Genomic DNA, 144,179 nt, shown 5'->3' with positions numbered 1-144,179 from the left:
GAAGGATATATAAAGTCCCTTGATAGCTTACAATTTTTTTAGTCGGTATTTTCGTGAGTAAATGCACATGTACTCAAATGGTTATTTATTACAGTGGTTGTGTGGTTCCTAACTAAATGTTTCCAATGTTCTATATGTAAAAAAATACCAGATTTATGCTATGGTATCCTTAAAAACGACGTGTCAAGATTCTAAAGCATAGAAATTCTTATATATATATATATATATATTTTTTGGCTTAAAACAAAATTGGGCTAGATCTTTGCTCAAGTTTCCTCAAACATGAAAGTATTGCTCTGGATTAGTGGGTTTTATGTTTTTTATTTTTCTCTTCCTGCGAGGTAAATGCAAAACAATAACATAATAGGAAAAACATTAAATCTTTATAATCCTAAATTTTGAGAAAAAAATCAAAAGTTTTATTCAAAATATATAAGATTATTTAATAAATAATTTATTATATTGAAAAAATTATGATAATTTTGTTTTAATATGGAATTTTTTTTAGCCAATAAAAATGTTTTTTTTTTTTTTTTTTTAATTTATGTATTTGTTTATTTTATTATTTTTATTGATTTAAGATGTGTAAACTTTGAAAAATGTCTCTTATTGGTTGTTTTAAGAATGATAAAAAACAATGGTCAATTGTTGATGCATTTGACCTCCCACAATATTATAATCAACCATGTAATCATCAAAATGATATTGATGCTCATCTACATGAAGATGATGAATCAAATAGTGTATAGCTTGTTGAAAGAGAAAACCCATGAAAAAATGAAAAAAAATATTTAAATCTAAATGGAAGACAAGATTTCCATGGACTTATGCTGTAAAATATTGTAATGGTAACGAAAGGATAAAATGTTCTCAATGTGTTAAATTTAAAAGATGCAGTCTATTTGCAAAAGAGGGAAGTACCGTAGTTCAAGTTAGTGGTCCAGGTGTTCATACATAATCAAAAGCTCATAAATTCTCTTTACAACTTTTAGAGGGAGAAAGCAAACAAAGTAATATTTTGATCACTAAACATGTCGAACTAATGGTAGTTGTTGACAATGAGAGAATTATATGAGTCATTGAAAACATGTATTTTGTTGCTATACAAGATTTATATTCATAAATGTATAAGTCAATATGTGACTTGAATAAGTCTAACTACACTCCACACATGCCTCTAACAGATCAATATTCGGCATAAAAAAATATAATATCAGGAAAATAGTTTATTCAAGCTGCTAAATAGGTGTATCCAAAAAAACTAAAAGTGGAGATCTTATATAGCTCATTTTACACAATTTTAATTGAGGAAATAATTGATTGAATTATGGAACACCAATTAATTTTTTATATTACATATTTTACAAATGGAGGAAGAGATCAATGGGTAACAAAGTTTATATGTTTGCTTCAAATAAATGACGGAACAACTCACTGTATGCATGCAATAGTTAGAACTCTTAGTAGAAATGGATCTATTTGTGATAAAGTTAGCTTAGCAGAAATGGATCTATTTGTGATAAAGTCAATTGGTTTTGGCTCGGATGGTGCATCTACCATGACATATATTTTTGAAGGTTTATCTTCTAAGCTTCACCATGCTCCTCATTTATTAGATATTCATTGCATACTCATAGGGAAGCATTAGTAACCAATGATGCTTCATTTCATTTTTTAGAGTTGCAAAATATTGACAAATTTGCAAACAAAAGTTTATTCATGGCTTTGGAAATCAACTAAAAGACATGGAGAATTTAAAGATCTTCTGGAATCATTTCAAATCCCTAAGTATTAGGTAGCTCTCTAGAGGGAAGGCCATGAAAAGACTTGTTAAACTCATGTCTACTTTGTTAAAGGATTGGGAGTTAGGGGAGAAAAAATTGTATGAAGTGGAAACAATATTTCAAGTACAATTTTGTATCCATCTACTTGAATATCTGCTCAATGAATTAAAAGAGTTGGATCAAAACTTTGAAGAGGATCTTGTTGATATTACGTCTATTGGCACTACTTTAGATGTTTCTATTAGTATATTTGACAAATGGTTTTCGGGAAATATCTTTTGGGTAGGTGCAGTGCACATGTACTATTTTTTAGTTAAAGAACAAGAAGGAACCCTTGAATTTGCAGATAGTACAGGTATGGTACATTTACATCCATTGTGATTCTAAAATTTTCCAAAGATGCAAAGATCAAGGACACTAGATGATTGTATTTTTCAGGGAAAATGTTTTGTTGTAAAGATGATTGAATCTTTAGATAGGAGATTCAGAAACTTACATGTATTTAATGATGTCAACTATTTTAGTCTTTGGCATTATTATGAAGAAGCCAATGGTAGAAATTATCAAACACAAAGATGGTTAAAATGTTTATATGAAAAAATTAGAGTTGACGAAACACCTATTGTGGATAATGCTAGATGTGTGGGTGAAATGGATGAATTTATTTGTACTATTTATAAATCATACCCCAACAAGTATATGTATAGAGTATGTGATCAATGTGGAGATGAACCTGAATGATTTGAAGACTTTTCATATTTGATGCAATTATAGCAAGCTATTCTTATTATGCCAATAAGCACAACAATGTGTGAAAGAGACTTCTCAAAATTAGATAAGTTAATGTTTATGTCTCTTAATGCACCTCGTGCTCTAAATGAGGTAGATTGAAATGTTATTTATGATGTATAGAAACAAATAAAAACTAGAAAATAGATTTATATTTTAAATTATGTAAATCACAATACTTTTGAAAATCATTAAATGAATGGAAAACGGATATATTTGTCTTTTCTTAAAAAAATTAAGAAAAATATTTACTTAGTAACTAAGTTGTATTGAGATTTTATAATATTTTATCATTCTACATTTTTTATATTTTTTTATAAGAATACATAAATATAGGCTAGTGTTCTTTGTTTTCAAAAATCTTTTCTCGAATGGAGAAATAAATCTGGTGTTATTTGTTTTCAAAAATCTTTTCCACAATGCAGAAGTAAACGCTGAAAAAAGCAAAAGGAAAAAAAGAAAAGAGGCAGGCAGTAAGACCCATAAGAAATTTAGATCGATCACTAGCTTTATACAGTAGTCTCCCTCCAATATGTCTCCATGATTTACATGTCGCTGCTAGAGCAGCTGGAAGTGAAATCCCACTCGGCTTCTTTCGGTTCGAAAACAACAAGATCCACCAAATCTTATAGTTATTTAATATAAATATATTTTTTAATTAAAATAATAAATTAATTTTAACATTGATTGAATTTTAATTTAATGTGTAATATTTATGATTTTTCAAGTATTCTTTAAATATTTAATAAAACTAAATGAAATTACAAATCTAAATTATTTAATTTATATTTAAATATATAAAAGTAATTAACTTTAAATTAATGTATTATTTAAAAAATTAATTTAAATAATATAAAATTATAATTATGTTTATGTTTATGTTTATGTTTTGAAATTAGGTTTCTTTAATTTTAATTCAATTATCAATAATTTTAAGTGGATAATAGAAATTTAATTTTCATAAAATATTTTACAATATTTGTAGAAGTATAAATAAATCAAAATATGAGATTTATTTCCAAAATTGTTATGTTTTTTTCTCTTTTATTTAAATTTATTAATTAAGTAAATAAAAAATGTCATATAAATTAGTTACAATTTTTTTTTAAATATATTTATTTACCTTATATGTTAATTTTTTATCACTAATAATATAATATAAATAAAAAATTCAAATAAAATTATAATTTAACTATTTTTTTATGTTTTCTTTTTATTATTTTAATAACTTGAAATATATAATAATGATAGTTTTATATTCATCCACATGAAGCAATCATTTAATTAAAATGATTGCTCTAATTTTATCAAGTTAAAAAAAAAAATCTAATTTTATCAACTATCATATAATTATAAAAAATTTAAATAAAAAAGGAGAAGCCTAAACTAAGTAGTTAATCTCATAAACTCACATGCATAAATTAAATATTTAAGTTTTATAATTTCAGCAAAATACAAAGATCATAGACATTTCTTTTGAAATATGCAATACTGATGATGATAAACATTAACCCAATCATTCTCGATATATATGATTATTTTAATCTTTTAAATAATCAAATGAATTATTAAAAAATATTATTATTTCCCATTTATTTAAATATTTAATTATCAAGCTTCTTTTCGATGACCTAACTTGCATCCAATACAATAAAAGTAAACAAAAACCACTCAACCCATAAGAGCAGGCTAAATACTATCTTACACCAACGGTAAGCCGGTTTTATATTCAGATGCGTATGAACTTTCACAAATTTACGAGATTATTTCAAATTTACCATACTATTCTCCATAAAATGTAAACTTTGTATTATCCTTCTATTAAAAAAGTTGAAATTTGCAACATCCCTTTTCCTATTCCATATTAAATGCGAGAGAAGAGGCCCGCGAAGAGTTACAAAGCGCAACAAAATCATCGATAGCATCGCCTTTCATCCAAACGATACCCATGTTGGCCAAGAAATCCTCAGTCCAACGTCTTCAATAACACAGCAAACTACACGATAACACAGCAAACTACACGTATGCTAAACTATATGCTCTTCTTCTGCTTCCATTCCTGCATGACGAAAAATAATATTACTAACATAAACAATTCACTTGCTATATGATTTTGAATAAATAATTTGAACAGCGTCAGTGCAGTAACTATCACATACTTCTAGCATTTGATATGCGATAATGTTGAAACTGGTGAACAAAGGCTTCGTGCGACAAGTAAACGAAGGGTTGGCGAGGGAGCCCCAGGGGCGCCTCTGCCCGGTGAAAGGTCAACGCTGCACGGTGGTGCAGTTTTGGTGTAAAATTTGCAGACTAAATTTAAATTTGTAAAAAGTGAGAGATTATCATTATTTCGGTCAGCCTCATAATATTGCACGGAGTTGCCCCTCCCAAATTATATTTCCGTACTTGTGTTAAATGATGAGAATGTGTTTATGAGTTAATGTGAATGTTTTCGCTGCGTTAATGAAAGTTGTACGTAGTAGTAGAAAAATAAACTAAGGATAGAAATAAGTCTAATCCATAATGTCAAAGTATTTTTAAAAAAGCAAATATTGTTAAAAAGAAAGTGGTTAGTGGTGTTGCACCCTGATCCTGTGATTGGAAGAATACCCAACGTAGGGGTGTGACACTGGAGGTCCCGTGGAGACTCCGGCCCACCTGCAATCAAATAGAATCCAGGCATCGCGTATATAGGGCTTACCAGAGCTGCCTGAACATGTCCAGTGGGTATCCCATGGGCATATTCCGAGTAAGGTTGAGGGCTATCACGCTCAGATTGTAACACGGGGGCAATTAAGTAACGTAATAAGAACAGATGCATTGTTCATCTACCACGCGACAATGTGATTCAAGAGAAAACATCAGCAAAAAGCCCGATTTAACCACACAATATACTTCACAATTTTGGCTTTAGTTTGAAATTTAAATAATATACTGCATTAGTGAGCAGCGACATAGAGGCATATTCCCATCTGAAAAGCATCTTGGGCAGTCTCCTCGTCCATTCCGATCCTCGCCGATTTGAGGAATAAAGTAGACAATTACTACCTCTATAAAGTTAGTGCAGGAACTATAGTGGCGGATTGTCTGCTTTCCACTCAGGTTTTAATTTTACGTTGATATGTTTGATTGTGTAATATTTTTTTTATTTTGTTGGAGAAGTAGGTAATTGTTATTCATAAATGTAGTTAATAATAAATTGGGTCAAATGTCATGTTTGATTATATAATTAAATTATTTAGTTGAATAGAGAGGTTTATTTTACAGGTTTAGTGTCTTTAAAAATAATAAAAATAATTTTAATTAATGTTAGTCAAAATATTAATTTGAATCTTAAATTATATATAGCTTAAAATTTTAGATTTTACATAATTTTTTAATTTTATTAATGCAGTAAGATTAATTATTAAATAAAACTATATATTATTATATAGAATTTAAATGAATAATAAACTATTTCAAATGTTTTAATAGTTATTTTGTCATTTAAGTGAATTTGAATAGATCATAAATATACCTTTAACAAAAATAATTACTACATTAAAATTCTAAAAATTTTAACCAAAAGTGAAATTTAATCCTCTACATCATAAATCCAGCATTCATCGAAATTTTCATAAGAAAACTACTTATAATAAAGCACTCGAAAACACTTAGATGGTATCGAGGGGTCCAATCCACCCGCTCAAGATTATAGGCTACCAATATATATATGGAGATTATAGGCAACGAAATACATTAACAATAAGTAACATATATCCCACCCATTAATAAAGATATCTCGATATATTGTTTAACAATAAGTAACATGTATCCCACCCATCCATAAAGATATCTCGATATATTGTTTAACAATAAGTAACATATATCCCACCCATTAATAAAGATACCTCGATATATTGTTTTCCAAGATTGTAGATAGGCTCCCTCTATTTTCCTAGTACCTTGACAACGAGCCGCGTCCATCGCTATTTTCCTAGTACCTTGACAATGAGCCGCGTCCATTTGTCAGCAACCGAGACTGAGACATAGACAACACGTACGGAATCAATGTGGAAAGTAGAAAGGAAGGTGGACAATGGCACGCATCCAATACGCACCAAGTTCAACAGAGATGTAGACTACGGAGACGGAATGGCCGCATGTTTTCGCCGAGAGACGTACCTGGCTTTGAGACGTACCAGCACAACCATATAACTTGTTGATGGACTTGAAGAGAGGAGTTAAGATGCTGCCAATATATGTTATATGAGAATTAAGTGAGCCGGTAACATGCTATAAATAATGATAAATGTGGTAAACAGATATTTTAATAATAATAATATTATACTTTATTTCAAACTACAGAATTAGTAAAACATCAAAAATAATCTTTTATATATACGTTGATCTCTTTAAGTGCTTATTGTTTAATAGATTACTGGTTAATATAGATTTATTTCTAAATTTTTTATTATTTAAATTAAAAATTTTATGTATGTTTTGAAAATTTTCTTTAACACTTGATTGTTTAATCTACGCAATTTAAAAATTATCTGAAATATTTTAATAATCAGTATTTTTTATATATAGATAATTTTTTTAAACTATATATATATATATATATTTCACATTATTTTATATATATATATATTTCACATTATTTTTTTTACTTAAAATAAAAACGTGGAGTGAGAGATTTTATTTATAAACTACATTTTCCATCTTACTTTTTTGTTATTAATATATTTTTAAATACATATTAATATTATTATTAAGATTTTAATATTAATATATGTATATTGAATTATTATTATTATTATTAATATTTTAAAATTCACATAATAATTTTATATTTAAAAATTGTATTAATTAAATATTTATTATATATTAATCTTTTTTATTTCTCTTTATATATAGATGAAATTAATCTTAATATAAATTAATTGGTATTAGTATTCAAATAATTTACTCAAAATCTGTATTAAAATATTTATAAAACACTTAAGAATTATAATTTTTAACATTCAGTATAGAAAATATAATATTTGTATTCTTCTTTTTAATGGTTTTATCTCTAAATTTCTTATAAAATTATGTTATTTCATATGGATAATGAATAATTAATTTATGAATGAGAGTGAGAATGAAGGATTTTTAAATGTCTTTAATACTAAGTTGTAATATTAACTAATCAAGTAATCACAATGAAATTATTATTTTTTATTATAATAGATTTAGTATTTTTATTTAGAGAATATTTTGTTTCTAATTTAAATGGACAAAATTACACATCTCCCTCGACTATAGAATGAGCCAAGGCAAGGGTCAAACCACTTTTAAAATGCAAAATATGGAAAAGTATTTGCATCTCCATAAATTTATTTAAATTGCATTTTCAAATGTATAAATAAATTTAATCCTTCTAAAATCCCTTTAGACACTTGAATTATGTAATCTACACAAGTTAAATTTGCATTTCCAACCATTTTTTATTAGATTTAAAAAAAAAAAATTAACAAAAAAAAATTATAACATACCTATCCGCATATCCCAACATGTATTTGTTTTTTTTAACTTAGAATTATTATTGTAGTTTTATGATTAGTGTTACACTCTAATACTTAACTTTTTGCGTGGATGGTCTTTATCTACCGAAACATTACTGAATCATGTTTCTACTTACATAGTTATATACATATATAATGACCATCTTTTAAAATCACAATACCCTCAATTGAGGTATATAGGAAATTACATTACAACAGTAGTGATCCACCGGAGGGAATATTCATTCATGGGCTCATGTATAATTCTTATCCCTAACCTAGTCATTATATCGATTAACTTCAAGGACTTATTAAGACCCATAAGGGTCATCCGACCTAAACGAACGACGACTTAAACGAGAGAATATATATATATATATATATATACAACATCGAACGTTTTGGAATGGATATATATAACACAATGACGTTATAGAAATTTTGGCGGATGAGTTCTCACATGATCAATGATGCTATCAGGTTTGCGGATTGGATTAATGGGGGAGAGCTTGCTTATACTGTTATGGGGTAACTGCTCCCTCTCCCAACGCACCTCACACCTTTCAATTGCACTGCCCGGCCTTCAGGGTGTACTCTGCAATTCCTCGCTTCCAAGTCCAGAGTATTGTTTGTCTGTAAACGACAACCATCCTACTATCGTTAAGTCTTTTGACTTTGTTGACACTTCACGGCGACAAGGTATGGTGAACTCTTTTTTTTGTTTGTTCCTCCACTTCATAAGGTAATTTCTCCATGATTAAAGTTTGGCTCTAATCTTTTTCTAAACTTTTTCGTATTTTCCGTATATGCATGTCATTGCTCATTTTTCTCTTTCAGTCTGGTTGAATTTCCAGACATCTCCAGCGTTTCTGAGGAGCTACCACCCAGAAGCACATCCGCTGGTATTCATTTGGCAGGAAGAGCTGCCGTACAGATAAATGCACCCATTTTCAAACCCTAGCTGATTACTAATATCTCTAGCATTTAGCTTCCTTTATGTTTTCTTCTGAGATCATTCATTGTTAAGATAGGGTCACATGTATGATGGTTGGTTCCAGGTCTTTTATTAATAGGTGAGATTGTATTTTCCATTTCAACACTGATATCACCCCTTAGTAGCACTGCAAACATTAATGAGTTTACTTCCATTTTGACACTTTTGCAGGTTTAATCTCTTCCTTTCACTCGAATGAATATGGTCTTAAAGTCTTAACTATCAAGAAGCCCTTACAACCCCGTGTTATGGCACAGGTTGTCATTAGGTTTTCTTACGTCACTGTTCTAAGTTTACGCCCAGAGATGACATGTGGTTAGTAGCACCTTCTGAGTTAGGGTTTTGTTTTGAGAACAATGTTAATGTTTGGTCAATATTTTAATAAGCTATGTTTTATGTAACTCTAGTATGGAATATGTAAATATAAAGGTAAAAACACAAATATTTAACATTTTAAATCTAATATTGGTCTTACTTAGATCAAAAATATTATGGGCCAAATATCATGGTAAATAAAAGAGGTATGGTAAATAAATAATAATATAAATAAATCAAAGGTATGGTGTGTGTATGTATATATATATATATTTAATATTTAATCTATAATCCACTTTATATTTACTAACACTAAAAAAACAGATTTTATTTAGGTGAAGCCTATGGACCAAATACCACGGGCCAAATTATTATTAATACCATAAAAAAAAACATTATTAACACTAATATTAATATTAATATTATTAAATTTAATAAATTTGGATTAATACAATATTAATTTTGTTATATTATAGTATAAATTAATATATCATGATATATATTAGCTCTAGATATATATGGGAGGGAAGAACAAAGACATAGAGTGATAGAGGTGGAAAGATAGAGCGAGTGACAAGGAAGAGATGGAGATAAATTGAAGGAGTGGGGAGAGGAGTGAGAGAGGTAGGGAAGGGTAAGAGAGGAAGAGGGAGACACAAAGATGGAGGTGGGAGAGAGAAAAGGAGAGGGAGGGAAATAGTGAGAGGATTGGAGGGCAAAGACAGAGAGATGAGGAAGGGAGAGGAGGTAGGAGAGGAAGGGAGAGAGAGGAAGGAGGAGAGAGAGGAGGAGGGCGAAAGGGATGGAGAGATGGAGTTGGAGGGGGAGAGAGGGAGAGAAAAGAAAGCATAAAACAATAAGAAGTGGAGAAAGAGGGGAAGTAACAAGGGAGAGATGGAGAGAGTGTATGTATGTTTAGGGGTGAGATTTGATCCCTCTAAACGCTTGATAAATCGGGAGTTAAGATAGATCTAAGCTGGTATTTATGACCTTACAGCTTTATAGAGTTTTCTTTTGTTATCACAGTAACCCAGTATCAAAAATTTCGTTCCCAATTGTGAATTATTTAAAGCAAATTAGTTATGCTTACATTACCCATTGTCTTGGTTATTTACGGTATGTGTTCAGAACTTTACCAGTTTATAAGCAAGAATTTTTTTTATTTTTATTTTAAAGAAGTTCTGAAAGCATTCCAGCATTGAATACATATATATTAAATACCTGTAATATAGTTCTTCTGTAAAATTATGAGGACAAAATATTGGAAAATATCCCAAAACCCACCCCTTATTTAAATACTCATTTTATTTATTTTATTAGGATAATGACCATACAATATACTATGTTATAATAAAACCACATGATGCACCGTGAAAAAAAATAGCGCAGAACTTATATGTTGATTATATGTTGATCCAACCAAAAGGGACAATTAATATATGAACACTATATCAACCATACGATGACCAATATAAAGGGTAACACATAATCCCAATTTGATATCACTATGCAGATCTATTACACAAGAACAAATGTATCTATCTCTGATGAACCGAGGGAAAATCTTGTTAAATATAATGACGCATCCCATATACTTGTATAATATGCCCATGGTGTTCTAATCCTGTGCAATTAAATCGTCATTGGATTATTTGCCCACGGTATGTATGGTCTAGCGGCCCTCTAATGTTTGGTGCGTTGGATGTATCTTGCCCAGCGTATTGAATCTCACCAACCAACCACGTAGTTGGTCAACCTAATAATCCACCAAATATACAATAATCGACCAAGGGATCAATAGTCAACCACGTCTGATCAAACAAGTGGCTCCATACGCTCTTGGTGCGGCTGATTGGCTCAATGAGAACCCTTGGCAGGGGAAGGGATAACCTCTCGGCCCTTACCCTGGGTATGTAATGCTCCTCCGCCCTCTGCAACCCCTGTGATCCACTCAACTTCACTCCCCAGCACGAATCTATAATGCAGTCTCCCTGAGGTGGCTTCTGTCAGCGATGGGCCCGCAACCTTCCAAGAAGCGTTCCTTTAGTATGGTGCCTCTCGGTTTTTCCCAAACGGTGGCTCGGACCCCTGTGTCCTGGAGTTGGTGGTTTACGGTCCCCACAGTTTCGGCAGGCAGGCGTATGTCTAACAAATGAGTATCTCTGCTGCGATTTATGCTTTCTCAGCACAAGACGCAAGGTCCACGCTCAATCTGTAAGGACGTGTGTTAATTCTGTCAACCGATCCACAATGAGTGGCTTATTGCGGACTCTCTATGTTATCACAAAAATGAATGAACCCAAGACAGTGTCGATCAAAAAACCTCCCACAGAGAAAATAAATTGACCAGCTAGGGTGATAATTGATACTAGCGAAATTGGGTTTCCAACTATGGTGAGAATGAATCCCACCAAAGCTAGACTGAGGATCTCGCTTGAAACCCGCGCTAGTTGAAAACTCGCATGAACCTTCAATTGAAATGTCAAAAAAGATTATTCAAATCCATGTCGTCTCCCATTCCTCCTCCGCCCTTTTTAAAGCTTGATTGCTCGAAAGAAACCACGAGAAAATACCTTTGTTGAGAATTACTTGGGCCAAAGCCATGAGCTATATTCCTCTTAATTTATCATGTATTTATTGTTATTATTTAAATTTGATCCAAGTGGGTCAACTGATTGGGGATATTACAGTTTCCCCGGCTTAGAATTGCTTTCTCTCAAGCAATTTCAATGTTGGATGTTGCGATATGTGCTCTCCTTCTAATGTGACATATTCGACGGAAAAATCTTTCCATCGTACTAAATATTCTTGGATGATCCTGCTTTGAAGCTTCCTTTCTCAAACTTCCAACACCTCCTCTCGAACTAATTAAAAATGTCCTTCCTAATTTAATGGGGGTAATTTAGGTGATGATTTGACGTTCTCCCCTACCGCATTCTTCAAACAAGAAACATTAACTATTTTATGAATTATTCTCTTTGCTGGAAGCTCCAATTCATATGCCACCTTTCCTATTTATTAGATAACTCGATAGGGCCCGTAGAATTGTGGCTTTAACTTTTATGCTCCTTTCTACTTCAAGGTATATCGCCTGTACGGTTGTAGCCGAAGGTAAGCTGCATCTCCCACTTCGAAACTTCTTTCTAGCCTCCGTCGATCTACATATTACTTTTGACGATTTTGAGTTGTCTGTAGGTTATCCTTGAGTGCCTAGAAAATATCCTAACATCCTTAGATCCAATCCTTGGCTAATGGTGCCCTATTATGTCCAAATGTTGTGTCTGCAAAATACAATGCCTCATATATATATATATATATATATATATATATATATATAAGGCTCGAAATCGTGGCATCCCTATGGCCATGTGATAAGTAGTGTTATAGAAATATTCTCCTAAATACGACCACCTGGTTCATGCTCTTTGTTTCCTTGTAACATAGTTCCACAAGTAACCTTCCAACCATTTATTCACTGCTTCTGTTTGTCCGTCTCTCTATGGGCGGTAACTTTTACTAGGAGTGAGATCCATGCCTACTAACCTGAGTAACTCCTACAAGAATGTTCCCATGAAGCTGATATCATGATCACTGACAATGGTTTTTGGTAAGTCATGCAGACTGAATACTCCTTGGAAGAATATTTCTATTATCTGAGATGCAGAGGAGTTTGGAGGAATTTTCAAAGAAGTGGGTATATTTGGTCAGAAGATATACCACCACAAAGATACAATCTTTGCCTTGGGATGAGGGTAGCCTTGTAATGAAATCCATGAGACACTCTCCCATTTTCGATCCAGAATGAGCAACGGTTGTAACAAACCTACCGTGTGTGTATGTTCAACCTTATTTCTCTGACAGGTACCACATTCCTAGACGTATTTGATAATATCCCTCTTGAGTCCCTTCCATGTGAACCTCTCCCTAATGGTCCTGTAAGTCTTTAAAAATTCTAGATGTCATGCTAGAGGGGAGTCGTGGGCTACTTTTATGATCTTAATCTTCAACTAGGACTCTGGTACTACATAGATTTCGTCCTTATAATAGATAATGTCATTGACAACTCCATATTGTTGTATGATGACTGTCCATAAAGAATATCACAGGTTGTCTGGTTCTTCAAGTATTTCACCAAAAGATGGGACTTCCAGTCTTCCACAATGTCTATGAGGGAGAAGGCATCTGCTACTGCATTCTTTTTTCCTTTAGATTATTTGATCTCAAAGTCATAGGCTTGGACCTTTCTAACCCATTTTTTGCTTCTTCTCGTTCAATCCCTTCTGATTCAGCAAGTACCTGAGACTATTATGATCAGTTTTGATCGTGAACCTATTACCCACTAGATATGTCCAAATCTTGGCTAGCGCATGCATAATTACCAACATTTATTTGTCATAAATGGAATAAGAGTGCTCATAATCCAAGATCTTCCTATTCTCAAAAGCAATTGGATGATGATTATGTGTTAAAAAAAGCCCAATTCCTTCCCTAGAAGCATCACACTCCAATACGAATGGTTGGGAGAAGTCTGGAAAGGCTAGAATTGGGCATGAACTCATCACTTCCTTCATTCACTCAAATGTCTCCTGTGTTGTTTTTTTCCATACAAAGGCTCCCCTTTTAGTCAAGTCAATAAGAGGTACTACCAGCTATGAGTATCCCTTAACAAATCTTCTATAGTAAGTATAAATACCCAAGAAGCTCCTTAATTCTATTACATTTTTGGGAGTGGGGTAATTGAGAATGGGTTAAATCTTCTCCTGGTGCACTTTGATGCCTTGGACTTCGATTATGTGACCCAGATATAACATCTTTGTCATGCCAAACTCACATTTGGATATTTTGGCATAGAATTGTTGTGTCTCTAGTATTCCCAAGACCTTGTACAAGTGTTGTAGGTGCTCCTCCCATGTGCAATTGTAAATCAGGATTTTGTCGAAGAATACCAACAGAAATTTGCGTAGTTGCTTGTTAAACACATGGTTCATACATGACTGAAATGTTGCAGGGGTGTTGGTCAATCCAAAAGGCATCACTAGGAACTCATAGTGTCCATAGTGGCATCTGAAAGTTGTCTTTGGAATGTCCTGATGTCGAACTTTGATATGGTGATAACCTGAGCAAAGGTCAATCTTTGAGATGTAATTGGACCCCCTCAGCTCATCCTTTAGCTCGTCGATCCTAGGGATAAGATATCGATTTTTTACGGTCTTTTGTTTGGTGGTCGATAATCTATCCACATCCTTAGGGACCCATCCTTCTTCTTGACCAAAACCACATATCAATCAAAAGGTCTTGAGCTCGGTTGAATGTGTCATGATGCCAACAACTCCTGGATTTCCTTCTCTATCTCATCCTTATATGGTTTGGGATGTCGTTAAGGGGCAGTGATGACAGCTTGGACCCCTTCCTCTAGTTCAATGATGTTCCCAGATCCCCTATCTAGTGGTCGTCCTGGCAGTATATCTCCAAAAGCCTTCTGACGCTTTTGCAGCAATGTCAAGATGTCAAGAGGATGCCCCTTATGCTGTTATGTTGGTTTCTTCTCCATGATTAGACACACCACAACCCATACAATATCCCCATGTCGAAGATATGCCTCCATCCTATTGGATGTCACAATCTTGGGCGGGTATGCATGCATTCCTCTCAACATCACCTTCTTACCATTCAAACCTGTAAATGCAAATTCCAAGTCTTGATAGTTCACTGTATGATTCCCAATTAAATAGAGCCATTGAATCCATAATACTAAATGAGAGTATGGACAATCCACAACAAAAAAGTTATCAATAATCGTGTAGTTCCCCATTGTTAGACTCATCTTAGGGACTATTTTAGTGCATGGCATGCGTTTGCGCTCCTTCTTCCCAAGAATCAAAATTATAAATCCTCCAAATTATTCAGTTGTCAATCCTTTTCTAGCTACAAATTATGCATCAATGAAGTTGTGGGAGGCTCCACCAGCATGATCACCTTATATTCTTGTATGGTGCCCCTGACCTGAAGAGTGTGGTATCTTGGGACCCTTGTAAGAGAAGCAATAATCCCTTCTTGGGTCTCCTCCTATACTGCCCCCATACCTTGTGATTCTCCCTGATCCAGCTCCAGCTCCTCTTCTTCGTCTTCACTTTCATAAAATACTTCAATATAGTGGGCTTTTCCCTTAGCACATTAATGCCTTGGTGCCCAAGGTTCCTGACAAGAGAAGCATAAAATTCTCCTCCTAAGATCTTTCCTGGTTTCATCATCCAACTTTCTCTTCCCTGACAACTCCCTTTGTTGCTACTTGACATCCTTTCCCCTTTGAGGAATAGTTGGTTTGGGTAGGAATCTAGCCTTGGGCACTGCATCTTGCATATCCCTTGCTCTTCTAATTGTGTCTTACAAGGTCATAGGTTGGTAGGCTCTTACCCAACCACGCAGGGGTTCTGACAACCCTTCTATGAACAACATGACCATCCAACCCATTGAGAGGTCTGTGACCATTATTGCAAGCCTCTGGAACTCTATGATATAAGATTCAACACAACCTGTCTATCGGAGTTGGGTTAGATCCTGGAACTACAACTCAGGGTCCTTCTTGTCAAATCTCTCTATTAATGTTGAATAAGCGATTATGTTTTCATGTCATAGAGTGATCATCTCATGTTGCCACCATTCATGTGCATCTCCATCAATATGAAGTGTCGCATATTTAATAACATCTCTCTCATGCATGGGATTAAACTTGAAATATGTATCCAACTTTTGCACCCATGATCTTGTGGAACACTTCATTGATCCATCAATGTAAGGAAGGGTTACTTTCCCCACAACATTTTGTAGATCCAGGTTTTGGCTGAGGGCCCCCATATACTGTTTCCTTCCTTTGTTGTTTGCTCCTCATGAAATAATATTCATTGATGGTTAAATTTGGTTTTGCATTGGGGGTCAACGTATCATATTCCTTCATCCAAGTTGTAACTGTCTCCGCAATTGGTGAAGGAGAGTCTTTCTCCCTGGAGGAATCATCCAAGAATGGAGGCATAATTGGTTTGCTGAATGTGATGCTTCGAATGTTGGCATGTTTATGTGATGGACCGTCACCACCTGAATGAGAGCCATTATCCCTATTATTACTTTGCAAGTAAGGTTTCTCAATCTGGAATTTGAGAAGTTCCACAATTGTGTCTTGAGTGACAACGATCTTTTGTAATGCATTTTCAAGATTCGTATTTTCATGACCACCCATTAGTTTGTCTAACTCTTCCGAATCTCCCTAGTCCTTAGTGATGATATCTTTGTTCCCCCTTGACTTCTAACCTTTCGTCATTTCCAATTGATATAAATTCCCTTTTGTTTTGCTTTTTTTGGCATCCTGCAACTGGCCAAGATTATAGCTCTAATACCACTGTAAAATTCTAAGAATAAAATACTGGAAAGTCTCCCAAAACCTACCCCTTAATTAATTGCTCATTTTGTTTTATTTTATGAAGATAATAACCATACCATATACTATGATGTAATAAAACCACATGATGCACCATAAAAAAAAATAACACGAAACTTATATGTTGATCCAACCAAAGGGTCAATTAATATACGATCACCATATCAGCTATACGATGACCAATATCAAGCGTAACACATAATACCAATTAGATAGCACTATGCAGATCTATTACACAGGAATAATGATATCTACCTCTGATGAGTCGAGGGAAAATCTTGTCAAACATAATGATGCCTCCCAATACTTGTATAACGAGAAAATGGTGTTTTGATCTATGAAATTAAATCAACATTGGATTGACGGCCCACAATATGTATGGTCTAGAAACCCTCTAATATTTGGTGAGTTGATGCCTCCCAATACTTGTATAACGAGAAAATGGTGTTTTGATCTATGAAATTAAATCAACATTGGATTGACGGCCCACAATATGTATGGTCTAGAAACCCTCTAATATTTGGTGAGTTGGATGTATCTTGTCTAGCATATTGAATCTCACCCACCACGCAGTTGGTCAACTTAATAATCCACCAAAGATACAATAATAGACCAAGGGATGAATAGTCAATCACGTCCGATCAAACAAGTGGCTCGATAAGCTCCTGGTGCGGGTGATTGGATGAATGAGAACCCCTGGCAATGGAAGGGATAACCTCTTGACCCTTACCTCGGGTATATAATGCTCCTACGCCCTATGCAACTTCTGTGATCCGCTCAACTTCACTCCCCAACACGAATATATAATGTAGTATCCTTGACGTGGCTTCTCTCAGCGATGGGCCCGCAACCTTCCAAAAAGAATTCCTTCTCCCAGTATGGTGCCTCTCGATTTTTCCCAAATAGTGGGTCGGACCCCTGTGGCCTGGAGTTGGTGGTTCACGGTCCCCACACTGTCGACAGATAGGTGTATGGCTAACTAATGAGTGTCTTTGCTGCAGTTTATGCTTTCCCAACACAAGAGGCAAGTTCCACGCTCAATCTATAAGGACGTGTGTAAATTCTATCAATTGATCCATAATGAGCGGCTTATTGCGAACTCTCTATCCTCTCAGAAAAATGATTGCACCAAAAAATGAAGCCAAGGGACTGTCGACCGAAAAACTTTCTGCACAGAAAACAAATTGACCAGCTAGGGTGATAATCGATACCACTGAAACTGGGTTTCCAACTAAGGTGATAATGAATCCCACCAAAGCCAGACGGAAGATCTCGACTCAAACCCTCGCTGGTTGAAAACTTGCCCGAGCCTTCAATTGAGATGTCAAGAGAGATTATTCAAATCCATGTCTCCTCTTGTCGCTCTTCTTCCCTTTTTAGACCTTGATTTCTTGAATGATCTTGCCTCAAACCCTCGCTCGTTGAAAACTTGCCCGAGCCTTCAATTGAGATGTCAAGAGAGATTATTCAAATCCATGTCCCATCTCGTTGCTCTTCTTCCTTTTTAAACCTTGATTTCTTGAATTACTTGGGGCCAAAACCATGGGCTCTACACTATTTATTTCATCATTTACTTAGTTGTTATTATTATTATTTTATTTTTAAATTTGATTTAACTAGGTCAACTCATTAAGGATATTACATTTTCTCTTTCATTTATTTTCAATGCTCCTTCTATCATTTAGACTTGTAATGTATTTTTTTTTTATGATTATATTCTTTCAATTTATGTAATATAAAATACAATTTATAGAAAAACACAACTTATCTAAAAATTTACTCCTTTCAATAAAGGCATTATGCCTCTTAAAATAATTTTCTTTACTGTACATTTATCATATATAGAACATTATCTTATGATATTTCCATTTAGTCTATAGAGCATTAAACAACTTCCTTCCAAAAAAACATAAAACTTATCTCTTTTCTTCTTATAGTTCATAATCTGTTTATAGCTTACAAGCTCTAGTTACACTATAAAGCGTTCCCCTTTGAAATCAACTTCCCTCTAAAGGTACGGGTACATTCGTGAGCCCTTGATTTAAATGTTAGATGATTAAAATGATTTCGACCCTCCCATTAAATCGACGGATATTAAATTAGTTAGAAAGTTAGCTACAATTATAAGCCTACTGACCTCGCTAGGGAAGCAGGTCGACTGCCCTTGCTCGACACTATTCGGCCACTCTTTCTCGGCACTACTACTTCTCGGTGCTTCGGCTCAACTAACCTTGCTTGGCTAAGAGGAATGAATTCATATGTTCCACGTAAGAAACTCAGTAGCCCAAACTATTTGCATTCTTGTTAACTCTCCCTGGATTCAACCCACTGACATCTTGATGGGAGAGGGTTTTTGCAATGTTCTTGGCAATGTATTCTGCTAGGCCATTGCTCCTTGGTAATGTATTCTACCAGGCCATTGCTCCTTGGTAATGTATTCTACTAGGCCATTGCTCCTCTCAGATTTATTCCAAGAAACTCCTGAATTTTAGGTAGTGAATAATTTCACTGTCATTGCATTCACATAACAAAATCGTTCGGATACTTAGAAGACTAATCGTTCTTCGTAGTAATGACAAAATTATAAATAGTTGTTAGTTTCCCTTCATCCTTCACAGGTTGTAACTCTTGTACACGAATTTGAAGTCCGATGCAGTTCTATCACTGTATTTAGCATGAAAGAGGCCTTTGGCAATGTTTCTCGCTGTATTTTCTAGCAATTTGAAGTTATTTTAATTAAATCTATAAGTTTAATGGCCCTTTTTCAGGGTGTCAATTGTCTCTTATGGATAATGGCTAATTCTTTGAGTATAAAGTATTAGTTGCAGGCTGGGAAATAGCCTAATGCTTGCATTGAGAAAGTAGCCTAATGTTGGTTAGCCAAACTCCTAGGGGTGATAATCCCTACTAACGCTTGTTGGGCTGAGAATCCCCTTACCACTATTCGATACACGGGAGAAAATTCCCCACATTCCCACATTCCGCATGAATTCCCTCCATCCGCAATCTCGCATTCAGTTAGCCTGCATTAATGTATTCCATTCAATACGCATTCTCCCATTCTCACATTCCCCATTCAATCCTCTCGTTCAATACGCACCCACTTTCTGTTCAATCCACACCTACCATATTCAATGTGGTTGGTGGGGTGCTCCAATGAAAGGATCAAAACTGACCCAAGAGAGAAGGAAGGATCTCGAACTACTAGCTCAACTCTTGCCTTTATTGTTGCTGGCAATGTCTCTTATTGAAGTTTAGAAAGGATGGTAGATGAAGTATTGTGAATGGTGGCGTAGATCTGTTGGGTGGCTCATCTTTTGGGAGAGGTATTGAGGACCTTGTAGTTTAGGTTAGATCTTTGCCTAAGACTTCATCCGCCTGCCTCGAGATGGTGCTAAGTTCTGGCTTTGATGATTTCTTTATACCTCCGAAGATGTTATCTCGAATAGGTGTAAAGTAGCGAGGAGCCTGAGATTTCTTCCCCCTCAATCGGTTGTGATAGAATGAAGAGTAAGACCAACCATTTTATGATTGATAATTTATGCAATTTCATGTCACTATACAACGCCTTAAAGAGCGAAGGTAAGACCAGGTTATGATCCACCATATACGTTATTTCATGCAAGCGACTGTCCACACCAGTAAGACATTCGATATCCGTTCTACTTTGTTTAGGGCATGAATCTTTGTTCATGCACTTTAAGTCTTGAACAAACAAATATTATAGTCATGCAAGAAGCTCTGAATAAGAATATGATGTGGACAACTATCACCGCAAATATCATTGTAAAACATGAAAGAGGTTTTCCCCCTTACAGGTCTTGTTAAAAAGTATACAACACTTTAATAAGTTGCGATTACCACAGTATGTCTACTTTCTCTTGGTGAATGGCTCCAAAAGCTACTGCCATTCAATTTTTTAAAATAGTTGGCAGGGGCAACATGGTGCAACAAATATGTTTCAATTAGTTGGCATCATTAACTACCCTATTCCCCTTCTATGTTTCCATCTTTGAATCACCTAATCCCTATCTCATGGTGGGTAGTTTGTTGTTGCTTCCCATTTTTTGTCATCTCTTCCAGTTCTTCGATCATTCTCTGGGAAAGTGAAAGGATAAGTTATTGTTTGCACAACATGTCACTGCCCATGCAGTGGGTCTCCTGTCCCCATCTTCTTGATTGTCATGAGGAGACTGAAAGAACTTTGTTGGCAGAGGAGTAGAAGAATTGGTCTGTTAATTTTGTAATTGGGAGAGAAGAAAGGGTGCTGCAATGCTTCTATTTCTCTGGGTCTCTTCCTGGGATCCCAAGAAAACAAATGTTTGATTAGGTCAATGGCCTCAGCACTTACCCTTCCCAAGATATTGGAAAAACATTTAGTAGAATCTACTCATGGAAACTCTTTTGGAAAACTGTAATTGCAGGAGGAAGTAAGTTCTTATCCTTCAGGCCAACTGTGACTATCAGGAGTTCCAATCACATAGCACCCACCGCCCAAACATCGATTGCGAAGTTATAATCTGTGGATCCAAGAAGGAGTTCTGGTCAATCTTCAAATTTGAACACATCACAGCCCTTTCAAAGCCCTCTAGCACGTCAGAGAAGTGCTTAGAAAAATTTACCAGTCAAAAGAAATTTAAATTTTGATTTTTACAAGTTTAAAAAAAAAAAATTATTATAAAATGCGCAATGAAGGGCTGCCTGTCCATAGGACATTTTAAAAAATTCCAGTTCTCTAACTAATGTAACACTCTTAAGTTTGCAAGAGGTTCTGACAACACTCAAGCAAGTGCAATGGGACATAATGGAGGTTGTTTATCCATTCCCAGGCCATCAGTCATAATGGCAGTACCGATAGAGTTAGCAGTGATGATATGAAGTTTATGTTCGCATTCGTTGATAACAGAGGTTTCTTTTCGCATTCATTGATAGCATAGGAGAAGTAGCTATGTATTGGTATCCGTGAACATGCATATTTTGAAGGTATCAGAGATTTAAAAGAAACAAATGACAAAAGATAGAAATAACGATGACTGGGGTAGATTATTCCGAGTTTGTGAATCTTGCCTGCATTGATTTTTCAAATCCCAACCTTACGATGAGTGCAGCAGAAGTTCACAAGGTCTTTTAACTCTCAGTTATAACTTTCAACTTTCATTTCCCTAGCCTTTCATTCAATTCATTGATTTAGGCAGAACCGATTAAAATTATTATGCATGGAATGGTTGATTAATATTTATATAGTCATGTGTAGCACAAGTTCACAAGGTATTTTAACTCTCAGGTTTAATTTTCAACTTTCATTTCCCTAGCCTTTCATTCAGTTCATTGATTTAGGCGGAACCAATTAAAATTATTATGTATGGAATGGTTGATTGATCTTTATATAGTCATGTGTAGACTCTGTATTTTTTTAATATCGTCCATCATGTCATCGATGAAGATTTTTTGGACTAAGTCTTTGAGCAAAGTCGACGAATTTTTGCCCTTCTTGAGGAGGAAACGATGAAATTGTTGTGGAATGAGAACCATCAAGGTTATACTTCGTATCAAGCAGAATCTCTTAATCTTTCCATTCAATTCGAAGGTTTGATGTGGATTTCTGTCTCCTTATATTTACTTCTGCTTGTAATTACATCTTGCTCTGCTCAACTCTGAAAAATCAATCCATTGATGTATTTCACTTCATATTTTTTCATATATTTGTTTTTCTAGGGGATTGGAAGGGAAGTTATGAAGCTTCTGAAGCATCGATAAAGGCAAGTGATTTCACGGTCCCAATCAATGGCCTTGAACATGTATGCAGTTCAACATTTGAAATGTTATTTTTCATACTTGTCCAGCGCTTAAAAATAGATTAAAGTGACCGTATTGACATTTTTACATCATAACCACGTGCTACATTTTCTATGGTATCTCCATTTTCTTTAATTTGTAAAATTTTAACACAAGATTGTTCAATTATGAGATTACCTCATTAGACTTACTCATTCACAATTTTTTTTTCATCTTGTAAATAACTACTACCATCTACTACATCTTCGAGGATGCCGAATATATTCAAGTACTGATCATGCCGAATATATTCGAGTACTGATCATCCTACTGCTATGAAAACATTTTCCATCCTACCTTTATGAGGACATATTCATGACATTACTTTGATGTTCCACATAGATATCTTGACATAGTATAATAAGGCCAATAGGGTTCCTTACATTTTCCATTGAGACATCATTACTTTGAAACTCTGATGTTCGACATGGAAATCTTGAGTTAGCATAATAAGACCGCTAGGGTTCTTTATTTAGGGTTCCTTTTTAGCTAAAATGGGTATATAGACAAAGTAATCTCTTTATTAATTTGAATTCTTATTTTATAGTAATAAATGAATAATTTTTCATTTTATAGTAATAAATGAAATAAATTAGTTAAAGATGTAATTTATCGTGTTTAAAAATAGATTAAAGTGATAATATTGACATTTTTACATCATAACCACGTTTTCTGTTGTATCTTCATTTTCTTTCCTACTTTGCAACATTTTCTTTATTTCTTGTCAACCAATCATTAAGACAAAATTGTTCAATTTTGACAACCATTCAGACAAGATTGTTCAATTATGAAATTACCCCATTAGATGGTGGTAACTACACTTAGTGATTCAAAAGTTTTTTAATATTCTTGTAAATAACTACTACCATCTCTTTTCTATTTTTAGATGATTCCGTGACTGACAACCATAATGCTTACAAAAGCCTAGCATTTGTAAAATCAAACTTCATTTAAAACCTTGTATTTCTTCTCTTATCTTAAAAAGCCTTTTTCTTTACTAACTCTCTAGTTTTTGAAAAAATAGAAATTAATACTATAAAAAGAAATTTGAGAAATAATAAGTGTGCTTCCCATAAAATTAAGTAGAGTTTTGAACCGGGGAGAAGTGTTAAAATGACACTCCAGGGCTCTATTAATAACTGCACAACATAAGATTGGTGTGCCTACACGGCTACAACTTAATTTTCTTTTCCCAATTGGTCTTCCCAAAAGATATAGAATGCCAATAGCTATCCATACAACTACTATTGTGTCTCCGGCTTTATTTTCTCCATTCGACATCTAGGAAATAAGTTGTGTGTGTGGGTGTGCATGTAGCTATGAAGGGTTTTTAAGTTGATGTTGAAATCATAGAAAAATTAAACGACATTGTTAATGAAAAGAAACCATATGAAAAATATATCAATGAAAAGAAACCGCATTATTAGAAAAAGATATCAACAAAACTTGAATTCATTGTAAGGACCAAATTTGAAAACCATTCTTAAACAACAACAAAAACGACCAACCAAGCCATACAACAACAACATTCTAGATGTGTATTACATATTACAATATTTCCCTATTAGATGTGGAAAACATTCCTTTTAATTACATAAATTTTTGAATCTATAAAGCTTGAAGTTTTTAATGGAGATGAAAGTCTATTGATAGTGTTCTTTGATTGAGCAATGTTAAGAGAAAAGTTCAATTCCCTTGGTTGTTGAAGGTATATATTTATTTTTTTGGTTTGCTTTAAATTGTTTCAAGCTGAACAAAATAGATAGTATAAATTAGAAACAAATGAAACTAAAAAATCTTTTTTCCATTGTGCAAATAGATTTATATTTTCAATCATGTAAATTCAAATATTTTGGAAGAAACATATGGTTACCTTGTTTCAATAGAATTTGACAAAAATGTTTGCTTATTTACTAAATTCGATTAAGATTTTTTAGTGTTTTAATATAGCCACTTTTTAAATTTTAAAGATTCACGACACTATTTCATTTTGGCATTTTTTTTTTATAAAGAGTTTATTTAATATACATTTGTTAATAGAAGTATAATTTTTTTTGTAACTTTTCATCTTTGATGGATTAGATAAATATGTACCCTTTCAAATAAAATAAAGACCAACTCTTCAAATTTGATCACTAGTTCTGGTGCTCGATAACGCGTGCCAATATGATAAATTTGAAGCGGATATTATACATTCTTTCTAAATATATTTATATAATAGATTTATTTTCACATTTGTTGCTCTCTAAATCTAACGAGGTTTTTAGTCTAGGCTATAAAATGTACTAACCAACTTAACCTATTTATCACTTGATATGGACGCGTGCCAACATGATAACTTTGAAGTGGATTCCCTGCTTCCTCGACTATGTTTATAGTCCACCCAAAATCGGAAATTTTAATAACATCTCCACTTACTAACAAACTCTATGGCTTCAGATCTCGATGACCGTATCCTTCTTTGTGCATGCGTGTCAGAGTGGGCGAGTTTATGTTTGTTATGTGAAATCAATCATATAAGATTTTTACATCTCTTCCATTTGAAAATATCCCATTATACACTTTTCCAGGATTGGGCCGAAGAAATTTAATCAACTGTATAACCCACGAGTGCTCGATCATGAGATTAATGATCAAAAGGGATTTGGTGATTAGAGGGTACTCACCGCAGACCCACAGCAATAGAAGCATTGCATTACCCTTTCTTCTGTCCCGCACAGTCAAAAACTTCATGGCACTCTAAATTTTATTTGAAAATATTTGTGTATAATAAATTACTTTTACCTTCTTTGAATATATGTATATGATACATTCTCTCTAAATAGCTTTATATGATAGATTTATTTCCACATTTGTTGCTCTCTAAATCTAACAAGGTTTTTAGTCCAGAAGTTTGTCAAGATATAAAATATATTAACCAACTTAATCTATTTATCACATGATTTATCATGTGTTTAAAAGTGTTAAAAATCCCTCGAGGTGTAAATTTTGTTAAAGTTCTATATTCCAAAAATAAATTGCACCATCAAAAATTTAATCCTTATGGAGACATGATAAATCCAATAATAAATGAATCTAAAGTAATAAAAATATAATTAATATTATTTATAATAAACATAAATGCATTCTATTTTTTAATTTACTCAAAATAAGAAATTAAATACCAGGCAAAAATGTAGGCTAGTACTGTCTAATGGTAATACTAATATGATGGGCAGTGAAAAAGGAATATAGTCGTGATCTTTCAATTCAATGTAATATTCCTTAACGATGATACCATAGTGGTAAATATGAAATGAAATTATAATTTCACATTAGTGGAGACCGTTGATGGAAAATTAATGATTCACGTTGATGGCATAGAGGCTAAATATGAAATGAAATTCGATTGCAACAAGGATAGAGCTGGCAACTCCAACCTAACCTCAATTCCAACTTTATTGAATACTGTAAATTCCTGTATCAAACGTAGAAAATAAATACAAAGCAAAAGTATAACAAGGTTGAGTTAATTGATACTAGTATAACAAGATTGAGCTACCTGATACTATTCTTTTCCAGTCTGTCAATTATCCAAGGATTCTATACAAATAAATGACAGAAGAGAAACTTAATGAACAAATCAGTGATAATAATAAAACAAATGGGAATACAAAAAGCTCTAGGAAACTTTGAAGATTTACAAACAAATCCAAACCATAACATATTATCAGCAGTAGAAATACCAAAAATTTTAGGTAGTGAATAATTTCACTGTCATTGCATTCACATAACAAAATCATTCGGATACTTACAAGACTAATCGTTCTTCGTAGTAATGACAAAATTATAAATAATTGTTAGTTTCCCTTCGTCCTTCACAGTTTGTAACTCCTGTACACGAATTTGGAGTCCGATGCAGTTTTATAACTGTATTTAGCGTGAAAGAGGCCTTTGGCAATGTTTCTCGCTGTATTTTCTAGCAATTTGAAGTTATTTTAATAAGATTTACCAACAACTACTCGTGTATAGTACAGCGTAGCAATCACTATAAAGCTTCAAAAGCCAAAGTATTATAACATGTTTGATGTATTTTTATTCTATCACAAAAAACATAGCAGGTATGTAAATCGTGTTCATATTTCTTGTAATATAAGTTACATAAGTGGTACTTTAACCCACAAAAAAATGAAGGGGAAAAAAACTTTACACATGGACTGATTATCGGCCAGCTAATGAAGCTGTATGGCTTCAAAAGCCAAAGTATTCAAACATGTTTGATGTATATTTATTCTTAAAAAATCATAGCAGTTTTGTCACTCTGCTTCATATTTTAAGTCATATACGCTGTATTTTTCAAACAAAAATAACTCTGCACAACAACGGTGACCACACATGGACTAGTTATTGGCCAACGAGCACAACTTTAGATATAATACTGGAAAAATCCGTATTAATTCATAACCAAAATTTGTTATATGAGTAAAGATTCGGTTGGATCTGTCCAGATTAGAAAGCGGAGTGGCTTAATTCATAACCATTCAATGGGAAAACATAGGTCAACTGTGGAATAGAAGAGACAAATAAATCAAACTAACTCAGGTGGCCATTTTAGGTGTCGATAATTATATAATGTTCCTTACAGAATGAGACCATTTTACACTAGCCCTTACAAGAGTATTACTGGGGTTGATAATTTTTTTAAGAAGTTAATAATCTGGAGCTAAAAGGGAGTGCACATCATAAGATGCAAGGACCACCATACTCACAGCCCTAATGCTTTTCACAATTGATGTTTTTGGTTACAGCGTTTCGAAAAGGAGTTGGGACAGAAGGTTGTGCCCACTTTCAAGGTATTGAAGGCTAAAAGGATTGTTAAAGAAGTGATAGGAGCAAGATTAAATGATCTGGTACAAGCTATTAAGATTGTAAAATCAAGTTCATACATTTACAAGTTGGTTGGCTTTCTTTATTTCCATATTTTGTAAATTGATATCTTATCAGTAAAGTGTTTTGTGTTTGAACATGAAATGGTACTATTTCTCAAATTGAAATGGCATGTTGTCCTCAATTTACACCTTACGACTTTTCTTTTGCAACATCTGGTGCAAATGCTAGTATTATGAATGATGTATAGATTAATGTTAGGTTGTTTTCACATTTTGTAATTTATCTCAACCATATTTATTATGTCTGTTATAAACTTAGGCCACTCAAGGGCTTTCCCCCTTCTCATACCTAATTTTATTTGAAGTTCACGATTGTTACTAGGTTGATGGATAGGTATATAATCTATCCATTAAGACCTGGAATTGACCTAACTTAATTTTAATAGTAAATTTTGCAACACTAGAGTCCCAAACATAAATGGAGTAACTACAAAATATAACAAAAGTGTACACATATAAGAAAACATTAAAAAAGTTTCACTTATCTATTTTAATCAATTTGGCCTACCATGAAAATCATAGTGGGCAAAAGAATGTTCCTCCCAAGCAACCAAAACTCTTGTCTAGCACAAGATTCCTCTTGGGAGTGTCTTGTTCTAAGGAATTTGAAGCTCAATAACTATCTTTATTTTTGGGCCTCCTCCAAAACTCTCCTTGAGCCTATTTCACATCCAGAATAGATCCAGAATAGTTTTCTTGACGTAGACCACACCTTGTCTAGCACAAGATTCCTCCTGGGAGTGTATTGTTCTAAGGAATTTGAAGCTCAATAACTATCTTTATTTTTGGGCCTCCTCCAACCAAGATCCAAACAATCAAGTTGTCTCAGGGTTTTTCCCCTGTCACCTTCTTGGCCTAACTGAGATAATAGATCTCCACGAAGAGGAATTTTGGAAGGCAACTACCTCTGCCCATAGCCCTTCTTGGATCTTTCCTAACTATTCTCTAACTGTCTGAAATGTGAAATCTTTAGCAACTTTTTTCCACAGTAATTTCATGGCTGGCCATATATAATATTTTATTAATATAGAAATAAAAGGTATTTTTATACATCTTATATTCATACATGACCGTTAGCATGGGTCCATAATCCATAAAAGTGAATTCAACAGAAAATTAAATAAAATGTTTACAATTTTACTGGGGTGTTACAAAGATATAAGACTAAAATGTAAAATACTGAACTTATTTGAAATATATCTACAATTTTACTGGGGTGTTACAAATATATACAACTAAAATGTAAAATATTGAACTTATTTAAAATATTTTAACCATAAGAATTACTGCAATTCTTTAAATATTATATACATAGATTTTTCATTTTTATTTTAACTCTATATAATAGAGTTTGAGTGGGCCTAATGGTTAAGAGCATGTGTTTCCTCTTGAGAGATTATAGGTTCAAAACCAGAGGGGGGTAGAGTATGTATGCCTTTGTAGGTGTAGTAGTCAAATAAACCTATATTACATTTCTTTTGATACATCTCACATTTCCAACATTAAAAAAAATTCAAATAAATAGAAACTTTGTTAAATTATTAATTATTATACCTTTGTAGGCTTGGTAGTCAAATAACCCATATTACATTTCTTTTGATACATCTCACATTTCCAACATTAACAAAAAAATCAAATAAATAGAAACTTTGTTTTTAATTATTAATTATTATAAGAAGAATTAGTATATTATTTAACCATATACATTTAAATAGGCTTTGTTACAATATTATCGGTCAATATCATGGTTTACTAATACCACATGCCCAAAAAAACATCAGTGATGTTAATATAACACATGTTCATATTACATTTATTTTAATTAACCAATTTATTTAAAAAGATAGAAAGACCATAGCCATATTTAAAATAAATCTCAACTTTTGAGTTAGAACTACTATAAAAAATATTATATAATATTTTATGGAAATTAAATTTTTACCATCCAACTAATAATTTTTTATAATTAAATTAAAATTATAGAAACTATATTCCAAAATAAACATAGCCATAATAAAAATATATTAATAATCAAAAAATATTTTAATGTTTATTATAAATAAATATTTAAATATCCAATTTAAATAATTAAACTAAAAAAATATTATTTAATTTGTAAATGTTTCATGTAAAATTCTTTACTTATTTATTATTTACTTAATCAATTTTTTTTTGTTATTATAACTCGTTCAAAATTAAATTTGCAACTTAATAAAATTTGATTATGCTTTAAACCTAATAATTAAAAATATCTAAATTTCTTATTAGTGAGTTCGATATTGATTATTGTGATTAATTTATAGTTTAGCAACGTATCATTTCTATGTAATTGGGTATTTAAAAAGCTATCCTTTCCAGCTATGTGGTTGTTGAATGCTAATAAATCAATGTTTAAAAATGTGTTTAATCGTTAACTCACCATTTTAATACATTTGAAAGAAGGAGATGCCAATTTTGTATATAACCATGTACATTTAAAAGGAGATGCCAATTTTGTATATAACTGTGTTGGAGTGGAGAAATTTTAGAATTTAATGCCAATATTCTGTACGCATAAGTTTTGCAAAGCTCACTATATATGCACGATACCTAAATACTTCAACAAAAGTTCTAATTTACTATATCACCATCGGACAACAGGAGAAATTTGGTACAACTTCGTCCTCTCAAAATTAAATGAAAAAACAAACTAATAGTCGAAATAGACTGGTTAGTTTGGATTGACAAGGATATGGCTGCAAGTATAGGTCGGGGGATCGTATGTTTTATGATTCCGCACAATACACATCGACTATGATAAAATATCTCCACCTAGTTGCTCTATCCCCACAATGTAACGATAAGATTTTATTGGTAGTTAAAATTGAAGTGCTTGTGCTTAATATTGAAGAGTAAGAATAAAAAACAGAAAATGATAATTGAATGCATTTTCACCATTTAATTTGGAAAACTTTTTGTCAATTCCAAAATATATACATTGGTCAGTGCACTTATTATTAAGTGGTTATTGATTATTATTAAGTGGTTATTGATTTTTCATTTCAATGTAAAAGAAAAATAAACTAGCAATTGTACTATATGTTGCAAAGGAAACACTGTAAGACAAATTCCAGAGGAATTCTGACATATAGAAGATCACTAATATAAAAATTAGTAAACAAAATGCCATTCAAAGCTAAAACTTCACAATAAAATAAAGAGCTAAAACTTTTGAATGTTACTCATGAAAAATCAATGAACGGTTTCATACTCTTCTAATTGTTTGATTAGTTGTTGATTAATTTTAGGATAGATTCACTCTTGTGGAGAAAATCCCATAGGTATCCATGTGATGATTTAATCGGGATTAGTTTGTCACACAATGTCTCTCTATTTTTCGCACGCACTACATAATCAGTGGTAGCTAAAGAGGCTTTACTTTACATGTTGCTTTATAAAACTCCTACACATGTTAAGAGAATAGTAAGCTAGATCTGGTTACAACACACCTGAAGGTTAGCTTCAAAACCTACTAATATGCAAGGGAGAAAAAGGATGTTAAATTTTGTGACAAAAAGTTTATGCATGCATAAACATTTGCTTTAGAAGTTTGCATTTTTATCAAAGTCCTGCGTATTATCGTCTGCAAAAATGTCCAAGTTAGAAGTGTGGACCATTGATTCCAAGGAAAAAAAATTATAAAATTACTACGCAACCATAAAACTTGTGTATCATAAAGTCCCCAAAAATATAGATTAAAATAAAATCATTTAAAAAAAAACAAAAAAAAAAGTTTGAGTTGCGGAAATGGTCTCATTTCCATTTTTAGATTCAATAAATAAAGCGTAAAAGTTAAACATTCAAAATTATTTTTTGAAAAAAAAAATATATATTTCCCTAGAAAATAATTGATTTCCCGTAATTCATGAAAACAAAAAGTGGTTTGAATGTTTAAAACTCGCTCTTTGTAACATGTTGGTGTTGGAGGAGAAGAATTCACGAGTCATCGAAAGGATGTAACATATGCGAGCGAATTCGAGTAATCTTGAAGATGGTTGTGTTATTGAGTTGAGTAGAGACCAAGAACCCTCAACATGGCTGGAGAGGAGGCAATTTCATTGCAAGGGTTTCTACATAAGAAAGGAAGAAAAGTCTACAAATTTGGTCCAAGCATGATTTTGATTTTAAGTTAGCTTAACTCTATCTGTACTAGGCCACCCTCTATCTCCTCTGACTTGGAAGGGTTGCACCACTTTCTTATAAGTTTTTAGTTATCAAGGTTTGTGCCTTGTAATTTCCAATTTCTTTCATAGTTGTCCAGGTGACCTGGGTTACTCTCCAAATCACCGTTGCAAAAGGGTCCATCACTCAAAGGATAGAGGTGAAGTGTAAAATCTTAGTACTCCGTAGTCCACCTCTATATGCTCTAAAGAGAGAGAAGCCCCTATCCCTACAGGAAATATCAACTCATTGGTAAGGGTGGAAGTGGAACTCTGGATAGTGTTCTATACTTTTGGTATTGTCTGGAGATGCAAAGGATGATAGAAATAGGGACAATAGCGAATTGTGTAAACAAAAGAGAATCATATGATTGAGGTTTAGAGAAATAAGTGAAATAAATGGCATCCATTGTGTGTATTTGTTTGTTGGTATTATTGCCAATATATTGGTCGAAAGATGATGCTTCTTTTACAACACAAGATAACTACCTTATAGACTGTTGATCAAAGAGTAACATCATAGTGGGTAGAAGGATCTTCAGTGCAGATACTCCCTCCTGAAATTTGTCAATTAATGAATAAATCTTTTCTAACACCATAAGTTCCAATCTATAGGTTCCTTCTAGTATCTATTTGATAGCTCAAGTGTTTACTCAACAGTCATCCTATACCTTTAGTATTGGGCACCAAGGAAGACATTGGGTACATTTACATTTCTTTAAATTTTCTTATCAAAAGTACAATCTTACAAGTCCCATATTATCAATAGCCACCCAAGACTTTGGTCTACTGTACAATTTACAAATCCAAAATAGTTCACATGTGATGAAGGAATATCTCATCAATATATTTGAACTAACATTCTTCATGACCTTTATTCCCTCCAATAATTCCTTAACATTTGTTAATTCCATAAGTTGTTTCTATGTCAGACACTCTTTTTTCAGACACAACTCAAATTGTGCCCCTCTTCAATACTTAAAGAGGTATATTTGCACATGAATTTGAAACAATTTATAGAGTTAATATGGGAGGACCCTTGATTACTCCTGATGGTGATAGCCTTGGGTGATTTTGGTATCCGAATACAAGCTTCCTAGCTCCAAAATCATTTGCACAAAAGTTTAGCACTTCTACCAACAACGTTGTGTACCAAGGACTAGTTAGAAGTGAGATTGCTCCCAACCTCATATATGCTATTGCTAAGGAGATGAATATGACCAATGTAACAAACCTAAATTTCAATATTTCATGGTGCTTTATGGTGGATCCAGACTACCAATACTTCACTCGGATGCATTTCGTTGATTTTGTGAGTATCACACTGAATGAGATATACTTCAATATATATATCAACAATGATAACATTATCAATGATTTTGATCTATCAACTGTAACACAAAATACCTTGGAAGATTCTTATTACATTGATTTTGTAATAGTTAATACACCTACTATATCAAAAAATCTTTCTGTCAAAGTTGGACCTGCATTAGATATGATGAATGTTGTTCCCAATGCCATACTAAATGGGCTGGAGGTCATGAAGATCAGCAACTCTAAAAGAAGTCTTGATGGATCTTTCTCACCACAGTTGTAGGAGTTTTTGTTGCTATTGGGATGTTAACAATGATCTACTTTTTCTATTGTTATCATAGATCTCATACAAAACTCTCTACTATAACTTGGTTTCCTATTCAACTACATGGAGGAAATTCTGAAACTAAGGAAGCAAGGGCAGTAGGGTATCTATTGGGAGTCATGCTTCTTTTGGACCTTCAAATCTAGGTTGATAGTTCACATTTGCAGAGATAGTAGAAGCTACCAAAAGCATTGATGAGAGTTTTATTCTGGGTGTAGGAGGGTTTAGTAAATTATTTAAGGGGATGCTTGAAGATGGTACCAAAGTGGTTGTAAAACATGGAAATAAAAGTTATGAATAAGGAATGGCATAATTTAGGAATAAAATTGAAATGTTGTCTAAGTTTCACCACTACCATTTGGTTTCTCTTATTGGATATTGTGAGGAGAATTGTCAGATGATTTTGGCTTATGAATACATGGCCAACGGAACTCTTAGGAGCCATTTGTATGGACCAGATCTTCCTCATATGTCATGAAAGTAGAGGCTCGATATATTCATAAGGGATACTAGGGGTTTGCACTACCTTCAAAAAGGAGTAAAGCAGGGAATCATTCATCGTGATGTAAAGATAGTGAACATTTTTTTGGATGAGAATTTGTGGCCAAGGTGGTAGACTTCGGCCTTTCAAATACTAGACCTACATTGGATGAAACCCATGTGAGTACTCCATTCAAAGGTAGCTTTGGATATCTTGAACCCGAGTACTTAAGAAGGTAGAAGTTGACAGAAAAATCGGATGCCGATTCCTTTCAAGTAGTGCTTATATGTGGAAGTGTAACAACCCTGGTTAAAAATCCATGTTAAAAAAATAGAAGACCATTGTCATGGGACACATATTCCAAGATGAATGGTGGGAAAAACATCCTAATGGGTGTTCATTCGGTTTATTATGGCTAAGGAAATTGGCAAAGGCAATGAATAAGGCTTTGGAAAGGCATGAGGCATTTATTAGTATTTTATTTATGAAAAAATGAAAATTAGGAGAAAAGGGAGGTGAAAGGTCAGAGGTTTCATGTGAGGAGGAAAATGAAGGAAAATAATGGATAATGAAGAAAATAGAGGCATCATTAATAGAAAGGATTTTGAGGAATCAGTGGGTAGACTTTTGTTAGTTCAGTTTTGGAGCTCTCTCTTTCTCATTCTTGGACACTTAGAGTTTTCTTGGAGCACTCTTGGAGGGTGTGAAATAGTTGGATTTTTGGAGTAAGAATGGAAAGGAAGAGTAAGAAAGCGCAAGATGACATCGGGATCAACAAGTATAGTGGATTTGGCTTGCAGGTACTAAGTTGCATGTATGTTTTCATCACTAGTTTTGGCATGCATGGCATATCCATGTGGTTTATTTTTCATGATCTGTCACTGGCATGGAGGATTGCCTAGATTGATAGTGGATTTTCCTAGCCTTGTCATTTCCTGGATATCCATGGTGATGTGGGTTCATTTTTTTGTTTTTATGGTTGGTTCTCATGTTTCCTTTAGCTTAGGTTGAGTTACTAGTTCCTGGAAGCCCTCTAACATCTTGGGTTGAGTTACTAGTCTCGGAAGCCTTGGTTGGATAAATTATTTGGAAGCCCTTGGTCGATTGAGTTACTAGTCTCGAAAGCCTTTGTTGGAAAAATGCTCTCGAAGCCCTAGTTGGAAAAACGCTCTGGAAGCCTAGATTAAGCTATGGGTTGATTTACTAATCCAGGAAGCCTTGGTTGGAACAAATGGTATGGAGCCCTGGAAGGCTTGGGTAGAGACTAATCTGATGTTTTTTTTGTTATGTCCGACTGTGAGGTGAAATCGTTGTTTGATGGGTTGAGGTGGTTGGCCTCTGGAAGCCTTGAATGATTTTGGATTGATGTGTTTTATGAGATCCCATATTCATGCTTGGAATATGGCACGGGGGTCACTGGCTCAAAAGAGAGTGTTGGCTCAACCATGTCTATGGTCGGGTGGTTTGTGGAAGCCCCAAAACTAGTTGGCCTTTGCATAATTAATATGAGGTTATTTCTCCTTGTTATTTTATAAGTATTGTACTGGTTTATATGTAGATTATATGGTTGTTGTTTTCTTGGTATTTTTGTTGTTATTATGTTGGTTATGATCATGTATTATGATAGTAGCTCTGTGTGGCTCTCATCATGTTTTCCCTTGTAAATGAATGAACAATGTATCTATGGCTTAACGGATGAAACTACAGCTAATTTTTTGAGGCATCCATGCTTCTTAGGGATTCCCAGATGAGTATGAGACCCCTATGCTTAGATATGCCATCTACACGTGTAGATTACATATTTGTGATATTTTTGACGAAATTCCTATCATGGCTAGTAGGGGTCAATTCAAGGGCTTGTTCAAGTAATTGCATTTGTATCATCATTTCTTTGTTATCTTTCCATTTTGAAGGTTTCATTGAATTTTGGGTAGTGACCTGGGATCTGGGCTTAAAAAAGTGGCTCAAATCCTAGGGACGCTAGCACAACATTGAGCAAAATAGTCCCTCTACACTTTCATGTCCATATCATGGGAGAGTCTGAGGGTTAAGTGGTTTAAAATCTTAGTGGGACCCAGGGGCTGGTTACCAGAAAGTTTGGGATGGTTCCTAGGAGTCCTATTGCTAATGTGGAAGGTTTGTATGGTGTGTTTCCATTGGTTCCACTTCCTTAACATGACTTAAGAGGTCAAATCATATCATAGTAACTTCTTGTTAATTTTTTACCTCGATTGGCCGATTACTTGGGTAGATGTGGGAGGAGGGTGGTAATAGAGCATGGTTCACCCCTCGCACTAGATGGGTGGTGTGTTGGTCATGCATTCATGTTGATTGCATATGTGTTCCTTATGATTGTAGTCCATGTGCTTGTTACATTTATATGGTGTTGATCATGGTTGCAGTGATGTCGCCATGTGAAGGTTGATGGTATTATTGTGGAATGTGTTGTCATGAGTGTATGGTTTTATATGTATTTTTTGTGTATGCGAGTGTCTATAGGTTGTTGTGAATGCATTGTTATGATGATGGTTATGCATGTATAATAGGTTAGATATGCATTGTGAGGTCATTGGATGTGGTTATGTCACCATGATGTAGTTGGTACGTTATGATTCTAAAGTGAAGGAGAAGCATACCATTAGAGTGAGGTTGCTACACTAGAATTTGGGGTAAGAGAAGATCATCATACATTTATTGTATGTTTGGCATGCAGGTATGTTATTTAATGGATTTTTATATGCATTAGGGTTATATACATGTTTTTCATTTTATTATTATTATGGTTGCATGTATGATAAATGCTAGTTGAATAGTGTAGTCATATACACATGTGCCAGATAGTCATGAATGATAGTAACCTATGGTTGTATGCATTGTTTTTGTTGTTGTGTTATGTTAGTTAACTTGATGATTATGTTATATGCTGTTGATGAATATGTTATATGTCAACTTGTAGTTAGCTTGATGATTATCTTAAATGTTGTTGATGAGCATGTTACATGTTAACTTATATTGTTATATGTTAGTTAACTTGATGATTAGGGTTATAACATTAATATATTGATGTTATATGTATCATGCTAAATTGGATTGGCCTATGCTGATGCTTAGGGTTATGACATTCATGTATGAGTTGACTTAGTGTGACATTGTGTTGTACGAATCTAGACTGATCGTACATATGTGATTGTTATGCATGAATGACAAACTTTTATGAGCTTATGATATGAACATGTTAGTTAGTTACTGTCATGGATATCATGACCTTATTTATGTTTGAGTTAATATGTTGTGAAGCTATATCGTGCTAATCTAGATTGATTGTGCAGACAAGATAGCCTCCCTTGAGATACATTAAGGTATGATCTTGATTATGTCATCTACTTTGTGCTTGAATGTTTGATTATGTCGTCTATTTGATGTTTGACTGTTTGATTATGCTAGTTGATTTATTTAACATGGTATGTTTGCAAGTTGGTTCAATGTTTGATGAATTGCATAATATGACTATGTGTATGTAATATTGCACAAAGGAATGATTTTGTTTTAAGATGGTTGCTCTAACACATATGCATTGTCCTTGACTGTAATAGGTGATAGTTGTACATTATGTCTAATGACTATGAGTTTACTATGGATTATGACATGATTGTTAGTCTTGGTAAAGGTTGATTTCAAATTGATAGATATGATTGTCTTGATATTTGGAACATGTAGTTGACATGTGTAAAGAGTTGCAATAAACATGCTTGGTATTGGCGCGACAAGGTAACAATTGATGTTTTTATATAACTAATAGTTGGGTGATGTGACAGTACATAGTAAGCCTCGATTGCAACAAGGTAAAAAGGTAAAAGAAAGGAATTGGGAAAGAATTTCTTTGGCTATGTTTGGAAACCCTAATTCCAAATGAATGAGTGCTTTTCATACTGAAAGTATTCTTATCCTTGACTTCGTCTGACATTATGTGGGGGTGTGCTATATTCATGGACATGTATTTGAGAGGTATAACCCCTGGTCTCTAGTTATAGCTAGATCTGTCAAATGATTTTAAATGAAACAAGAAAACAATAAATTACATATATAACCATAAATACAAATATGCAACATAAATAACACTTCATTTCATTAATATCAAATACTGAAATAAGCTTATAAACATAATGGAAATAAACTAGCTTGGGTGATGGTAGTTTATCTTTAAGAAGAGATGTGGCGGATACATGCCTTTGAACTTTGTTACAATGAGGTTCGAAGGCCTATTTATTATTGAGAAATAATGGAAAACCATAAACATCCAAAAATCTAACCATAGGAGATGAAGCACCAAAACTATGGGCCCCATTTGGGTAGATTGGTATATTAACTTCCCAGGGTCATAAATTTGACATACGATCTCAATTTGACGTGCAAAATACCTTGTTAGAAATATCTATCCAAGGTATACAACTTTAAAATGAAAAACATTAAGCAAATATTCATGTTTTTCCTTGTTTTCTAAAAAAATGCCGTTTAGGGCCTAAAAAATGACTCTGGATGTTCAGGTCCTGAAAAACTGCCAAAAATAGTAATCTATCCTATAATTAAGGAAACTGAAAAAATGAAAGAGACAACGGTTGGGGTCCAAGTGGAACAAGTAGATGGGCACCAACATCCACCTAGATCAATCCTCGCCCCTTAGGAAGCAGTGGTCCCCATTGCGTTGAGTAACTCCATGAGACGGGGAAACTTCTACTGAACTTGGTCCCTGATGAGCCACTTAGCTTCGTGCATGAGTTGGCGAGCTTTGACAACCTGATATAGTTGGATCTTCTGCTAGCGCGTGTTTTTGATATGTTTGTCCATAATATGAGCAGTTGTGGTATGTTCCATGTAGTCTAGGTTTAACTCTGTTGGTGTGAGTTTTTCTACAATGTCTGATGTGTCCAATAATGGTGGGAAGTATGGTTCAACATGACCCACATTGAACACTAGGTGCAAGCCATAGAATGGGGGAATGTTGAGCTTAAAAGAATTATATCCCATAGCCTTGGTAATGGTGTAAGGACAATATCAGAGTGCTTTGAGCTTCAAATGGGCTTCGCTAAGGTGTTCTTTCTACAAATGCAGCCAAACTTTGTCACCCACCTTAAACTTGTGTGGCACCCAATGTTTATCATGTTGTTGCTTGTACTTGGCATTTGATTTCTCTAGGATGTCATGAACCTGCTGGAAAATGTGTTGGATGCGTTGAATAAATCTGGTTTCTTTATTAGCCTCATATAATACATATGTGGATTATGTTTGTGTAGTTGCATGAGGCATGACAACATAAATTGGACACAATGGTTGAAATCCTAGGCCCACTTGAAAGGAACTAAGACCATTCGAGCTATGGAGAGCTTTGTTATAACTTTGCTGAACATATGAAAGACTCTCATCCCAGGCTCATGGATGTTTGGAGTAGTACATGCGGAGTATGTGCACTATCATCCTATTTATGACTTCCATCTGGCCATCAGTCTGTGGATGGAAGGCAGTCGAATTGGTGAGCTTGGTGTCCAATAGTGTCTAGAGGCTTGAACAGAATGTTCTCAGGAACCTACTACCTCTATATGATATAATGGTCTGCGAGATCCCAAAATGTACCCACACTCATTCAATGAAGAGTTTGGCAGAGCCCTCTGCTATGATACTCTTCTTGCATGCCACCAATATAGCCATCTTAGAAAATTTGTCCATGAAATCAAATACACATCATTACCATGCTTGGTAGAGGGGAGGCCATACATATAGTGCAAGGACATGGATTCCCAGCTAGCTGGGAGTAGGAAGAGGAGTATACAAGCTTTTCTTCTTGATGGTTGGCATGGCGATGCCATAGGCAATGCAGGATATGATAAATTTCCCAACATCCAGTCGAATTTTTGGTTGATAAAATTACTTTTGTAGTACAGCCAGAGTTTTCTCCACACCAAAGTGTCCCGTGACCTGACCATAGTACGCCTCCCAAATCAGCTTCGCATGCTCACTTGAAGGAACACAAATGTGGCCCAGGTAGCATAATAATGTATCCTCGAAGTGGAAATAAGGAACTTGTTTTCCATCTAATAGCATCTGGTATGTGGAGGAAAAATCTGGATCATTTTTGTCTAGTTGCGGCCATGCAAACGTCTAGTGGCCACAAGAGTTGAGAACAATAGTCAATGCTGCAACTGGGGGCTGGTTGAGGCAGTATGAAACATGATTGGTGTTTCCCTTTTTGTATTTAATGTTCAAGTGGAATTGTTGCAGATATGTAAACCACTTTTGATGACGATCGTTCTGCAACTTCCCTTACATCTTTATAAACTAAAGAGGTCGATGATCAATGTGGATGATCGTCTCCTTCCCTAGAATGTAATGCTTCCATTGCCGATAAGCCTGCATGATGGAACACATCTCTTTATCATAGGTGGGGTACTTGTGAATTGTATTGGAAAGTGTCTCACTATGATAGGCCATTGGATGCCCGTGCTAGGTGAGGACTACATCAATAGCATAGTTGGAGGCGTTTGTCTCAATTTGCAGGTTTGATAGTGTGAGTACCGGTGTAGAGCAAAGGCGATGCTTCAACTCAACGAACACATTCTATTGGGACTCGAACAAGGAAAATTTTTCTTTCGCCCTGCCCTTAGTATTTGACTCAAAGGATAAGTGATATGGGAGAATCCCAACATGAACCTCCGATGAAGCTATGCTAGAGTCGTCGGAGTTGGCCAATCTCGAATGACTTGGATCTTAGTCAGATCCACATGCATGCCACACTCATCTATGATTTAACCCATATATTGTACCAAGCTCATGACAAAGGAATTTCTCCAAGTTGGCACACAATTTGCGCTGCCGAAGGGGTTGAAGGGCTTGCTGAATGTCTTGCAAGTGTTCTTCCCAATCCTTATTGAAGATGAGGACGTCATCCAGATAAAGAACCACGAATGAGTTGTTGAAGGGCCACAAGCTGTCATACATTAGCCTCATAAAATTAGAAGGGGAATTTGTTAGCCCAAAATGCATAACCAACCATTCAAAAATGCCTTCCTTGGATTTGAATGTAGCCTTCCATACATATGTGGGATCTATTAGAACCTGGTGATAGCCAGACTTTAGATCGATCTTGTTGAAATACTTGGCCCCCTTGAGTTGGTCGAGGAGGTCATCAATCTGTGGGATTGGATACCCTTTCCTAATAGTGATTTTGTTTAGTACTCGATAATCAATGCAGAGCCCCTAGGTCCCATCCTTCTTCTGTACAAGTACAATTGGGCTCCCACAAGGCAAGGAACTTGGTCAGATGTGCCCTTTTTGCAACAACTCCTGGATTTTACACTTAATCTCTTCTTTTTCCAGAATTGAGCAGTAATATATTGGCTCATTGTGTAGAGGTGATCCGGGAGTCAGATCGATCAAATTCTTGACTTGACAGTGCAAGGGTATCCCTATGGGTGAGGAGAAGATGTCCCTGTATTCTTCCATGACCGTATTTGAATATTTCTGTTGCATGGAGGAACCCTTCCTGGGGGCCATGGATGTGGCTATGATCTTCCCCTTACTTTGAGAGTGAATCGGAAAGAAAACAAATTTCCCAGTCTAGGAGATGATTTTACTGTATTTTTGATCCATAAACTATCATGGATATTCCACTAGACAGTTCATTACAACAGATTTGATAATATTATATTAAAAATATGAGATTATACATTATTACAGTTTTATTTAATTTCTAGATCTGTAAAATTAATTGTAATTAGTTCATGCATGTAAAAGCAAATCAAGCCGAAAATTAGAGAACGAAAAAATAAACTCACACACACATAATACACAAGATATGCTCTATGGGAAACCCTTTCGGGAGAAAAACTAGCTGGAAGGTGAGGTTGCTTCGTTCTCTTTCTATGTATGGAAATATGGCCGCAAATACAAAGAAGTAATGTCTGTGACCCATGGGTTGCTATAGTGCACAAATCATTTATGTGTGTTCTACCTCCTATCTCTTCTAGCTATCTTTGCTCAAATATGGAACAAAATGCTCTCGAAAGAATGGAATGCCTCTTCCTCCTAGTGGCCCGGTTATAACACAACCTGATAGCCTACTAGTGGTTAAGTTTGACTACATAAAATCTTAACTAGAGTTAAAAATAGACTCTTCTAGAGTATTTTACATCACAAACACGTGGCTAGCCCCTTTTCCATGAATAATGGGGGTTGACGCGACATCCTCCCGAACTATAGGTGTGAAAATAGGAAGGTCAACTTTTGAGTGGCATAACGTTTGCATACGAACTCCGATTGATGTGATTCACACGTCATTGGAAAACTCTCTGTGTGTAGAATAGAACGAAAAGGTGCAACACTTAAGTGGCATAGTTTTACCCCCAAAAAATTCCATTTGACGCCTCAAAACACTCCCAGAAGGTTTCAGACCCCATTTCACCAAGCCGGGTCCCGCTAGTAAAAATGATCTCGTTAGCCGATTCCTCCACTTTTTCCACTCCAAATGCATCGATATTGATGGAAAACAATATAATGATCTAGTTCAGATAAATTTCTTAATAGAGATCAAAGATATGACGGTGAGTGGGGCTACCTCCGGTATCCTGTATAACTTATTACCCAAAGAAATAATAACAGAGCGAGGTCTAGAATCATATATGGCATGTCACTTCCATAATTATGGTAGTCCTAATAATACATCACAAACTTCGAGAGGAGAAAAATCACACAATACCTCATCCATGAAGGGCTTCATGTTGTAGGGATGGCGACAATGCTATTTGACACGGAGATCTCGTCCTTGGTGAAGCCACCCAATGGTGTACGGTTGCGGATGTGATGTAGTCAGTAGGTCCAGCCGGTTCACGACCTCTACTAAAATGAGATTATTTTGGCTCTCACTGTTGACAATGAGCTGCAGTGGAGAACCCTTCACCCACATGTGTGAGTGGAAGAGGCGCTCCCCCTCCTTTGAATCTTTAGGCTCCATCTTCTGGATCTTGGTGGTGGCCATGGTGGCACTAGGCTCCACATCAATGATCTTCTTCCCTTTGTCATTCCCCTTGTCGGGTTTTGACTCAGAGTCGAAACATGCATTTGATTTAGATGCCTTTAGCTCGGCCACTAGTGACTTCTTGGTCTGACACTCACTTATATTGTGAGTGGAGCTCTAATGGAACTCACACCACTTTCCATCGTCCTTCTTCGTGGTGTTTTTATTTGCTTGCATCTTCAACGGGTTATCGTTGGTCACCCCACCTTGGATTTTTCCTTTGCTCTACCATTTGGGGGTGCCTTTCCCTTGCTTTAGATTTGCAGATCCAAAGTCTCATTGTTCTGTTTAAACTTTTGCTCAATCTTGAAAATATATCAATACGCCACGTCTAGTGAGGAGATTTCCAAGAAATACATCTCGTCCAGGATGTAATTGTGTAGACAACTGTAGTACTTGAGTACCAAATGCCGCTCAGAATCCTTGATACCTAACTTCGTGTGAAGGGTATGAAAAATAATGGTAACCTTGAGAATGTCTTGGTCCCTTCCCTGTTGCAGCGTGGTCCACTTTATGTATTTATCCTCATAGCTCCCGACAAGGTAGTACTTCTCCTTTATGGTGTCCCAGAATGAATTCAAAGTGGGTGTGGCTGAAAGTAGTGAGGGTGTACTTTCATCCTTCTTCTCATAGTAGGTTTACCATCAGTCCTTGACATGGGGGGTGGCTTTCAGAAGTGCAAAAGTAATCTTTTTCTGTCTAGAAAAATCATGAACACAAAATATCCTTCTAGCAAATTTAACCATTTGTCTATGATGTCCGCATCTATCTAACCTTCAAATATGGGGATGTCAAAGTTAACTTGTACCTTGAAGGGTGTGGCACTTCCAAAGTGGCTTCTGGAAGGAGATGCACAAACTTTGGGTAACTGCTAAAGGATCTGGGCAAAGTTGTCCATCATCGCATTCCTTTATTTCTCAAGGGCTTCTTCAAGCAAGATTTTTGAAGGATCTCCAGCCCCCTAATTTTTCTTTTCTTCCACCATGGTAGGTCGTCAGGGTTTGCAAGGTTGGTCAAGGATCAACCAATTTGAGCCCTAACTCATATCTCAACCTTATTGAGGACATCTAAAGAAAAACCAAGAAAGAGCAGACCACTCTAATACCATTGATTTGAACTTAAACAAGAACACAAAAAATTACAAACATAACGATAAATATAGAGATGTAGCAGAAATAACACTTCATTTCATTAATATCAAATATTGAAATAAACTTACAAACATAATAGAAATAAACTAGCTTAGGCGATGGTAGGTTATCTCTGAGAAGCGATGTGGCGGCTACATGCCTCTGAACTGTGTAACAATGAAGCTCGATGACCTATTTATTATTGAGAAATAATGGAAAACCCTAAACATCCAAAAACCTAACCGTAGGAGATGAAGCACCAAAACTATGGGCCCCGTTTGGGTAAATTGGTATATTAACTTCCCAGGGTCGTAAATTTGGCATACGATCTCAGTTTGACGCGCACAATACCTCGTTAGAAATATTTACAGAAGGAATACAACTTTAAAATGAAAAACATTAATCAAATATTAATGTTTGTCCCGGATTTCTAAAAAAATGTCATTTAGGGCCTCAAAATAGCTCTGGAAGTTTAGGTCCTGAAAAACTACCAAAAATAGTAAACTATGCTACAATTAAGGAAACTGAAAAACTAAAAGAGACAGTGGTGGGGGTCCAAGTGGAATAGGCAGGTGGCCACCAACATCCACCTGGATCAGTCCTCCCTCCTTAGGAAGCAATGGACCCCATTGTGTTGAGTGCCCACATGAGATGGGGAAACTTTTGCCGAACTTGGTCCCTAGTGAGCCACTTGCCTTGCTGCAGGACTTGGCCAACTTTGACGAACCGATATAGTTGGATAAATTGCTGGTGAGTGTTTTTTATCTGTGTGTCCATAATCTGATTTGTTTTGGCCTGTTCCATGCAGTTTGGATTTAACTCTATTGGTGTGAGTTGTTATGCAATGTTTGATGTGTGAAGTAATGGTGGGAAGTATGGTTGAAGGCGGTCCACATTGAACACTAGGTGTAGACCATGGAATGGGGGAATGATGAGCTCAAAAGAATTCTCCCACAACCTTAGTAATGGTGTAAGTACCATATTGGAGTGCTCTGAGCTTCCGATGGGCTTTGATAAGGTGTTCTTTCTGCAAATGAAACCAAAATTTGTCACCCACCTGAAACTTGTGTCACACCCGATGTTGATCATGTCGTTGCTTGTACTTGGGATTTGACTTATCTAAGATGTCGTGAACATACTGGCAGATGTGTTGGATGTGTTCAATAAATATGGTCACTTTAATAGCCTCATAAAATACGTGTGTGGATTCTATCTGTGTATTCGCATGAGGCATGGAAACATCAATCAGACACAATGGTTGAAATCCTAGACCCACTTGAAAGGGATTGCAAACAATCAGGCTATGGAGAGCTCTATTATAACCGTGCTTAACATATGGAAGACTCTCATCCCAAGTTTGTGAATGCTTAGAGTTGTACAGGCAAAGTATGTGCACTATCATCCTATTGATGACCTCTGTCTGGCCATCAATCTGGGGATGGAAGGTAGTCGACTTGGTGAGCTTGGTGTCCAATAGTGTCTAGAGGCTTGGCCAGAATGTCCTCAGGAACCTGCTATCTCGATCTAATATAATGGTCTGTGAGATCCCAAAATTTACCCACACTCATTCAAAGAAGAGTTTGGCAGTGTCCTCTACTCAGGGAAAATTTTAGGGGCTAATATTCGCCCATGGGCTAATTTTCTATACTTTTTCCAAAAAAAGGATTCGCTAATTTCCATTCTTTTTGTAAAAATGATTCGTCCAAATTTTATAGAATTAAATTATTTTACCCTAAAAATCGCTAAAATATTATATATAGATTATATAAAAATATCATAAATTTGAATATTTTTACAAAAATATCTCCAAGCATTTTATAGATTTCATATTATGGACTAGTGGGATTCGCCAAGGTTTCTAAACTTTAAGATAAATTTCCATCCCTAAAATTTTCGCTACCTCTACTGTGATACTCTTCTTGTAGGCCACCAATATAGCCATCTTAGAAAATCTGTCCACGACCACAAATACATAGTCATTACCGTTCTTGGTAAAAGGGAGGCTAGACATATGGTCGATGGAGATGAATTCCCATGGCCGACCTTGCTTCTTGATGGTTGGCTTGGCATTGGCACATGCAGTGCAAGATATGATATATTGTCCAACATCCAGTCGAAGTTTTGGCTGATAAATGTACTTTTGTAGTACGACCACAATTTTCCCCACACCAAAGTTTCATGCGACCCAACTGTAGTGCACCTCCCAAATTATCTTAGCACGCTAACTTGAAGGAACACAAAGGTGGCCAAGGTAACATAATAATGCATCCTGGAGGTGGAAATCAGGAACTTTCTTTCTGTCTACTAGAATATGCTATGTGTAGGGTAACTCTGGATCATTTTTGTATAGTTGTAGCCATTTAGAGGTCTCATGGCCACAAGAGTTGAGAACAGTAGTCGATGTTGCAACTGGGGGCCGACTGAGGCAGTTTGCAACATGATTGGTGCTGCCTATTTTGTATTTAATGTTTAAGTGGAATTGTTGTAGATATGTAGACCACTTTTGATGGCTATCGTTCTGCAACATCCCTTGTGTTTGTATAAAATGAAAAGGTGGATGATCAGTGTGGATGACCATCTCCTTCCCCATAATGTAATGCTTCCATTGTCAGCAAGCCTGCATGATGGAATACATCTCTTTATCATAGGTGGGGTACTTCCGAATTGTATCAAAGAGTATCTCACTGTGATAGGCCATTGGATGTTTGTGCTAGGTGAATATTGCACCAATAACATAGTAGGAGGCATCTATCTCAATTTCAAATGGCTACTGCAGGTTTGCCAGTGCGAGTACCGGTGCATAGTAGAGGAGGTGCTTCAACTCAATGAATGATTTCTGTTGGGACTCGGACAAGGAAAATAGTGCTTTTTCTCTGCCCTTAGTAATCTGACTTAAAGGCCAAGTGATATGGGAGAATCCCAACACGAACCTTCAATAAAAAATTGCAAGGCCCAAAAAGTTGCGAAGCTCTGTTAGAGTGGTCGGGGCTAGCCAATCCGGAATGACTTTTATCTTAGTTGTAACCCATATATTGGACCTATATCATGCCAAACATGTGTTTCTCCAAGTTGGCACATAGTTTGTGATATCGAATGGTTTGACGGACCTCCCGAATGTGTTGCATGTGTTCTTCCCAACTCTTGTTGAAGAAGAGGATGTTGTCAAGATAAACAACCACAAATGAGTTGGTGAAGGGCCACACAATGTCATCCATTAGCTTCATAAAATTATAAGGGGCATTTTTTAACCGAACGACATAACCAACCATTCAAAAAGGCCTTCCTTGGATTTGGAGACAGTCTTCCATACATCTGTGGGCTTTATTGGAACTTGGTGATAGTCAGAATTCAGATCGATCTTGTTGAAATACTTGGCCCCCTTGAGTTGGTCTAGGAGGTCATCAATCTGTGGGATTGGATACCTGTTCTTGATAGTGATTTTGTTTAGTGCCTGATAATCAATGCAGAGCCTCCAAGTCCCATCCTTCTTTTGTACAAGTACAATCAGGCTCCCACAAGGTGAGGAACTTGGTCGGATGTGCCCTTTTTGTAGCAAATCCTAGATTTTCCACTTTGTCTCTTCATTTTCTAGAATTGAGTGGCGATATATAGGCCCGTTGGGTAGAGATGCTCTGGGAGTTAGATAGATCGAATGCTTGACCTGAAAGTGCAAGTGTACCCCTATGGGTGAGGAGAAGATGTCCCTGTATTATTCCATGATTGTATCCACCTACTTTTGTTGCATGGGCGAACACCTCCTAGGGGCCATGGATGTCACTACAATCTTCCCCTTACTTTGAGAACGAATAAGAAAGAAAGAAAATTTCCTAGTCTGGGATATGATATTACTACATTACTTAGCAGAGATCAAAGAGATGGCGGTAGGCAGGGCTACCTCTGCTATCCTGTATAAATTATTACCCAAAGAAATTATAATATTGAAAGCTCCAGAATCATATATAGCATGCCACTTCCACAAGTATGGTTTCCCTAATAATAAATCACAAAATTAAAGAGGAGAAACATCACAAAGTACCTCATCCCTGAAGAGCGTGATGTTGTAGGGAAGCTGGCACTGCTTAGTGGAGCCACTCGATGGTGTACGACTATGGATGTGCTATACTTGGTAGGTATAGCTGCTTCACGATCTCTATTGAAATGAGGTTCTTTTGGCTCTCGTTGTCTACAATGGACTACAATACAGAACCCTTAACCCACATATGTGATTTGAAGAGGCATTTCCCCTCCTCTGGATTTTCAGGCTCTATCTTCTGGATCTTGGTGGTGGCCACAGTGGCATTGGGCTCCACGTCAATGATCTGCTTCCCTTTGTCATTCCCATTGTTAGGTTTTGACTCAGAGTTGGGACATGCATTTCATTCAGAAGCCTTCAGCTCAGCCACAAGTGACTGCTTGGCCCAACCCTCATTTATTATGAGTGGAGCTCTTATGCAACTCACACCACTTTCCCGCGTCCTTCTTTGTCTTCGTGGTGTTGTTCTTTGCTTGCAACTTTAGTGGGTTAACCTGGGTCGCCCCACCTTGGCTTTGTTCTTTTCTCTACAGTTTGGGGGCGTCTTTCCCTTGCTTCAGGTTCTTAGATCCAAAGTCTCACTTTCGCTATTTAAACTTTTGCTCAATTGTGACAACGTATTGGTACGCCATGTCGAGTGAGGACATTTCCAAGAAATCCATCTAGTCCTGGATGTACCTATGTAGACAACCATAGTACTTGAGTACCAAATTCTGCTTAGAATCCTTGATACCCAACTTCATGCGAAGGGTATGAAAAACATTGGTAAACTTCAGAAAATCTTGGTTCGTTCCCTGTCGTAGCGTGGTCCACTTTACATATTTATTCTCATAGCTCCTGATAGGGTAGTACTACTCCTTGATGGCATCTCAGAATGAATTCCAAGTGTGTACAACTGAGAATAGTGAGGGTGTAATTTCTTCCTTCTTCTCACAATAGGTTTCCCACCAGTCCTTGACATGGGGGGTAGTTTTGAGAAGCACAGAAGTAATCTTTTCTCGGCTGGAAAAATCATGAACAAAAAAATATCCTTCTAGCAGATTTAACCATTCACCTATGGTGTCTGCATCTATCTAACCTTCAAATATGGGGATTTCAAATTTAATTTGTACCTTAAAGGGTTTGCTTCTTTTAGAGTGGCTGCTGGAAGGAGATGTGTCGCCTTTAGGTAGTCACTGAAGGATTTGGGAAAAGTTGTCCATCATCACATTCCTCTGGGCTTCTTCGAGCAATATTTTGAAAGGATCTCTTGCCCCCTCATCTTTATTTTCTTTTTCCATGGGAAGCCATCAGGTTTTCTAAGGTTGGTATTGCAAAGGTTTAACGAATTCAAGCCCTAACTCCTTATATCCTGACCTCGTTGGGGACAGGCAAAGAAAATTCGAGAAAGAGAAAACTGCTATGATACCACTGATCCGAACTTAAATAGGAATGCAACAAATTACAGATATAAACATAAATACAAATATGCAGTAGAAATAACACTTCATTTCACTAATATCAAATACTGAAATAAACTTACAAACAGAATGGAAATAAATTAACTTAGGCGATGGTAGCTTATATCTGAGAGGAGATGTGGCGGTCAAATGCCTCTGAATTGTTTTACAATGAGGCTTGAAGGCATATTTATTATTGAGAAACAATGGAAAACCCTAAACATCCAAAAACCTAACCCTAAGAGATGAAGTGCCAAAACTACGGGCCCCGTTTGGGTAAATTGGTATATCTAGTTCTCGGTGTCGTAACTTTGGCATATGATCTCTGTTTGATGTGCACAATACCTCATTAGAAATATCTATCTGAGGACTACAATTTTCAAAAGGAAAATAAGCTTGCCTTGGTTTTCCCAAAAACCATCATTTAGGGCCTCAAAATGGCTCTGGAAGTTCAGGACTCGAAAAAATGAAAAAAAATATTAAACTATGCTACAATTAAGGAAACTGAAAAACTGAAAGAAACAATGGTGGGGGTCTAAGTGGAATAGGCAGGTAGTGACCACCAGCCACCTGGATCATCAAATGAATTGGATTCCCTTGAGAGATGGCATGGATGTGTTAAGTTGCAAGGCAACATTCTTGGTACAACAAGGTAAGGTAACCAGTGTATTGTTATGTTTATTTATGCACTAACAATTATCTGTTGATGGAAGTATGGTGTAAGGGATTGCATGGAAAAGAGGTTGCCATGAAATCTCAAAGAAGGCTTAGGTTGAGCTTTCCCTTGGAAGCACTAGGAACCATGGGGATTGAGTCATGACGTCTGTTGTCAGTCTTGTGCTTTTGGTCTTCTGGTGATTTGTTGTGCTTGGTTGCAGTTTTGTTTGTGTCTTGTATATGGCCATGCCACTTTGTTTATGGTGTTGTATTGTTATTGGTTTGCCATGTTTTTCTTCTTATTTGCTTCTCGTTCTTGCCTTTATTGTTTTGAAAGTCTTGGGAATCGATTAGGGAAGGAGGAATTTAATGGTGCTTGGGGAGAGATGTGTGGTAGCCGAGAGGTAAGGTAAGACGTGGATGAAGCTTGGTGCATGTATAAGGGCATTTGAAGGCAAGAGTATGACATCCAGTTGGACTGGTTGGGTCCATTGGTGTAAACGGACGATGGAAGGAAGTCATGGGAAAGGTAATCAAGAAAGGTAAGGTGGATGGATTTGAGGCATCATATGCCTTGGATATGTTGGAAACTGTTGTTCTCGACATTGTGCATGTGTAATGCATAAAGGGAGTTGTCTTAACCCATCCCTTATGTTATCTAGTAATTATGTTATGATGAAGATTATGCGAATGCTTATATATGTATACATGTATGTATGTATGTATGTATGTATGTCATATCTGACAGGGTCATCATGGATCATGGTTGTTTAATGCTAATGTTATATGTATATATGTATATATGTGTGTATGTATTTTGTTGTTTGACATGATCATGATTGTTTTATGCTAATGTTTATGTGTATGTATGCATGTATCTATGTATCTATTTCACCATCCGACAGGGTTGTCAGGGATCATTCTTGTGGAGGAATGATTGCTTACGCAGGTGGATGGCATGAAGAGATTCCTGGTTCATGAGGAATCAATGGGAGGAGTAGCCTGACAAATATCTGAGGTCAGTATCATGCGGATCTAAATTGATATTATGTCATTATAGTATGTTTATGTTATGGCCAGGCTAGATCGAGGGATACATTAGCAAAATGAAATTAGTGTGGTCTGCGGAAAGATGGGAAAAGTACGGATAAGACACTCAAAGCAAGGTTGCTTGGTAGATATCATGTGGAGATAGTGTGGTACTACTATTGTGCATATTTTGTATATGTTGGACATGTTGCATCTCTGATGTTGTGTGCATGCGGTATGGTGAATATATAGTGTGTGTACATGTTGTTTATGCACTGTTATGTATAGCGTGGTACACATAGTGTTGTGTGAATATTGCATATGCACTGTTGGATATAGATGGTGCAACGTACATGTTAGATATGTGGTGTTGTGTACATATTGTACTGTGTGCATGATGGATATGCGGTGTTTTCTGCATATGGTGTTGTGTGCATGTTGGATATGCAATGTTGTGTACATATGGTGCTATGTACATGTTGTATATGCAGTTCTTTGTACATATGGTGTTGTGTGCATGTTGTACATGTGGTGCTATGTACATATAGTGTTGTGTGCATGATTGTATAAGTGGTGTTGTCTACATGTGGTGTTGTGTACATGTCGTACATGTGGGGTTGTGTGCAGATGGTGCTATGTGCATGTCGTGCATGTGGCGCTATGTACATGTAGTGTTGTGTACATGTCATGCATGTGGTGCTATGTATATGTGGTATTGTGTACACACTGTACAGGTGGTGTGGTGTACATGTGGCATTGTGTACACATTTTGTAGGTGGTGCCGTGTACATGTGATGTTGTGTACATGTTGTGTAGGCGATGTTGTGTATATGTGGTTCTGTTTACATGTTTTATATGTGGTATTGGTGTACATGTGGTATTATGTGCATGTTGTACATGTTGTGTTTTATACATGTGGTAATACGTATGCGCATTGTGCACTCATGGCATCATGACATGTGCATTCATTTTGTTGTACATTGTGTATGTATATGTATTTTGTTGTACATCAGTTGTAAGTGTATGTATTGTGTGGTGGTGTAAACTGGATGTAGGCGTATTTAATGTGTTTTGTTATACACTAGGTGTAGGTGTATGTGTTGTATGTCAGGTGTAGGTGCATGTATTGCATAGTGTTGTATGCCGTGTGTGGTTGTATGTGTCAGATGTACACTATGTGTATGTGTACATGGTTGAAGAGAAGAAACATGGAGTTTTTCGGGTGTGGCAACCGATCCTATGTGCGTACGGAATAAGGACAAAGGTAGAAGCTAAGGATTGATTAAATGATAAGTATCAATATTTTATTTCAGTTTTATTATGAATGTGATCTATGATTTTGGTTTATGATGGTTACATGTGATTTATGGTTTTGATCTATGATGGTTGTGTTTTGAGCTACCCTGATGTGATATGTTTATACATGATGATTTGGTCAAAGATATTAGTTTGGCTTGTTGTGGCAGGAAGCTAACATAATTGGAAGTGTACCTTGTTGACGGGGCACCAATGAGGTATGATTTGGAGTTATTGCAATTTCTTTTGAATCTAATGGAAATTATGTGCTTGGTACAGGAAAGCATGAAATGTTCGGTTGGGTGGTTGAAATTGATTACAAGAATTAGGAACAACAACAAAATAAATTAGAACAGGCAACAGTATGTTGGTAAAGCACTTTAGGAGCATGGCCAATGTGGGACACTGATACCCAATAGTGTCCATTGATTTCTATGAGCATGCTATGACTGGTATGATGGTTTTAAAGCAGGGATATGCCTTGGGTTTTGTATCTTCTGATGCGAGGAAGACTTTCCAAGGGATGGACTACCCAGGATGGGGGTTCTAATGGAACTTGGAAGGTGTGTGACTACATGAAGGGGGGTGACTGGATTGCTCGAGGGACTGTGTAGCAGAGAAGGGAGGGCCAGGGATATATTTGTTTTGGTCATTAGCATTGCTAGATAGAATCATATACACATTGGGAGTGTGCCCTGAAACAATGAGCGGATAACTGATAACTGAGAGGACAAGTGGCGCAGGATTGTAGCGCTAGACATTAGATGTAGCTTTGGCTTTGGCAGAGGATTTTGGATTCTTGGGAAGGAGGTGAATCCTGGTATTTCCTTGAGGATGGAGGTGTGAGCCTCTGGATTCCCTTGTTGTGGATGCAGGTATCATATCCTTTTATTTGCTGGTTGAGAAAATGTGCATAGGTGTATATGTGTGTATTAATTTAAATATTGTATTGATCTAGATTTATAAAGCTCCATAGACAATATTATTATTTTCTTGTGAAACAAATGTGTATGTGTGTATATGTCATTATTATTGTAAATACTATAATGAGCTATGTTATAAATCTCCAGTAAATGGAATGTTTGTCATGTTTTAGCAGATGGTCATTGTAAATATTGCAACAAGATATGTTATAAAGCTCCACAGGAAGTATGTTTTGTTTTTAGCAGTCTTGCTAGTTATAGGTGTCATTGAACACTGAGGACAGTGTTCCCCCAGGGGGGGGTTCTATAACAACCCTCGTTAAAATACATGTAAAACAAATATAAGACCATGGTCATGGGACACATTTTCCAAGTTAAATGGTGGGAAAAACATCCTAGTGGGTGTTCCTTCCATTTATTATGGCTAAGGAAAATGGAAAAGGAAATGGCTAAGGCTTTGGAAAGGCATGAGGAATTTTATTTATGAAAATAATGAAAATTAGGAGAAAAGGAGGTGAAAGGTCACAGGTTGCATGTGAGGAGGGAAATGAAGGAAAATAATGGAAAATGATGAAAATAGATGCCTCATTAATAAAAAGGCTTCTGAGGATCAGTTGGTAGAATTTTATCAGTTTAGTTTTGGAGCTCTCTCTATTCTTTCTGTCTCTCTCTCATTCTTGGACACAGTTTTCTTGGAGCACTCTTGGAGGGGGTGACATACTTGGAGTTTTAGAGAAAGAAGGCAAAGAAAGAGCAGGAAAGCAGAAGAGGACATTAGGATCAATAGATACAATGGATTTGGCTTGCAGGTACCAAGTTGCATGTATGTTTTCCTCACTAGTTTTGGCATGCATGGCATATTCATTGACAACTGGATTTGCCTAGCCTTTCCATTTCCTGGATAGCCATCGTGTTGTGGGTTCATTTATTTTTTTTCTAGTTGGTTCCCATGTTTCCTTTAGCTTGGGTTGAGTTACTAGTTCCTGGAAACCCTAGTTGGACAAACGCTCTGGAAGCGCTGTAGCAACTTGGGTTGAGTTACTAGTCTTGGAAGCCTTGGTTGGACAAATGATATGGAAGCCCTTGGTGGGTTGAGTTACTAGTCTTAGAAGCCCTAGTTGGACAAACAATCTAAAAGTCCAGATTAAGTTTTGGGTTGAGTTACTAGTCCTGGAAGCCTTGGTTGTAAAAAACGCTTTGGATCCCTGAAAGGATTGGGTAGAGACCAATCTAATGATGGTTTTATGATGTCCAATTGTGATGTGGAATCACTATTTGATGGGTTGAGATGGTTGGCCTTTGAAAGACCTGGATGGTTTTGGATTGATGTGTTTTATGAGATCCCACATTCATTCTGTTATCACTCCTTCGGATCTCCAAGGCTGAGGAAGAGTCCAATTGAGGTAAGCACAGACCAAACTTTTGACTTGGTAGCTAGCCCTACCAAGCCTGAGAGGGCACTCTCCAAAGGGTCAAAGCTAAGAGGGTTGGATGGATTAGGGTTTTAGGCTAGATATAGTAGCTCAGAGTTGTTTTGATTTGATTTGGTTTGGGTAGTCACTAGATGAGTGAATTAGGTCAGAGAGTGAACTAGGTTAGGGCAAAAGAGAATCAGAATTGCAGACATCTGATGGGGCAAGGTAGGAAACTTACTTTACCACTTTGTAGTATAGTGATGAAATGGTTTAGACTGGTGAGGTGCTAAAAAGAGCATGAAAATCATGAATTCTTTTTAAACTAAAGAACTGAAACAAATTATGATGATTTTCTCAAAACAGGGCATAGAAGATGAATTCTACTTATCACACCTTGAAAATCAAACATATTTAAAGTGAAATGGATCATGAAAGGTACAAAACATTCATAAATATGTAACTAAAGAGGAAACAATATCAAAGTACCATGCCATAGGAATCCCACCAAAATAGCTGCAACTCATCCAATATATTTCATGCCAAAGTCTGAAACACTAATACAACATCCAATAGAGTCCAACCTGTAGAATGACTGAGAAATTACATAATATAGGCCTCAAACCAACTCATCCTATCCTCAGGGGTCGAATCCATGAGAGGAGGAGAAGTTGCAACAAAGACTGAACTGATAGCTAGAGTGTAGGGTGGTCAAAGTGACTCATCCCTAACTTAAGCAAACTGATTCATTACAAGTCATAGAGGCCATTTACCTAATGTATTTACCCTAGGTAACAGTAAAAACATAATAATTACATCATCCTTATCAATTACATCAGTAAAACACTAATTTCCCATAGGTAAAAATCAAATTGGAGAGAAACAGTGAAAATCTAGGCTGATTGTCAAACGCGCAATGCCATCTTCAAGCTGACTTTTACCTGCCTTCCTAATGTCCAAATCTAGCCCAGGATATCTCATTGTAAATATTATCATTGAAAATGGGCTTGTTTTCCCCCTCCAAAATTCCTTTCTCCCAAGACGACTCAAACGTGCAGCGCCTAGTCCAGAAATGAGGCAGAAACATGATTTTTAGGTGGTTTTTTTCCTTTTTCACCCACCAGTTTTTCTTTCCAAGGCTGGAAACATGGTTTTCCTGGATGTATTTGTCCTTTTGAATCCAATGGTGGTGGCCATTCCTCAAAAAAGTGCCTCTAAAAAGTGCAAAGTGCCTAAGGTGTTGCGCGTTTAACCAAACTGCTCATATAAAAATTGCCTTAAAAAGACAAGAAAAGCAAGATGAAAAAAAATGAGCCGAGGGTCTTCAAAATTGTTCAGGAAGCTGATGTTTGAGGTGGCTGTAGAGCCTCTACTTTACACCTACTTGTCTACCATTTCTCTCAGTTTTTCCTCAGCTTTTCTTCACTTTTGCCTCATTTTCACTGTAAAACCACCCAGATCATTACATTAGGTGTCATTAAGCATGATCAAGTGAGTTTTGCTAATGGGTGACTGTTTTGTTTAGATTTTGACATACTTGCAGGAATTCCGCAGCTGTCTGGCAATCCCGCAGCCATTCAGCGATTCCGCAGCCATCTGATGATCCCGCAGCCTTTTTGTTAAACTCAAGGTTCCACGTGTCAGTTTGCCAAATGAGCCACATGGGCACTTAGGTATCAACGTGCTCGAGGTTGCTGTGCCATTTTTTCAGCCATTCACGTCATCTGTACCTCCGGTCAAAACTGGTCAAGTTACGGTCAAATAAAGGCAGCTTAACGGTGATTGTAAGCTGTTAGGTCACGTCAGCTCAAACGGTGACTTGTCCGCGTTTTGCAGGTGGAAGGGGACATGATCCAACACTGGATTCATTGCCCATGACGACAGAACCTCCAGCTCATCCACGCAGCCTTATGATGTGTCAATGAACCTTAAATACGCATTACAGTTAGTTGTTTTTCAGTTATTAGCTGTACGTGTTAGGCCATCCTTCAGATGCCTATATATACTTGCGTCTGCGTACGCTTATTTTACTTTTTAGCTGCTGTACTTTCTGAACTTGTGATAATTTTAAGAGCATTTGTAAACTCTGTTTTTATAGTGCTGTTCTAGCACTCTGTTTTGTACATTTCTGCAAATGGAGCAATAGAAACAGTGCTGTTTTGAAGCTTTCAGTTCCTTAAGTCTTCTTGTGGCTGAATGAATGGAGGGCCCCTGTTCATGTTAGCCTCTGTAAAGTATTTTATGTTCAGCATTTCTTTATTTTCTCATTCAGCATTTCTTTAAACATGTATAGTTTGATTTATTTGATTTCTTTTCTTTCAAGCTGATCAATATTATTTCCTTGCAGGTTTTTAGCCCGGGATTTGTTTTTATGTTTGTGTATTTGCTTTACAAACTAATGGTATTTGAAGTTGATAGGTTCAAGTTGCTGCCTTTGTTTTTATAGCTGATTTTTAGTCTTATTTCTCAAAGTTCTGCTAACACATGAATGATCTTTTATCATAAATTGTTATCTTTTAAGGATCAGAATACCACTAACTTGCAGTTGGCTTTGAGTGCTTTTTAGACTAATCTTTCACTACTTTCTAATCATACTTTGCATAGTACATATGGCAGAAGTAGAGAGTTAGAAAGAGCAAAACGTTATCACTAGTCTTTAAAGTAGATTTTTCTCATTTTTAATCACTTTTCTAACTCAACTTGAGCTACTTCCTAATCGTGCTTTACACAGCACTATGTGTTTGAAGCAGGGAGTTAGGGAGAGATAATCATTATCTTTGGTTTTAAAAGTGACTTTCTTTTCTTTTATTTGCAGCAGCATGAATGGTGTCTAGTGCCATTGGAAGTGGTTCTTTGCTTTCAAGTTGTTTCAAGTTATTTATTTCTTTCAAGCATTTCCTTTCAAGCAAGTAGTTAGAGATCACTAATCACACACTATCACTCATTTGTTTATAAATCACCACTCCATCTTAGGAAGATAAATTAACCACAAACAACACCCCCAACGATAAAAAAAACTCTAAGAGGTTGCTTAAGTACATATAGTACACCTTCACTTCATCAGCTTACGAGCCCCGGGTTGACAATTAATACTAGCAATTTAGATAACACTAAATTGACTAAACATTTTGGCGCCGTTGCCGGGGAAGTGAAATTAAGTAGCCATATTCTTAGAAAAAAAAAACATAAAATTTCAAGAAAAGAAGTTAATAGCCTATCTAAGTATGCTCTCCTCTTGCACTTCAAAGTGATCTGGAGGATCAGAAAGGAGAAAGTTATTGATTTAATAGTTTCTTGAGTATGCTCTCTTCTTGCACCTAGAGTGACCTGGAAGATCAGAAAAAGAACTATTAACTTGACTTGAAGATAAAATAAAAAATGACATGCATAGAGCTAGAGATTCTAGAGGAAGGTTTTTAGCTAGAGCTCGAAGTTCAATTTTTACAAGTCCATCTGCTTCAAGAGATAGACAAGAGACACCTCCCTTATCTCCAACCGAAACTCCTAGTCCTAGAATTCCTGGAATTCAAGAGCCAAGAGTTGACTCTCCTACACCTTCTATTGAGTTTGAACCAGGAAGAGACTCTTCTCTTTCTCCTACAGGAAAACCAATTGTAATTGAGGAAATAGACTCACCTGAAGAAGAAGGAGAAATCTCTTCTCATTCACCCTTTGTAGAGGAACCAGAAGATTTTGAAATCCCTAGGAGAATCATCATGGCAGAGGAAGAAGGAGGTGGTAGAGGTAGAGGTAGAGGAGGAGGAGGAAATAACAATAATAATGGAGGAGGTAGAGGTCCCATTGGAGGAAATAGAGATGGGGATAACTCATTTGGGTTTCCCATTGTTAATGAGGATTCCCGAGCCACCATGAAAAACATATCACCATCCGTCCTCCCAAATTTTCATGGGTTAAGAACTGAAGACCCTGAAACATTCTTGTTTGAATTTGAAGTTGTGTGTCGAACCTATGACTATCTGGATGATACTCAGAAACTCAAGCTGTTCCCATCAACATTAAAAGATCAAGCTTTAAAATGGTTCATGGGGTTACTTACTCAATCCATTAGGACTTGGGATGAAATGAAACAAACCTTTTTGGATAGGTATTTGGACTATTGTATGCCTACTAATCACAAGGACGAGGTTTTTAAAATGATGCAAAAAGAAGATGAGAGCTTAGAAGATTTACTTGAGAGATTTCAATATAACTTAAAAAGAGCAAAAATGAGTACCTTGGATGAAGAGACCTTAAAAGCCCTCTTATTAAAAGCCATTAGGGATGAATGGATAGATATCTTAAACATGATGGGGAAAGGGGATATTTCTCAACTTTCTCTCAATGATATAGCAGAACTTTGTATCCATCTCTCAAGGGGCAAATCAAAAACTCAAAAAGGGCCTAGAGATCCTTCTCTCCTTAGGGCAAATAAATCTGCAACAGGATCAGTGAGTAGGGCTGAAATCGGTAATATGCTTGATGAATTTAAAACTGACATCTTAGGGAGTCTTAGTGAACAAATTGATACCCTTAAGATTCAAAATAAACAAAAAGCAGAAGCTGAGGCTATGACTATCTTTTGCCCGAAGTGTAGAAAGAAGCATGCTCTAAGGGAATGTCCCTTGGAAACACAAGTTGTGGAAACATGTGTAATTTGCTTAGAAACCCATGAGACCAAGGATTGTCCTTCAATCCCTGGGCTCAAATCAGTCTTTCAAGAAGATCCAAGTACGCTTGAATCTCTTTGTTTTATTGCAAGGAGACCTTGGCAAGGACAACAGAATCAAGGGTTTAACAACTCTATGAATTCTCAATCCCAACCAAATTGGAATCCTTGGCAACAACCTTGGCCTCAACCACAAAATGCTTTTCAAGCATGGTTGCAAAGCATGCAAAATCCTTATGCGAGACTTGCTCAATTCTATCAATATCCTCCATCATTTCAGAATCAGCAAGCTCCCCAACTTCCAAATCAAGGTCAACAATTATCATTGCCATACCCTCAACAACAACAACCTCCTCCACAAAATCAAAATTCTCAACTCTCCCAGCAGAAGCCAAATCAACTTCCCTCTCAGCCATTACCCAATCCAAATAATAGGAATCCTCAAAATGCTTATGTGATGGAAGGTCATCCATTCCCTACCTATATGGTTGTTCCCCTCAATGAAGTACAACTCAGATCAGGTAGAATCCTAGATCAACCTTCTACAAGTGTTCAACAGCCAAGCATTTTTGAGGAAGAATCTCTTAAAGCTAATAAGGGTTCTGAAGCATCCCTTCAAAATCCAAACATTCAAGAAAAAGAAAAAGAATCAACTCCCTTAGTTGAGCAACCTACATCTTCAACTACACCGCCTTTCCCTGAAAGGTTACAAATTGACCAGGGGGTGGAAAAACAAATTTGGTTGCCTGACTACAAATTTCTAGATGAATTGAAAAATGTCTGTATCAAGATTCCCTTGTTAACAGCCATTAAGGAAATTCCCATCCTAGCAAAGAAAATAAAGGAGTTGAGTTTGAAAAAAACAGGAAAGAAAACCAGAGATACCAAAAGGATACATCTAGTTGGAAAAATTGCAGACATTATGATGGGTAAGATTACCATGCAAAAGTATGTGGATCCCGGTAGCCCTATTGTTAAAACTCATATTAATGGGGTTGAAATTCCAAATACCTTGATTGACTTAGGAGCCGCTATCAACATCATGAGTAGACAGACCATGGATCAGTTAAAGCTTCCTAACCTTCTCTTTACACCTACTTTGCTGCAACTTGCAGATAGATCAATCATCAAACCTGATGGTGTATTGGAAGATATTCCAGTCTCACTAGACTCTTGGGAGTATCCAGTTGATTTTATGATTTTAACTCCCAAGAACAATCTAGGAGGACATCCTCTTATTTTAGGAAGACCTTGGCTGGCCACAGCTGATGCTTTCATAAGTTGTAGGTCTGGGGACATGTATATATCAGATGGTAATTCTACCAAGAAATTCAACTTGTATCCTCCCACAAAGGCAATAACAGAAATAGGAGAAGATGAGTGGATCGATGATGAGGATACTCTTCAACCTGTTCTAACCATCTCTGAGATTAGTGAGGACAGTCAAATTCTAAATACATTAGAAAATTTCGAGACACCTTTAGAATATGACTCTACACAGTTTCAGTTAGATGCAGACATTGAATATCTCTCCTCTAGACAGATGTCTCTCTTCTCAATGGAAGAGTTTGGTAGTTCTACAGTTGAAATCTTTCCAGGAAAAACATTAAACATTAACAAGAACTTGGAAAGACCACAACAAGAAGAATTAACTAAACTGTTGCAAAAACATTCCACTGCCTTTGCATGGGAATACACTGACATGAAAGGAATCGACCCTAAGACTTGTATTCATCACATTTATATTGAAGAAAACAGCAGACCTATTAGGCAACCACAAAGACGGATGAATCCAAATCTTAGGGAAATTGTGAAAGAAGAACTTCAGAAATTGCTCAAGGTAAACTTCATTTACCCCATTTCAGATAGCCAATGGGTTTCTCCCTTGGTTATAGTGCCCAAAAAGAATGGTAAATGGAGAGTTTGCATTGATTATCGAGAATTGAACAAGGCAACCTTAAAGGATCATTTCCCTCTACCTTTTATTGATCAGGTACTAGACACTTTAGCAGGTAAAAAGTATTTCTCATTCTTGGATGGTTTTAGTGGTTATAACCAGATTCAGGTAGCACCTGAAGATCAAGACAAAACCACATTTACTTGTCCTTGGGGAACTTTTGCCTACCGAGTACTCCCTTTTGGATTGTGCAATGCACCCGCTACATTTCAAAGGGCTGTACTAGGAATCTTTTCAGATCTGATTCATGATTGTGTAGAGGTATACATGGACGATTTCACAGTTTATGGTAATACATTTGAAGAAGCTTTGGCAAATTTGGAAAAAGTACTGGTAAGATGTAAGGAAACAAATCTTTCTTTAAGTCATGAAAAGTGTTTTATGATGTTTACTGAAGGGATTGTTTTAGGACATCATATTTCAGGAGATGGAATCAAAGTTGATAGATCTAAAGTCAAAGTCATCTCTAAGTTACCTGTTCCAAATTGCCAAAGAGATGTTAGAAGTTTTCTTGGGTTTTATGGTTATTACAGAAGATTTATTGAAAACTTCACTAAGATAGCATCCCCTCTTTTCAAACTCCTTACTAAAGATTGTGAATTTAAGTGGAATCCTGAATGTCAATCTGCCTTTGAAGCTTTAAAGATTAGAATATCTGAAGCACCCATTCTAAGGGGTCCAAATTGGAAACTCCCTTTCCACATTTCTACTGATGCTTCAGATACAGCTTTAGGAGCTGTTTTGGGACAAAAGAATTTGATCCCTTATGCCATTTATTACACAAGTAAAAATTTGACTCCTACTGAGTTAAATTACACTATTACTGAAAAGGAATTTCTAGCCGTTGTTCATGCGATAAACAAGTTTAGACATTATATAACCGGCTATGAAACCTTTGTCCACACTGATCACTCTGCCATTAGATACCTCATGAACAAACCAGTCACTAATGGTAGAGTTACAAGATGGCTTTTGCTTTTACAAGAATTCAACATAATTGTGTTAGATCGACCAGGTAAACAGAACACAGTAGCTAATTTCTTGTCTAGAATCCAAAACACTAATGAGGATTCTCCTGTAGAGGATAAATTTCCAGATGAGTATTTGTTTGCAGTAACTACCAAAACTCCTTGGTATGCTGATATTGCTAATTATTTAGTTACTGGAAAGCTACCTTTACATTTATTTCCTAATGAGAAAAGGAAAATCATTCAGGAGAGTTCACATTATTCTTGGATTTCTAATGAATTGTTCAAAACAGGGCCAGATTTTATGATCAGAAGATGTGTACGGGAGGATGAAATGCCTGACATCCTTAAGGCATGTCATGACGAACCTTGTGGCGGACACTTTGCTGATAAGAGGACAGCCTATAAAATCCTTTCTTTAGGATATTATTGGCCTTCTCTCTTTAAGGATGCAAAGCAATATGTTAGAAGGTGTGACAGTTGTCAGAGAGTTGGGAGACCAACTCTTTCAAATGAAATGCCACTACAGCCACAGGTATGCATCGAACCCTTCGAGAAATGGGCTCTAGATTTTGTTGGACCAATTAATCCGCCATCCAAGCAAAAGAGATATATATTGGTTTGTACTGATTATGTTACTAAGTGGGTAGAAGCTAAAGCATTGACTTCTGCTACTGAAAATTCAGTTGTTCAATTTCTTTTTGAGGATATTTTCACTCGTTTTGGTGTCCCAAGAGAAATTGTAACAGATCAGGGGAGCCAATTTACATCAAGGATGATGGAGAAGCTGATGGAGGAGTATAAAATCAAGCATAGAACATCTACTCCATACCATCCGCAAGCGAATGGTCAAGTAGAATCTACAAATAAAGTTCTTGAAAGCATCATCACAAAGACTGTTCATCTTCATAGAAGAGATTGGGCGGAAAGGCTTCCTGAAGCCTTATGGGCCTATAGAACTACATGGAGGAACACCACAGGACATTCTCCCTATGAACTTGTTTATGGGAAGGAAGTCCTGTTCCCCATTGAGTTCCAAATCAAGACCTTCAAGACAGCAGTTCAATTGGGGATGAGCTTATCAGAAGCCCAGAAGCATAGAATGGACCAGTTAAATGAACTAGATGAAATGAGACAAGATGCAATTCTAAGGACCGATCTAGTTCAGCACCAAAGAATCAAATGGCATGATCGACATATCAAAGAAAAGAAGTTTCAAAAGGGTGATTGGGCACTCTTGTTTGATTCCAAATTTAAGGACTTCAAAGGAAAATTTCAAACTCATTGGCTTGGGCCATATGAGATTGATGAAGTCTTTAATAATGGAGCAGTTAGAATGAAGACTATTGATGAACTTCAAACTCCCTTTATTGTGAATGGCCACCGGTTGAAAGTTTACCACAAGCCACTCTCAAAAGAGGACTTTGTTAAGTTGTTCCAAGGCGATTCTGAAATGAGGCTGGTGGAGAAGAATTCTTCTCCTCCATCAGCCTAATCTCCGTTTCTTTCAATTTCAATAAAAAAAAAAAATATAAAAAAAAAGAAAAAAAAAGAAAAAAAAAAAAGAATAAATGTATGAGCCTGAAAACCAATCTCTGATTGGCAATCTCATGCAGAAAACCTGAGGTGAAAATCAGGGTCACCTGACACCTCATGTTTTCCAAAAAAAAATAAAAAAAATCTCTCTCTCTTTCATCTCATTTCGCCATTTCATCCATTCCATTTCACCATCTTATTCCATCTAACCATTCTCACTTCACCTCACTGCTTTCCACCCATTCATCCATTCATTCCATTTCATTTCATTAATAAAGGTTTTTTTTAGGCAACTAAGGTTATTTTGTGCAGCTGGAGGACACCATTGCAGTTCCCGCAGCTATTTGGCAATTCTGCAGCCGTTTAGCCTTTCCGCAGCCCTCTGCACCTGCACAAAGAAACACAGTCTGTTTGAGAAATTTTTACAGTTCAAAAATCATCAATAACAAGGAGGAAAGAGTCATGTAATAGCAATAAGTTGACAAAGGGTTAGTGGCAAGTCATCAAAAGGCAAACCAAACGCGGATCTGAGGTATGTTTTAAATCTTAAACTTACAGTTATTTCATTACGCAAAGTTTTCTGGGTTATGTCTTTTTGCCACTAATTGTAATGATTACCCATTTTCCCTACCATGCGACCATATATCCACGTATCTCTCAATTCTATCAGTCCTTGATTACCACGATTTTGAAAATCACTTACGACTGCTTCTGTCATTAAGGCTTTCGTACCCTAGTGACGTAGCCTAATGTACTACGACTCTCTAAGTCCTCATCCCGCAGCCATGTGTAAACCTACAGCCGAAATCTAAGGATCTAGCCGTTTCCATTCATTATTTCGAAACCCTCCTACGCTCATAACACTCCATTTCACGCTATTCCATTCTCTCATTTCCTTCATTCCGTTCCACTCACTACGTTGCCTCCATAAACCATACTCTGTTTTTTCCTCTCTGCTAATTCTGAGAAACAGTGAATACATATAACCAGTGAACGTATGTTACGGTTGTATTACGACTGCTAAGCCACCGTTCCACTGTGTTAAAGCTGTTAATCCACCATTTCACGATGTTCAAGCCGTGAATTCACTGTGTCTAAGGCTATTGCTGAAACCATACAACCTCTTTTCCACAAAATTCTGAACAGAGCCGAGAATTTACTGTGTAAAGCCACCATTGAAGTCGTGTTTTAGAACAGAGCCGTAGAGTCAATGGGGAAACTTTTAAGGGCTGAACCAGAAGGTTCAAAATTCCTGGAAGCATATCCTCAAGTTAAGGAGGCGTTGCAGAAAGCCAACTGGCTACAGTGCATCAAGAAATTTAAAGGCTACCACAAGGAGGTTACAAAGGCCTTTGCAAGGTCATTCAGAGATAAAGACAGTCAAGTGGAGGTGGGTGATTTAACGTTTGCAGTCAGTGAGGGCAGCATAGCACAAGCTACATCTCTCCCACAAACCGGAGAAAGGTGGTTTAAAAACCGGTCAGTTCAAGATCAACAATGGAAGCAGATTTTAAAAAACCCAGGTATGGATACCAGTGTCTTCACAAAAGGAATTCCTGTCACTTATGTTAAGGAAGAATGGAAAATTTTACTGTTGTTAGTGCAAAAATTTTTCACTTGTGAAGGGAGATTTGGGGTCTTATATGTTTATCATGGTAAAGTTATGCTGCAATTTCAAGGAGAACATGATATAAATCTTCCCTACTTTCTATTCCAAAGCCTTAGAAAAATGTGTTCCATGGCCCAAAGGAATCCACGAAACATTGAAGCACATCTCTGTCATCATAGTCTTGTTAAGATGTTAGTGGAGGAACAATTAAAAGCAAAACGAGACACCTGGGAGAAATTCCTTGTGAGAAATCATTTTGAAGAAGCTGGAGAAACCTCTGTGCCTAGAAAAAGTAGAAGAAAAAGAAAAGAGGATACCCCTGAAACTGATATCTTAGAGGGAACTGTCCAAGGACAGATTGAAGAGGAAACTGAAGTACATCATTCTGAACATGAGATTGAGCCTGAACCTACTGTGGACAGTGATCCAATAGCTCAAGGGATTATCACACAAACCCTCTCAGAACTTGCCCAAGAAGCTGCCCAGAAGAGAAAAGAAGATAGGAAGAAACAAAAGCAAGACAAGGGAAAATCCATAGTTCAAGAAACTTATCAGACTCCAGAGAATTCTAGTGAGGAAGATAGTCAGCCCTTAGCACAAAGGTTGGCCAAACTCCATGAAAAAACTGCCCTTTCCAAGAAAGTAAAAGTGCAGAAACCAAGGAAAAAGGCACAAAAAGAAACACAGAGTGTTGCCACTGTAAGAAGGAGCAGCAGATTGCAGAATAAAGGGAGAGCCACAAGGACACTTTTCATTGATCTAAGCACACCTGAGAAGGGTGCTATAAAATCAGACCTTGAGGATAGTCCACAACGTGATGCAGCTACTCCTCCAAGGGAGGACAATCCATTTCAGCCGGAGTTTGAAACTGAAATTGAGCATGAACACAGTCCAAGGAAGTCACCAATGGTTGACCCAGCTCAACAAGAGGTGTACAACTATTTTGAAACATTGGAGCAGAACACTACTGGCCCAAGTAATATCATACCTCATGAGCAGCAAATAGACATACTCAAACAAGAGATCTATGAACTTGAGGTGCTAAATCGCCACATTAAGCAGGAAAATGAAAAAATGAAGCAGCAAGTTGATATTGACAAAATGGTCCAAGATAACACCATGCTTCACATGGGCATGTGGCAGAAGAAAAACAGGAGACTCAAGAAGAAATGTAGAAGGCTAAACAGAGCCTTAATCAATTTGAAATTCAGATGCATGTTCAAGAGACCAAAAGTCAATGTCTCCACACAGAGGAAGAAGAGGAGATTGGATGTCTTAGCAGAGGCATCCCAGCAGGTGGATTGAGCTGTGTTTTCATTGCATGAGGACATGCAATACCCTCGTAGTGGGGGTATGTAGAGCCTCTACTTTACACCTACTTGTCTACCATTTCCCTCAGTTTTTCCTCAGCTTTTCTTCACTTTTGCCTCATTTTCACTGTAAAACCACCCAGATCATTACATTAGGTGTCATTAAGCATGATCAAGTGAGTTTTGCTAATGGGTGACTGTTTTGTTTAGATTTTGACATACTTGCAGGAATTCCGCAGCTGTCTGGCAATCCCGCAGCCATTCAGGGATTCCGCAGCCATCTGATGATCCTGCAGCCTTTTTGTTAAACTCAAGGTTCCACGTGTCAGTTTGCCAAGTGAGCCACATGGGCACTTAGGTATCAACGTGCTCGAGGTTCCTGTGCCATTTTTTCAGCCATTCACGTCATCTGTACCTCCGGTCAAAACTGGTCAAGTTACGGTCAAATAAAGGCAGCTTAACGGTGATTGTAAGCTGTTAGGTCACGTCAGCTCAAACGGTGACTTGTCCGCGTTTTGCAGGTGGTAGGGGACATGATCCAACACTGGATTCATTGCCCATGACGACAGAACCTCCAGCTCATCCACGCAGCCTTATGATGTGTCAATGAACCTTAAATACGCATTACAGTTAGTTGTTTTTCAGTTATTAGCTGTACGTGTTAGGCCATCCTTCAGATGCCTATATATACTTGCGTCTGCATACGCTTATTTTACTTTTTAGCTGCTGTACTTTCTGAACTTGTGATAATTTTAACAGCATTTGTAAACTTTGTTTTTATAGTGCTGTTCTAGCACTCTGTTTTGTACATTTCTACAAATGGAGCAATAGAAACAGTGCTGTTTTGAATCTTTCAGTTCCTTAAGTCTTCTTGTGGCTGAATGAATGGAGGGCCCCTGTTCATGTTAGCCTCTGTAAAGTATTTTATGTTCAGCATTTCTTTATTTTCTCATTCAGCATTTCTTTAAACATGTATAGTTTGATTTATTTGATTTCTTTTCTTTCAAGCTGATCAGTATTATTTCCTTGCAGGTTTTTAGCCCGGGATTTGTTTTTATGTTTGTGTATTTGCTTTACAAACTAATGGTATTTGAAGTTGACAGGTTCAAGTTGCTGCCTTTGTTTTTATAGCTGATTTTTAGTCTTATTTCTCAAAGTTCTGCTAACACATGAATGATCTTTTATCATAAATTGTTATCTTTTAAGGATCAGAATACCACTAACTTGCAGTTGGCTTTGAGTACTTTTTAGACTAATCTTTCACTACTTTCTAATCATACTTTGCATAGTACATATGGCAGAAGTAGAGAGTTAGAAAGAGCAAAACGTTATCACTAGTCTTTAAAGTAGATTTTTCGCATTTTTAATCACTTTTCTAACTCAACTTGAGCTACTTCCTAATCGTGCTTTACACAGCACTATGTGTTTGAAGCAGGGAGTTAGGGAGAGATAATCATTATCTTTGGTTTTAAAAGTGACTTTCTTTTCTTTTATTTGCAGCAGCATGAATGGTGTCTAGTGCCATTGGAAGTGGTTCTTTGCTTTCAAGTTGTTTCAAGTTATTTATTTCTTTCAAGCATTTCCTTTCAAGCAAGTAGTTAGAGATCACTAATCACACACTATCACTCATCTGTTTATAAATCACCACTCCATCTTAGGAAGATAAATTAACCACAAACAACACCCCCAACGATAAAAAAAACTCTAAGAGGTTGCTTAAGTACATATAATACACCTTCACTTCATCAGCTTATGAGCCCCGGGTTGACAAGTAATACTAGCAATTTAGATAACACTAAATTAAACCAAATTTTCAATCAAACATTTCAAACATTTAGGAATTGACTTGAGGCGGGGGAAAAGCACATCCCTTAGCTGCTACTTATTTGTATTGAGGTTGAAATCATTTTGGAGGAGCTGAGGAGGTGATTGGAGCGTTGCTGGACAAACGCACAGTGCCAATGTAGAGTGTGAAGTGCCTCAGGAAAACGCGCATCGCCTTAAGGGAACACGCAACACCTTAAGCAAACACGCAGCGCCAGGTAAAGGCATAGTGCCAGAAGAGAATGCACAGTGCCAAAAGGAAACACACAGTGCCTGCCCTGTTTCTGTTGATTTCGCCCAGAACTGTGGAAAGGCTCTCTTGGGGTTTGCTCAATGAGTGATAGGAGGCAAATGAAGCTAAGTTTGAAGCCAAGAAGTACTTTATAGGTGAGTGGATTTGATCTTTTGCTTTTCAAACACACTTTCCAATGTTTCATTCGATCCATTTCTTAAATTCTTTGATAATTTGTTTTCTAACTTTTTCCTTTGCAGGTGGGTGATGCTAAAGTTTTGGAAATCTTCACTTTTTACTTTGGTTTGGATGATATTGGTAATGGAGTTTGAGTAAATAGCTAAGAATAGTGACTCAATACATATGATAAACATAAAATTACATGATGAAATAAGCATTTCTCTTTACAAATCATCTTCACATGGTGAAGAGATGTTATTTGATCACCCTTTACTTGTTGGTCTTATGCAATGGAATGGAGTTTTATTGGAACCTTGGAAACCCTAATGACCTAATGAAACCTTGAAAAAACATAAAAGACCTAATGAGACCTTGAAGGATTGAATTTCAAGATTACATGACTGATGTGATGGCATGATGTCATTAACTTTATGGACAATGGATACTCAACAATGTTGAAATGAGCCAACAAGGGGTAAATTTCTAAAAAGAGTAAAGGAAACCCTAATTCAACCTTCAGTGACCAAATTTTTGCATGACGACCTAGTGGAATGACAAAAAATTTAGAATGGGACCCTAATATTATATAAAAGTGGAGTTTTGATCACTGATGACAGTATGCAAATACTAACTCTAACACATTCTTGGAATATGGCATGGGGATGACTCGCTGAAGAGAGTCTTGGCTCAACCATGTCTATGGTCAGGTGGTTCATGGTGGTCCCACAACTATTTGGCCTTTGCATCATTAATATGAGGTTATTTCTCCTTATTATTTTACGAGTATTGTACTGGTTTATATGTAGATTATATGGCTATTATTTCCTTGGTATTTCTGTTGTTATTATGTTGGTTATGATCATGTATTATGATAGTAACTATGTGTGGCTCTCATCATGTTTTCACTTATACATGAATTAACAATGTATCTATGGCCTAATGAATGAAACTACAGCTAATGTGTTGAGGCATCCATGCTTCTTAGTGATTCTCAGATGAGTATGAGACCCCTATGCTTATATATGTCATTTACATCTGTAGATTACATATTTGTGATATGTTTGATGAAATTCCTATCATGGCTAGTAGGGGTCTAGTCATGGTCTTGTTCAAGTAATTTCATTTGTATCATCATTTATTTGTTATCTTTTTGTTATGAAGGTTTCATTGAATTCCAGGTAGTGACCTAGGCTCTCGCCCTGAAAAAGTCGCTCAAATCTGAGGGACGCTAGCACAACACTGAGAAACATAGTACTTGGACATTGGCATTCCATGCTGTGGGAGCGTCTAGAGCCTTCTGGACACTGTCATGCCCATACCATGGGAGCGTTCGGGGGTTAAGTGGTCTAAAATCTCAGTGGGAAACAGGGGCTGGTTACCAGAATGGTTGGGATGATTCCTAGGAGTCCTATTGTTGATGTGGAAGGTCTGTATCTGTGTTTTTGTGGGTTCCACTTCCTTAACATGACTTAGGAGGTATAATCATATCATAGTAAATTCTCATCACATGTTTACCCTGGTTGGCAGATTACTTGGGTAGATGTGGGAGGAGGGTGTTACAAGAAGTCCAACCATTAATCCTTCTCTTCCTAGAGAGAAAGTAAATATAGCTAAGTGAGAAATGCATTATCAAAGGAGAGGCATGCTTGGCCAAATCATTGATCATCATCTTGTAAATACAATAAACCCTAAGTCCTTGTGAAACTTTGGGGAGACAGATGAAAGTTGTTTGGCTGACCAAAGTATTGACAAACTCACTAGGGGTGATGTGTTGTGGAATTTAGAATATGCACTTCAACTTCAGGAAAATGCGATGCTGGATGATCTAGATGAAAATAGTACTAATTTCCATTCAAATATTTCCTTATTCTTTTCTCAGGAATGGAATTTGGGTGATAGTACTATTGAGAGGGGTAGTGTTGCTGTCAGTGAAGAAGGTTCAAAAGGTTAAACTACAAGTACAATATTTTCACAATTAGTTAATCCTCATGGAAGGTGATCACATAAATTTTGTGCCTGGTGATTCATCCACCAACTTATGTAAGTTTGTCATTGTGATACAACTAGTGATCACCTTCAAAAAATATTAATGCTTCATTGGTCTTCACTCCCAAGACTAAATCTTCAATTTCCTTTTAAAAGAACTTTCTTCCTACCTCACTTCCATCCAAGGGAAGTCCCATATGGATTAATTGTCCTAGATTTTTGTCCTTTTTTTAAGGTTTCAAATTCTACCTTACAAATATGTAATATTTAGTGGTATTTCTTATGTACTAGAACACTTTGGCTTTTTCAATTATTAGAAGCTACCCTTGGATTATGATTAATATTTTTTTATCAAATTATACCTCATGGTTGGGATGCGTCTTTCTTCACAAAGTGTATGGTTTCTATTTTAAAAATCATCTATCTTGATTAGACTATTAAAAAAAAGAGTGTTTTCATACGTTGTAGAGTTTTTAATGCCTTCAAGATATGGAACAATGATCACGACATGGTAAGATGAAATTAACAATTCTTTAAACATGTATATATGAAAAGACAAGATTCTCATAGCCAAAGACAAGACAATGAGAAAGAAGTTCATCTTTCACTTCATTTCCTTCCCTTGAGCTCAAGCACAGTTCTTCGACAAATATGGGAAAGGAAGTAGTTTAATTGATTTTAGTCTTTGACTCTCCTCTTTCTTTCAGTCTGTACTAATCAACTCTATTATGATAGCCTCTTTGTTGGCTTTTCCACCGAGTTCAGAGTTAGCTCCAGGACTTGGATTGATAGAAAACAAGACACTTTGTATTTTCTCTTTGAGATTTTCTTTTCAGCTAAGAGTAGCATAAGATAAATCCAACTCACAGAGCTTCAGAAGTTCCCTTTCCCTATGGAGTGGAATAAATATTGAATTCTCAAGATATTTGCAAGCCTGAAGGTTCAAAACCTAATGAATATTCATGGGAGAAAAAGGATGTTAAATTGTGGCAAAAAGGCACTCAATGATAGGTTGGGAAACTGCAAAGAATGTATACAAAAAACCTAGGAGTGTTAACTTTAAGTCTCTGAAGTAACCTTTAATTTGGGACAAGAATCAATGATTGGTTGTAAATTTGTCAAGAATGTGTAAGACAAATCTAAAAGTGCCAAATTGGAGAGTCTTTGTAGAGCCAACAACCCCTCTGGCCCAATTGAGGTGCATGACATGAAAACCAACAACTCAATGGAAGGACATGCAACAGTTGCAGCAACCAAGCAATCATCATTAAGCAAGCTACAATGTTAACAAAATTTATAAATATGGGCTTCATAATTAACATAAGACTAATATATCTAGTTAAAAGAGCATGACCATAAAGAATTTTAATAAAACCTATAGAAAGAGGCATCAAGCTAGTGCAGTTGTGGAAAATCAATATCTTCTTGAGGGAGAAAATTACATCCTTTTAGCTCCAATGATGCCATTTCAGGTGTTATAATTTGAACTTCAATCAAATGGGGACATATTCTTAGATTAATTGACAAGATCCCAAATTGCAATGATAGTACTCTAGTCTTTGGCATACCAAATAAAATAAGAGACAGTCACAAACCAATAACTCAATTGAAGGACATGCAACAGTTGCATCAACCAAGCAATCATCATTAAGAAAGCTACAATGTCAACAAAATTTATAAATATTGGTTTCATAATTAACAAAAGAGTAATATATGTAGTTAAAGGAGCATGACCCTCTTAAAGAATCTTACTGATATACATAGATATGCCTTTCAACAGCACACACCCTACATACAAACACACCATTGCTCTCTATTCATAAGTGTTTTCCAAGCATGCATCTATGAGATGAAGACATGAACTCCATGATTGCCATGGCCCCACCTAGAGCTCCAACTGCCTGTACAAATATACCTAACAAATTAAACATTGGGAATGTGAGCATTCTAAGTTATATCTAAAAAGGAAATCTAAAACATTGCAATAACATGACAATAAAGAATATTTAAGAAAACCTACAGAAATGGACATTAAGTGGGTGTAGCTGTGGACAATCAATATCTGCCAGAGACAAAACATCTTCCAAGGGAAGCCATTATAAGGTGGAAATGTGAATGAGAAGAGGCAAAGAAGCATATATTGAATGTAGAGTCTACTAAATACAAAAGCACTGAACACAAAGGTAGACAATAACACAAAAAGCACAAAATGCAAGAATGCTAAATACAAACACACTGAAATCCATAAATGTATTAAAAAAAATTCTCTCCTGAAGTGAAAAAAACATATCACTCATAGAATCATCATTCAATAACAGATATTAAAATCAAATTGCAAAGCCACTCTCCCGGACATTAGGAATAAAAATGCCCAATTTCTCATCCTTGACCGAAATCAATGAAAAAAAAGAGAGGATTGAACATATGGGCATCCATATTAAGACCCTCCTCAGCCATTATTCAGTCGACTTTGAGAGCAATGGAAGTTACTTGGCCATTATTCAACCAACTTTTAAAGAAATGGTGGCTGCGAGAGAATGGACGGTGAGACAAACAATCTGAGCCCTATTTTCCCTTACCGCAAAGCTTCATTGAGATAGGAAATCTTTTTGTGAGTGCAACTGTGGACAATCAATATCTTCCTAAGACAGAACAACTTCCAAGGGAAGCCATTATAAGGTGGAAATGTGAATGAACAAAGGCAGAGAAGCATATATTGAATGTAGAGTCTACTAAATACAAAAGCACCAAACACAAAGCGAGACAATAATAAAAAGCATAGAATGTAAGAATGCTAAATAAAAATGCACCGAAATACATAAATGTATTAAAACAAATTCTCTCATGAAGTGCAAAAAACATATCACTCATAGAATCTTCATTCAATAACAGTTATTAAAATCAAATTTCGACGGCATTCTCTCGGATCTTATGAATAAAAACGCACAATTTCTCATCCTTGTCTGAAATCAATGAAAAGAAAAGAGGACTGAACATACCAACATCCATATTAAGACCCTCCTCAGCCATTATTCAGCCGACTTTGAGAGCAATGATAGCTCCTCGGCCATTATTCAACCAAATTTGACAACTATGGCAGCTCCGAGGGAATGGTTGACGAGAGAAACATTATGAATCCCATATTCCTTTACCACAGAGCTTTGTCAATTCAGGAAGGGAATACGAGGCTCAAAACATTTCTCTCTTGGAATCATCACAGAGGTCGGAGATGATGTTTGTAGGTGAAATGCGATGACAATGGCCGGAAATGTGGTCGTACATGATAGATCTCATATTAAAAAACCCGAAAGCTCCAAACATGAAGCAAAGAACCTACGCTCAGTAGGTTATCAAGATCTTGAGACCGGTCCTTCCAACTACCTTCATCTATGATAATCAAATGGCTTAAGATATTTCAATCGTCTATCATATATCCAAAGGCGCAGAGTGATGATAGGTGGGCGACAGGAAATTTCTTCTCCCTACGGCGAAAATATGAAATAGAAATTGTTATAAAGATTAATATGAAGTATGAAAACATGCTACATAGCCATTCGTTCTTGGTAGTAGTCTTATTTCCAAGTTTGTTATTTTTTTTAATTAATTTATCTTAAATTGATTCATCAATATTAACATGTTTCATACGGGGCATGTGGTATTGATAAGCCATGATATTGACCCATGATATTATAATGACTATTATTTACAAGTCAAAAATTTCCATAATAAAATGGGATAGATCTATATAGTTAAGAATATTGTTACATTATTTTATATATAATATATATATATATATTCAACTCATATATTAATTTTTTTATAATTATTAATAATAACTTAAAATACAAATTTAGTAAAATACAAATTTAGTTAAATTTATATTTTTCTTGTGAAATGTATTATAACCCTACATGTTTTGATACTTATAACCAATTTAACTTATACACTTGTGTGATATGGAATAAAAGTTAAACTAAAGATGAATTGAAAAATTAATATAGTGAAAGTGTGTAACTTCAAAAACTTAAAAAAAAATAAAAATTAAGATGGCAATCATTATTTAGTTTATGTAATGTAATAAGATTGTTGTATCATGTGAATAAAATATTAAGAATTTAGTTGCAGTTAAAATTTTTTATAATTGAAATTTAATTAATAATATTTATCGGTGTCCTGTCACTTGAGAAATTAAATCACTAACAAAATATAAATTTGTTCAAATTTAAAATTAAATTTTCCAAAACAATAAAAAAAAACTATATAAAAATATATGCGTAGAGGCTCTAAATGAGCCTATTATTAGTTAATAACTTAGAAATACTAACTTTAACAACCTTATCAGGCAGACGAAAAAAAATCAGCGAAAAAGAGACAACAAATTAAGTGAAATGGAAGGTATCAATGTAAGCTGGACCAGGAGCCTTAGAACCAGGGTGACGAGGAGTTGCGGCAGGGTTGACGGTTTCCTCGAGATGCATCAGATACCTATTCATTTCGTTTGAGTTGCACCGTGATGTCATCCAATACCAAAAGAATGTCCTCTTTTACGTCATTCCCAAGACTCCTAGCAAAGCCTTCACACACCAATATAGGTCAATGGAGTAGAGATATTGGTTTTGTCTATCACAAGTATGGCAATCATCTCACAGCCATGCAGAAACAACTTCTTCCACCTTTGAATGCGATAAACATTGATGTTCCCATGTTTAATCCATCTCGACCTCCTCAGTTTTAGTTCTAATTTATGAGACCGGGGGTGAGGGCGAGAATTTAGAACCAAGTTGAGATATTTGCATGCAAACGATCCCATTTCCCTCTTTGCGAGCCCCTACCTCCACTGCGGTCGCAGCTATGAGCTCTCTTGCGAGGCACTATTGAATGTACAGAGGATAACAAAGAAAGAAACTTCGGTAAAAATGGGTTAAGAGCGAAGGATGAGCTGTGAGAGAGAGAGCTAAGATAATGAAGACTAGAACCAATTACGAAAAAAAAAAATTGGGGAGGAGTTGCAACTTGCACGTGAATTTATTGGATTGCGGAAGAATTGGAAGTAGGACAGAGAGAAGTAATTATAGACCATGGATAACATTAACCAAAGAAATTCCAAAAGAAATGAAAATAAAACTACCAAGGGGTGGAGAATATCGGTAGCTACAGTAGATAATCCTAAGTCCATCAATAAGGAGGTGGGAGAATTGGGATTGCGGTGTTAAGCGTGCATTATTTTCATCGGATCATACAAACCAGTTCTACAAACAAAGGTGCCCACCTGGAACAATGGCTTGCACGCTCGAGAGTGATGTCATGGAAGGCTAGTAAGGTCGGAGGGGGGCACATTAGGCTATCTACATCGGGGAGGTGCCAACATTCCCACGTTCCACGGCCTTCGTAATGTCTCTTCACACCCAATGTGGGGGTAAGAATTTGTGACCGTTATGTGGACAATGAATATCCATTGTAGTTTAGGTCGAGAAAATTCTGTAGGTAATGCTTGCTTTTTTGTTTTATTTTAGTATATGTTTATTAATTTTTTAACACTTTATATATTAGATTTGTATGGATATTTATATATTTTTAAAATATTTTTTTTATAATATAAAATGGAAAAACATAAAATAAAATTATGAAATTTTTTTTTTTAAATAAGATAATATAAATATACTCAAGAGGTTAGATCTAATGGTGGAAAGTATAGATTTTCTCACCATTGAGCAAGATTGAATTCTAATGAGCGTATAATCTAAAGTCATGGAAGCACCTTGAGGTAGTCGTTGAATGTATAGTTGCACCCAGAGCCATTTTATTAAATGATCTTGTGACCTATGCAAAAATAAGTGGGTCAAAGCCCAACCCCTTGTCCTTCAATTTTAAAAGCCTAAAGTGGTCGGATCAAGTGGTTGAAAGAGGAGTTTTTGACATTGAGCAAGGTTCAATTCCCATGAGGGCCTAACCTTGAAGCCATAAGGGAACCTTGAGGTAGTAGTTGAACATGTGGTTGCACCCAAGGAAACTACATTAAAAATGTTTTCTTGATGCTTGCGCAAATAAGTGGATCAACACACACCACCATGTCCTTATTTTGAAGAAGGCCCTAATGCGTGTGTTATGACATCATTAAATGGGCTCTAGGGAATTGGCAGGCCCTCCTACCATCTTCCCCCTACACATGCCACCACCTCAGCACAAATTAATGGGACCTTGGTTCCGAAAGGGTGGAAAAGAGTCCTTGGTATGTTTTATATCTCATCATCTGCATGAACCTTGAATTGGGTTCACTCCACCATGCTCTTCTTACTAGGTCACTTGTTAGTGCTCTGGTCACTTCTTTTCCATCTCCTTCTATTGATTCCTCTATCCACCAAGCATTTCGATTACTATCTAGTCACTCGTGCATGTTTCCCTTCACCTTCCTCACTAGATTTCACTCCTCCAACATAGGATTTTTTAGATGGCAAATGCATTTCTCTAAGATCACTAATAGTGCAACCTCCCTAACACATTATTGTGGCTACTTTCTTCCATCTCTAACTCTTGCGAATTCCATCCCAATTCTGTCCAAGTATATGTAGCGTCTTGCTGCATTTGGTAGCCATGATTCACTATCAAGCTTGTTGTCGACATGGAGGTGGTGGTCAAGGTGTTGTTGGTGGCTCTCAAGAATGATTGCATGCAGAATCGTCAGCCCATAGTTACCACGAACATACACCTCCATAATTTCAGGAGGAAATTCATCTTGTGGAAGTGGAAATTTGGCAAAAACGATAAGTTACTCTAGAATCCAAAGTCATGCCTGGCATATCCTCTTGCATTCCTAATGTTCTTTATCCCTCCTACTTCTACATCTATATTTAATTATGTGTAGTTGTTTCTCTTTTAGATATTACTTGTACTTTATTACATGTTGGCATTTTTAATCTTTAAGGGGTAACATTGGCACTTCCCCAATATGTTGTCATTGGTTGTACATTTAAATCCCACTGACCGTTGTACATGACCTACCTTTTTTGTCATTAATGGACATTATTAATAAAATTATTTATCTTATCGTATCTTTATCTCAAGAAAACTAATGTGGATTTAAGAAGCTTTTTCATTTATATGGTTATTAATAAAATTAAGAATTACTTTACCTTATTATATCTTATCTTGAAAAAACTCAATTTTTTTCAGTTAGTTATATCTCTCGAAAGAAAGCTCATGCAACAAATGATGATGCCTTTTGCACTACATACAATAATCAATGTTGTCTAATCCACCAAAACCAAATAGTTCTAATGACTATAAGACCACTAACTTGGAAGCTAGAATAGATACTCGAGCTTGCCTGTTGTTTAAAGATTTGTTAACAATTTTGGTTAGTCATTGGTGGTACAACATTTTGAAAAGTGCAGACTGGTTTTCCTAATCTATCTTTATAAACCATAAATATTACAACAAACATTATATTAGCAATAATTTCATATCATATAGATCTGTGATTATTAATAAATGCCATGGGGTCAAAATTTCCCCTCTTACGCTTTATTCCTTAAAAAGCAATCTTCATTGGTAAGAAATAAGGATGTATCTTAAAATTTTATATATATACCTATTTCAAAGGACATTGAAAGAATTGACGACCCAAATTTTTATCAATCTTGGTTGTTGTATGAGATAATTGCATAAGCTAATAACATAACCCTTGCATAAACATACATAAAATTTATTCATTTGAAATGAATAAGTTACCCTTGCATCCTCTTTAAAGAATCAAAAGGTTATTGCAAGTTTCATTGTTTTGCATATATACATTAGGGGAAAAGAAAATTCATATAATCCAATGGTATCAACTTGAAACAATAGTAGTATCCATAAAACGGTGTCATAAAAAGAATATTACAATTTTATAAGGGAAAACACTCGAGTAATCAAACTGAATAATCTCTCATTCCAAGACATTTCAAAATGACAAACCTTGTAAAATTCAATATCCCATTACTTAGTAAACACAAAGGGAAAAAAAAACAAAACCAAAATTAAATACTTCAACCATAACTAATTTCATGTGCAAATACACAAATCATAATCTCTCGTGCCCAAACATTTGAAAATAACAAATCATGTAAAATTCAATATCCTAATACTTGTTTAGATCAAGGCAAGACCAACCCAACTTTGGTATCTTAATATGTGAGGCAGTCGAGCGAAGTCAGTTTATATTATCGGGCCTTATTTATTTATATCAATGGATGAATGCGCTCAGGCCCCAAGCCAGAGGAAATTAGGAAATTAAATTAATAGTGGTCCTTTCCTATAGAATAATCGAGTTATCGACCCAAATGGAGAATGTGGCTCAAACACCTCACAACGCAGGGTTTCATATAGACAACAACACGTCTCAGAAGCGTTTATTGACTGGAACCACTTCTACTGGGTGTCTAAATGCCAAGAAGGAGCCCAGAATCAGAAATGAGTGAACAGACTGATTGGGCAACTTTATATATGTTATTTATCCATACTACTATATGTCATTTTGGGAAAGATTTAGTTATACTTTTTTTTTATCTTCGTTTCGCTCAGCCTTCCAAACACCCTTTTATTAGAAAAATGCATGTTTCATTAGGGTTTGAAATTCAATTGGAACCACCCCAAATAATCCAATGAGTTGTTCAGGGAATTTACTAAGTTAATAGGATTTGACTCACCTGAACTAAGTTGTCGGCCTGATTGGAAGGAAGAACCTGAAATGTTGCGCTTTCATTTCATTCCTAATGACAAAGGCAATTTAGCAAACTAGATGATATATCCTCTTTGAACTTTCACGCCCACAACTATGTTTTTGTTACTTAATCATCTTTATATTTAGTCTTTTCCAGGACGAAATATGTCTAACCTTTGAACTCTTTGTATTCACCTTTACTTTGATGGAAATTCATATGGTCGGGTGGGGTGAGTTATGGAATTACTTCACATCCTTAACTGGATTAGACTCCACTATTTCGCTAAAGATCAAAGAAAGTTATTCATCCCGGTGGATCCATATGCCTAATAACCCCTGCAACGATGACCCAGAGGGACTCGACCAAAGGGAGAGGGGTCTAATATAGCTTCAATATCATTTCAGAACGTTTAGAGGATCGACCGGATGAACCAACTACAGAGACAAAGTCGGCTGTATGGTCGATTTGTTGAGAGGGATTCCCTATTGGATTTAGGAACTACAACCAACAGACCTTTCTCTTGGATTTATGGATGGAAGGAAGGAATTGAAATTCATTCAATCAACATTTTTGCTTAATCAAATAGAAAGTTATATACCTGGTTGATAGATTATGCCAACGAACCCAAAGAAGTGAGTTTCGCTTTCTTTAAACACCCATTTTAGAGCATTTGTTTTGTTTCGAACCCAGGGCATGCATGGGACGAAGTTGTATCTTACTTCTTACTTGATTGGACGAGGCGCATAGTGACGGGATGGTATAAATGGAAGGAATCACCTTAATTGCATTAATTCAACAATTTTCCTACTAACAAAAGTGAGTTCTTTAACCAAGAGGGATCAGTAGTGACTCCGCTAACAACCAATATTTGTCCAAAGCTTGTTTAGGAGGCTTTTTCTAATTTGACCAGACCAACCCAAATTAGAAACTCAATGTTTGGAGAAGAAACTTAGAAGAGGAAATGACCTCACCCATCTATGCCTCTCATGTCGATGCCTTCCCTTTCCTTATTGTATTGGATGGAAGTAATTAACTAAAAGGATCTCATTCATCAACTTGCCTTCATAAAATGACAATTTAGTGAACCCGGTGGACCATGTGCCAGAAATAAAAATAAATGACTACTTCAACCACAAGAGATTTGGCCTACAAATATAGGGGCACATCTATATTTCAGGTATATTTTAAACTGACAACCAATGTTATTGTTATATACCCAGCTAATCCTATGTGACTGAACATCATATTTATTTCTAAAACATGATCATGGCAAGCCAAATTAGGATATTGTGAATTTGTTCAAAAGAATTCCTACATTATCCATGAGGAATGCACATCCAAACTGCAGATGCTCTCTGATTCAGATAGAAACTCATGAAAGGAACATCCATATATCAAAAAACTATGTTCAAGAGATATGCAATATGCAGATGTATTTTATTGGCTTCTTCGATGGAATCGGGGCATTGGGCCTTGAAAAAACGGTAGTAAGTATTGGGAGAGCACTAGTGAGAATAATTGTTAGTGCATCAGTAGTGATCATTAGTAGGAAATTCACACACCCGCTCTTGCAACCTCCTTGCACCTTCAACTCTGGCTTGCAAATAGTGTTTATGTCTGATTTGCAGGACACGATAATGCATTCAGAAATTGTGTTGGGAGTCAATGGACCGATGGATATGGGCACATTAAAGCCATCGATGATGGAGACATAGTAGTAATCCAAATAGGAATACCTGTAGACCTGGTACCCGATCAATGTGGTCGGGTTGGCACCCTAGACTTGGCACTGCAGCTTCCCCTCGCAGTCACCCATGGTGCAATTTCCCACTCCTAATTTATCAAATTTACAACCCGTTTGTCCCCAGATCCTCCCAGTCTGTTTCATCTCAGGAAGAGTTAAATTCCATGACTGGCTGCTCTCAAGCTCTTGACCTATGTTTGGATTGTTGGTTAAACAAGTTTTGTGTCCATAATAGCTCCTCCAAAACATAGGATCGAGTAGATTGTTCAAGAGATATGTAATATGCAGATGTATCCATTTTATTCAGAATTGGTTACAATAATTTTCATATCTGCAATAGCTCTTGCAAAACATAGGATCGAGTAGATTGTTCAAGAGATATGTAATATGCAGATGTATCTATTTTATTTAGAATTATTTACATGCTCACATTCATCAATCCATTCGCAATACCTGCAAACAAATTCAGACATTCAAATTATTGAGACATCCATAGAGTGTTCATTACTCTATTGAGTATGAAAATCCTTTGCCAATTCAACAAGGCCAACCTTTGTTCAATAATTCAAACCTCTATAAATATCACTATTCAGCTTATCTAACTACACTACTACAAAAAAAGGCATATGACAACCCAAACACTAAAATATATGGCTCAGGAAGCTTACACATCAATGGGCTTGCTCAATGCTTTCAATTACCATCAATCCAACAGATATCACTACGTATTGTCATAGTATTGTTTAATGCACATATCTTGCGCCAACAAATTTAGGTTTGGGTGATCCATTGATCTTTATGAGTTAGAACTCCCCTTATGCAGTCTGAAGTTCAATCTGTAGAAATCTACACAACATGTAAATTTTTAGAAAGGAAAACCTCCTGAGAAAGCTGAAACTATGGGCTCTTCACACATTTTGTCATAAAATCATAAAAAATAAAAAATTTCATTCGAGATAGAGAATCGACTTCTTTGTTTTTAAACTTCCCAACAAAAATATACAAGAGAAAATTAAGTCTAATTGGGCTTCCTAATTCAACAAAATGCCTATAAAATAGCATAATCCTTGAGCCTTAGAACCTTACAGAAACAGAAAATTAATAGAAGACATAACCAGAGACCAACCTGAATGTGACTTAACAAAAAGACCATTGCATTGCCTGAAATGAATCCCTCGAGTGAGAGGAAAACCCAAGTGAGATAGCTAACAATAGCACACCTGCAAATTTGAGGAAAACTCAAATGAGATAGCTAACAATAGTGTGCTTGCAAATTTAAAACTACATAATAGCGAATTCAGCATGTCGACTCAAATCCTCTCATAAGATTTCAAAAGAAGTACACCATTAAACTACTTGTAGCAGATTCTATTGATTGTGATGTAGAAACCCACAAACTTGATCCACAATATCAGACTCTGAGGGTTTCAACGATGGGGCTTCATTGTTTTCTACAAGAAAACCATTGTTGTATGTTGAATCTATTTTTGAAAGGATATTGAAAGAACAGTAGTAGATTTGTGTCGGATGTGAAGTGAAATTTACAGTAAATGTAAGGATTTTTGAGTTCCTCCAATGAACCATGCCCACAAGTGGAAAACATGCAAGCTATTGGAAGCAAGATAGAAAGAAGACAAACAACGACATCAGTTAGGGCTTCAATCACTCCAATCCATACACGGCATATGGGGAATGGTTCTCGGCAGCAAAAAATCTAAACACTTGCGGGGCGTAAATCCAGGAGACCCATGCCACATCATAAAATGTATGGCGTAACCATAGGAAATGTACATAACCATTATTATGATCGAAGGGTAGACAATAACTCAATCGTCTAACACCAAAATCAATGGCCCACGAAGACACAAGTGGCATCGGAGGGGAGTTCTTCTCAAAGGGAACACCTTACGGCATAATTATGTGTGCATTATATTTTCATGATCATGTTTGTGTCACATTTAATTATTATTAATCATTTAATAATTATTAGTTAAGTATTTTTTTCTTGTAAACAACTGGTACACTATTAATCCTAGTAAAATTTCAACATTGTATATAATATTTCATGAAAATATATGTCTATACATAGAAGGAACTAAATTAAATTTAACATCCGAAGTTAATTCTATTATTATAATTTTGTTTTTCATCTTCTGATCCCTCATGCTCATTATCTCAAAACAAAATAGAATAATAACTTCAATAAAATAAAAAATTGCAAATATCCAGATATATATTATTATGATTGTCAATACCATTTAATCTATGATTCATGACGATTGTTTTTATTGATGTTTTAATATTGTAAGTTATACATTGTCCTTTAATTGTCAATTGGGTTAGTAAATGTATGAGGACTCAATGCAATATACAGAGTAGACATGACATTTTCTCTTATTAAATGACTTACTATGAGTGCATGTAGGTTGGTTTTTTATTCAAATGATCTTACTTCTTAACCTTAGACTTAAATAGCTACACAATTACCCAACAGTTCCTAAAGGGTAAGCTCAAAAATAGTTTCTAGGTTACGAAAGTATTATAAATATGTTTTGGTTGGCAATTCCATAGCAATTAATATATTATGGGTCCTTTTAAAATAGAACACCACCAAACCTTTTCAGATCAAATACTTCAAATAAATAAACATATACACTAAAACAAGGGAATATTCATTACGATGTTCGCATTTCATGTAATCACACATAAGCCGAGAGACACTATCATAAACAAGGAGCCACTGCTGTGGCGGTAGTCCCTGCCGGTTAACAGAACATTTTGGTCAGTTATTATCATGAGATTTAAATTGCCTTATCATGAGAGCTGGTCTAACCTACTATGATAACGACAAATGACAAATTCATAAAATGATAATGACCAAATATAAGTGCAGGATAAATGTCTAACTGGACCCTCAAAACATGTACAGCCTAAACATTAAAAACAGAGAACATTGGTTTTGAAGCATAAGCACTGGCAGTAGAATCCAAATTCAAAATATAATCCAGTTGCTGTTTATCAAAATCGTTCTGTGATTTTTGTTCCAAAATACATTTATGTCAAGTCAAAGAAATGCCACTTTATAAGCTGGATAAAGAAGTATTCTGTCAGTACAATGTCAAATTTTCTGCCGCAACATTTTTGGCAATTACAACACTTCATTCCAAGTCTCCACGTTTCAAAAATTTCAGTTGAAGGGGATCCCATGGAATTTGCAGAAATTTATGCTTCTTTATAACAGCTTAGGTGCTGAATTTTAACAATACCATTTCCAGACTTTCCTAGAATGGCTGCAACTGCGCGTTCAGGTATTACAACTTCAACTGTAGTTTTTGTGATAAGCCCACCAGCGGCTCTGACACTGCCAAAGATGATATACAATGTCAGGCACATTAGTACAAAAATGGTAATCAGCAAAACCCGCATGATAGTAGCAACCCACAAGATTTCCCAAATCTTGTGTACCTTCCAAATCCGGCAGAACTCCCTTGACGAAGAATTGGCTCCTCAAACTCAGAGAAATTGCCAATACTGCTTATATCCCGATTTGACTGAATTTTGAAACAAAGCATATAGTCAGTACTACAGGGGTTGCTGTTTGCAGACAAATTTATGCTCAATTATCTTAAATAGAAATTTAATTGCATACGGTAGCCACGATTCTGCATTAGAAGCAAAGAATCTGCTTCTATTCTAAGAAATCAAAATCAAAAAGTACCAACAGAGGGACAGTAGAGGAATTCATGGAGTGCGTAAATTACTAATTGTTCAAGAGTAGAATATAGATCGTCCAATCTATACACAACTTGGCAAATGCTGAGCACATTTTCAAAATCTTGGCAAATGTTGGAAAATGTCAGAGGCAAATCAAAAACTGCATACAAAATAGTGTTCGAGACTCCAAACATTCTTGCGCTTCATCCGGTAAGTAAGTCAGAACTAGGGCAATAGATATTAACGCGGGCTTTAATCGCCAAAAAGGGATATACCACGAGCAGATTATGTTAAGCTAAAATAAAGAAATCAGGTATATTTGCATAGGGATTTTGAATTTGGATGACGATTATCTTACCATAAAATCTGTTCATTGGCATATTAACGAAATAAAGGTTTGCTGTTGACAATGGATGCTTGAATCAAGCATTGGGCTGCATTTGTTTGCTCTGGAGTGCCTGAAATTTCAACCACTGCCTCAGATGTTCCTGGTCTAACTTCAAGAAGATTAACTTTGGCATGAGAAATCTGACCATACAAAGAAAACATGATCAATAAAGGGTCTTCATAGCAAGGTATCAACAATCGAGCTTGAATCACTAGCCATTTAACACATTGTTATTTCCTCTAGCATTGAAGCTAAATTTATCGTTAATCTCATACTGCTGCCATGTTATCTCATTGCGGAAAAACAATATTCAAAATAGAAAACTCATAAGGTATACAGGAACCAGTATGTGGCAACAGTTTTAAATATACAGAACAGGTCCCGTCAAAAATTGATCCACTACAAAATTCTGAAAATGACAGAAACTCCCATTTGCTAAAATTCTGAAATTGAAACATGATGCATTGAAGCATACCAGAGCAGAAATAATGTCGAATAGTTGATAACAGTCGTCAAAGACAGAAAAAACCTTGTTTTAATTAACAGTGGATGAAAATAAATAAAAATGTTTAAACAAAGCTGACCTTTGATGACCATGGGGCTGGTGAAGACTGCATAGTCGGATAGCTTGATGATGAATGACCAGAATCTTGAAACGGGATGCTAGAAGAGAAAGATGTACCAGGAGAGCGGTGTTCAAACCTTGTTCTACTACTTAATGGTGCCACAGACGAAGAAACCATAGCACCAGTACTGTACTTTTCATGGTTTAAATTTTCTTGCAGTCTTGAAGTTATCTGAACTAAAGCTTCTCGTGCAACCCTTATATCACGTACAATGTGCCAAAAGCTTGTTTAACATTAAAAAGAGTATTTGATTGACTAAAGCTGTATAAGAGTAAGACACATCCCTAACATGACTTGTCTAACTTCAAGAAGATTAACTTTGGCACGAGAAATCTGAACATACAAAGAAAACATGATCAATAAAGGATCTTCATAGCAAGGTATCAACAATCGAGCTTCAATCACTAGCGATTTAACACATTGTTATTTCCTCTAGCATTGAAGCCAAATTTATCGTTAATCTCATACTGCTGCCATGTTATCTCATTGCGGCAAAAGAATATTCAAAATAGAAAACTCATAACGTATACAGGAACCAGTATGTGGCAACAATTTTAAATATACAGAACAGGTCCTGTCAAAAATTGATCCAGTACAAAATTCTGAAAATGACAGAAACTCCCATTTGCTAAAATTCTGAAATTGAAACATGATGCATTGAAGCATAGTAGAGCAAAAATAATGTCGAATAGTTGATAACAGTTGTCAAAGACAGAAAAAACCTTGTTTTAATCAACAGTAGATGAAAATAAATAAAAATGTTTAAACAAGGCTGACCTTTGATGACCAAGGGGCTGGTGAAGACTGCATAGTCAGATAGCTTGATGATGAATGACCACAATGTTGAAACGGGATGCTAGAAGAGAAAGATCTACCAGGAGAGCGGTGTTCAAACCTTGTTCTAGTACTTAATGGTGCCACAGACGAAGAAACCATAGCACGAGCACTGGACTTTTCATGGTTTAAATTTTCCCGCAGTGTTGAAGTTATCTGAACTAAAGCTTCTCGTGCAACCCTTATATCACGTACAATGTGCCAAAAGCTTGTTTAACATTAAAAAGAGTATTTGATTGACTAAAGCTCTATAAGAGTAAAACACATCCCTAACATGGCTTGTTCCAACTTTCCAATCTTGACGAGATCTCTTTTAATTTGCAAAAACAATTTATTAGAAAGTGTATATTTTATATACCTGAACCAACTGATCAGTTTCGAAAGCACACCGAGGAAGGTCTTCTCTTTGTAATATTCTAATGTTGGCAGCTGTTGTGTGCCTCATTTCAGAAGTCACTGCACCACCCCTGCCAATTAGACAACAAAATTTCAAAATAAGATCAAGCTGCTCAAAGGTACTTTATCACATGCAATCCTATTACTGGTTACAGAACTGTATCTGCCATCAAACTTCACATTCACCCTAACTAGCTAAACATGACAATGCAGAAGGAGAGATCAAAACCGTGAGGCTACAAAGTCATAAACTTCTGAAATAAGGCTTGCAGTGCCTGCTTTTCAATGAGATCTAATACAAACATTGGCTCAAAATATTCCACAGTGCTGAGGATGTAGGCAATTATGAGATGCCCATTGTCTTAGTATACAACAAAGGGGCAAAATGGTGCAAGAAAATGCAAACAACCGACTAGAAATTCTAGGCACGGGTTTCATAAAAACCTTTAAGTCCCCTTGCCGAAGTACTCCAAAGGTAGCTTCTCCATACACGACATTCTGTGTGAAGTGGACTTCAAATCATATAAAAAATGAAATGGGTTGAGATAAACTTACTACTCTGAAATCCAGCATTGAGTCCGAGCAAGAATACCAATGGAATGAGTGGAAGCTACCAGAAATGTATATCGGCCATTCTGTCCTTCGTGCTTTGTAGATTGGAAACCATGTGACCATTCTTCAGATTGTAAATTGCAAACCATGTCAGCACTCTTCAGATATATGGCATATTCAGATGGTCTCTGGGATAAATTCTTTCCTGGTAGTGTTACCAGATTTTATGCAAAGCAGTTACCCTGTAGCATTCGTTTCGAAAATATAACTCTACGTTTGACTTTGAATCAGATGTGTTTAGGAACATGCAAAAAATTTAAGCAAATTGTACAGCTAACAGTAAACAGAAACATAGGTAAAATAAAACAAAACCTTTCCACCCCAAAACTTTGGTTCGACTTAGGTTATAATGCTATTATAATGAAAAATCATGTCGGTCAACCAACGATCAGCAATTGATCGATCGCATATAGTCCCAGGGAGGCACTAATAATAGCAAATGCATTATGCCATAATTCCATTTTCAAACAACATATATTCATTTTAAAGTCCATATAGTTTGGTGCTATTTATAAAGTCTAGCTTCAAGCATGTTGCAGAATGCGTTCCATCTCAAATACAGGACAGAAACAGAAACAGTACAAACAGACATGCATAAAGACTTTCCAGCCTTCTTTCCTGAATCGTTACCTACATTATGCAAGAAACAAAAACTAACATAGCATTCAGCCATAACATAGGAAGAAACAGAAATGAGTAACCGATTCAATATACAATTTGTCATTTAACTTGAGTGGATAATAAGTGCCATGTTTAATCAATCTATGGAACCTTTGGTGTTTGCATTCAGCAGCTGTAGATACAAAATTATTGCTCATGTGATATTGCATTTGCTGTATTCAATGATATACTTTAAACCAAACATCGTACTTTTTAAGATGGAGCAAAAATATAAATATAAAAGGTGGCAAGACAATCTCTGGTTGTCAAGCTTGAAGCATGATGTAGAATGCGTTCCATTCGAGATACAGAACAAAAACAGAAACAGTACAAACACAGATGCATAAAGACTTTCTAGCCTTTTTTCGTCAACCGTTGCGTTACATATTCTTTGTAAATGAGTCAAAATTGCAAGTCAAATACTTGTATTACAGTAAGAGCATAATATGAAGAAACATATTCATATTACTTTTGCATTTGTTGTGTACGTGAAGGCCGCCATGTTCCTGGATTTTGTAATCTGTATAACAAATAGTTAGTTAGAATAAAATGATAACATTGTAAATTGAAGAGAGGACATATTTGAGACAAAACATGTTAAGGCATATGTTGATGTACCTTCCATTTGTTAGTTGACATGTAATAGCTCACTATCTTCATTGAGTGTGAACTTGCTCTGAATTTTGAAGTCACGTAACATGTAAACAGTGGTAGCTTTCTGTTGCAAATATGTTTCATATGACATTGATTTTAAATCAGGAAGTAAGTCATGTAATAAGGGCTCCCTGATAATGCACTGGACAAAGTTATTTGTAATGGATTCTATTACAGCATTTATACAATGCTTGTAGAGGAAAGGGCAATTATCATTGCATTGTGAACAGAAAATTGTTGCATTGGCTATCGCTATGGATGAATTCACTGGGGAGTTACAAATTGCACAAATAGGTTCGAAAGGAGTTGAATATGGATTTGTTGCGATCAGAATACCTTCGACCTGTTTATAAAACATTCAAACGTTAATTTACATTATTACATGGCAAATGCAAAGGCAGTAAAAACATTATTATTGCTATACTTACAGCATAGGTAGATGTAGTTAGTTTTCTGAGATTGTTCAGTGCATCTGTGTTAAGTTCAGTCATGAACGTTGACTTTGATGCTCTGAATATTGTTTCTTTTGTGTTTACCTTTTTTGTTAAATTTTTGAAAAGGATGAGCGGAAAGTGTCCTTTTTGCAATTGTTTTTCCATTGAAAGGAAAAATTGTTCATATGTGTCAAACAGTTGCAACTGCAAAAGAGAAATTGTTATCTATTGAAAAATACAAAAAGTAATATGCAAATACATTGTTCGTATGCATTGAAAAATTGCAATTGCAACAGACAAATTACAAAAACTATAGACAAATTACAACAACTATATATTGAAGTGATGCATGTAATCTATTGAAAATTAGCAATAAGTAACATGCGAATACATACACTTGCATTGTCGTTTTCAGAATCTCCATCTTTGATATGGAGTATGTAATGCAATCCAACTCGTTTGGCAAGTGTAACGGCTGCAGCGATTGTGCCAATTGGGTACATTTCTTTTTTGTTTGCAAATTGCCTAATGGTTGTATTGGGAATGAAGCAATATTCTTTGCAAACTTCAGGTACAGTTTCTATGATACTTGATTCATTAAGCAAAATTATTTTGTCACAGTCACCGCGATCATAAACAGTTTTAGGCAATATCCTGAAATTTGTAATTGAGATGCTGTTGCCTTGCAAAATTTTTTGTTCATGTCGCTCCACTAAATGTGCAGGTACACTCAACGTTATAGTCATCATTCCTTGAGCATCTGTTAAATCAACTCGTAATACTTGACGTGATTTGTTTGCTTTATCAAGGAATGCAGTATAGACAACCATTATGTCTCCAACAAATAGCTGCCCAATTTTACGACTATTGAGATCTTCAATTGATACTTTAATTGGCAGTATCTGTTTTTTCCTATTAAAATTGCTTAGTTAGAAATTGCTATAAACATTTGTACAATAGTATGTTTCTCCTAAAAACTGAATAAGTAGAAATAGATTAGAGTGTTGTGTTTCATATGCATACCTTTTTGATGTATCATTTTGTACATTTGTTGAATGAAGTTTGGTTGCGATTGTTTCAGTTGGACTAACACAAGCAAACGCACAGTTCAATATGATGTGGATATTATCACATGTATTTTGTGATAAGCAATCAATAAAGAAATTGTGATATGTAACCTGTACATGTCTTCTTGCTGCATTGTTTGGGGGGACTTACTACTAGTGCTTTCTTCACTCGTCCAAGATTTTCTAATTTATATACATTTAAATATAGATATGTAAAAAGAGAAGATATATATAGTAAACATTAATATTTTAAATAGAAAATAGCATATTTGTATAGTTGTCATACATACCTTTTCAAAGCAAGTGGTTGGTTTGCCTTTTCTAATTGAGTTATGCGCTCTATTTCTTCAATTGTTTGTTTTCCTTTTTCAGGATTTATGCTATGTTATAGAATAGCAACATATATTTAGTTCAATTTGAAAGAGCATATAGAAGTAAACAGTTAACAAGGAACATGAAAACCATAGAACCATACATATGTAAAGATAGAATGCATATATAGTAAACATTAATATTCTAAATACAAATTGGCATATTTGTATAGTTGTCATAGACATACCTTAGTGAACATTATTATTCTAAATACAAATTAGCATATTTGTATAGTTGTCATAGACATACCTTTGCAAAACAAGTGGTTGGCTTGCCCTTTCTAATTGGGTTATGCATTCTATTTCTTCAATTGTTTCTTTTCCTCTTTGAAGATTTAGGCTATGTTATAGAATAGTAACATATATTTAGTGCAAATTAGAAGTAAAAAGTGAACAAGAACATTAAAACCATAGAACCATACATATGTAAAAATAGAATGCATATATAGTAAACATTAATATTCTAAATACAAATTAGCATATTTGTGTAGTTATCATAGACATACCTTTGCAAAACAAGTGGTTGGCTTGCACTTTCTAATTGGCTTATGCATTCTATTTCTTCAATTGTTTCATTTCCTTTTTCAAGATTTATGCTATGTTATAGAATAGTAAGACATATTTAGTGCAAGCCAAAAGAACATATAAAAGTAAAAGTTGAACAAGAACAGAAGATCCATAGGAAAGGAAAGGCAAGAAGAATATACTCTGTTTGTTTATGTTCCATGTTGTTGTTCTTTTTTCTTGGTCGTTCTGTTCAATTGAAAAGGGTTTTACTAGCAGAATCTGCATCCATAAATAGATGAGGTCATATCTGCAAATTTATGATAGGATACTTGTGTTGGTTAATTGAAAAGGGTGTCTTTGGCATAACTTGCATTGATGAATACACAACGCCATATATGTAAATGTACAATAGAATGCATAGTATGTATGCTGTTATCATTTCGTTTAGTACAAAAAGAATATTGTAATATGCTTTAGTAAAATAGAAATGGTAAAACCAATGAGGTATTGCAAAAATGTCAAAATTTGCAATTTTGTAAACTGTTTCATGTGTATATCATAGCTGAAGGACAAGAGATATTGTATCATGGTCAGACCAATATGTATCCAATACGAAAATTCTATATTTTATATTAGCTAGATTTGCCCAAACATGGTCAATCAATGATTTATGCATGCTATTAGTTTTGTCAACTAGGAAATGAAGATTGTAGTTTTGCATGTAGGTTTCTAGCTGCTTTGTTTTTTGATTGCAATGTACCATATCAATATTGAAGTCCCCTAATATAACTATGATATTGTTTATATCTAAGTGGTATAAAGCTTTTGCAATGACATTGAGGATATTGTTTAGGTTTTCATGTGGCGATGCATATATATTGAGTATTGCAATTTGTAATGTATGAACTTTTATTTTTGCGAGCAATGCTTCTACAAAGCAGTCTTCAAAATGGGTATGTTCAAGGATAATGATATTTTTCTTTATCAATATCATTACTCCATGCTTAATGCAACTTGAGATGCAATTGAAATTTTTGAAATATTCATTTTCCATACACAGCGACATATGTGTTTCTTGTAAGCATAAGATATCAGATTGCATTGTGTCATAATCATTGCATACGTCAGTAAGATGTGCATGAAGATTGTGAGTGTTCAATGAAAGAATAAAGATGGATCGCAATGATTGTATTGATGAAGAGTCATATTCTAATTGCCATTTTGCAGTGGTTTGCAAACGTTGCATTTCACAATTTACTTTTTGCTTGACCTTAAAATTATTGTGTTTAAGAGGATTAAGCAAATACAATGATTCTATGTTTCTGACATGTGATAGTGTTGTGTATACTAGGCCATGCACTTGTACTCCAGTAGGGTCGAATGCAAGCCTATCCAAGGTTAAGCCTTGTGATCTATGTATTGTGCGTGCACATGCAAGTTGAATTGGAAATTGTTTCCGTATTTTCAATGGGGCCATCTTTGATGTCATAGGCATTGCTTTTGATATTCGCAATATTGGTGTCCAATCATGTGCTATGTCTAAAGTATACAAATGAGCTAGTTTTCTAGATTGTCGGTGACCAATATTAGGGTCATGGAACTTAATCCATAGAACATCGACCTTATCTGTATGGGTATATGCTTTAACTATTCCATCTGCACCATTCACTAGCCCATCTGGTGCATCATAATTGCAAGCATACATTTCAACTAACATGTTCAACTTTATCAGAAGGTGCGAAGGCAAAATAGCTGTATGTTGATGGGTTGGGAAATTGCCGTTATTCTCCTCATTTTCATCAATTGCATTAATTAAAATTTCTTTGCCAGGCATCAGCATTAACATTTTCTTGTTATGCATTGCAACATCTTTGTTTTTGTAAAATAAATAGGGAAATGTCGGATCATTTGGTACAGGGCGCATGCAACTTGTATTCATATATGTTATATCATCAGATGTTTGACAATTTGTTCGCATTCTATTTAACACTGATATGAATCTCTTATTTGTTTGTCGCATAGTCATATGCAATTGGAAGCACTTGACATTATCCTTCCAGAAATCATGTGTTATTGTTTGATTGTTGATTCTTGGTTGTTCAAAAATAAGAGAGTCTTGAATAGGTTGTGCTTGATAGAAATCACCACAAAATATGATGTCAATGTTCCCAAAGTATTTCGTTTGGACATGTTTTATGTTTCTGAATCTATTGTCAATAGAATATAAGAACCGACTTCCAATCATCAAGATCTCATCTATGAAAGCTAGCTGCAATTCTTGATATAGCTTTGATAAGTTGTCCAATACTTCTTTGCTCAGTGAGAACAGTTGAGACTTGTTAAAAGGCATTAGCAATGCAGAATGGATTGTTGTTCCACCTGCATTATATGCAGCTTTTCCTGTGTATGCTAATATTAGACCTTTTGGTTTCATAGGATCAGTTGTGTTTTGTGAATCATAAATTTGTATAAGCATTTGGAAAATCGCTTTTGCTGTGAGTGTTTTACCTACACCTGCTCCACCTGTAATAAAAAGGTAAATTGGTTCCTTGGGGTTTTTTTTTTTTTAATTGCAATGTCTTTTACAATTGCTTGTTGCTCTTTGTTCAAGATTCTTCTAAGTTTGTAATATTCATTGTTCTCCATTAAAAATGGATGGGCAGTAATTTGAAATCCAAGATTGATTTTTTTCTTCATTTCAAATTGTTTTGGAAATTGCAAGTCCGATTGCAGATCATATTCCTCATAATGGGAATTGTTCTCTTGGTTTCGCATATTCATTTGGTTAGTATTCAAAGAACTAATTTGCTCATTTGTTGCAGTCTCTAAATCACCCCATGTTGGATTGATGTTATATGTAAATTTGGCTTCATTGGCTTGAATTGTTTTTTCATGTAATGTATATGCAGAGAGCCATGTAGGCAATTCTTGTTTCAATGTATTTTCACAATTTTCAAATGGCATATATAATAATAATTTCTCTCGACAGAAGTTTTCAATATCACTGTGTTTGTTATATTTGACAAATCGTATAACATTTGGTTTTTTCCTTTTAGATATGGGTGTGCCATCTTTCTTGTAATTTGATACAAATTCTGCAAGGCAGATTTTGCTAATGGAACTTGGCCGTCCAATGTAGTAGTCAACAATGGAATGGCACATAACATCTTCTGAATCGTCAGGTTCTTGTTTCAAAAGGATAGGCGGTTTAAGCATAAATGTGCATTCATCAACTGGAGATGTGTTTACAAATATACATTCCCTTGAACTACAACTCAATGGCAATGAAAGTGCTATATGCACTGCTTGTTGAGCTGACATTTGCTGTAGATTCAGTAATGTATTTCCAAGTTTACGAATCATTTGCATAGCATCAATTTCATCTTTCTGATGCTCTTTGCGTATTCTTCTAAATGTATTTGTCATAGACTTGTCAATTTTGGTCATATATGAACTACAATATAACGCTGCAGCATATGCATTTAGCACAAATTGTGCATCTGTATTTGCATTACATAAAGTAGGCATAGCCTTTGCAAAACTATTATTCCAAATGTGAGAAGGTTTTCGTTTCAGGAAAATTGTTGGTTGCTTTATTGTATGTTGTAATAGTTCTATGTACTCATTTTCTAGTAGCCCTATTTCTAGGAGGAAATTGTCATGTGTTATTGAATCATTGTAGTTTGTTTGCTCCAAGAATGCAAAAAACGATATTGATTTCTCTACGATTTTTTTATTTTGTGCATTGGTTGGTTCAATGATCATTGTTGATTTCATTGGTGGCATGGGGAAGTTGTATCTGCAATTTGAATCTTTTCGCTTCTTACAACTTTTTGTATGGTGATGTTTATGCAATTTAGCAACATCTGGCTCCAAATGATCTGTATTACAAGTTATGTAATTGTCAAGAAACCTCTCAATTTCTGAATTGCTTTGTTTTCCATATATTGGAGCATTCTCTATCCATAACAGTCCATGTTCATGTTCAGTTCCTCTATTTTGGAATTCTGTTACGAAATAGTAATCAGATATTTTTCCAAAGAATGTAGTATCTTGACATATCAATCGCTTTATAGCATTAATTCTATGTCTATAGTATTGGCTACATGTGACTGGATATTTTCTTATAAGGTAGTCAATGTCATCATCTTCTAATATATCAATAGCATTTTTATTTGCTTTATTTCTAAACAATGTGACGAGTGTATCTACTAATGGTTTCCATCGATGTTCTGCACTTGTGAATGTCACAAAGAAAGTTGGAGGCCCCAATTGTCGTATCATTGCAAATATGTTTTTCTTAATTTGTTCCAAATGATCAGAAGATATGCGAATGTTTTTGAAATCTATGTATCCAATGTCAGATTTCAATAACTTTTCCAAATTTGCTCGATACTTGACATCTTTTGCTAATATTTTCCTGCCTTTTAGTTGTCCTTTTCTTATTCGTACCCATATGCAAGAAAGCACTTTATCAATTATTATTCACATTGTCTTGAAAAACAAATTTGTTGTATGATATTGGAAGTCACCACTTGCTTGTAACAATTCCCATTGTACAATGTTTTGGTAACTAAACCTATTTGTGATGTCATGATCACGTGCATTGCCATAAAATAATGTTGGAAAGTTCATTTCTTCTGCATATTTGTCCTTGAAAATGCCTAATGGTCGTTGTCCTTCAGCAGGTGCCAATTCAATAATCTTGTCTTGCAAATCGTAGATGCATTGTCATTCTATTAATCCATGCACCAATGTTTCAGTAGGTGTTTCGTTATTTGCATCACTGTCTGTATCACTTTCATTGTCACTGTTTGAATTTTGTACAATGTATTCATTATTCTCTTGTAAAACATGGGCCCAATTCTCATTTATACAAATGTTGTTAGCTCTATAAAGACTTCTAGAACATAGTTCGTTCAATGCTTTCATGACAATAATTGGACGTACTTTACCTGTTTGGTATGCATTTTTGTATTGCAATCGTCTTTTTAATGCAACTGCAATTGTCATTGTATCATTTAGATATTGTGGCAATGCTTTTTGCACAATGTCCATATGAACTGGTACATTGATAATTGATCTTGTTAAGCCAATTTGTGATCGTCTATGTCCCCATTGTCTGATTTGTGCAAATGCAATTCTCAATGACACAAGTCTTTCTTCTAGGTCTGAAAGTATATTTACAGTTGGCAATGGAATGTTACGTCTTATTTGTTCGGGTGTTGCAAATTGTGGTAGCTTTCCATTCTTGAGCGCTTTTTTGCAAGGAACACATATGTTTTCATTGCTAAATGTCCTATTGTTCAACGTCAAATTCATATGCTTTTCTTGCAAATCTATAGTGAATAATCTAATATTTTTTGCAAAATGCCATTTGGTGCAAACTGCACATGTATTCCTAGGCGTGTCTTCGATTTTTTCCATATAAATTTGTATTGCATTTTTCTTGCTTGTAATTCTTGACTTCTTATTATAAAATGGTTTTTTGCATATGTCATTGCATTTGCGTTTTGTACGTATGAATTGCTTTAGCTTGTGATAATTCAGCCTACGATCCTTAGTTGGTTGCATTTGTTCTAAATGACATGCTATCTCAAATGCAATATTATTGCTAAAATGTACTTGAGATATACATTGCTCTTTTTCTAGTATATGCTTATGATGCAATTGATTACAAACGTCATTTGCTTCCATGTGCACTTGTTGAGAATTGTGAACATATTTTTGTATCATTGCGTGGTAGTGAATATGTGATGTATTTGTCCTGAATGACATGATGTTAACAATATCATTGCATCTCGAATAAGCGGAACTGTAATTGACAAAGTTATTAGCAACAGAGGACCATACTTGGATATTGACTTTGAATATCACAGATATCCATTGCAGACAGAATGGTCCGCCTTCCACCTGTCCTTTCTCATATGGCATTGCCATATTTATGAGATATTGTTGCCAGTTGCTATTCATTGTATAGTGTATCACATCAACTACTAGGTATTGCTCTAAACAATGCAATGCCTCTCGATTCTTATGCATAAGTGCATTGCAAAAAGATTGCACAATGTAAAGTCGCAAACACTCTGCATTGAATTCTGTTGCTACTAAATAGAAAATTGCATTAAAGAGACTGTCACCACAATTAGATGTCACTTGCTTTGCAATTGTTAGTTCATTTAAAAGCATATTATTTGCAATATGCATCCAGTGGCTTTCAATATCTTTGCAAATAGGTGACAGGTAGATATTAGACTGGTTGCAAATGCATATTGGAAACTTTTGGTAAACCAATGGTTCATAATGACCACTAACAGGATTTGCATCATGAAAGAGAATGCAATATGGAATTGCATTTTCATGTTGATTAAAAAGCAAATATCTTGTTTTTCTTGTCAATGACCAAACTGCAATTGATATATCTAGCCATTTAGCTAACCAACATATGCAAAAGGTATCACCCCATAAACCTCGGTCAGACTCCTTTATATTTGTAGATGCAGAACAACGCATTTTATGAAGATATGTACCAATATCATTAACACCATGTAACTCGTATAGGAAGTCAGGTGCTAGTTCATACTCATATGACTGTATTGCTTCAACGTCATTGTTCTTTAAGCAAAAAAGAAAGTGGTCTATTAACCCATTTCGCAGTTCATTTGAAGTATAACGAAAATGTAGAAGCATTTCGAATGAGTCAAATAGACAATCTCCTACAGTATATGAAAATGCATTTAGTCTAAAAAGACCATTTCTTTTTAATACAATATCAATGTTCTCAGGAAAAATGCATTGCAATCTGAATTTGTAATTGTCAACATCTATTATTTCTTCCATCATTTGCAATTGCTTACCAGAGTTGCCTTTTACAATTGTCTTCTACAGCTTTGCAAAAAATATTGATGAAGTTAGCAAAAAGTGAAGATGATTGTTTTGAACAAAATATATATATATTAAAAAAATAGGCTATTGCATTATGTTGCTAAACAAATATCAAATTTCTAGCAAGAAGCCATATTTATAAATAACAAAGAAATTGGAAATGGAAACAATGCAAAGACATAATGAAAAAATGGAGCATAACTTTAAGAATATTTGTGCAAGTTAAGAAAAGGAAGCAATGGAAAGACAAAATGAAAAAATGCAGCATAACTTTAAGAATATTTCTGAAAGTTAACATCATTGTCAATTGCATTTGTGAAATAAAATAACTCTAAGGCTATTTATGAGTTTTACATAAGTGGTGCAGCAATTCAACTGTCAAAATATAAAAAGTATTATCTCCAATTGGTGCTAGGTTGCAACTCCAAATATTTCAAGGAAAAGAGTTTCCTCCTATTCGGTATGAGAGTATGGCTATACTATATGGATCTAAACAGAATTCAAGGATCAAGGAACCCAAACAAGGCATTGAGAAGCAGATACGAGTAGTGCATAAGCGTACTTCCATAAGGCTTGTCAAGAAGATCCATCATTATGTGATGCTGGAGGTATGATTCATATAAATGATCAACATGTAATATGTTCAAAGGACAGCTTTGGCAAACACAACAACAATCTGCCTGAGCAAATTGTCCCAAGACTGTTGCCAATTCTGGCACCTGAAAAAAGATGCCCAAAAATTACAGATCTTTGATGATTCACAAATTGTGGTGAATTGGATGAATGGAACAAATTCATTGGATAATTATAAATTTCAGCCTATATTTGAGGAGATTCAACTTGCTTGAACAGAGTATTTAACACATTATCTTTCAACATGTCTACAAAGAGAGGAACATGGAAACTGATGGACTGTCAAAAGCTAGATTACACTTGGAAGCACGAGCTTGGATCATTCAAAAGAAAGTGGAAGGGCAGCTCATGGAATGTCTTGACACACTTTTCATATAATCATGGGACTGTTTAAATGTGAATATCTATATGTATATTTTTTTATGGGACTGTTTATGAACATATCTAGGAGCTAATTTTTTATGAGACAAAACTGGTTTCAAACCTGCGATATATGTTAGAATGACTATGATAGGGCTGTCATATTGACATTTTTGAAAACTGTTTATGAAGCAAGATATCTTCTCAGCCATACTTTTATCACTTCCTATGCTTAAGGATATCTCTGAAATGCAGAAACATATATAGTAAATGTAATTTTGTTTTCATAATAAAATTATTTTTTCTCCCTGAGGAGAATAAGGTAGCTGAACATCATATCAGAACCAATCTGGTTATAACTAGCTAACATGAGATTTTAATCTAAGGGTTAAATAGACAAAATGTCTTCATACATCATTATACGCAGCTAGTTGGATGCATTACCCAACTTCTACTTGTTGGGATCATCTCAAATAATATTATTGTTATGATTATAATAATTAATAATATTAATATTAATATTAATGTAAACACACAATAATCACTTTTTTATAATATTAATAATAAAAAATATAATATTGGTATTAACAAGACTTCCAGTGTAAATTGACATCTAACTTTAACGTGGTCAACTGTTTGTCTAACATTGTACCTTAAAGTTAAGATATACTTTACCAACATAAGATAGTACAAATCATTAGAATCGAGAATAATTTCTTAATTAATTATATGAAGTGCTCTGAAACTGGAAAGTTGAAACATATGCCAATTCAAGTTGTCTGCGGCACTGACCCCAATTAACATGATCGCAATACATCCACTTTGTCATGGATGATAAAAGTACAAAATGGTTATGCGAAATGACCCCTTCTCAACTACAGGGTTTACCCAGACTATGGCACAAATATGTATTTTCAAATAGCAGAAGAAATACCAGGAGGAACTATTAAGAGAAAAAGATAATTAGAACACTGAAAGCATAAGGATTTTATTTGCAAAATCATTTAACACTAATTTCAAGCTTCAATCTAAATACTCATGAACCCTAATTTATTTAGATCTTCATGTGCAAAAACAGTTCAAATTACAAAAGATTGCCGCTCAATCTGTACCAAGAATCACAGTTTCACAAGAAAAGAAGAAAAAAGAAACCCTACAACGGTGTACCAATGGTTTCTTCAGCTAAAGCTGGCCAGACTTCGCTCAATTCATATAAATTTCCACCGATCTGAATTGTTCTAAAGTTTCGAACAGCCACGGAAACGCCGTAGAAACTTCTAGATCTTTGATACTTTTCGCCTTCGAAGAAACAGGACAGCTTGTGTAAAAATCCTCACACTCCCACCCAAAAACAAGAAATGTGCAAATGACGAAATTGGTTAACGAAGTCTCCACAAGCCCCTGGAAAAATACTTGCAGGTATTTATTCCTTTCTCCAAACCATAATACATTCCATTAAAAAGGCAATATGCGGCACATACATACTCCAGCTTAGTGATGTACCTATGTAGCCGTGGGAATGTACATCCGTCTGTGTTGAAAAGGACTCGCATGTCGTATGGCTCGGCATTACAGAAGGAATTTCAGATATTTTTGCTTTCTGAAAAGCACAGTAAAAATCACTTATGGAAAGCAATTTCATTCTTGCATATATGGTATGAGACCAAATAAAAATTACTCTTCGATTTGGAAGGAAACAATGATGGTACTCTTTGAGTGAGCAATAATATACACTATGCAAATCTCCTACAGTTATTAAAGGTCAAAGTGCAAACCAGAACAGGTGATGAAACTTATTTCGTTATACGAGTCATCTGTCAACTGTTACTTCCATTCTAAAACATAAGTAATATATCATTGTAAAGAGCACTGGCAGCAGAAGTCAATTCAAACCAAAAGCATAAAATCAGGACAGAATACACGCATATCTATTATTATTTTTCAGTTGTTTCGCCTCAGTTGTTTGCCCTAAACCCTGGTTCCTTTAAATCCAAATACTGGTATTATTTATGGAATCATAACATATTTAAGCCAATCGATATTTAGCTACAGAAGTCTACGTATTTTACGAATAAACCCAATTGGGTATGATTATACCTAATTGCTAGATGCTATGAATCAAAATATTCTTATTGCTCTTGGAAGCATGCAAAATTAAGAAAAGCAATATTTAGCTACAGAAGTCTGGATATTTACCAATAAAACCAACTGCCTTTTATTACTAATAAAGGTACACATGGCCGCACAAAATACTTGAAAATTCAATGGCCTGAGCCTGCCATTTTCAGTTAGGAAGATGAAACTCTTATGCTCGGTGAAAGCAGATAACGCGGTTTTGCAGCAAACGCAGAGGAAACTCGTAGCTCGTTCCGCGTAGGGGTTAAACAGAACGCTCTCTCAGCTTCCCATAAAATGATAAACTCTAGGAACCATCCCCAAAACCCAAAGTGTGAAAAACATTCCCCTGCATTTGATATTCCGGTGATGGTTCATGCCATGGCGAGAGAACAGTGGCATGTTAGTCCCACTAGATCGTTTGAATCAAAATATTTTTATTGCTTTTGGAAGCATGCAAAATTAACAAAAGCAATATTTAGCTACAAAAGTCTGGATATTTACCAATAAAACCAACTGCGTTTTATTATTAGTAAAGGCACATATGGTCGGACAAAACACTTGAAAATTCAACGGCCTGAGCCTGCGATTTTCACTTAGGAAAATGAAACTCTTATGCTCGGCGATTTTTCATTTGGCTTTGGCCAAAAACCCTAAATAAAACTCTTTTGAAGAGCAAACTCCCAGCTACTAAATTCAACGCCCTGAGCCTGCCATTTTCAGTTAGGATGGCTTTGGCCAAAAACCCTAAATAAACATTTTTAGCGAACAAATACCCAAATAAACACAACACCCATTCGCAATGGTTCCCCTAATTTACATTTGTGGATTTAACCACCAAAACTATTCGATATTCACAGTCGGCGACATGCATATCAAAGGAAGAGTTATTTCTCATTATAGGCTTTTGAAGACAGGACCCATGGCGATTCTTACCTGGACTTGAAAGCAGATAACGCGCTTTTGCAGCAAATGCAGAGGAAACTCGCAGCTCGTTCCGCGTAAGGGCTAAACAGAACGCTGTCTCAGCTTCCACTAAAATGATAAACCCTAGCCGATTCGACAACTCTTAAACAGGTCCAACCTGCAATAACACAACTAATTTCCGTTACCTCGATAATAAACACAACAGCCATTCGCAATGGTTCCCCTAATTTACATTTGTACATTTAACCACCAAAACTATTCGATATTCAGAGTCGCTGATTCTAACCTCGACTTGAAAGCAGATAACGCGCTTTTGCAGCAAATGCACAGGAAACTCGCAGGTCGTTCCACAGAGAGAAGTTTGCCAAACTCGCAGCTTTGGCAGCTCGTTCCGCAGGGGTTAAACAGAACGCTCTCCCAGCTTCCACTAAAATGATAAACCCTAACATCCGCTTTTGCAGCAAATGCACAGGAAACTCGCAGGTCGTTCCGCAGAGGCTTTTGCAGCAAATGCACAGGAAACTCGCAGGTCGTTCCGCAGAGAGAAGTTTGCCAAACTCGCAGCTTTGGCAAACCGCAGCTTTGGCAGCTCGTTCCGCAGGGGTTAAACAGAACGCTCTCCCAGCTTCCACTAAAATGATAAACCCTAACATGCCGACACAACAGTGCCATGCTAGTCCCCAGGTGTACCGCACTAACGTCAAACACTGAGCCGAAGCATGCCATCTGGTACCAGCCACTTAATTCCTCACAGACGCATTCACCTCGAACGATGTGAAGCCCGTAATAAGACCCCAAAAATTTGGTTCGACTTAGGTTATAATGTTAGTCGGTCAACCAACGGTCAGCGATCGATCGATCGCATATAGTCGCCGGCAGGGACTAAAAACTTACAACAATGTATATCGCGCAAAATTAGAGATAAAACCCTACCTACATTAATACAAATAAATATTCAAATTTTATTATAAAAAGAATTTTAATGTTATTTCAATGAAAAATTGAAGATATACCTTCGTTGTCAGTTTTTACTTTCAAATTTGAAAAAAGAGTTTCATCATTAATAGTTATTAATTATGTAATTAATTTCATTTGTAATTATTTTCTAATAGAGACACCCGTAACATACAAATGTATCATTATTAAAATCTAAACAACGATGATTCCAGATTTGAATTCCAATATAATTGAATGAGAGAAAAAATATATATAACCCAATACGGCTTAAATATCTATATTTTTTAAAACAATCAGGGAGTAACTGGACTATAAACCTAGAGTAACTGGACCATAAACCTACACAATGCAAAAATTAAAAGCAATTTGATTGCAAGCGGACTCCGCTCGGCGAATATAACTAATTTATTATGTTTTTACTTCCAGATTTTTTTGGAGCAGGTGGTCCCTAACAAATTGACAAAAAGCAATTAATAGAATAACGCCGTACCTGCAACGAAGCCGAGGGTTCGAATTCCTTCTCGTCTAGACGATATTCATGCATAACCCAGCCTGTGCGAGTACCATGAGAAACACAAGCGTCTTCTAGTGGCCTTCCAGTAACCAGCTTCCGTCGCTCGGTTTGTTCTCAACCCGTTTGGATACTTCCTGTCCCTTGGGCTGAAAAAATACCATTCCAGATTTCTTCCAGGCAAAAAGGACTTCTCTGCATATCAGAAGAAATACCAGAGATAATTAGAACACTGAAAGCATAAGGATTTTATTTGCAAAATCATTTAACAATAATTTCAAGCTTCAATCTAAATACTCATGAACCCTAATTTATTTAGATCTTCATATGCAAAAACAGTTCAAATTACAAAAGATTGCCACTCAATCTGTACCAAGAATCACAGTTTCACCCGAAAAGAAGAAAAAAGAAACCCTACAACGGTGTACCAATGGTTTCTTCAGCTAAAGCTGGCCAGACTTCGCTGAAGAATTGTTCTAAAGTTTTGAACAGCCACGGAAACGCCGTAGAAACTTCTACATCTTTGATACTTTTCGCCTTCGAAGAAACAGGATAGCTTGTGTAAAAATCCTCACACAAAGGACTTCCAGATCTCTTCCAGGCAAAAACGACTTCTCTGCGTATCAGAAGAAATACCAGGAGGAACTATTAAGAGAAAAAGATAATTAGAACACTGAATGCATAAGGATTTTATTTGCAAAATCATTTAACAGTAATTTCAAGCTTCAATCTAAATACTCATGAACCCTAATTTATTTAGATCTTCATGTGCAAAAACCTGTTCAAATTACAAAATATTGCTGCTCAATCTGTACCAAGAATCACAGTTTCACCCGAAAAGAAGAAAAAAGAAACCCTACAATGGTGTACCAATGGTTTCTTCAGCTAAATCTAGCCAGACTTCGCTCAACCTTCAAAGAAACAGGACAGCTTGTGTAAAAATCCTCACACTCCCACCCAAAAACAAAAACAAGAAATGTGCAAATGACGAAATTGGTTAACGAAGTCTCCAGAAGGCCCTGGAAAAATACTTGCAGGTCTTTATTCCTTTCTCCAAACCATAATACATTCCATTAAAAAGGCAATATGCGGCACATACATACTCCAGCTTAGTGATGTACCTATGTAGCCGTGGGAATGTACATCCGTCTGCGTTGAAAAGGACTCGCATGTGTACCACAGTAACGTCAAACACTGAGCCGAAGCATGCCATTCACCTCGAACGATGCGAAGCCCGCAATAAGACCCCAAAACCTTTCCACCCCAAAACTTTGGTTCGACTTAGGTTATAATGTTATTATAATGAAAAATCACGTCGGTCAACCAACGGTCAGCGATCGATCGATCGCATATAGTCCCCGACAGGGACTAATAATAATAAAAAATGATTTGTGATTCTCATATAACTTATGAGATTGGTCACACATAAATGAGACAACACTACGAATACAAAAAACTATCCAACAATGAAGATGACAAAGAATGCATAAAACAAAACCACTAAACGAATATGACAATCCAATCTGGTGAATAAGACAAACCAATTAGCCAATCAAAATGATACAAAAGATTTGACACTTGAATGTACCTTGAGCAGGCCTAACTCAAGGCTCAGTTAGTGCCTTGAAGCATTAACTACTCAGAGCAATTTGACAGTGATAAATAACCTAACAAAACATACCAGAGCGCGATGCAAATGTAGATATAGAACTTCACCAGTCAGCCAAGCACTAATTTGATTAACTTCGATATCAAAATGAAAACAACATATCTATTTGGACTCTGGCCACTTCTGTTTATATAGAATTTACAAAAACAAAAAATAACCAAGCTAGAGTTCGACTTATCTTAGCTAACCATCTCAAAGATAGACACAATAAATTTTTACAGACATAAATCAAACTTAGTTATGAATTAATCCTCCTATTCTATTTTTACTCCGAGTCAAACTTATGGACTATGGATAGTTTATTTAACTTCTAAATCCCAAACTTAGCATTTTTCAGATTAACTAGAGCACATGTCCTATGAATGTTTAAAAATGAGCATCTTTGATTATGATGGGTCCGATATAGCTGCTCACTATCTAGATATTCCAACATCCTATCCATTAGCAGGTGAAAAACCTCCTATGAATAGCCTTTAACTTGTCCAGGAGTGGTTATGAAATAGAATAACTATTTGAGGAAATAGAATAACTATTTGAATCCTTTGCAAGTCAATCAATAAATATCTCACTAAGTCACATTTGTTTGTGCATACAATTAAAGGTGCAATCCAACTAAGTTGTTTAATAAGCCAACTGACTGCAACCATTACCATAAGTCTTATTAACAAAATTCCATCGAGATGCCATTTGGACAATTGAGTAATTGACTTCAGCCACATCCACGTTTGTGTAGTCAAGGTGGTCAATAGAAGTGTGTTGGCATGCAACTTAGAGAGGTTCATATGTAGGCTCCATGAGCAGTTAATCCATGCCAAAAATCCATAGTCTCTATGAATAAATTCGACAAAAAGACCTTGTCGATATGCTAATGTAGAGCTAACCGAAATGATTCACCAATAGGCTTCAATATCTGGATACTTTTGTAATGTGGCATAAACTCATCAAAGAGATTTCCCATAGGACGCCATGTCAATACAACCGAGGCATGTTAAATCATATGCAACCGTGTAGTAAAAAATGATTTTAACTTGAGTCAGTGGCTTGAGCCTTTTATTCAAATCACACTTATATATATATATATATATATATATATATATATATATATATATATATATATAGATATACCTGCACCTAAGTTACTATTCAATTCCCTTAGTTATTGATTTATAAATAGGCGATACAAGGTTTTAAGGAATATATAGGACAATTCGGGAGTAGGAAATGATAGGATTCTTAAGCCAAAATTAAGTATTTTTCCAGCAAATTCTTTTGTCATAAAAGGAACTCATCAAGTCACTTTTATCTTCATAGTCTATAAAAATATAATAAATTTCAATAAACAAATGATTAATTACAAATATATATACTTTAAAAAATCAACACATAATTAATAATTATATGACCTTTGATATGGGATCTAAACAGTCTTCAATATTTCCTAATCATCTTAGGACATACTTTAACTCTTTGTACAACGGATCAAAATGCCATGAAAAAATAGATTTGTTTTCATAGTAGTGTAATTTTATGTATATTATATTAGTGAATTTATTGGTGATTCAAGGGACGTCCATGCTTAAAATAAAATAAGGTATATGAGAGGAGATCAACAATTTACCTTTGTTTTTTCTTCTCGGATGTATACATTATTTTTCCCTTTTTTTCTTATCAATTATTCTCTAATCATCATCATGACCTATAGAATTACCAAATTTATGTGACTCATATATACAACAAAGTAAGTATATAATTATATACACTAAATATCCCTAAATAAAGTACCTAAATAATTAAATCCTTAATAGAAATTTGTCTAACATTATTTCATTCAAAAAGTAATTGATTTATATGAAAAAAAATCATATTCTTAGGCATTGTGTAGTGTCAACAAAGTGAGGAGAGGGAATAGAAAAGGAAAAGAGGGGGAGAGGAGAGAAGAGAAGAGAAGAGGGAGGTGAATATTGCAGAGAAGGGGGAGGAAACGGAAGAAGACAGTTAAGAGAAAGGAAAAATGGATAAGAGAGGAAGATGAATAGACGTAAGGAGGGGAACAAGAAGAGGAAGAGTGGGCGACCAAATGAGAAATAGGTGAGGAAGGAGAAGTTGATAAACAAGAGGAGAAGAATAATACCAATATAAAAAAGGGAAGAGAAAGAAGGAATTAATTGGAAGGATACAAATCTTAAGGAGGATTTCAAGACAAAATGTAGGATTAGTTGGGGAAAATAGAAGAGGAAGAAGAGAATATGAAAAGTCAGAGAAGAGAGGTAATATAGGAAGAATGGGAGAAGAGGAATAAATGGAGGAAATGGAAGTTATAAAACAAGGGGAGAGAATGGAGAAGGATGAGGAGGAAGAATAAGGAAGGGAAATTTATATGGCCATTTAATATTTCTTTCATCAAAAAACTATCTGAACATTGTAATTAGATTTGTAGCAATTTTAAGGCCTTTAATTGTTATTACGTTTCTTGAGTTCTCAATAGTGTTTCCATGGTTTCCATTGCAATTAGAGTAGAAGGAAAATCATTCCCCTAGTTTAGAATTGCTTCCTATAAATTTCACTCATATCTTTCGAATGAGATAAAGAGCACCCAAATGGAGTTTATGTGTGAAATTTATGGCCATGGGAAGCTAATGTACCAAATATGCTCTGTAAGGCCCATACTTCATCCTTCACCTTAGTTGGACCAGGTTTATTATTATTGGATTTTGTGTTCCTAAAATTTAGGGTTTTGCACATTATGATAGAATATAGATTTGGCCTCTTATTATGGTTATTCTATGAATAAAATGATGAATTTAATAGAATGAAAAGGACAAGTTTAGATATAATTTTAATAAAATGAAAAGAAGGCATGTTTAGTTTGTATTCATCGTTAAAGGTTTCTAAGGTAAATCTCCATTTACTAATTGTATGTGTGTTACTATTTACTATATGTTTTTCTTGAGAATTTGTATGAATTTTTCAACTTGGAAAGGATTAAAAAATAAGATAATGATTGTTATGAAACCAACTCAAGAAAAGATAGAAAAGATAGATCAACGCCTTAGAATTCAGCCTCTTCGAGGGGGCAACCTCCTTTACATTACATAAATGAACAATTCTTGGATGATACAAATGAAATGGCCTCCTTTCTATATATAGGAGTCTAAGGGGTCATAACATAATCAGAGCCGACATAACAATAATAATGTAAGGGCACAATAATAACAATAGTGGGCTTCTATGGGGCACAATAGTAACAATATAGGCACTACATGGGTACATCAATATAATAAGTGGGTTGTACTAATAACAATAAGGGGTTACACTAGTAGTATAGGGGCCTAACATGCCCCTCTCCTTCAAAAAGCGTTGTCCTCAACGCTTGAGTAGTTCTTGATGCTTTTGTATAAAATTCTTGTCCTCCCATGTGGAATCTTCAGCAGGTAAGTTCTTCCACTTGATGAGATACTCTGAAATTGATCGATTTCGTAGTTGTTGGGTTCTTGTTTCTGTGACTGCTCCAGGTTCCAATATGATTTTTCCTTCCTCTTCAATTTCTGGCAATATTGTTTGAATTGGGATCTTTTGCAACTTTTGAATAAGTGGCCATACTTCTTCGTCCTTCTTCCATTCATCCCTTGCTTCATTTATCTAATCTGGTTGGATAATAGAAATAGTGCAAAACAATGCTTCCACATCCTCATCCTTGAAGAGTTTTTCCATTTGGTAAGGTAGCCATTTTTTAAGTGCATGTAGTATTGCCAACATTTCCTTCTCATAAATAACTTGCTTGAGATGTAGCAATAAAAATACCCAATCACCTACATCAAAACATTTTTCACTACGATGTTGATCTACCTGTTGTTTCGTTTGATTTTGCACCGAAGTGGCATTATCCCTTAAAAGTTGGAGAACTTGTTGTTGATGCTCAATGTGATCTTTCACTGCTTGAACCTTTTTCGTCTTGATATGTCCTTCTATCTCTAGAGTTTGAGGAGTGGCAATTTCTTCCAATCCTTTACAAGATATGGTCGGATTCATTTCTTGATGCTCGATGCGATCTTTCACTTCTTGAACATTTTTCTTCTTCATATGTCCTTCTATCTTGATAGTTTGAGGAGTGGTAATTTCGACCAATGAATTACAAGATATGGTTGGATTTATTTATTCTTTCTCCATGTGATCTTTCACTTCTTGCACCTTTTTCTTCTTGATATGTCCTTCTATCTTGAAATTTTGGGGAGTGGTAATTCTTGCCAATGCCTTACAAGATATGGTCTGATTCATTTCTTCTTTTTCTGGGGTGGGGTCCTGGCATATATCCTCTTCTTTTGATGTTTCTTGATCCTTTTCTTCCTCCTCTTCATATTCTATGTAAAATAATTTCTTTTTTCTATCATAATTGTAACAAAGCCCTTTTTCTCTTTTTTCTTCTAATTGTTGCGGTGTAACCCTTGTAGGTTGTGGAAGGTTGAAAGAAACAAAACTTCCATCTTTATAGTTGTGATGGGTATGCTTCCTGGTTTCCATAATTTTGCTTTCCAATATGTCAGAAAGCCCTTTTACTCTTTCCAATTGTTGTGGTGTTGCTCTAAAGAAGGTGTTTCTCTTTGTATCATCATAATGTGCTATCATTTCCTCCGTGAAAATTGACCACATAACAAGTTGGTTACGAGAACAAAGCCCTTCATACCATAAAAATTGATCTGGTTCTAAATATGAAGATGCAATACATACCTTTTGTAATAGTGGTACACCATGTAGATCAAAATATTGCTCCATCTGAAGTATCCAATTTACCGGATCCTTGCCATCAAACTTCCTCATCTTGCTTTTTCTTGATTTTAGGAGCTCGATCTTGAAACGACTGTAACTCTGTACTTTTGGATCTTTAAGTTTTGAAATTATGACCTGTAGTAGCCCTCTACGTCCTCTTTCCAATTCCACCAGTCTAATCCAAATTGGATTCTCCAAGAAAGAGTTATGCACAATCTCCCAAGATGACCTGATTATAGACCTTTCCAGAAGAGTGAACTTGTATGAAGTGCCACATGTCACTATTTCGACCTTTGGCTATGAAAAATATATAGAGGAAACTATAGTCCGTCCTCTTTCTGCACCTTCTTACGAAATTTCAATCCAATGCTCAGAGAGAAAGTTATGACGATTTTCCCCAGGTCACCTGTTTGGAATGTAATTCAGGAGTCTGCAAAAAGACCAACTTCCGCAGATCATATCTCCGTAAATATAACGCGAAAATCTTTGAAATTCGGACCTGAGATTCAGCGCGATTTATTCTCAAATGGGTTTTTTTTTAGCTTCTGAAACGTCGCAGAAAAAAAGTTATAGAAAAAATGCCACGATGACCTGTTTGGAGCAGCGAAACCCTAGAATCCAAAGCTCCGATACCAAATGTTATGAAACCAACTCAAGGAAAGATAGAAAAGATAGATCAATGCCTTAGAATTTAGCCTCTTCGAGGGGAAACCTCCTTTACATTACATAAATGAAAAGTTCTTGAATGATACAAATGAAATGGCCTCCTTTCTATATATAGGAGTCTAAGGGGTCATAACATAATCAGAGCCGACATAACAATAATAATGTAAGGGCACAATAATAACAATAGTGGGCTTCTATGGGGCACAATAGTAATAATATGGGCACTACATGGGTACATCAATATAATAAGTGGGTTGTACTAATAACAATAAGGGGTTACACTAATAGTATAGGGGCCTAACAATGATGGATGAAAAAGGGGAGTAGAAGAGGGAAGTGGAAAGGGAGGAAAACAGAGTAGAAGAGTAAGATTGAAATAAAATTTTGCAGATGGATTAACAAAGTGAGTGAGAATATAGAAGTTTAGGGGTTTTATGATTTTATGGACCTGATGAACCCTAACAGTTAGCTCAAAGTTTGAATTTGATGCATTGTCCCTTTTACTTCTACAAGGTGCATGAAAAATGAGAGAATGTTACAATAGGTGTGTCCTAAACATCTTCTATCTTAATGAGATTGATAGTTGGTTTTTAGTAAAAGCTAAAAACTATGAAATAATTAGTTTTTAGAAAAATTCAACACATATTTAAATATTTTTCTTATGCATAGCATAATAATGTCAACATTTGAATGATTTAATGAATGATGAATGCTGAATTAGCAACAATTTATTTATGAATTAGTTATATATATTATTTATTATTTTATTATATCTATATGTTAAGTTTTTGGCCTTAAGATATTATATGAGCTTACTCCTAATAACGTTATGTTAACTAGGGTAGCTATATAACTTAAATGGCTTGTAAGCATTCAAAAACATCAATTCATGATAGTCATCAACACAATTATTTCATGATACATTTCATATTGCAAGCATTAAAAAAATCATTAAAATTAACTAGATTATAACTTTATTTTGAATTATTATTATTATTAATTCATCCATGTTAGAATAATGTTTTAATTGATGGTTTTAATCAATGTTGAAGTGTATGGTCATACATGTTCAATGTGTTTTTAGGTCCAAAATGGAGATTATCTTTAAAGAAAGGTGAACATATGGATACGTATCAGAAAGACCCTTCTAATGGTATATGGAAGCGTGGAAAACTCCAAGAGATGAATGAGTTATGGTCAGTCAAAATTTTCTAGGTTATAGGAAATGTACCCCAAAGCTCTAAGGCCTTTTGATTCTGCATAAAACTAAATAGCTGACCCCCTTCCTTTGTTAACCTTTGAGCACCCTAGGGGTTCCATGTTTTAATCGCATCCACTTATTCATTCAATGAACATCAAAACCATGGAAACCTTTGGTACCTTTTAAGGAAGGCGGGTGAGGTTTAATGGTCATTAACAACAAAGAGTGACACTACCCCTTTATTTACATTTGAGTAGGTTGGGGGACCTAACATTTTAATCTAGGTCGTCTAATCATCCTTTGAACATACAATTAATGACCATGGTCATCTTGCCCAATTGAACTTTCCCAAGCTCAAGTGATGTATAGGTGGCAGTATCCATGACATAGGATCACTTTTAATATCCCGTCATCACATTATGCCAAGCACTACAAAAAAAAGGGTCATTGGTGAGGGTCATGTCTATGACGGACCTTTAAGGTTCATCACCATTGTTGCATATGGTGATGTGGATATAGTGATGGTACTTTAAGGTTTGTCACCAAAGCCATTTTCAATGACACTTTTGGTGAGGGTTGTTAAAGGCTCGTCGCTAATTCTCTCTTTGGTGACACTTTTAGTGACGATATTTTATTGTCCCTCACCAATGCTCTTTTTGGCTACTTTTGGTGATGGTCAAATAATTTTCATCATCATTGATCATTCCAATGAGATTTTGATGATGCTATGTAATTGTTGCTATATTTTTTTGTTAAAAGATAACGATTTAATATCATTGTTATGGAGGCCTTTTCATTATGTGTCCAAGGCCATAGTGGTTAGAATTAATAAATTTGTTAATAATTAATTAGTGTGTATCATTTACCTAAAGTAATGAGAATATATTTTTCCAATGAGTCAACACATGATTCATCTCTATTAGGTTTGCTATCTAGAAAATTCCCTTTAAATGAACTTTCACTAGTCTATGTAGGAACCATATTATTTAATACATAATCAAGCTTGGTCAATTATATTAATGAGAGAGACCTAACACTCTTCAACACTCCTAGCACACCTTGACATGCTTTGGCACACACTAACATTCCTTGGAACCTCTCTTGTCTTGGAACATCTCTGTACCTAGAACATCTTGCAATGACTAGGATGCCCCAACACATTTTGGCATGCCCTAGCACAACACAAAACTCCCCTAGCATGTGTTGGTGTGCCTTGTAGCCCTTAGAAAGCCCTGGAACACCTTCGAACACATTTATATGTATTATCACTTGGAACACATTGGAACTTGGCATGTATTCGAACCTATTGTTAGTGTTCCTAGCACGCCCCTTTTAAAAAACATAAAGTTGTGACTTATTAACCCTCTTTTGTGTTCATTTCATTACCTTTTAGCTTTTTTCTCCCTTTTGTTTCCTTGACACATGTTGGCACACCTTGGCACCATGCACATCCTTGCATGCCTTAACACTTGACATGTCTTGCCATGCCTCGGCTCTATTTGGCACATGTTAGCACACCCTTGAACTCCCTAGCACACTTTGGCACTTCTTAACATACCCTGGTATTCCCTAGCATGCCTTACCACTACATAGAATACCTTATCATTCTGTCCTTGGCATGCCTAGCACTCATTGACACTCCCTGGCACACCCTCATATTCATTCACTTCCATGATTTTTGACCTATTTCTCCCTTGTGTTACCCTAATACTCTTTAGCACTCCTTGGTATGCTTCGACACTCTCTCGCACACCTTAACACGCTTTGACATGCCATACCACTCCATAACATGCATAACATTCCCTGACAAACATTGGCACTTGGTAAGTCTTAAAATTCTTGGCATGTGTTGAGATGCCTTAGTATGCTTTGGCATGTTTTGGCATGGTTTAAGATTAAAGTTATTTGAGATCAATTATTGGAAAGTAGGAGAGAAGTAACAAAGGAAGATTGATCCAGGTGGATATTGGTGGCCACCTACCTATTCCACTTGGACTCCTAACATTGTTTCTTTTAGTTTCCTTAATTGTAGCACAATTTACTATTTTTTGTAGTTTTTCAGGTCCTAAACTTTCAGAGTTGTTTTGAGGCCCTAAATGACGTTTTTTCTGGAGAATAGGTAGACCTATAGCCTATAGTAAGGATTTGTAATTAAAAGTTGTTGTCCTCATATATATGCTTCTAAAGAGGTATTATACGCATCAAACATAGATCATATGTCAAAGTTATGACCTCGAGAAGTTGATGTACCAACTAACCTCAAAGAGGCCCACAAAATTTTGGCGCTTCATCTCCAACATAGTTACCGATCAAACGAGAAAGTGAACTGATACTCGTTTTTTTGAGGTAGCAAACAATCACCCGATTTTGAAAAGTGGTGATGCCAAAATACACTTTTTTTTTACCATATTTTTGGCACTTTAAATTTTCTTATGTATCAAGTATGAACATTTTTTTTTTTTTTCGATGTTAGTGATTTTCATGCTGATTTTGAAAGGTGTTGATGCAACATCAACATATTTTTTTAAATGTTAATGATTTTCATGCTGATTTTGAAAAGTGTTGATGCAACATCAACACATTTTTTTAAGTGTTAGTGATTTTCATGCTCATTTTGAAAAGTGTTGATGTAGCATCAACACATTTTTTTAAATGTTAGTGATTTTCATGCTCATTTTGAAAAGTGTTGATGCAGCATCAACACATTTTTTTAGAGGGCTTGTTTTTGACACTTCAATTTTTTTTTATTTTTTATTTATTTATTTATTTTTTTTTTTTTTTTTATGTATAAAGTGTGAACATTTTTTTTTGTTAGTGATTTTCATCTTGATTTTGAAAAGCGTTGATGAGCATCAACCCTTTTTGTTTAGAGGGCTTAGTTTTTACACTTTAAATTTTCTAATGAATTAAGTGTGGATAATTTTTTTTAAATGTTGGTGATTTTCATGTTAGTAATAAAACATAAAAATAAAAATAAAAAAACATGACAAAAAAATTCAAATAAAAAAAAATATATAACAAAAAAAAAAAACAAAAAAACCTATAACTATATATATAACCTAAAAAAAAACCAAAATTAACTCGTAAAAATAAAAAAATTAATAGAAAACAACAAAAAATAAATTTAAAAAAATAATAAATAAATGGAAAATAAATAAATAAAAAAATTTAAAGAAAAACAAATTAAACTAAAAAAAATCTAAAAACATTTTTTTAAAGTTAAAAAAAAATAAAAAATAAAAACCCCATTAGAAAAAAAAAATTAAATAATTACCAAAAAATTTAAAATAAAAAAAATTAAGAGAAAATAAATATCAATATATATATATATATATATATATATATATATATATATATATATATATATATAGATATATATTTAAATTAAATAGTTTAAAAAATATAAAATATAAAATTTAAGAATTATTTTTTGAAATTAAAAATATAAAAATAAATAAATAACATAAAATAAAATTAAAAGAAAATAACGAAAAAAAAAAAACATTAAAACAAAACAAAATTAAGAAATAACATAAAAGAAAATAACAAAAAGTAAAAATTTAAATTATAAAATTAAAAAAAAAAAAATTAAAGAAACAAAGTTACAAAAAAAATAAAATAAAAAAATTCATAACAGGTAAAAAAACAAAAACAATTAAATTAAAAATAAATAAATAAAATATTTATATGTATATATATATATCAACAAAAAAAAATAAAAATTATTAAAAAAATTAATTAAAAAAATATTAAAAAACACTTCCCTTGCCCCTCGCTCTGCCCAACCGCACCTTGCTCCACCTCCCCTCTCTGACCCCAACCCCCCTCCTCCCCTCTCCGACCCCACCCCCCTCCTCCCCTCTCCTCTCCCCCTCCTCCGTTGCCCACCCCACCGCACCCACTCCCTCTCCTCGAGCCCTCCCCTACCCCTCTCCCAGCCCTGCCTCCCCCCTCTCCCTCACCCCAAGGCCCTCCTCCTCCCTCTCCCACCCCGACTCGCCTCTCCCTCACTCCTCGTCCCTTGACGCCCCTCTCCCCACCCCCAACCTTGTCCCCTCCCTCTTCCTCACCCCTCGGCGCTCTCCACTCGGCCCTTCCCGCCCGCCCGGGCCCCCTGGTAGCGGCCAAGAGGCTTCAAGCGGGGAGGGCCGGGTGGAGAGGGCCGAGGGGTGAGGGAGAGGGGGGGAGGGATGAGGGAGAGGGGGGGGGGAGCGGGTGGCAAGGGTGGGAGTTGGGGAAGGAGGGCAAGGGGGGGCGAGGTGGGGGAGGGATGAGGGCCGAGGGGTGAGGGAGAGGGGAAGGGTGGTGGTGTGGGAGGGGAGAGGGAGCGGCAGAGCTCAGGGGTGAGGGAGAGGGGGAGCGAGGGTGGAGGATGTGTGAGGGAGGGGAAGGGCCGAGGGGAGAAGGGGGGTTGGAGTGGGGGAGCGATGCTCATTTTTTTAATTTTTTTTTTTTAATATTTTTTTTAATTTATTTTTTTAATATATTTTTAAAATTTTTTAATTTAAATATTTTTTAATTTTAATTTTTAATTTTTTAATTTTTTTTTTAATTGTTTAGAATTTATTTATTTTTTATTTTTGTTTTTTTAATAATTTTTTTATTTTGTTTTGTTTTGTTTTTTGTATTTTGTTTTTGTTTTTGTTTTTTAATTTCATTTTTAAATTTTTATAATTTAATTTTTAAATTTAAATACCTTTTATTTTATTTTTTTTTTATTTTTTTCTTTTATAATTTAAGTTTTATAATATATATCTTTTTTAATTTTTTTAATTTAAATATTTTAAAACTTTTTTAAAGTTTTATTTTATTTTATTTTTAATTATTGTTTTGAATTTTTATTTTTTACTTTTACTTTTAATTTTATTTCTTTATTTTATTTTATTTGATGGTAATTATTTAATTTTTTTTTTTAAATAATGTCTTTATTTTTTTTGAACTTAAAAATTTGTTTGTTTTTTGTTTTGTTTTGTTTGGTTTTTTTTGTTTTTGTTTTTGTTTGTTTGTTTGTTTGTTTGTTTGTTTTTTTTTTTTTTTGTTTTGTTTTAATTTTTTTAAATTTTTTGGTTTTGTTTTATTTATTTATTTTTTTATTAAAAAATTTCATTTTTTCAAGTATTTATTTATTTTTTATTTTATTTTTATTTTTATTTTTTTTATATGATATTTAATCTATCTTTTGTCATGAATCGTCCCCTTCCCACCCCTGGCCAGTTGGGCCTCGGGTTGGGCAGGGGAATTTTTTTTTTTTTTTTTTTTTAGTTTTTAATTTTTTTTAATGTTGTATTTTATTTTTGTAATTTTTTAATTTGTATTTTTAATTTTTTTATTTGGTTTTTATTTTATTTTACTCTTTTTTTTTCTTTTTTCTTTTTTTTTTAACATGGTATGGTTAATTTTTTTTACATTTTATATATATATATATTTTTTTTTTAATGTCATTATTATATATTTTTTATATTTGATTTTTTTTGTCATGTCTTTTTTTTTTTTTTTTTTTTTTTTACTTGTTATTATTTTTTATTTTTATTTTTTTTCAATATTTGAATTTTTGTTTTCTTTTGTATTTTGTGTTTTGTTTTATTGTTTGTTTTTTTCTCAATATTTGAATTTTTGCATTTCTATATATTTTTTTATTTGATTTTTTTTGTTATATGTTATATGTTTTATGTTTTATTACTTGTGATTATTTTTATTTTTATTTTTCAATATTTTAGTTTTTGTTTCTTTTGAATTTTTGTGTTTTTTAATTGTTTTTTTCAATATTAGAATTTTTGTTTTCATATATATATATATATATATATATATATATATTTTCTACGGTCTGTGTCGATGCTTGTCTAACAACCCGATCCCATTATGTGCAATTTTGATAGTTGATTTTAAAATTTTTGTTATAATGAATCGAGTTTGCCCCACAATGTGTTAATTTCATGGTTGGTCTTTAAGTTTTCATTACAATGGGTTGAGCTCACCTACACTGCATGTCAATTTAATAGTTGATTTTTAAACTTTTTTTGCAATGTCTCAAGTTGTCTTAGGCTAAGATTTTAAAATTGCTATACATTTAACATTTAAAAAAATTACTCTTGGTATAATAACTCTTTCATTTAGGTGTTCATTTTTAAAGTTTTTTTAGTCATAAAATTTTTCCATAATGTCATGATATTTTATCTTTAATGCTATGGTCGAAAACAATTACAATTTCAATGTTTTTTGGAGTCAAGATATTTTATCTTTAACAACATGGATGGAAATAGTTGGAATTATCAGGATTCGAGACATGATATTTTATCTTTAACATCATGTCCGAGAATTGTTGGAATTTTACAGTTTTTCAAAGTCCGGATATTTTCTCTTTAACTCCATTGCTAAAAAATGTCAAAATTGTAACCCTTTTTTTTTTGTTATTCCAGAATAAACAATTTTTTTTTAAGGGTGTTTTTTTTATCCATTTAAAAAAAATGGTTTTTACTTCCATTTAAAAAAAATGTTGACAATTTACCGTAAAAAAAAACATTGTTCTGGAATAAACATTTTTTTAAGGGTGTTTTTTCCATCCATTTAAAAAAAAGGGTTTTTACTTCCATTTAAAAAAAATGTTGAAAATTTACCCTTAAAAAAACATCGTTCTGGAATAAACAATTTTCATTTTTGGGTTGTTTTTTCATGTTTTTTTGGGGTTTTTGGGCTCGAGTACCCGTTTTGAGGTAATAGTTCCCGTTTCATCTGTAACTATGTTCTCCTAGGGTTAGGTTTCTGGATGTTTATGGTTTTCCATTGTTTCAAAATAATAAAAAGGCCTCTGGGCCTCATTGTAACACAGTTCAAAATGCATGTAGCTATCACATCTCTTACCATAGATTCCTACCATTTACCAAGCTAGTTTATTTACATTGTGCATGTAAACAAATTTCAATATTTTGTTATTCATGAATTGAAGTTTTCTTTTCGATGTAGCCCAGTGTTTCTTTTTAATTTTGTATTTCATTTCATTCCTATATAAATATGGATCAAATATTTGGCACTTAGAATACACTAACACTTCACACTTGGCACATATTGGCACCTACACTACTACAAAAAAAGGCCTTTACGGGTGGTTTGGTTTGTGGCAGTCTTGCCAAAACCACATTTGAAAGTGTTTTTAGGGATTTAGGAATGATTTTTGAAACCCCCTGCTGAAAGTCATGAAAATTTGAACTTTTTTTGGGGGGTTTTCTAACAACTGCCTCTAAAAGTGTTTTATCATGACTTTCGGAGGGGGTTTTGAAATTATTCCCCCTAAATATATTTTTCATGCATCTTTTTTAACCCCATCCCGTCCCCTGAAAATTCATGAAAAATGTTTTGTTTTGTTTTTTTTGTTTTTTTTTTTTTGTTTTTGTTTTTGTTTTTGTTTTTTGTGGTGGGGGGTTTCTAACAATCACCTCTCAAAGAGTTTTATTGTGACTTTTGTTGTTGTGAAGGAGGGCGGGGGAGGGGGTGTGTGCGGGTGCAGGTGGGGGGTGGTTTAAATGACTAACCCAAAATACATTTTTCATGGCAGTGTTTTGACAACCCCCTAAAATTCATAAGAAATTAACTTTTGGAGGTGTTTTTTCAAGACCCCTACCCCCCCCCCCCCCCCCCCCACTAAAACAAAAACGTCACGAGAATCGAAAATTTGGAGGCTATCATTTAACAATAACCTCTAAAAGTTCAATTCTCATGACTTTAGGGGGGGTTGTCCAAAACCACCTCCAAAAGTTCAATTATTGTGACTTTTAAGGGTGGTTGTTTAACAACCCCCCTTAAAATTCACGACAATGTAACTTTTCGAGGCAATTTTGGAACCCCCCCGCACAAAAAAAAAAAAAAAAAAAAAAAAAAAAAAAAAAAAAAAAAGAACTCATTAAAATTAAAATTTTAGAGGTGGTTGTTAAATGACTGCCTCCAAATGTTCAATTCTCATGAATTTTGGGGGAGGGGGGTTATTTTGGTGTATTGAATGGGGAAACGAGACCTAAGGTTAGCATGGATGGGTAGAAGTGAGTGGTTTGAGCATGGTTTACTGAGATCCATAATCCTACCATTAGAAAATGAATAGGGGACTTAAGACCTCATGACATAGGGGCCAAGGGACCTGGAGGGAAGGCAACGAAATAAATTGATAGGGGAACCCCCAATAGTTGTGATGAGGGTATGAGGGGCCCCATTATCACAACCCATAAACCCTTAATCCATAACCAATAAATTTCCCATCCCCTTAACCCCAAACCATAATCCCTTAACCCTTACACTCATAATTTATAACCCATTAACCCCTTGATCCCTTAAAGACTAAGACACTAACCCCTAACTTAGAATCCCTAAATGACCCTTAAAAGTCATGCCAATGTAGCTTTTGGAGGAATTTTCGGACAACCCCCCCCCAAGGTCATTAGAATTAAACTTTTTGAGGTAGTTGTTAAATGATTGCCTTCGAATGTTTAATTCTCATGAATTTTGAGGAGGGGAATATTTTGGTGTATTGAATGGGGAAAGGGGACATAAGGGTAGCATGGATTGGAAGAAGTAAGAGGTTCAAGCATGGTTTACTAAGATATATAATCCTAGCATTAGAGAATGAGAAGGGGCCCTAGATACTCATGGCATAGGGGCTAGGGGGCCTAGAGGGAAGGCAATGAGAGCAATTTATAGGGGAACCACCAATAGTTGTGATAAGAGTATTATGAGCCCCATTATCACAACCCATAAGCCCTTAACCCATAACCACTAAATTCCCTATCCCCTTAACCCTAAATCCATAATCCCTTTACCCCTTCACTCATAATGAACGCATAGCCCATTAACCCATTGATCCTTTAAACCATAAGCCAATAACCCCTTAACCTCTAACCCATAACTTAGAATCAGTGAACCCCTTAATCCCTAACTCCTTATCCTCCTAAACCATGACCCTTAACTTTTAACCCCTTACCCATTGACACCTAAATCTGATAACTCTTAAGAACTTAACCATGAAATCCCCTGACCCCTAAGTCCTTAGTTCTTAACCCTTAACCCCTCAAGCCCTTAACCATTAAGCAATTAACCTCTAATGCCTAAACCCCTACACCTCAACCCCCTAACCCCTATAACCCTTAAGTCCTAACCCTTTACCCTTTACCCTTAACCCCTTCCTCCTAAACCCCTTAACTCCTAGAACCCCTAAGACTTTCTCCCAAACCATAAGTTATTCAACACTAATCTTCTTGGCCATAGTAGGTTTTTTTTCTACTAACCCCTCCAAATACAATCTCCAAGCATTATTAGGGTCCAGGAAAAAGAGCCATGAGGTCCCCAAATCTAGTCTACATTTTATGGACAGTCACATTTCCCCCAAATATCCTAACGTATTTACTTTCAAAGGGAAACAATATGGTATTCTAATGTCCAAAAATGAATCTAAGTTCATAGGAATAAAGTAAGGTTCATCTCCATGCATGGCTCAAATGTAACTCATGTCCACTCAAAAGAAAAAAGAGGATATAAGTATGTCCCTTTAGCTATCATCATCCTTTAACACTGGTCCATTCTCTTACCAAATGTATGGGTAACAGTCCCATACAAGTCTACAATCTTTCTCAAAGGTTCTATCCACAACATGCTGAAAAAAACATTCAAATTCCCTTAGTTTTCTCCAAGTCTATTTGAAACTGACACAAGCAATCCTCAACTACATGAATGGTGCAATATTCAAGCTATCCATATCTAGGTTCATCCCCTTTTGACCCCCTTTTTTGTGCCTTCAATAAAAAGCTAACCAAGGTCATCTTACAATTGGATCTCCCTTTTGCATCTGGTGAGAATATCACATTGTTATTTAGGAACGGATTGCTTCTAAATAGAATTACACTTACACTCTCAACATATGTGGGGCTATAAGATACATTAAGAGGAGAAAACATAGGTCAAATTCAACCTTATTTTCAAACATAGGTCAAACATATATGAAAAATTAAATAGTATACACTTGTAATTCTTACATTGTTAAATGGGTTTGGATTAAATCCACCATTTTATCTCCCCGCGTTCATGGTAGCTTTTCATTCCATTAATTCTTTAACAACTACTTTCAATTTTCCACCAATTTTCCAAGTTCCTTGTCTTTTTCTCTCAATTTATCTTTTGTATCATGCAATTGAAGTTGATTGGGGAACCGCCAATAGTTTTGATAAGGGCATTAGGGGCTCCCTTATCACAACCCATAAACCCTAATCCATTTAAGCCCTTAGCCAGGGGGTTCCAAGGGTGTAGTTGTAAGGCCATTGGGACCAAATTTGGGGGTTGATAACATTAAGAGAAGTTGAATGGTGCCACCAAAAAGGTGGGAGAGGTATCTTGTTGTGTATTTAATGGGGCAAGGGGAGGTTCAAGCATGGTTTATTAAGATCTATAATCCTAGCATTAGAGAATGAGAAGGCAACTTAGGACCTACTGTCACATGGGCTTTGGGGCCTAGAGGGAAGAAAACAAGAGAAACTGACATAGGAACCCTCAATAGTGGTGATAAGGGGATTAGAGGCCCCATTAACCCATAAGCCCTTAAACCAAAAAAATTAAATTCCCTATCCCCTTAACCGCCAAGCCATAATCCCTTAACCTATACACATAATGCAAAACCCATTAACCCATTAAATGTTAAGCCACTAACCCCTAACCTAAAATATACAAACCCCTTAACCCCTAACCCCTTATCCTCTTAACCCATGACCCTTAACCCCTAACCCCCACTAGTACATATGGGCTGAAAATTCAACATCATACTTCGAAGTTCAGTCATACTATCGAATTTTACTTGCAAATATTTTTTATTTTATTTTTAAAGCCATGATATTTGTCAGCTATCCGACAAACATAATTATTGTCAGATATCTGATGATGTGTTAGTCAAATATCTGCCAATATTTGTTTTTTTCATATATGCAATGAAAATTAAATGTTTTTCATACATCTGACATTTGACTAGGTCAATTATCTATTTATCGAAATATTGATATTTGACAAAGTGTAAATGTCTCCTCCCACATTTACCCACTTTAACCTCCTTTCTAGGGTAAACATGAGTTGTGGGACAATATGACACGACCCGAACTCCAAATTCCAGTTATGGAAGTGGAGCTTATAAACTGAAACTTTTCCTGCATCCTATATGGACTACAAGACACTCAGGGGCCAAAGAACAACACCAGGTGGCTAAGCCCTAAGTTGAGGCTCTTTTTCACTACTGTGGGCCAACAACCGCACCCAAAACAAGATATGAATGCCGTTATAGGCCTCCAACCACATGCACAACATTGCATCCATGTAGTTATATCCCAATTTCTCTAGTTTTGAGCATGCGGTCCCCGGATCTGTGCCACATTTTCAGGTTTGCCTCTAGACCGCTGCCTAGAATTACCTGAGGTTTTTTAGAATCATAAATGAGATATTGAAAAAGCTATTCATTCAAAAATTGAACAAGAACTTGACCTAACCAAGCCTAACCATGACAATCAATTCATCAAACACATGGTAAACATGTAAGCTACATGTCATGAATGAATATATTATTATAGGAGTTTGAAACTTATATGAGAATCACCAAGAAGGTCTAATGCCCTCTCATAATAGCTGTAATACCAATTGTTAGCCCATGCATTCATTAACCATCAAATATTTATCAAAACCTGAGAAAATCCATAACTAGAGAACATTACATATCCATGTTTATAATAATCATATAAAAATATTATTAACCATGACAGAACAACCATAAAATCATCATAATAACAAGTACAAGTGATTATAGAATACAATAGGAAAATAAATCTTATTAACTGATGCAAAAGCCAACCAAGTCAGGGACTTCCACATACTGCCCGACCATAGATTGAGTTGAACCAAATATTTCTTTTAGCCAATTACCAATGTGCCATATTCCAAGCATGAATGTGGGAACTCAAGACATAAAGAACAAGGGATTCCTAGATATTAAACCACCTCCATCCTCAGGCTACCACGATCTCACCAAAACAGGTCAAGAGATCACTAAACTCAAAACAAGATTAGATGCCTTAGAGTTTCTTCAGCAATACCTTGAGGAATTTTCCTGTCTCCACCCACCTAACAAGGGCTTCCCAAAGATTAAACCACCTCCACCCCCAACCCTTGGGAATTTTCCTTAGACCACCTCACTCGGTTCCAAAACCTTCTGACAACCCAAAGCTCAACTAGAAAAGAATTCCATCATACCATGGCTATATAGGAAATGGTAAGGCAAGGATGAAACCACTGTCAAACCAGGAGAAACCCATGCCATTGACTAAAAATGATCCAAATGAACAAATGCATGTACCATGCATGCATATATCAGCTAGGAAATCACACATGCAACCCTTTACCTACAAAATCCTTCTGTTGAATTTGCTTGATCCAACCTTCCTTGTCCTTTTCTTTTTGTTTCCTTCATTTACTTTCATTTTCCTTCCTTTTGCTTTCCTTTTCTTGCTTGCCTTCTCCTCCTTGAGCTCTTTCTCTCTCTCTCTTCACACTAGTCCAAGCCAAAAATTGAAAAAAAGATGCGAATTGATCCTCAAAAGCCTTTTTATCATTGAGGCCTCTATTTTCTTCATTTTCCTTCATTTTTACCTCTCATGCAAATATGTGACCCTTCATCTCCCTTATCTCATATTTTCCTTTAATTTCATTAATAAATTCAATTAATGCCTCTTGCCTTTTCCAATGCCTTACCAATGCCTTTTCCAATTTCCTTAGCCATAGTATACACCAAGTGATGTCCACTATAGAGTTTTGCCCAACATTCAGCTTGGAATATGTGTCCCATGACCTTGGTCTTATTTTTCCTTTATTAAACTTTATTGCATGATTTTCTAACTTGGGTTGTTACAAACCCCTCCCCCTTATAGTAACATCGCCCTCAGTGTTCTATGCCACCTATGATCGACAAGATGCTGAAAACAAAACATACTGCCTATGGATCTTTATAACTTAGCTTGATGTACTATTTATAATAACATCTTGCTGAAAGAAAAACCAACATGACAATCATACCTGTTGGGCATGGAATTACCCCACATCATGTTTTGGGGCTCAAAGCCCAAGTTTTGAGTATTATTGTTGAAACGACTCCACAAATTGCGGGCGTGGAGCGCAAATTGTATGTTAGAGTCATAGGGTTTTCCGCCCTAAGTTTTGAATGTAGTGTTGGCCTACCCATGGTCTACGGACCATGGGATTGTATAAATAGAGCGAGGCTCTAAGTTGTAAAGATAATTAGAGATACAGAGAGGAACGAATGGAGTCTAGAAGATAACGAGCATAGAGTAAAGGTCTAAGTGCTTTGGATCATAGTAGTAGGAAGAGGGTTTGCAGTTGAGTGCGCAGACCCCTACAACTGAGTGTGCAGGGTGGAGTCGAGTCTGTAACCAAGGAAGTAGAATAATAAAGAGAAGTTTGATTCCAAATCTTGTGTATCTGTTTTGAGTTATTATGATTGATATCTTTTGCAATTATATTGTTTTATTTATCACGCACACTGGTATGAATAATGAACACTGTTAAGTATAACTAAACACATGCAGATAAGCTAAGTGATCAACTAATATCAGGTTAATAGTAAGGGATTGGGTACTAACGCGGATCGAGCCCTGAGTAGGGCTGCGCAAAGGCAGCATCACAAGCTGCGAGGTACTGATAAGTGCGCGTAGCGACGTGCGTGTAGGGTCAAACTGCGGACCACCGAAAATCATTAGACATCTCTAGGGTGCAGAAACCTGGTTCTAGCACCCTCCCATACTACTTCAGGTGAGACCTCAGTCCGCGCTCTGCGGACTGTTGCTGAAAGGGCCAGTAGTACCAGGATTTGTTTGGCTAAATCACCTCTGAACCTGGGTCAGGCCCCTACAAGCCAACAAATGGTTCTGTTGCTGGGACCGGGATCTGCATAAGGGATGTCTAATGTCGTGTCACTGGAATCCAACCAAGAAAGAAATTGAAGGGTGGTTGGACAAGAAGATTCACAAGTTCGTGGCGCAGGAAAATAGGAATCCACGAGTATCTAAGGAACAATGGTTGGAGCACTAATTATATACGGAAATCCACGAAATTTTCTTTGCATCATTTTCTTCTGAGCTATATGAGTGGATCGCAAAGTTAGCAGACAGTCAGGAAAGGTGCAGGCTCGATAAACCAATCGTGTGGACTGCGGAATTAGTGCGTAGATTAGAAGCATCAGAAGACAAGATCGCGCGGGCTTTGGACCACTGGTTTGATCGAATTATAGGAGGATTTATCACTAATTTCGTGGTAGATACTACCGTCAGCTACAGTGAGGCAGAACGACGCTTCCTCAAAGGACTGCGAGGTAAGTATATTAAATTTTTGAAGACTTGGATTAAGATGCTATTGTGTGAAAAGTGGGTTATGCGAATAAATTAATGTTTGGGACTACACGAAGTGGAAAGATCTATAGAAACGGAGGTAGTGAGGAATTAGAAATTAGTCACTTAATTTCATCCTCGCGGGAGAGCAAAGAAGAGCTCATGAAAGTTTCTCCGGGAAGCGAGATAAGTCTAATAAAGCAGCAAATTCCGCGCTTACCACCTCCACCTACACCACCACCCATCTCACCCTCTTCACCTCCATCTCCACCCACCCCACCTCTGCCACCACCACAGTTCAGTATGGCGAGTGCGATCAAACTACCAGTATTCAGAGGAGTAGGGAATGAATATCTAGACCAATTCTGGCTCATGGTGAGGGCGGTATGGGAAGCACAAGGAGTCATGGATGACAATATAAAGAAGGCTACGCTGGTAAGTGCATTTCAGGATCGCGCATTGACATGGTACATTAAGCATTCTAGTGACCATCCAAATGTAGGAATCATAGAAATCTAGGCTTCGCTGAACAGAGAATTTAGTAGGCCAAAGTCGAAGATGCAATCAATTATCGGGTTTAAGGAGATCGTGATGCTCCCGGGTGTTAGGATATTCTGACACATAGGATATAGTTAAGTTCAACTTGGTCTAGTATAGAGTTAGGTAAAGTGTCTTTCTTTACCGTTGTACATTTTGTAACTTACAATCCGACGGTCACGATATGTAGTGATCCGACGGTTCACTCTCACCTCGGTATTACCGACACTTGATCCGTGGCTTGACACCCGATTGGTCCATGAGTTCTATTTAAAGCGCATGGAGGGTCATTGTTCGGGTAATCCATGCATGAGAGAAGCTTATGTAAATTTTCATTCTTTGATTAATAAATTGCCTGTAGTACCCACGTTGGGACAGGCCGTGGACTGTTTCCCTCTTTGAGGGTTTTAACCACGTCAAAAATACTGGTGTATTGATCTGTGGTCTGGTTGTGAGCAGTGTCCTTTTGGTGTTCTTTCTGAGGAACTTACCCTGTAAATTCCTACATGGTATCAGAGCTATTTGAGGGCCGCGTCCGTTGGTGATCCAAATCTAAAGCTGGTAGAACTGCATGCGGCTGTCGTTTCCTAGATCTGCTGTTTATGACTGCTTTCGGGCCGAGAGGACTGCTCTATTGCGTTCGGAGCATCTGTTTCAGTGAGGAACCCCTTTCGTTTCACGCGAAAAGGTTTTCGGTAGCCCTAGCTGCGTCATTTTTCAGATCGGGAGGTATACAGTGTTTTTGCAGTTTATTGTTATTTTCTCTCTGCTTATTTCGGTTTCGGTTTATTTAGCCCTTTTTTTTTAACCGGATCTATACCTTTCATTTCTGCATATGCTCTTTACCCTGCGACTCTGTGCGATCTGGGCAAATCAGAAACAGAAAGGAAGGATTTTTCTCATGCGTATGCTCTTTTCCCTGCACCTTAGTGTGATCTCGGAAAATCAGAAACATTGAGAAAAATATTTAGTTTTTCGGCTAAAGCTAACTTTGAGATTTTTTTTTAAAAAATATCTAGTTTTTTGGCTAAAGCTAACTTCGAGCCGCAAGGTTCGTTTTTCTTTGCATATTCGTGTTGGGTTTTGTGTTTTGTGTTTTGTAGGGAAAAAGAGCTTTCTCAAGGCAAGCACGCAAACCAAGGCCCACCCCCCCCCTCTCTCTCTCTCAAATTTTTTGTATAGATCAATTGGTTCAAAGCTATTTTAAGAGAGTAGAGGTCTTGGGTTCAAGTCTCCATTTTGTGGTGGCGGATTTTTTCATTTCCGCACATTCGCGCACTTTGCCGGCAACTTCAACAATTTTTTTTCAAAAAGCCATAACTTCTTCATCCGGAAGCCTTTTTCAGAGCCGTTTTTTTTAAAACCGCCTATTTTTTCGAGATCTATCCATTGGAACACTTACTTTTAGCATCTTCAGCTTCAGTTTTTTTTAAAAATGGAAAGTCCATGCCAAGTCATTCTTGACAGCACTAACTACTTCCAATGGGTAGCCTACATGGAAGATTTACTTAGAAGTAAAGGTCTCTACAGAATAGCCACAGACTAAGAGAAGAAACCAAAAGATGAAGACAAGGCTGCAAAATGGGAAAATAGACAAGATCAAGCACGTGGTTTGATAGGGATGTCTATTTCTCCTGATCTTAGATTCCATATTGCAGAACTTGAGACTCCTCATGAAGCATTGGAAAAAATCGCTAAAGTTTTTGGGATTAAAAATGAAATTAGAGCCCATCAACTTGAAAATGAGTTGCTTACTTTGGATCCTAATAATTTTTCTTGCATTGAAGATTTCTTGTCCAAATTCAAGACCCTTAGATATCTCTTAGAAGGTGTTAAGGTTAAGAAAGAAGATGGTAACCTTATTTATTCCATCCTTACTAAGTTGGGACCAGCCTACTCTGTATTTGTTTCCACTTTCCATTCTACAAGGGAAGCTTTCATTTGTCAAGGAAAAGACTACAAGGCCCCTTCCTTTGACTCCTTTTGTGATTCCTTAATAAGAGAACAAGAAAAACTCTTACACCTTGGTCTTCTTAATCTTGGAAACTCTTCCAAGAAAGCGTTATCTGCCCAGCAGCAACCAAATTCAAAGAATCCTAAGAAGTAATATCCTAAAAAGAATGGTCCTAAACCAAACAAGGGTCCTAAGCAAACTGAGCCTCAAAATGAAAGATCATTTCAGCAAAATGATAAGACCAATAAAAACAAATGGAAGAAGACTGATAGACATTGTAACTTTTGTAATCGAGATGGCCACTTAGAATCTAAATGCTTTAAGAAGATGGAAGCCTTGGAAGCCGCAATGAAGAAACATAACATGTATGTGGAGCATACTTCAACTTCAACTTCCGGAATGGCACTTTCTGCATGTCGTTGTCAATCATCTCAGTCTGGTTATGCATTAAATGTATCTTCTTCTTCTCCTTCTCATGAGTGGCTCATTGATTCTGGAGCCTCTTATCACATGGCCAAAAACCAAGCCATGTTTTCTTCTTTAAATGATTGTAACACCAAAAATATATATGTTGGTGATGATAGATCTCTTAATGTTGTAGGGATTGGAACTGTTCATCTAGACAATGGTCAGTTTAATGATGTATTATGTGTTCCAACCTTATCCTGTAACCTTCTATCTGTATATCAGATAACTCATTTAGGTGAAGGTAAAATTGTTGAATTTTCACCTCATGATGTTGTAATCAAGGATCTAAGAGATCCTAAACAGATTCTAGCTACTGGTATTGCTGATGATTCCACAAGGTTGTATAAGTTTCACAACTTTGGGTCATCAAATCTTCCCTCAGTATTTGTTGCTCATAATGATGAAGTGAGCAAACTTTGGCATGAGCGATTTGGTCACTTAAACTATCGCTCCCTTCAGCATCTATGTAAAGAAAATATGGTGACAGGTCTTCCTATGGTATCTTGCAGAGATGGTGTTTGTTCCGGATGTGTACTCGGAAAACATCATTGGGACAGTTTTGAAAAACATGCCTCTTGGCACGCCTCAGCCCCTTTACAGCTTGTGCACAGTGATTTATGTGGTCCACTTCCTGTTGCTTCATTCTCTGGCTGCAAGTATTTCTTAACTTTCATTGATGATTTCTCCAGGCGCACTTGGGTATACTTCTTAAAACTCAAGAGCGAAGTATTTAACACATTTTTGGCCTTCAAAGCCTTTGTTGAAAAACAATCTGGACATCAAATTCTTAAGCTAAGAACTGATAATGGTGGAGAATATGTTAAAAACACCTTCATCAACTTTTGCACCGAAAATGGAATTCAAATGCAACATACTGTTCCATACACTCCACAACAAAATGGTGTAGCTGAAAGGAAAAATCGCACCTTAAAGGAAATGGCTAATTGTATGCTGCAATCTAAAGGACTCAGTCTTAGTTTTTGGGCCGAAGCAATTAATTGTGCAAATTATATAATCAATCGCACTCCTACTAAGGTTCTAAAGAATATCACTCCAGAAGAAGCTTGGAGTTCCATTAAACCAGATGTAAGTCACTTTCGTGTTTTTGGAAGTGAAGCATGGGCCCATATTCCAGATGAAAAGCATAAAGCTTTAGAACCTAAGAGTGAGAAATGTACTTTTCTTGGATATTCTGAAGATGTAAAAGGTTATAGACTTATTCCATTTAAGTCCAAAAATGTTATCATTAGAAGAGATGTAAAATTTGATGAAAATAAATCGGCTTGCGAGCCTAGTCCGGCGGATGTGCCACCTCTTCCTATCTCTTCTACTTTTGAAAACATTTCTTCTTCAGATGATGAAAGTGAGGATGATAATCCTCCCCCACCTTCTCAGGATCCTCAACTTCCAAAATGGGTCCATGCTACTCGGGATGCAGCAGGTGATCTTGCCGGTGATCCTACAGATCAGCGACGTACACGTTCTCAGTTTGAAAGAGCCTCTTCTTTACTGGCTCAAGCTCCAGTAAATCATGATCCTGACACTTTTGCAGAAGCTTCAGGCCATCCACATTGGGAAGCAGCTATGAATGAAGAATATCATTCATTGTTGGCAAATGATACATGGGATCTTGTTCCTCTACCAAAGGGACGCAAACTTGTTAGATGTAAATGGGTTTACAGAACCAAGTATGGACTAGATGGGAAAGTTGATAAACATAAAGCTCGTCTTGTTGCTAAGGGCTTTTCACAGGTTGAAAGCATTGACTACACTGAAACCTTCTCCCCTGTTGCCAAAATGAACTCTATCCACCTTGTTCTTTCCCTTGCGGCCTCTTTAAAATGGGAAGTCCATCAGATGGATGTTAAATCTACCTTCTTGCATGGGGACTTGCAGGAAGAAATCTATATGGAACAACCCATTGGCTTCATACAAACAGACTCCAGCCTTGTTTGTCGACTTAAGAAATCCCTTTATGGTCTCAAGCAAGCTCCTCGGGCTTGGTATGCCAAAATGGATAGCTTTCTTTTAGAATCTGGCTTTTCTAGGTGTCATTCTGACAATACTGTCTACACCAAGAAAGTGGGCAACTCTCTTATCATCCTTGTTCTTTATGTTGATGATCTTATCCTTACTGGTAGTGATCCCAACCTTATCAACCATGTGAAGACCAGCCTTAAAAAGAAATTTGAAATGACAGACTTAGGACACTTACACTATTTTCTCGGTCTTCAAGTCTTGCAATCCAAGGAGGGTATTTCCCTTTCCCAGTCCAAGTATGCTTGTGATATTCTTCGTCATTTTCACATGGAAGACTGTAAGCCAGCCCCTTCTCCCTTTCAGTCTGGAGTCAAACTTTCAGTCTCTTGTACTTCTCCTGAAGTTGATGCTACCTTATACCGTCAACTTGTAGGAAAACTCTTGTACTTAACCCATACTCGTCCTGATCTTTCCTTTGTTGTTGGCCTTGTTGCTCGTTTTATGCAAAACCCCCGTGAAAGTCATTGGAAAGCAGCCAAAAGAATACTTCGTTATGTTCGAGGTACAGTACAGTTTGGGATTCATTACAGTGCCAAAGCAGCTCCTCTATTAGTTGGTTTCACTGATTCTGATTGGGCTGGTGACCCTGATGATCGGAAGTCTACTGCCGGTTATGTCTTCACTCTTGGTTCAGGAGCTATTACATGGGCTTGTAAGAAACAGGCTGCCATTTCTCTTTCGTCAGCAGAAGCAGAGTATCGTGGTGCCGTGGAAGCTAGTAAGGAAGCCTTGTGGCTTCGTCAGATCCTATCAGAGTTTGGCTTTGAGCAGCAGCATCCAACCACACTTTGGTGTGATAATCAAAGTGCCATTTAGCTATGCAAAGATCCAATCCAGCATCAGCGCAGCAAACACATTGAACTACACATGCACTTCATCAGAAAGCTCATTCATGACCATGTTCTTGAAGTGCAATATTGTTCAACAGATGATCAGGTTGCAGACATCTTCACAAAGGCTCTCACAGAGGCGAAGTTCACTAAACTTCGATATATGCTTGGAGTTCAGGAAGTTGTCACTAAGGGGGGATAGGCTCTAGTGCCTCCTTCCTTCTCCTATTGTGTCATATTTGTAAATCCTTCAATCCTATCCCAAGTTGTTCTTAAGGGGGGATGTTAGGATATTCCGACACATAGGATATAGTTAAGTTCAACTTGGTCTAGTATAGAGTTAGGTAAAGTGTCTTTCTTTACCGTTGTACATTTTGTAACTTACAATCCGACGGTCACGATATGTAGTGATCCGACGGTTCACTCTCACCTCGGTATTACTGACACTTGATCCGTGGCTTGACACCCGATTGGTCCATGAGTTCTATTTAAAGCGCATGGAGGGTCATTGTTCGGGTAATCCGTGCATGAGAGAAGCTTATGTAAATTTTCATTCTTTGATTAATAAATTGCCTGTAGTACCCACGTTGGGACAGGCCGTGGACTGTTTCCCTCTTTGAGGGTTTTAACTACATCAAAAATACTGGTGTATTGATCTGTGGTCTGGTTGTGAGCGGTGTCCTTTTGGTGTTCTTTCTGAGGAACTTACCCTGTAAATTCCTACACCGGGCGAGACCCCCTAGGATATGGACCAGAGGCTAAAGAGTATGATTCACGAAGCCAACATGAATTTGATGGATGGACAACACCGCGCCCGGTTTGTAGTGTCATTAACACCGCATTTAAGGACAACGCTGTCACAACAAAAGCTTTCCACCAAGGCCGAAGCCTTGGAGATGGCAATGAGATTGCATGAGACCCCTATACAAGATCCTGGTCTGGGAGTCCAACAAATCCACGTGCCAACTGCAAAATTTGTGTCTAGAAATGCAAAGTTTGAAATAGGACTGGACATCTCTACCAGAGGTGTGCGAGGAGATATGGTGAATAAAATGTAAAGGCCAGGGAAATGACAAGGACCACTGTCTAGTTTTCGCGAATTACTTGGCAGGAGGAGGGCTGATGCCATTAAGACCTGAGGCACAAGAAGGACCAAGCGCGGCGCCTACACTATGGTGCATGATCTATCAGATAGGAGGAAAACACACTACGGATAATTGTCATCTATTGTAGAAGTATACACAGACGTCCCAGCAATTGTTTTGTAATTTCTGTAGGTCGGTAGGCCATGATGAACGCACCTACAGAAGCTACGAACTAATGATGGATCAGACTCCTACCTATAGGGTATAGACCGAAATGCGAGCCCTTGACCCAAATGCAGGAAAGGCGCATGCTGGATTTCAGGGGTGCGGATGATGTCGAGGTGGAATGGAACCAGGAAGGGGTTGCAGACAACTAATTTTCGACAATTGCAGAGGGCTCGGACACTATGCTCGTGCTTGTACAAATCCGATAAGAACTTCATGTTTGTACTATACTCAGTTTGATCATAAGGCAGAAGACTACCCTACCTTCATAGCGAGGTTGCATGAAAAAGGGGTACTCCAGCCTCACCCAACTCAGAATTTGCAAATGATGAGGTCTTAGCCATGCGAAGAAGACTCGAATGTAAACATAGTGCTTAGAAGCAGTATCACCACTGGAGATGATAAAGGGAAGTAGCCAAAAGAAAGTGCATGGGTTCGTAAGGCTCCAACAAAGGAACCTAAATTTGATTTGGAGCGCGCGAAGGAGACGTTCATGGAAGCTAAGAAGAGATTCACAGAGGCCTCCACTTCAGGTAGTAAGGATCAAGTAGAACGAGGGATGGATCCTTCAATACTCACTACGTTTCTGGAGACATGCATGAAACTATTGCACAACAGCAAGGTAGTAAAAGGACAATAGGAACTAATCACTAGGTGCGCAGGGTCAGGAGAACCATGCGTGGTTCGAAAACTTGGAAAGCATGCATTTCGCACAAGAAGGGAAATGAGGTTTACTACATAAATCAAAGAGTATGAAATGGATCGAGTAATCTTGGATCTCGGATCGGATGCAAATGTACTGCCGAAACAAACATGGGAACGCTTGGGTAGACCCACAGTACAATAGTCTCCTATTCAATTGCACTTGGCGAACCAGCAGAAGATCCTCGCCATGGGGAGAATGCAAGGGGTAAAGGTGGATATTGAAGGTGCAAGCGCATTGGTGGATTTCGAAGTGATAGAGATTATCGATGACAGCAATACCTATCCCACACTACTAGGAATAGACTAGGCCACCAATATGAACGAAGTCATAAATATGAAGAAGTGCAAAATTTTTTTTGAGAAAAAGTCACTACACATAGTAGTACCTCTAGATCTGGCCGAAGGAGTGCGATACACTAAGCCGGTGCGCGATGATGATAGTGATGACAATCTCGATTATATCTACAAGATAACTGTGTGAGAACAGGATTGGGTGAATCCAATAGTAGATGGTAGGATTTCGTGGGAGCATGAAATCTCCTCCACTTCGGATTTATATGAGGAAACAGAACGATGGCAGAACCGATTACACGAGGTAACCACGCTTAATTATAACATGATGGTTAGATCACTGCATTGCGTGACAATAGAGATAAGGGATCTGCCTATGAATGATGGGTTGACAGCGGCGGATGAATTCCTAGAAAAATTTGAAAGCGCAGTGCCAGAACGTCAACGGTTTGATGCTTTGAAATGGTCACTGCGCGCGACGCCCGCAAGGTGGTGGAGTACACATCAGGGAAGTTTTGAGGATAGGCGCGAATGCAAGGGGATGATGCGCCTACGATTTGGAAAATCACAGCTAAGGATGAGAGATGGTTACGAGGGGAAAAACAACTTGCACGCCCACCTTTCCCGATGGGTATAGACATATGACATCTAGCCCACACAAGCGCACACCACTCCCGGAGTAGAGAATCAGAACAAAATGCAGCAGTAGGAAAGGCGAAGTGCACTAAGGATTATACACGGAGAAGCATTTGATAGGGTGTGCGAAGTACTAAACAGGGTTCACCAGGTGAGACACACTGACTAGGACTTGCGCGTACCAGTGGTTCGATGGGCCTATGGGACCATATGAAAAACCCTAACTGTGAAAACAATTCCAAGGAGGCGGATTGAAGTAAGGACCGTAACCTTTGAGGAGCATGCGAAGATGAATCCACACAAAATAGCACCCACAGGTGTGACAGTGCGCGAAGCCCAAGATGAGGAAATCACACAGCTACGCGAAGCAGAACACATAAGACTTCAAGAAGCCATTCGGCAAGGGAACCTTAGACTTCGCAAACTTGAAAAGGACCGGGTATGGCTAAGGAAGAAAAGCATTTTGATGGACGCAGAGGTCAAGAGGTTGGAAAACGAGATCAAGGGAGCATGTCTCGTCGATAAACCAAGGATGGCAAGGCAAGGTGTGGGTGATCATATTAATGAATTAGAATACTATTGCCAAGAAGTAATTAGTCTGCTGCCATGGCTAGGACCATATATCACCGAACGCAATAACCAGGGGAGCGCGCTAAAAATAGTAAAGCGTGCGACGCTTATTGACACAATGACAGATGAGGATTTTTCGCGGACTATACTAGAGGGCAAGATGGAGCCTCGCATAGGTGGTGCAACCACCTAACTAGCCATAGGAAGAATAGTCTTAGCACTCCAGGCAGTTGAAAGGGAGTGCGAGACTATAAACTATTCTGCCTGGGAGCTGCGCGCTCTGACAGGTGCGCGCAGGAACAACCTGTCACAAGGTTCGCGCCCGCGCATGGAGGGATGCGTTGCCGCGCAGGTGGGCTGGGAAGTGACCGTTGGTGTCACTATTCATGACGGGATGTCCGATTTGAGGCCAAATGGAGCAGGCGGTGGGCATTTAAGACAAGAATTATGGGAAAGATTTCGGAATCTCTGCCGCCAAGAAATAATTGATGGCCCGGAATTGGGGGAAATGGTCGAATTCAAATTCAAAAGGCGCTATAAAACTCCAAGGGCTAGCCAATAGACAACACTTGGTCAATTAGGAGTTGAGTGGTTGAACAGAGCACAGAGTGTTGAGAGTCGAGCGAGAATAGAGCCTTTAAGTTCGCAAAAGACCGCATATAGTGTAGAAATGATGACGGCCACTAAGGATGGGTTGGGCATTGAAGAAGAAACCGCCAATGAGACTGCGCAGACCCCCATGGTCCACGATGTTCCTAAAGTCACTGGGGCTATGACAGAAATCCATAAATCACCTCGGATGTTGAGGGAGGAGAAAGATAAGTAGGCAGTGGGACTAGTACACATGTCCCTGAGGAATCCGCGACACAGTAAGTTATCAATGGAAGAAAAAGGCAAGGCAATCACCATTGAAACAGATGAAGAGGAAGAGGACTTGTAGGCTCTGATTGCCACAGTAGAGGAAGAAGAAGACATGGAGGAAGACATCCAACCAATGTGCCCCACAGCGAAATTTCCCAAGTATGTCCCTCCGTGGAAAGGGAAAGCCAAAGTACCAAAGGATCTAGATGCAATGAAGAGTGCACTCCAGACCCCACTCCTCCCCGATGGAATTACCTTTGAGGGTCCGCTTCTAGGATGCATGCCCACCCTGAAATTTGAAGACTGGGACCTCACAGACAGTGAGAAGTTCCTGCACTTAGAAACAACGAACCTAATGAAATAGAATACGGAGGGGTCAATGATAACGTTAGAGCCGCGAAAATGGCTACACGATGTGGAAAAGGCCAGGTTGCTTCATCTGCTATGGATACCACATTTCCACCATGCGCCCATCGCCATTTTCATCATTAGGCAACTGCTTTTCTTGGTGCATGATGGGTACTTATGGATGGAGGAGCCTATTCCCATCATGAAAAATCTCATCCACCAAATTTCTCAACAATAGCAGGGAAAAGTAGTGACTTGGCTCTCGCAGAGGCCATGAAGAAAAAATATAAGCTTGAGAAGAAAAAGAGGGGTTACGCTATCACCAATATCAAGGATAAAGGGGTGCGCGTAGCCACCCAACTCCTGGCCAGTAAAGTAATGAGAAAATGTTGCGGCAGTGAAGTACCAGCGCTGGTAGTTGCACTGGCTGAATAGTGTGCGGAAGGGGTCCAGTTCAACTAGGCTGAGTTCCTCTGCGAAGAGTTTTTTCTCAACTACCAGGAGGCCCAGGAATAGGGTAAGACCTTCCACTATGTGTGGTTGCTCTTATCCATCTTGCTGGTAGCAGGAGAACTACCGGAGGATAGCTAGTTCCCAAGCATCGACTGAGACTTACCAGAGGCCGCAAAGTACACTTCGCTCTGGGCCACCAAGGACGCGAAACAGATTTGCGATACCAAGATTTTATGGGTGCTCATGGAGGCGAGCATCCGAATGTGGATTAATAGGAGGTCGTGCCTGTCCCCCATGGTGCACAACAGTCTACAAAGTTTTGCAGATTTCAAGGCAGACATGCACAATATCTACGTTAGAGTGCAAAAAGACCTGGTGCAGCAGTGGACAAAGCTCCCATTCATAGCCACTGACGACATGATCTTTATGGTGTTAGAGACATGGCCTCCCGAGTGGCGTGCCCCGGATTTGGCGGAGTTGGAGAAGACAAAAATGCAGAAAAGGAAGGATGATGCCAAGTTGCACGTCACCCAAATAGCCAAGAAAAGGTACAATGAAAAAGCGGCAGCCAAGGTCAAGGCAGGCCGCAAAGTGGCACAGGCAGCCGCGGAGTAGAAGAAGGCCGCCAAAGGAGCAGTAGCAGTGCAGACAACAGAGGCCGCAATAGTGCAGGTAGAGGAGGGCCAAGCAGTGTCTGCAGGACAAGAGGCAGAGGACACGGACCTTGCAGAAGAGAGTGCAGACCCAGGAACCACCTCGACCCAACTCAAACAGTCATGCGTCGTAGAAAGATTGGGTCCAAGAAAAAAGGTCAAGGCCTCAAAGATGGCCATCGACCCGATCACCTTAATTGAAGGTGATCTCCATGACATCGGTGAGACAGTTTGCGATGTCACTAGTGAAGTGCTCCAAGACTTTATGATGGAGCAACATACTACGTTGGGGGCCCTAAGGGTGCAGCTGCAGGAGTTACAGGTATGGACCCCGCAGGAGGGTACCATGTCTACCCGCGTCGCAGCAAGCACGTCGGCAGTAGAATAGATGCTTCGTGCGAATATGGCCAATACGATAACCTTGCAAGAGGGAGCGCTAATATCGGAGAGCACAATGGATCGGGTGATGCTTAATACAATGCAAGGCATTGGCCTTAACTTGGTTGCCCTTCCCTGTGACACACTTTATTAGCTGCATGATGGGATAACAGTGGAAATTCGTGCCAGAGAGAGCCGCGCAATCTAGGTTTTGAGTGAGAAAAAGATTAATATAGAATAGCTTAGCTTGCAACATGACGAGTTGGTGTTGCGGAACTGATATTTTGTACAGAAAGTTGATGACGCTTGTTGATGCGTCCTAGAGTTTTCCATTGCAGTGGACCTACCAACAGAAGTGCAGATCGACTGTTTGGCAAGTGGAGTTTGTAACGCACGTGAGGAAATAACAAGAGTGCAATTGGAGCTGAATCTCTAGATTGCCGAGCTGTAGCTGAAGGCACAACCTTCCACTCCCCCAGAGGTCAGAGAACAGTGCACCAGTGCTATTGCAGCAGGGATGGAAGAGATTGGAGGTGCAGTCCGCGACTGTACCAACATGTTGGAGCAGGCATTGGAGGTCCTCACTACATTGTAGGAGGACCCCAACATTTAGCAGCTGGAGACCGAGGCACACGAACTCCAACAACAATATGACAACATTAGAGGGACTGCACAGATAGTAGTCCTTACTTAGCGGCTTGCAAGGATGTAGCAGGCCAAGGCTTTAAAAGAGCAGGTGGATGTGGCACGCCACAAAGAAGTAGTTCTAAAAGCGTGTGTCCAGCCGTGGATTGATGAAGCCTTCATAATCACGACGGATATTGAAGGAAAGCTTATGCAGATTCAAGGAATGCATGCACAAATGCAGCACAGCACGTCGGAAACAGAGGGTTTAGAAGCAAGAATGCATCAGGTTCAGTAGGCAGCAACTCAATGCGCTATCAAAATTCAGGCCATTTGAGACTAGCTGGAGGGACTCTGTGCGAACAGAGTGACTCAAGGATGAGTCACGGTGTTTGTGTTGGGGGTCTTTTGGGCATGGAATTCCCCCACAGCATGTTTTGGGGCTCAAAGCCCAAGTCTTGAGTATTATTGTTGAAAAGACTCTGCGAATTGTGGGTGCGGAGCGTAAATTGTATATTAGAGTCATAGGGTTTTCCACCCTAAGTTTTGAATGTAGTGTCGGGCTACCCATGGTCCACGGACCATGGGATTGTATAAATAGAGCGAGGCTCTAAGTTGTAAAGATAATTAGAGATACAGAGAGGAATTAATGGAGTCTAGAAGATAACGAGCATAGAGTAAAGGTCTAAGTGCTTTGGGTTGTAGTAGTAGGAAGAGGCTCTACAGTTAAGTGCGCTGAGGCCTAGTAGAGTCTGCAACTGAGTGCGCGGACCCCTGCAGCTGAGTGCGCAGGACAGAGTCAAGTCTGTAACCAAGGAAGTAGAATAATAAAGAGAAGTTTGATTCCAAATCTTGTGTATCTGTTTTGAGTTATTATATGGTTGATATCTTTTGCAATTATATTGTTTTATCTATCACGTGCACTGGCATGAATGGTGAACACTGTTAAGTATAACTAAACACATGTAGATAAGTTAAGTGATCAACTAATATCAGGTTAATAGTAAGGGATTGGGTACTAACGCGGATCAATCCCCGAGTAGGGCTGCGCGAAGGCAGCATCACAGGCTACGAGGTATTGATAGGTGCGCGTAGCGACGTGCACGCAGGGTCAAACCGCGGACCACCGAAAATCATCAGACATCTCTAGGGTGCAGAAACCTAGTTCTAACACCCTCCCATACTACTTCAGGTGAGACCTTAGTCCACGCTCCATGGACTGTTGCCGAAAGGGCTAGTAGTACCGAGATTTGTTTGGCTAAATCACCTCTGAACCTAGGTCCGGCCCCTACAAGCCAACAGTACCACTTAATGGAGCTTTATAACACAACCCATTATGGTATTTACAATAAAAGGCATACATAGATATGTACATATACCAAAAATCATTTTCCTCCACCAGAAATTAATGAAGGATACGTAGCCTGCACCTGATCAACCATATTCCATGTAGCTCCATCGGTCATAAAGTGCTTCCACTACACTTTAACTTGCTCAATTGCTTAATTTCGGAGCATGAGTTTTTTCTGCTGCAATATGCACTGAGGTTCTGGCTAAAATTTTCCTTCTAGTTCCACCTACAATACAAACCATTCAATCACATGATCATCATCCTTCACATATCTCTTAAGTAATGAAACATGGAAAACGTCATGGACTTTCACTATCAGTGACATTGCAAGTTTGTAGGCCATTGGTCTAATCCTATCAAGGATCTCAAAAGGCCTTGATGCACAAGTACACATGCTCCCCAACTTGAAATTCCTAAAATGCCCTATGTTGATTTGCATAATTGTTCTGCATGTCCTATGTTTCCCTTATATTCTTCTTGATAACTTACATTTCCCATTCCATCTCTGCCAGCATGTCCGGTCTAATCAATACCCTATTCACTAGAACACTCCAGATGATAGGAGTATTAAAACTCTGCCCATAAAGTGCCTAAAATGGCCTCATCTTTAGTGGCTCCTAATACCCATTATTGTAAGAAAAATCCACCAGTGGAAGATACTCCTACCACCTCCTCTGCTGATGCATGACATACATTCTCAAAATATCCTCCAGTATCTTGTTGACCCTCTTTGTCTATCCATTTGTCCATGGATGATAAGTTGTACTGAAATCCAACTCTGTACCCAAACCTGCGAACAACTCCTTGATGACAGATTCAAGTTATGCATCTTAACATGTTTTCACTTGTAATTGAATGGTTATTGAATGAATTACCTAATATATTTTATTGCAACTATTGTGACAGGGCATTAGACCTTCTCTATGATCCTTAGATAAGTTTCAGATATCTATGTTCATATATGCATTCATAACCTGTAGATTTCATGTTTTCCATGTGTTTGACAAAATGACTATCATGTTTAGGCCTCGTTAGGTCAAGTTTTTATCTAAGTTTTTTGTTAATGTCTTTTTCCTGGTGTCATTCATTGTTTTGGAAAGTTTCATCAAGTTCTGGGAAATGGTCTGGAGACTAACCCTGAAAAAGTGGCTTAGATTTCACAATTGTGGGCACATAATTGGATAAAAAAGACTAAAATCGCTCCCTTGCAGTCTTATGCATGAGTCTAGACAAGTGAAAAACAAGTTTAACTTAGATTTTGAGCACCTGGAAGGGTGGCTTGGTTTTTGCGGGTCCTTTAGCTCCTGAGGAAGGTCAGTAAGGTTTCATTTTTCCAACTCAAATTCCTTAAGGTGATCTAGGAGGTCGGGTCATGTCATATTAGCCCTCATCTCATGTTTACCCTTGTTGGCCAGTTAATGTGGGTAAATATCGGAGGTGGCGTTAGATTTCCATTCATCAATTATATTTAGTAGTGCTTTCTCATCCTTGTTTAATACTTCCTCTTCATATTTTGTGTCCATTCTTGACACATCTAGCATGGGATCCTCATCCTGAGTTGGTGTATTTTGTTGGGACTCTAGGGTCCTCCACTTTGGTGAGTATTTTTGTTGTTGCTCCTTCACGTTAGTGTCTAAAATCATGATATCCACAGGTAGTTTTGGTTCTTCATCTTAATACTTAAGCACTAAATATTTATTGGAGGTTTGGATCAGGCTTATCTCTTAGTTGATCTATGAGGTCCTTTCGTGTCATCTTCTAGATGCTTCTGTCTTGATTCTCTTTGAGTTAGTAGTTTGAGGTTCACACTTGGTCTCTTCCTGTTGCAGAGGGTGGTCACAATATAAATGGCCATATTCCTGACATCGTTGTAATCTGAAGGGGACATGTACGTAGTTAAGATCTACTTCAACACTTCATCCTGATATTACATCTCAATGGAATCAATACCACGCTGAGATATATTCATGTAGACATAAATACAAGAATAAGAAGTGTATCTCCCTCTTCTAGTGATATTCAATATATTTATAAAGGATCCTTTCGCATTACCAATTCCTTCATTAATTTCTAGATCCCATAATTATATATAAAGTGAGATCATTCTTACCCATACTAGGGTTATTAGAAATTGTCCTTAATCCCGACTACATATTTCCACTCAAAACCTCATGAAGAGCCCTACATTGTTGAAACATTAGGGGCCATTTTTAAAAATCTTAGCACTTTCCTTGAGAATTTTGAAAATAATAGTAAAGAAACCCTTGGCTACTAGTTCAAGGTCAAAATGGTATTTTAGTTGCCATTTTTTTTGGATCTATCTTATATGATCTCTTTCAGTCGGCCAATTGTCTATGAATTCACATATCAGGCCATGGTATTTCTTGTATTTAATATATCCATGAAGTTTATTGGATATTACCTCATACTTGAGGTTCTTTTATTCTTTCACTAAGTAGTTTCTCTTAAATATGTTTTCCCATTGAGATCCTAGTAGAGTGTTGTCATTTGACTCATTGTCTTTGTTATGGCCTTGAGAACTTTTCCCTACAGTCGATCTTAGTTGGTTTCCCCCTACTGCTACATTCTTATAGGTGGGGCTCATTCCTGTCCCATCACAGGCACTGATGCAATCACCCAGCTTCGACTACAGTGACTTGAGAACTATAACCAATAAGGCTGCATCACAAGGATCATAAAATTACACAAGTACATATGGGCTTAAAATCCACTGTTGTACTCTAACATTTTAGCCATACTGTCATATTTTACTTGCATTTTTTGTATTTCTTTTTAAAAAATCCCTGACATTTGTTAGATATCTGACAAAAAATTGTATGTTCATCAGATATCTAATGAACATTTAATTTTCATTTGATATTTTACGACAATTGTGTTTGTCAGATCTCCAGTGATAATTGGATCTTTGTCCAAGATCCAACAAACCTTCAATACTTCATTGGGTATTCGAGGATAATTATGTTTTTTGGAAATCTGATGACAATTAAATGTTCTCTGATATTTGACCAACTTTCAAGTTTCGTTAGAATACAATTTAGTTTGATAATCATCTCATCCAAAGTATTAATTTTATCTTTCCTTCTACTTCTTTTTTCCAACTACATTGTACCACCAAAGGGAAGCATGCCCTTTCAACTTTCTGAATATATGCTTCACTCTCCTGAATTCC

The sequence above is a fragment of the Pinus tabuliformis genome, chromosome 3_1 (genome assembly GCF_031772625.1).
Source record: "Pinus tabuliformis cultivar Carrire ecotype Pingquan chromosome 3_1, CPIR1, whole genome shotgun sequence".
NCBI lineage: Eukaryota > Viridiplantae > Streptophyta > Pinopsida > Pinales > Pinaceae > Pinus > Pinus tabuliformis.
This window is presented reverse-complemented; position numbering follows the sequence as displayed.